General features: G+C 46.5%; 5 protein-coding genes, 2 long non-coding RNA genes and 1 pseudogene across 10 annotated transcripts; 4 read left to right on the top strand and 4 right to left on the bottom strand.

Moving 5' to 3' along the window:
• Positions 1-179: 179 nt before the first annotated feature.
• On the bottom strand, positions 180-7,344 carry LOC120379972 (maestro heat-like repeat-containing protein family member 2B). The gene is made up of 5 exons (XM_039497483.1): positions 7,287-7,344; positions 6,708-6,901; positions 2,329-2,466; positions 2,009-2,120; positions 180-302 (listed from the first exon to the last, which is right to left on the bottom strand). The coding sequence occupies exons 2-5, from the start codon at positions 6,779-6,781 to the stop codon at positions 180-182; spliced, it is 447 nt and encodes a 148-aa protein (XP_039353417.1). The 5' UTR covers positions 6,782-6,901; positions 7,287-7,344.
• Positions 7,345-8,926: 1,582 nt separating this feature from the next.
• LOC120379804 lies at positions 8,927-11,999 on the bottom strand. The gene is made up of 3 exons (XR_005587598.1): positions 11,937-11,999; positions 10,969-11,121; positions 8,927-8,987 (listed from the first exon to the last, which is right to left on the bottom strand). It is a non-coding gene; the product is annotated as an uncharacterized LOC120379804 (long non-coding RNA).
• A 6,056-nt stretch (positions 12,000-18,055) lies between these two features.
• On the bottom strand, positions 18,056-19,320 carry LOC120379801. The gene is made up of 3 exons (XR_005587596.1): positions 19,269-19,320; positions 19,007-19,102; positions 18,056-18,112 (listed from the first exon to the last, which is right to left on the bottom strand). It is a non-coding gene; the product is annotated as an uncharacterized LOC120379801 (long non-coding RNA).
• Positions 19,321-32,194: 12,874 nt separating this feature from the next.
• LOC120379793 (maestro heat-like repeat-containing protein family member 2A) lies at positions 32,195-44,842 on the bottom strand. The gene is made up of 10 exons (XM_039497315.1): positions 44,696-44,842; positions 43,156-43,298; positions 39,543-39,665; positions 38,517-38,670; positions 37,864-37,962; positions 36,430-36,581; positions 35,757-35,900; positions 33,002-33,094; positions 32,458-32,527; positions 32,195-32,345 (listed from the first exon to the last, which is right to left on the bottom strand). Exons 1-10 carry the CDS (start codon positions 44,733-44,735, stop codon positions 32,224-32,226), a joined length of 1,140 nt encoding a protein of 379 aa, XP_039353249.1. The 5' UTR covers positions 44,736-44,842; the 3' UTR covers positions 32,195-32,223.
• A 19,340-nt stretch (positions 44,843-64,182) lies between these two features.
• LOC120379971 lies at positions 64,183-67,369 on the top strand (annotated as a pseudogene).
• A 21,798-nt stretch (positions 67,370-89,167) lies between these two features.
• Positions 89,168-100,875, top strand: LOC120379798 (olfactory receptor 14A16-like). Of its 4 annotated transcripts, XM_039497320.1 has the most exons (4): positions 89,186-89,224; positions 97,059-97,318; positions 97,683-97,883; positions 99,165-100,875. In XM_039497320.1, exon 4 carries the CDS (start codon positions 99,192-99,194, stop codon positions 100,125-100,127), a length of 936 nt encoding a protein of 311 aa, XP_039353254.1. In that variant the 5' UTR covers positions 89,186-89,224; positions 97,059-97,318; positions 97,683-97,883; positions 99,165-99,191; the 3' UTR covers positions 100,128-100,875. The 4 variants fall into 4 exon arrangements, with proteins under 4 accessions (XP_039353256.1, XP_039353258.1, XP_039353254.1 ...); XM_039497322.1 differs by lacking the exon at positions 97,059-97,318 and having other exon boundaries at positions 89,168-89,224; XM_039497323.1 differs by lacking the exon at positions 97,683-97,883.
• Positions 91,886-94,199, top strand: LOC120379970 (olfactory receptor 14A16-like). Its single transcript, XM_039497482.1, has 3 exons — positions 91,886-91,921; positions 93,216-93,747; positions 93,976-94,199. Exons 1-3 carry the CDS (start codon positions 91,886-91,888, stop codon positions 94,197-94,199), a joined length of 792 nt encoding a protein of 263 aa, XP_039353416.1.
• A 7,404-nt stretch (positions 100,876-108,279) lies between the features above and the next one.
• LOC120379969 (olfactory receptor 14A16-like) lies at positions 108,280-109,215 on the top strand. The gene has a single exon (XM_039497481.1). It carries the CDS (start codon positions 108,280-108,282, stop codon positions 109,213-109,215), a length of 936 nt encoding a protein of 311 aa, XP_039353415.1.
• The last annotated feature ends 4,176 nt before the right edge of the window (positions 109,216-113,391 follow it).

Here is a 113,391-nt window from a genome sequence, read left to right as displayed (position 1 = left end):
GGATCCAGCTTGCTCTGTATTGACTGCAAAAAGAGGTTACTGGTGTATGGGAGAGAGCAGAATTTGGCCTAGTGCATTGTGTGCAGCCTCTGTAAACTCTGAACAATTATTTCCTGGTTTCTCTACTTCATGTTGCATCCTATTCAGTAATCTCTCATACCTTCACAGGCGCCCATCGACTATATTTCCCAGGCTCTTACAACCATCTGACGGACAATGCTGTTTCTATCCTGTGACCTTTCTTCCAAGATGTAAGACAATCTTAAGCAACTTCTTCTCCTGAGCATGGGATCACTCATTAGCTGAAATAAAATCAACATGTCCATTAGACCCAATATGATCATTAAGATTGGGAATAGAATTTGAGCAGACATGGAATACACGAAAAACAAGGAGTCCTCCTACAGCCACAATCTTGTAGATACAGACTAATATGGCTACCCCTCTGATACTTGGCACATAACAGGTAATTTTATCATTCCACACAAATGAGAAATGTCTTAAAAACATGGAGCCTTCCTTTGGGCACTATAATAGGGATCCGCTCACCTTTGAGAGCCTCTTAGTGGCTAGGTCTGGTACCACAGTCCTTTCTCACCCCTGGTACACCCTGCCAGCCGACCTCAGTGAGTCTTCTGTGGCTCAGGCCTCTGGCTAAGTCCCAAAGGCTAAATAAACCCCTTCTGGGCTAGTCAAGAACAGTCCCATTGCCCTCACTAGGGTCTCCAACCCCAACTCTGGGTCCTTGAAATTCTGCCCTTTGTTCAACTCTCCGTAAGCATTGTCCCCTTCCTGGGGCTTATGCCACTGTAAGTGGTAGGGGAACCAGGGCCTGCCCATAACTCTGGCTTCCAAACCATGGACCCTGTAAACAGTAGCTAGGTACCGCTTGATTTCAGTTCATTGTTGCTTCTTCCTACCGGCCACTTTTAGCTTCACCCTCACCTCAAGGTTCAAGTTCTTAAGGACTCTCTTCCTGCAAACCCAACTTAAGCAAATGCTGCCAGAATCAAACTCTGGCAATCCCCTGAATTTCTGCAGCCAGAGAGCAGCACCCTTTCTTGCCCCTCCAGTTCCTGGCAGGAACTGACCTGCTAAGGCTCTGCAGCATCTTTTAGCTGAGCTTGATGGGCTCTGATTGGCTGTTTTCATGAAGCCTCTATAGACAGCCCCAGATTTGTGGCTCTTTTCCTGGGGCAGGGGGCAGTAGGACCATGAGGCCTCTTGTAAGGAGCCTCAAAGCCCAGGAACAGCCCATCCCAGGCACAGATCGATTGTTTTCTTAGAACCAGATGAGCCCCTAAGATAGTTACTTAGCGTAAGTGGGAAATATGATGCAGATGTTAGAGGAGGGCTGTAGAAAGGGAGGATGGTCCAGCAGTTATCACACTAGCCTAGGACTTGGGAGACCCAGCTTCAATTTCCTGCTCCCTCAAAGACTTCCTGGGTGACCTTGGGCAAATCTCTTAGCCCTTCTGCGCATCAGCTCCCTGCCTGTAAAATAGGAATAAAAGTGCTTCCCTACCTCCCAGGAGTGTTGTGGGGACACACACATACATTAATGAGTTTTGAGGTACTCAGATACTACAGTCATGAGAACCTACGATAGTTGTGAATGTATTTGTATGTTGCTTGTTTTATAGTATTAGAACACTAGGTTCATTCCGAAGATCTGCTGAGCGAAACCAAAATCAGGAGCTGTTGGTTAGTATCAGCACTAGGACTTGGCAGAAGAGGTCCAGTACTTCAAACTCTGTCTGTATCTCTCTCATCCAGCGCCTGTGGTTGTGTAGCTAGTATAGGCAATGGCAGCAATACAAATATCAAAGAGAGAATGACTCCGAAAGGTAGAATGAAGCTCCTTGTCAGGTTTCCATATAAAGGGGGACCCAGTCTACTATCTAAAATGACAGTTACTCCTATGAACTGAACTGTACAACTCCCTAAAAGAAAGGCAAACAGACAATTGTCTAATGGTGAAACTGCTCTTCGGAGCCCTGTGTCTTACCTGGGCAAGGAAAGCTGTGCTGGTGACTCGGAAGTTTTCCATTGGGGAATTCACCCAGGGGAGGAGGCTCTGTATGATCTCAGGTGTTACTAGTCCAGATCTTAGCAGAACACTGGAAGGCAAAAGAAACCGCTTATGGGGTCGATTGCACACTTCAAAAATTCAGCTGCTCTGAGCAGACAGCTCTGATATCTATGGGTGAGAGATGTGTGTTTCCACCCAGGGCGCCCCACACAAAGCTATAAACGGGAGGTTCCCTCTCAGCCACTCTATTTGCTACTGATTCCCAAGGATAAAATGATGCCTCCAAGATCTCTTACCTCACCAGCAGACACACTCCCTCATGGTGAGTCTGGGGGTTTTCAAGCAGAATCCATGCTTTCTGCTTCCCAAGCACTCTCACCAGTTTCTCATTCCCAACTTTGAAAAGCACAGATTCTAATGCTTGGACAGAAAACCTGGGGAAAGAGAGGCAAAGAACTGCAGCAATTGGTAGGAAGGTGCAGCCTGAACAGAGTCAGGAAGCCCAGGTTACTTGTCAGGTCTGCTGTTCATTGACAGTTCATCCATTGGCAATATCCTGGATACCAGTGTCCCTGGAAGGACTTGATGCCAGGAGGTAAGTTTCTATCTCATACATCTCATATAACTAGTTTTGCTAGGGACAAAATTTTGCAGTCATTTTTCACTTTCTGCAAGGAGTATGGGCACTAGCAGAGTACAAGGATATAGAAAAGATACATGATCAGGACCCAAAAACTGGGGGCATAGAGTGTGGTGATCACTAGTGGATATTTTGGGGTCGTATCTCCAGATATGATGTGACAGAGTGCTGAGGGTTTGCACTTGAGTCAGCACTCTGGTCACTATTAGTACTAATTCAGTTCCTTACAGAAAACCTAATTGGACAGAGGTGTAGCTGATTACGAGGTCAGATTGGGGCTAGTGAGTCAAGGAACCAATCATTCCATTAACAGGGAAACTGTATAAAAGGACATGGGCAGGAGCCCTTTGAGGAACAGACAGAGAAAGAAACTTGGGTGACCAGATATCCCGATATTTGGGGCTTCATCTTATACAGGTGCCTATTACTCCCAACTCCTGTCCTGGTTTTTCACACTTTCTGTTTCTCTTTGGGTGACCAGACAGCAAGACAAAAAGCTGGGAGAGCCTGACAAACTGAGCTCTCTGAGTGGAAACAGCTTACCCCCCATTTTGGAGAAGAGTTTAGAAAGTTGAGATACAAGATAAAAAGGTGCTATGTATTGGTAGGGGGATTAAATAGACTACACGTTGGTGTTTACAAGCAAGAAAGTCTCAACGTGGTCTGCGTTTGTAGAAGGTGTGGGGTTGCAACACCCCTCTCTGTCACAGCAGGGGGCTCATCATGGATTTCCCTGTTATCTATTCAAATGGAGAGCCTGCTGGAGAAGCTGGGGTAGAGGTTTGGCAGTCAGGGTGATGGAGGGAACACACTGAAATGAGTGGTGAAGCAGCAAAGAGAAGTATAGAACAGGGGTTCTCAACCTTTCTGTTTCTGAGCCGCCTCTCACCTCAACAAGCTATAAATAGTCCATGGCCCAGTCCCAGCCCTCTGCACTGCCAGGCATCAGTTTGGGGCTCCTGGCTATGGATTTTAACTCCACAGGGTGCAGCGGCTCAGGGCTTTAGTGCAGGTGCTGGGCTCAGAGCTTCAGCTTTCTGCCCTAAGCCCCAGCTAGTCTACTGCCAGCCCTGCTTGGCAGACCCCCTAAAACCGGCCCGGTTGAGAACTGCTGGTGTAGAAGACCCCACCAACTTTCCAACAATCCCACCAGGCAGAAAAACAGCCTTTGCTTGCCTGGTAGGTTTAACAGCAAAAGAGCCTTCAGGAATTTATACGGGAGCAAGCCCAGGTCTGGCAACAACTCCCCCAAAGTCTGGCGAGTCCTGTGACAGGAAATGGAAACCAGGCACAGGAGATCAGACTCTGTAAAATGGGACCTGTGAACAACCCTGATCTGGTTTTGGTTACTCTTAAAGGAGCAGCGGTGAGACCTCATAGGGACAGAACAATGTGGGCCTTTCGACTGACACCCCATTTAACTGGGGAAGCACATATATGGCTCTTAGTGATTAGCGGGCAAGAGATTAGAACATGATTAAGGCAGCCATGCTGGATGAGGTGGGGCCTGTCCACAAAAGTACTGCCAGAAATGGAAAGTTGAAAGATGGATTGAGGGATTATGCCTCTGTGCATTTGGATAGAAATTGAAAGATTGCGCCACTCACTGGTAAGGCCAGGTACTCAAACTTGGGGGGGGGGGAGATCATGGACTGCATGATTCTGGAAGTTTCTTCAGAGTTTCCCTGAGCATACCTGAGTATAGGTTATCCCAGAGGTAGGATCAAAACTGAATATGTACATGGGGACAATACATTTTGCCCAATGGCAGAGGTGACTCTGGAAATCAAGGGGAAGTTTAGGCAGAAACATGTAGAGGTAGTGGATGGATTGCCCCACTGCCTTCTCCTGGGCATGGACTGGGATCCCTTTCTGACAGGGACACCAAGGCATGTGTGGAGGCCCAGGAGGGTGGAAGTAAAACCTGCAGGGCCAGGTAAAGAGGAAATATATGTAAAGGGGCTGGAGGAACCTAGACACAAAAGTACAAGCCACAGAGAAGGTGAGGATGGAGAAGTCCCCTGAGAGACAAGAGGAGGAGAAAGAAATCAAAAGTCAAGAGTAAAGGTGACTTAAGATCATCCATTAGGGTCAAACAGTCAGAGCCCTTACCACCAGGATCTCAGGAGCAGGCATCCCTAGAACACTTTGGAGAGACTCAGAGCAGTCTGTGTTCATGGAAGAGGCTGGGGCACAGCATACCACCCCGTCACATAGAGGTATCTAAAATGGGCCTGTGCATAGGCCAACAGCATGAGCAGAATATACACTTGTGTCTGCAGCACCAGAATTCACATAGCTAGGTACCCATCCATCAGAACAAATTCAAGTTTTGTGGACAAAACTTAGGCACCCATGCTTGAAAACCTGACTCACTGTGGCCACCGCATAAGATCAGCCTTACTGAGTCAGTCCAATGGTTCATCTAGTCCAGTATACTGTCTTCCAACAGTGGTCAATGCCAGCTTCTTCAGAAGAAATGAACAGAACAGGGCAATCATGAAGTGATCCAATCTCTGTTGTCCAGTCTCAGCTTCTGGTGGTCAGAGGCCTAAGGACACCCAGAGCGAGGGGTTGCATCCCTGACCATCTTGCCTAATAGCCGCTGATGGACCTGTCCTCCATGAACTTATCTAATTCTTTTTTTAAACCCAGTTATACTTTTGGCCTTCACACCATCCCTTGGCAATAAGTTCCACAGGTTGACCATGTGTTGTGTGAAGTTGTACTTTCTTATGTTTATTTTATACTCGCTGCCCATCCGTGAACAGAGTTTAGATCCTGGTTTCCTAGGAAAAGTCAGAGACATTATAAAACCAGGAAGTCTGTAATTTGAGCACCTTGTTGGCACGGAGTAAAGAAACACAACAATAATAGAAACTGTTGTGAGATTGGTGGGAAATGTACATTAATGGGCTACCAGATCTGAAGTCCACTGATGACTCAGGAATCTCTTAGTGTTAACTGGTGAGGGGCACAGAGTGGGTGCCGAGGGTGTGGTATGTACATTCTAGTTCACTAAAAGATTGCCATATGAGTCTCAAATAAAAGCTCATGTCACCAATATCATTGTGAAACACATCTACAGATGCAGTGTAAAGAGCCATGTCTATGCATTGAAAATTACATTCTTATGATCTGTGTCTAGGGACTAGTCACCAGGAAAGGTGAAAAAATGGTTTTCTTTCAGGCAAGAAATGTTTCTCCATCTGTTTGTTTACATGTAAATTAAGCATGTAGGGTTCACATTCGGTTCAGAAGGACTGTGAGAACTTCAAAGAAAGAAAAGTAACAGGAAGTAGGCAGGGGGTGGGGACCCAATTTTGGGGTACACCTCAAAGGTTTGCTCTAGTATATTTGGGCGACAAAGAAGACACCCTGGCATCTTTCACTTAGGAAGTAGATGGACAGCGAGACAGACAGCGGGGTCGCTATCAGGCTTGGTTGAGAACGTTGAGTGAGAAACATCTTTAGACAGGTTAACCTGTTGGTTAAATTTAGTCTCTAGGAGCATGTTATGATTTCATTATACATGTAACCATTTTTGGCTTGCATTCTTACTCACTATCACTGGAATCTCTGTTCTTTGATCATCTCTGCTCTTGTTTGCACTATAAATATATCCAAGTGCTGTGTGTTTTGCACTATAGAGTATAAGTAATAAAGTATAGAGTCTAAAGTAGAAGTAATAAACTGGTGTGTACTGTTCCATTGGGAACAGCAGGCCTGTAATTCTGTGAGTGTTCAGTGGATAAAGGTCTGGACACTATACGGAATGGTCAGAAGACTCGGGGGTTGGTGTGTGCCTATCATTAACCTGTACAAAGAGACTGGGGTCTGAGGAGGCCTGGATGGCAGTGCTTGTTTTGCCAGAGCCTGGTCATTTTAGGGAACTGACCCACAGCAGACACAGACAAGACTTCCTCACTCTAAGGGCAGGCGATGGTAAGGTGCCTCATAACCCTGGAAATTCCTGGGGAGTGTCACACAACTCTATTGGAATTCTCTTTGTTTCTCTGCATTCCTTCTAATTACCAGCAAGGGTTGCCCTCAGTATGTTGTTGGTCTTTTCGGAATAGGCTCCGGCTTCTTATCACTGGCAAAGGCATCTTTTGTCCTAAGGTTCGGCTGACCTGCTGCAGGAGAACAGGAAACAGCTCTGGGAGCAGCTCCTGCACAGCTTCGCTTGACTGCAGTGATGACACCACCTCAAAGATGGCACATGTTGCCTGAAAGGAGAGCATGGTAAAAAATGAGATCTCCTCCCAACACCATCACACCCTCTCTCCCCTTCTGATATCAGCTGTACTGAATTCTCACTTCTGCCAGTAACTTGAATGACTGCGAGCAACTCCCTTAACTCGTGGCTCAGTTTCCCACATCTATAAAAATGTGTATGACCTACCAAGGCATGTTGTGAGTCCTAAGGAATATTTGCAAAGCACTGTGAGAAACCTGGTTCAAAGACATTCTAATTGCCAGATATTATTAAGTAAATCAGCCACGTACTCTAAACTTGCCCTATTTGTTCCACAGACAGCAGAGCTGGACTCAGGGAAACAGTACATCAGGGAAACAGTACATCAGACAGAGTTAGTCTGTCATCTAACTTACTGAGAGAGGTTCAGCAGCTGCCAAATGCCTGTCAGTTTCAGTCTCTGAGGTGACGCTTCCTTCTTGGCTTGTTGAAGTCTTTATTTTTTCTATTAGGACCTGTAGGACTTGAGTGGCAAGCAAGGGGTCTCTCCCCAGAGATCTCCACAGCTCAGTGGTGTCACTGCAATTTAATAGAAGTTACATGTGACCCCTGGACTCTTTTGTGGCTCAGATTGAATGCGTCCTATTTAAGTAAAGACCAAATGTTCTCCTTGCCTATGATGAGAAAGTTAGGAGTACTGTCCTCCTCTAATGCTCCTCGTGTATAAATATTGAGTTTCCAGTTACAGAACTAGGTTAAGTGACCTAGTCTTACTGCAGCCTAACCATTAATACTAGACTTCCGAAGGACAAGACACAGAGCGCCAACCTCAGTTCCTGTTTTCCCACTTCCCAGTAAATATGGACTCATGAGCATGTGGCTCCCAAAGATCCAGGGTTTGGAAGGCAAGTTGATGAAAGAAAAGCCACATTCCTACTAACTGGACATACAATTATGAGAATGAATATTCATGGCCATCCTAGGTCCCCTTCACAAAGGGTGTCCCGACCCTCTGTTTGCCAGAAGCTGGGACTGGGCAAGAAAGGATGGATCATTTGACATTTATCTGCTCTGTTCATTCCCTCTGGGGCACCTGGCACTGGCCACTGTCGGAAGACAGGATACTGGGCTAGATGGACCTTTGGTCTGACCCACTATGGCCGTTCGTATGGTCTTAGATTCCAGCACTGATCATTGATAACTCAGTTAGGGATCTTTAAATGAAATGATGGATCTGCTTCCAGTCCAGTTTTAAGTCCCAAGGACGGCAACTCTATTCTAGCAGCCACACCCTCACCGATACCAAACGGCGGTCTGATGACAATATTGGCCCTATTCTTTGTAATCAGCCAGGGATTGGACTTGAAGCTGTCATGCTACCAGGAAATCAACAGCAACTGCTAATTTCCAAAGTGAGGTCAATTCAGGTGTCTAGAGAGCCAGGCCGGTTCCAGGCACCAGCCCAGCAAGCAGCTGCTTGGGGCGGCCAATGGTGAGGGGCGGCACGTCTGGGTCTTCGGTGGCAATTCGGCAGCTGGTCCCTCACTCCTTCTCGGAGCAAAGGACCAGCCGCCAAAGACTGAAGCGGTGGTGGTAGAGCTGCACATTGCGATCGCAGTTTTTTTGTGTTTTTTTGCTTTTTTGCTGCTTGGGGCAGCAAAAGCCCTGGAGCCAGCCCTGCTAGAGAAGTAGATGTTTCCAACAATACACTCCAGTTATACCAGTAAAGTTAGGTCTTTAGGATGTCAAAGCAGTTATGAATTAATGGAAACAGAATGACACTTAATTTCTCTCCACACCCCACCTTAATATGCTCTTGGACCTTCCTGGAGAAAGACCCAGGCTATTAACCATCAGGAATTATCCCAAAATGTCTGCTGCTTAAATAAAGCCCTACATCTCCCAGTAAAGCTGTGGGATCCATGTTTTACCAAGATGAATGCAATAGGTAGCGGTATATACCTGTCCATTGGCAGATGGTTGCTGAGTAGGCTGGAGATCACTGCTTCTAGGTGATGGTGAGCTAGAATAGACACTGCCTCCAGCAGGAATTGCCTCAAGCTGCCCTCCAGGATAGTAGCCATGTGGCTATATATTATATCCACAATAGCTGGCACCTGGAAGGAACAAAACCAGAAAGAAATGTCCCTTTTTCTTTCTCTCCATTCATTCTACAGAATCAAAACCTTTATTTAGACATTTGCTGCTTTTTTAGAAATTCCTCAAGAAACAAATGTTCAGATATGTCTATGTAACTTTAACCCACAACAATTGCCCACACTTGGCTGTAAAAATTAACACTGACACACACATATACAGCGAAACCCCGCTATAACATGATGATCGGGGGTCCAAAAAATTGGATCGTGCTAAATGCGGGGTCGCAGTATAGCGGGGTCTACCATTTCAAGCTGGTCAGTTTCAAGCCGGTCGATTTCTCTTGGGCAGAAAACTACTTTCATTTGCGAACTACCCACAGCAGTAACTGAAAGGGTGGAGCTCCAGCAGCGGGGGCTCTCAGCCATGCAGTGAGAGAGGGAAACACTTGGGGAGAGCAGGGGAGACGTGCAGTGGGCAGAGGAAGAGCGAGGAGCAGCCGGGGAGAGAGTGGCTCTTCTCACCAAAAGGGTAAGCTGGGGCAGGTGGGAAGAGGCAGTGGGGAAGGCACATTCCATTTTTTTCTTTTTTTTTTTTTTTTCTTCGGGGGCACTCCAGCCTCTCTCCCTTCACAAAGCCTCTCTCTCTCTTTGTTTTTTTTTCTCTTTTGCGCTTCCGCAGCACTCCAGCTGCTTTATTTATTTATTTATTTAGCGCTTCCATGGTGCTCCAGATGCTTTTTTTTTTTTTTGGCCTTACAATCGCGTTATACCCGAATTCGCGTTATTGCGGGGTGCATTATAGCGGGGTCAGGGGCGGCTCTAGCCATTTCGCCGCCCCAAGCACGGTGGCACGCAGCGGGGGGCGCTCTGCTGGTTGCCGGTCCCGTGGCTCCGGTGGACCTCCCGCAGGCGACTGGCAGAGCGCCCCCTGCGGCATGCCTCCCCAAGCATGCGCTTGGCGTGCTGGGGCCTGGAGCCGCCCCTAAGCGGGGTTTCCCTGTACATACCAGGTAATTTAATGTGGTGGTGCCCAGCTATGCATTAAATAAACCAGCTGGCATGCACAAAAGAAGGCTTTGCTTGCCCAGATTTTGCAGGTGTGATTTAAGCAGCCAAATGCAACCATTTGCCTCGAAGGATGCACAGTTCATAAACAACCACAAGCACAAAATATGCAAGTGTTTTAAACACAGTGTGCAAATGCCTGGGACTATGAACAGGTGACGACCTCTCATATTCATTCCTAGCCCTTCACATCTTCAAAACACTGTGCAAACGTGGCAGTTCTGCTGCAAGGGTTCCCTGTCCTGAGGCCTTTCACCAGCCTTGATAGACGATTTGTGGAGTGCTCCTTTCATCTAGCCCTACCGCACTGGGCTCCAGAATAAGGCATATAAATAGTGGATCCCAAAGACACTATAGTTTTCTCCCTCCCTTCTTCTATTCTTAAAGGGTACGTCTACACACCAAAAAAATCCCTCAGCAGTGAGTTTCAGAGCTCAGGTCAACCTGGGCTTAAGGGGCTTGCACTATGTGGCTAAAAGTGTAGCTGTTCCTGCTCAGGCTGCAGCCCAGGCTCTGAAACCTGGCAAGAGGGTGGGTCTCAGAGCCCAGGCTCCAGACTCACTGGGAATGACTACAGGGCTATTTTTATCCAGGTAGCCCTTAGCCATGGGCCTCCTAAGAACTGGATGCCTCCAAGTGCCAGTCATTCTGTCTTCTTGTCTTTTCCCCAGAGTCTGTTTTTTCAAGCCTTTCTTGGCTGAATACTGTGGCAACAAGCCAGACAAATAAATAACCAACCATCTTCCTTTTCCCTTGGATTCTCTCTGTCTATTGCTATTGATTCTGCCATTGCCTAGTTTAGGGTGGGAACAGAGATGGAATCGACTCTATGTCCGAGGGGGAGAAACAGCAAGCTTTTTGTTCATTACACATGAGGGCAAAGATCTAAAAGCCTAGAGTTTAGGCAGAAAACCTCTCCAGTTTCCCATTTTACCTGGTCCAGCATGGCATCTCCACACTCCTTCAGTATAACCTTCATCCACAGTCCAGCTGTCGTGGCACAGGTGGGGCTGGCAGACAGCATACCTTCCACTGTGGCCTTGATAAAGTCTGTGGCCTGTTCTGGGGAAAAGTACTCACTAACAACCTGGGAACAAATCAAAAATAGGAGAGACTGCAATGATGTTTGGCTCCAGCACTTGTAAAAATGGAGGCCTAATATCTCTATGGAAAAAGATCTATGCATCAGCAAATTGCATCCGATGAAGTGGGTATTCACCCACGAAAGCTCATGCTCCAATACGTCTGTTAGTCTATAAGGTGCCACAGGACTCTCTGCTGCTTTTACAGATCCAGACTAACACAGCTACCCCTCTGATTAATTAACAATTTGTTAATTAGCCGCATGTCCAGCTAGCCATTTGGGATTAAAATTCTCTCCATAGTCTATATACTACATTTTTGTATTCTACAATAATGAGATCAGGTTTGAGGCAAAGCCTCTGTCACACAGTTAGCACAACATTGTACTGGATATGCAGGAGGTAAGTTTCCAGTTTGTATTCTCTTAGATACACTGCATCTTTATACAACATATAAAATTAAGTCAAGAGAGGCATGCACACAAATATAGGTTAAAGCAAACCCACAAGGTGACAGAATGAAGACTGGATGGGTTCTCAGCTTGATGTTCCACTAATACAGTTTTTTCTCATGGATAGCTGTATAGGTACATGTGTGTGCATCTGCGTGTGCATTTTCATGGGTGTGCAACATTCTGTGGCATCTGGATTTACACGGCATTCATAGCACACATCTATGAAAAGCATCTTGCTGGTTACTAGCAATGAATGCCCGCTCCACAGCTCGCTCCAAGTATGGAAAGGCATCATGAAAGCGTAAATGTAAAATGAGCGGTGCCTGGTCACTAGAACATCCGCACAAGTTTTTTGAGTCAGTTACCCTGGCCATTTTGGAAGATGCCTGAAACAGAGCCTCGGGGTCCGGAGCTGCTGTTAGTTCTTCACGGAGACATCTCAGCTCCTCCTCCGCTGACCCCAGGTTCATGGGCTGGCCTGGAGTGGAGAAAAGGAAAAAAAGTACTGTAACGACTAATGAAACTGAACCTCTACTGCATGGATATTCATACAGGAGGATCCATGTGCTAGGCTGTTATCAGCATAGTGTAAAACCTTGGCCCCATCAAAGTCAATGGCAAAACTCCTGTTGACTCTAATGGAGTCAGGATTACACCCTAAATGTCTGAAAGTTAACAGTAGTGGTATGTTATTGTGACTGATACAGGATTGAACAAGCACCATATTCAGCTTGGAGCAGCTTTCTGGGGGTGTCTGGTTTCAGTAGCCTCTCTGCTCTCAGTATTTACATCTAATCTCACATTCAAGTACAACTCATGCAGGTAGATGGGAGGTTCCAATGTAGAGGTGAATCCCTCCACCAAACTCTCATTGTAAAAGAGATGGGGCTGGACAAAACCTTCGGCAGGAAACCCAGGCTCATCCGTCACTTCTAAACAATGCTGGGATTTCTATGTTGTACACTCAAAGACTGGAGTCCCTTATTCTGTTTCTGAATCACCAACACTGTTTTTTAGAACTGATTAATAATAATTAGAAATAGGGTGACCAGATGTTCCGATTTTATAGGGACAGTCCCGATTTTGGGGTCTTTTTCTTATATAGGCTCATATTACCCCCCACCCCCGTCCTGCATGAGGTTCACATTTGCTGTCTGGTCTCCCTAATTGGAAATGGCCTTAAATGATAACCAAGATCTATCCCATTAGGTGAAAAGAATATCCTACTCCAGGGGTCGGCAACCTTTCAGAAATGCTGTGCCGAGTCTTCATTTATTTACTCAAATTTAAGGTTTCGCGTGCCAGTAAGACAATTTAACATTTTGAGAAGGTCTCTTTCTAGAAGTCTAGTTATATATTATAAACTATTGTTGTATGTAAAGTAAATAAGGCTTTTAAAATGTTTCAGAAGCTTCATTTAAAATTAAATTAAAATGCAGAGCCCCCCGGACTGGTGGCCAGCACCTGGGCAGTGTGAGTGCCACTGAAAATCAGCTTGAGTGCCACCTTCGGCCCCCGTGCCATAGATTGCCTACTCCTGTCCCACTCTTTCACAAAGGGGAAAATGGCCTACACTTACTCCAATAGCTTTGAATGCTCATGACAGAGGGCTGCTGCAAGAACTTTTTGTTTAAAGAATTATTCCAGGAAACCCCTCCAATACAGCCAGTGGCAGGGTAAAGAGAAGGAAAATGTTTAGTACCAAGGGCTTGTCTACATGGAGATAGTCAAGAAAGCTAATCCAAATTCATTTTCAAACTGCATTAGTTAAACTTCATTAAACACCTCTGGGGACACACTTATTTAGAATTAAAGGGGCCTTTTTCAGGTTAGTTTAATTCATGTAATTCACTAAAATTAAGAAGGGCCATTTTAATTCAGAATCAGAGCATCCACACGTGTTTAATGCCACTTTAAAATTTACACCTTTAGTTCATTTGGATTAACTCTCCTCAGTGTCCCTGTGTAGAGAAGCCCTAAGGAACTGAGCAGTTATCTACCTGGTGCAGACCATTTATTATTTGTACAGTTCCCAGAAGTGTGCTAGACTCTTTACACATCATAATCTTCTCTTCTAATGAGCTATTTACAAGATGCCCACCACTCTGTTATCTAAGTGCCAACAGACAGGACAGAAAGAACTAGACAGGCAGAAAAATTGACAATACAACAGTGAAAGAAGGTGAAGAATTACTTATACCTGCTAATGGTCTCCTCACCTTGTATACAGAGAAGGCAGCTGATACAGTCAACCACCCACTGACGAGATGTGGCCAGTGAATCACAGCTGTATGGTGCTATTGCTCCAATCAGAGATCCAAACTGATTAAAAGTTTCCTGAGTCTAATTAAAAAAGAATGAAGAATGAACATTCTCCAGCTGTACTAGACTTCACTTGCCATTTTTATTGTTGATACCAGTCAGCTCTGTGTTTTGGGGACCAGGGCACAGTATCTAGCTTGTGTGACTCATGAAGGACACCCCAACCCCGTCTCTGTTTGAACCAAAACAGATCAGAGAAAAGGCTTGCAGAGAACAATGAAGGGTTTGGGAGACACACCTAGAGGCCTCCTGAAAAGGGTGACAAGATTAAGACATCTCCATTTGCATACAGAATGAAGATCAGAGACAACTCCCCTAGCTTCAACTGCATTAAAGAAGGTATAGGGTATAGCATAAAGAATGAAGAACAGAGAACCGCACTGAACTCTGGGACCAGAAAGCAGGGACACACTGAATCATGGGAATCCCTGCTCCAGATGCTAATGAACCTATGCGTGCACACACCCAGCTCAGCAATTATCAGACCAATTCAAGTAATAAATCTTTGACTCATATCCCAAAATACTGAAGCAGCCTAGTTGCCTTGTGAGCTCCCTGGAAGAAAACAACACCCATAGCCAAGAGTGATCAGCTCCTATTGTCTAGCCTAAAGAAAACCCTTGAGCCATCAGTTTACCCATAAACAAATCTAGTGTTCTCCCTTGAACCATTGTATTTTCTCTACAAAACCCCTATGTATGCCCAGGTAAGGGTTCTGATGTATAGACCCAAACTCTTCATCATTTCCACTGGGATTCCATCTCCTGACTGATCGTGCTGGGGGCTCTGCCTGTCTCCAGCACTCAGGACCCTGAGCTACCACCATCACCTGGGAACCCTGACCAGTTCAAGCCTCATGGAGTGGGTGAGATCCATCTCTCTCTCTGTTTTCTTTCCTACCTCAGGTATTAACCTTTAAAATGTAGCTGTTATGTTTGTTTAGCCCTCCTGGTGTGGTTATCACTATGATTCAATCAATAACTGTTATGGTTCAGCTGGTTGCTTCTCTCTCTCTCTGAATTTTACTCTTTTGTGTTTTTAGCTTCCCCCATTTACTGTGCAGCGACGCTTCTAGTACCTAAGCTAAAGATCCCTGTAGTGCCCCAAAATACTGTGGGGTTTGCTCATCAAGTGGGTTACTACCAGTACAATTGTAATGTGAAAGTGTGATAGGAATGTGTTCAACTTGCGGCACATAAGTGGGGGCAGGGAGCAGCTGAAAGTGCTGCTGAACCCAGCCTGTTGAGACCAGGGGCGCATAAGGGTACCAGCTTGACAGTGCTGCTTAACCCAGCCCACTGAACACAGGGACCTATGAGGGGATCAGCTGGGGAGTGCTGATTGACTTGCTCTGCTAGTGTGGGTGTGGGCGCGTGCCCGTGCGCATGTTCGTCTAGTTCTAGTTATTAGCCCTGGGGAACCTAGTCCTGCAGGAAAGCTCCATTGGGAGGGGACTTGTGGAAGGAAGGAGTAGAACACACAAGTGACATAAGCAACACATTAATAGAATTACAGAACCGCCCCTCCCCCGCACAGAAAAGTAACCCTAATTAATGAGCCTCCCCAAAGTAACGGGCACGTCTGGTAACATTGTGCCCCTGATTCCTGTTCTGACCTGGGTAACGCACATTGGAAAATATAATCCCAATTGTACATACAAACAGATGGGGCCTAAATTAGCTGTTATCACTCAAAGAAGAGACCTCAGAGTCATTGTGTACAGTTCTCTGAAAGCATCTGCTCCACCTGCCGTCAAAAACGCTAACAACATGTTAGGAACCATTAGGAAGGGGATCGATAATAAGGCAGTAAATATGATTATGCCACTATAGAAATCTACAGGACCCCCACACCTTGAATACTGAGTGCAGTTTTGCTCATCTTATCTCAAAAAAGATATGTTAGAACTGGAAGAAATACAGAGAAGAGTAACAAAAATTATTAGGCGTATGGGACAACTTCTCGTACAAGGAGAGATTAAAAAGACAGGGACTTTTCAGCTAGGAAAAGAGACGACTAAGAGGGACTATGGTAGAGATCTATAAAATCATGACTGGTGTAGAGAAAGTCAATAAGGAAGTGTTATTTAGCCCTTCACATATCACAGGAACAAGGGGTCACCCAATGAAATTAATAGGCAGCAGGTTTAAAACAAAAAAAGGAAGCATTTTTTCACACAATGCAGTCAACCTGTGGAACTCATTTCCAGGGAGATGTTGTGAAGGCCAAAAGTATAAGTGGGTTCAAAAAAAATTAGATGAGTTCACAGAGCATAGGTCCATCTCTGGCTATTAGCTAACATGGTCAGGGATGCAACCCCATGATCTGGATGTCTCTAAACCTCTGACTGCCAGATGCTGGGGCTGAGACTGTCCAACAGGGGATGGTTCACTTGACAATTGCCTTGTTCTGTTCATTCCCTCTGATGCATCTGGCACCCACCACTGTCAGAAGACAGGATACTGGGTAGATGAACCATTCTTCTGGGGGATCCAGGATAGCCACTGTTATGGTTTATGTTCTTAGCTGATTACATAGAAATTCAGCTTTAGCATCCTGGGAGCATAAGAACCAAGAATGCATTTTTGTGACACTGGCAGACCAGTCAACCTGTGTATGACCCATAATAACTTAACAAGAGGCACTTCTGCTGTATCAAGACAGTTCACTTGCATGTGAATTTCAAAGAGATGTATTAGACTAGCAATCATCAACTCATTCAAAAATGAACAATAGATGCTAAGTGTACTTGTCTGTGATTATCTATACCTGGTTAGAAGTTTCACAATGTAACTAAATTAGCTTGTGGATGCTAATTCCCTTTCATGGCTTAATTGTCTTAATTATGTGTGCAAGGTGTTCAGTTAACCTTAAAATCAAAGATGTAAGACACTTCAGGAAACCAATCATTTCTACATTATCTTCAGCTTAACTTTCTGTGTTATAATGGAAGAATGGCTAATTACCTTATGTGAATGAATGTAACTAGTTTACTGTGTATGCACAGGAAATAGAAGATTATCTTCAAAGCAAAGTACAAGAGGCCATCTGCATTGGGGGAAGGGCCTTCTGTGACAATTTCTGTGAGGTAGGCTTGTCAGCCTGGTAGAATAGCTATAAAAGAGAAGGCTCGGGCCTGATCCTATCATCTCTAGTCTGCTTAAATGTTAAACAGGGACAGTGTAAGCCATAGGACAGAGATCTTCCAAATAATCATTTGGAAGAACCTGGAAAATGCCTGGAAAAACTAACAGACTTTACATCTAAGCTGCCTTTGGATTCTGATCTGTTGGGATGATTCCAGAGAGACTTTTACAAACCAGCAGTTTATTCCATCACTGTTGTGATCCTGAATTATGAACATTGAAAGTCACTTGTGGGGATATTGATCTTTTAACCATTTGTAACTCTCTTCTTTCTTTTAACAATAAATCTTAGATTTAGTTATTAAGGATTGGCTGACAGTGTGATATTTGGGGAAGACCTGAGATTCACATTGACCTGGGGATAAGCATCTGGTCCTTTATGATCAGTGAACCCCACATATGGCGAATCAGGTTTCCAGTAACCCCTCACTATATTAGACATAGAATATCAAGGTTGGAAAGGACCTCAGGAGGTCATCTAGTCCAACCCCTGGCTCAAAGCAGGACCAATCCCCAGACAGATTTTTACCCCAGTTCCCTAAATGGCCCCCTCAAGGATTGAACTCACAACCTGGGGTTTAGCAGGCCAATGCTCAAACCACTGAGCTATCCCTCCCCCCTCTTCCAAGACATGGATGTTTACATGGGAGCCAAGGTCTGGAATACCAAAAGAGGACCATGTTTGGCATCTTGTTAACTAGGGTGGAAGCTCTTTTGTTGTTGACTTGGTGAATCTAATGATAGAATAAGCCATCAGTTTGGGGGTTGTCTCCCTCTACTTCTTGCAGTCTGCCCACAGTGTGGTCACAGCATTGTTGTGTAAAACTCTCTCTTATGGAAGCAGAGGGATGTTCGTCACCTTGAGATCCCAGCTGCTGTCCTGGAAGAGTTTTTCATGCATTTGCGTTGAGTGTCAGTTCTGATGTAAGCAGGGCAGTCAGCTCAAGGAAGAGTACGGCTATACTCACTGTGCTATGAACTGTCTCTTGATAGACAGTCAGCAGCTGGGTGCTGGCCTGCAAGGCCCTCTCTCTCTCCCACTCCTTCCCTGAACTGAACCATGTCCTTAGGAGCTGTTGGTAGAGCAGAGGAATGGACAGAGTTAGTACCAGAAAATCCCTCCCAAAAGTTCCTCTTAAACAGGTTTAATTGTCACTAAAATCCCTCTCCAAAGCATCTGACCTCCATGTAGCAAAGGAATTACACCTATATCTAAGGGGCTCTTCCATTAGACAAGTCCCAGGGACCAGATTCACCTCTGGTGTACTGTAGCTCGATTGAAGCCAAAGGAGTTACACGAGAGATGAATCTGGGCCCGTGTATGTGATGTCTGCTGTAGACTGTCTGATGGGAGCTGTCTAGCACATTGCATGCTGTTTGATGTCTGCTGCTGTGGTCTGTTTCCTGGGCAACTTCTCCCACATTGAGTGGCAAAATGACAGAGAGGAGCATTTCTTTTTATTAATTTGAATAAGAGCAGAGAAGTTCCCCCAGCCGAGCTCCTTTTATAACTTCACTTTTATACTGAAGATGCATCAAACTCCCCACCCCTCAGCTCTTCACGATATTCTGTTCATGTCTGAGGAACAGCAAGTCTGCTCTGAATGAGTTTCCATACACAGGGCTTAACTCAATATTCATGAATTCCTCTTAGAAGAAGTGATCAGTTTCAACTGGTTCTCTTGGATTTGGCTACTGCAGTGGTGATTTTCTTGCCGCTCCAAGTAGTGTCAACAACACTATAAGAACTTGGTGCCAATCCAGCCCTGGCATAAAATGGCACAGCTTCCGTGGATTTCAATGGGGCACATGCCCGCTTATCCCAGGAAGAATTTGGTGCTCTCTCCCTAAAATTCACTCCGTTGTGGAAAATTCCTCCACAACTGAAGCTTGACCCCCTAAATCTCTGACTCTTCCCTGCTGTAACACAAGAAACAATCTCCACCATGGTTCAATGGTCTACTCACTTCAAACATTTCCTGGAACCAGTCTGCGGTTGGTGCTTCCTCCAGCAATGTCTCCATTAGCTTGCAAAGGGTTTCAAAGGACCTCACGTAGATTAACTGAAACCGGAAGAGAAGAAGTGAGGCTCAGTACAGATCATTTGTGTGTGGGGCCGGGAAAGCTAACCATAACCTTGCCAGGGAGGCCATGTGTGACTGCCATCACCCAGTGCCTGCGGGGCAGAAATACAGTGGATGGTGCCAGAGGAGAATTGTCGTCACGTACTTGTATATGCAGAGCATCCTTTGCTGTCTCACATTCCTCTTTCATCTTCTCCGAGGAGGAAGGGGAAATAAACTTTTGAAGCATTGATCAAGGAGTTCAAGGTTTTCCTCCATGGTCAGAGATGGTTTGAGTTTGCTGGCAGAAGAAAGATAGAGAGAAAAGTCATGCATTAGACTCAGTACCACCTCCAAGTGAAAGAAATGGGTCCAATGACTAGAGATTGTCCCAATCTAGAACCCCAAATGCGAACAACCCTTCACTTTGCACCTCTCTTAAGTATTGGCTCATCTAGAAGTAAAGCTAAAACATCAAGTCTCCTTTTTAGAGAAACCCACAAGCTTTCTTCCCCCTGCCAGCTAGCCAGACACCTCCCTCCCCATCTGAACCTCTGCTCCATTCAGGGGCGGCTCTAGGCACCAGCAAACCAAGCTGTTGCCTAGGGCGGCCAAATCTAGGGGGCGGCAGGCTGGGCCGGTGGACCTGCCGCAGTCATGCCTGCGGGAGGTGCACCGGGCCATGACGACCGGACCTGCCGCAGGCATGACTGCGGAGGGGGCGCTCGTCCCGCGGCTCGGCTGGACCTCCCGCAGGCATGACTGCGGCAGCTCAAGCGGAGCCGCCGGACCCGCGAACCGCAGCCGTGCCCGCGGGAGGTTCGCTGTTCCCGCGGCTCCGGTGGAGCTCCCGCAGTCATGCCTGCGGCAGGTCCGCTCGTCCCGGGGCTCCGGTGGACCTGCCGCGGGAGCTCAACCGGAGCCGCGGGAAGAGGGGACCCGCCGCGGGACCGAGGAAGGGCGGCGCAGCACACCGCGCTGCCTGGGGCAGCCTAATTTCTAGAGCCGCCCCTGGCTCCATTGTACTGCATGCCCCACCAACCTCCAAACTTGTGTCTTTCAAGCACAAACCCCCAAATGGACACATTCAAATCCTTAAGAATTAAAGTCCTGCTGGTGAGCAGCATGGAAGCCACACGGCCACGGCCAGAGGAGTCAGGGCGAATTGCCGCTGAAGACCCGGAGCAGAAGAAGCTCCGGGGGCCTGGGCCCCGTGAGAGTTTTCCAGGGCCCCCGGAGTGAAGGACCCCGCTCTAGGGGCCCTGAAAAAAACTCTCGTGGGGGCCTGGGGAAAATTGCCCCACTTGCCCTCCCCTCCCCCCGGGGAGGTCCTGGTGAGCCAAACCCTGCAGGCATTAAACTGCTCCCAAGCTGACACTCATGAATTAACAAATAAGAAGGCATCACAGTGCCAGGAAATATGGCAGAAAATAGCCTACCTCAGATGTCCAATGGCAAGAATTGCCTTGTAGCGAACTGGAGATGCCAGGGAATCCAGTGGTTCCTGTTTAATGAAGTCCTGAAATGCATGAAGAGGGACATCAAAAATGGGAAATGGATTTGAAAGGCAGAGAGGCCTTCCTCTCACACCCTGAAACAGGGCCATATGCCAGACCTGGAATAAACAGACGCCGTGCCCAGCAGGCTCTCTGCCTCAGCAATGGACCGTAGGGCCATCTGCAGGCTATACAGAGGACAGAAAGAGAACTCACAAGACACAAGCCATTCCTTCCAGTTACAGCCCACAATATGTCAGCATCCCTGCCAAGCTCAGAGTGGACCCAGCATTCTGGGTGCCATGCAGGTTGCTCATGAGACTGCAGTAGTACAGTCACAGCCAATGGATAATATATAATCTACCTGGAAAACCAGTCTCAATACATTACAACAAACTCTCTTGTACTTCAGTCCTCAAAGCTCCTAATCACTCACCAGCATGTAGCCAAGGAGCTCCAGTTTGTATGAGAATTCGAACTCCTGGGAGTCTCTGGTCTCCAAGATGGCACAGCTAATCTCCATGACATTGTGGATGAGGGTTAATTTTAGGTTCATGTCCTACATAATCCAGAAGGAGAAACAAGAGTATGTAGATGAGAAACTGAGAGAAAAGAACCAGAGTCCAGACGATAAAGATCAGGAATTAAATCTAGCCTCAGGGAAGGAGAGAGGTGTCCCCAGACCCCAGAAGGTAGAGGACTCTGGATCTGCACCCACCTCAGAAAAAGAAAACCCAGGTTCATCAAATAAATCCAGGTCCACTTACACCAGAGCAGCCAGGACTCCTGCTTGATGTAGCAAGGAAACCAAGCTGTGTGCAATTTAAACAAGCAACTTGTGTATAGAAAACGCAAAAGCAGAGGGCAGATTATTTAGAATGTACCTTGTTCGCAACAGTGATGCCCAGCACCTGAAAAATGAAATGCAAAACAGCTATTAGCAATGTAGATAGTCCCACAAAACACACAACCTCAAAATGTCCTGGCTGGTGACTATGGAGCAGAGAGAAATCACTATTGTTAAATCTTCCAAAAGGCAGGAAAGGTATCCAGAGGGGGTGTTTTCCAGAGGTCAATATCAGGAGCCATCCTCCGTAATATCTGCATTTGTGAACTACTGGAAGAGCTCAGTTTGGTTCAACTGTTTTTGGCAATGCCTAAGTGAGAGTCTCAGTTAGACAAGGCAGAACTGAATGGTAAAGTGATGTGGAGAGGTGGCACTGAGATGAGAGTCAGGACCAGCAGTCAGGCACCTGGGGAACAGAAATAACGGAGCACACAGACAAACAAGACGACAGATAAGAGGTAAGGGAAGTAGTGAGTCCAAGAAACAGCGTGACAGCAAATCAACTAAATACAGGCTAGCACTAGTCTCTCTTGGGTAGTAAAAGATAGAGCTAGATACACATCCATATGAGGGGAGTTAGAGTGTTATTCTGAATAGCCTGAGTGTCACTGCATCTGAATTACTGTGTAGCTTAGGTCTACAGAATTTCAGAAGACTATAGAAAAACCTAGAGAAAATACAAAGAAGAGCAACAAAAATGATACAACATGTGACAGCTCACACTCCGTCCATTACAGTTTTAAATTTGAGTTATGTGACACTTATCACGCAAAAGCTCTTACCTGACCACTGGCTCTGTAATGGAGAAGGATGTTCCCTGTGATGTCTGCCTCTACTCGGGAGAGAAGCTGGTCTTTTGGAGCATGGACAGCCACGTTGCTGTAGGTCAGCATCAGGGTGCTGCGAGTCTTGCCTCTTCTCCCATGGTGGTAGTCCTAGTCAATCAGAAAGTTCTTCTGATTCCTTTTGCTTTGGAATTCTGATCTGCTGCTGACCGAGGAATTCCTCACAGCAGCAATAGCAGCTTGCACTTGCAAAGCTCTTTTCAGCCAAAGATCTCAAACCACTTGCAAAAAGTATTTAAGCAATATAATAACGGTGAGGTGTGGAGATATTAGTATCTCCATCATTCCCACTAGGTAACTCTGACACACAGAGCCTAAAATGCTGAACCTACAGCAGTGAAGTACACGGGAGCTTAGTCATTGACACTGGTGGGTACAAGATCAGGCGCTAAATGTCTTGCCTAAGGCTGCACAATGAGTAAATGGCAGAGCCAGCAGTGGAAGCCCAGAGGCCTAGTCTCCTGCTCTAGCCTCTAGATCAGTGGTTTTCAACCAGGGCTACTTGTGTACCCCTCAGAGGTCTTCCAGGGTAAAAATGAGAAAATAAGCAATTTTCAGTAATAATGTGCTATGATACTTTTTAATAATTTTATACCTGATTTTGTAAGTAGTTTTTAAGTGAGGTGAAATTTGGGGTACACAAGACAAATCAGACTCCTGAAAGGGGTACACTAATCTGGACAGGTTGAGAACCACTGCTCTAAATCACAGGTTCCATAATTGTCATCCGTAGCCCACTGGTGGTCTACCTAAAGCAGGTTGGTTGGCCACATGTTGCTTGCAACCCCTCTTCATTTCCAGCTAATAACTGGGATTTAAAAAAAAAAAACGCTAAAAATACCTTAAATGCTTTTCCATGCAAGCCACTGAGGTAGTTCCCACACATTGTGCATGGGAGGGGCGCTCAAGCCATGAGATATCAGATGATAAAAATCATTTGAGAGAACCCCAGCTCCAGATTGTGCTCCTCTCTGCTTAACTGCAGGCGTCACGTAGAATGCATACACTGGGGGACAATTTGAACTGAGCAGAGCAGACACTACCCTGGGGCTGCTGCCCCTGCTATAGAGGGAGAGGAAGTTGGAGAGAAGCCCCTGGCTCCTTTACCTTCAGGCGGCTGATGAGCCCAGAAATCTTCACCTTGCTCATTGCAGCCCCAAACTCCTGAAGTGCGTTCAGGGTGAGGTCCAAGTGGCTCTCAGCAGAGAATGCGAGGATGGAAATGACTCCCTGTCACCCAAGAAAAATACTGGTTAGGATCTAACCCACGAGTCCCTTCCTTTCAGCTGAAGCGGTGTAAAGCGCCAGTCAGGCGTCAGACCCGTGGGCAGCGGGGGCTGAGTGAAACAGCAATGAAGAGGATATGAAGCGAAATGGCATCTGTCCCAGGCCAGCTCAGAGCTGAGCCCCACAGGCAGCATTCAGAGATTACTTGGTAAAGTGGAGAGAAGGACAGAGTCCTCACCTGTCTCTCAGGGGCTTCCATATAATCTGTTGTTGTCAAAAATTTATGAAGCTGGGATTTAACGTGGCCCAGGTCCTGACAAACTGCTAAGGACGTTCCTAGCGCCTTATACAGGAAACTCTGAAAGAAAGAGACCGGCACTGAGATACCAGTAACAGAACGTGCCAGTCAGTACAGACCCAGCTCAGCAACACTCAGGAAAGAACAAGATAGCCAAGTCCAAGCACCCATACTGCAGAAACATCCCATCATCTAGCCCAGCCAGAGAACCAACAATGCAGCACAGACAAGCAGCCTGTCCAAGCAAATATTGGAAGGGCAGGGGGGCAAGAGAGCAGGGAACAAGTAAAAACAAATTTTATATGGAGAATAAAATATAAAGTAATGAAGCCTTGAGAGAAGCCTTATGCAGCCCCCCAATCAGAATTTCAAGGGAAATTAACTAGAAACTAAGCCTTAACAGAGAACAAACCTTCTCACGGGAGGGGCTGGTATAGCTGGCCATCTGCTGGTTCAACTCAAGGCTTATCTGGCTGCTCCAGGCACTGTCGTCTATCATCGCCAGAGATGTTCTTAGGAACTGAGTGTAAAAGAAGAGTTAAAGCAGATAGTTAATTGCAAGAATTTGGGGTTGTTGTGGGGTTGTTTGTTTATTTGTTTGGTGTTTTTTTCTTCCTTGTTCTCTCTTGTAAACTTTCCAATATTCAGGTGTCATGGGAAGGTAATTCCTGTTGAGAACTATAAACATCGACAACCCAGATTTCCTCTGCTGTTGTTCTTTAACCTTTGTCTGATGATTCCTCTCAGTCCCCAAACCCAGATGGACAGTGAATTGGAGAATGAGATAGAGCCAAGACATCTGACCATTGAGGAGTGATTTTATAGTGGATGGAGGATGGGCCTAGTAAACTTTGAACAAAGGGCCCTGGACTATGAAGGACCAGGCACCTTCTCTGAAGTGCTATGGACCCTTTATGCCACCTCCTGAGGTTCTCCAGGGTTGTGAGGTACCTCACTATCACCTGCCCTTAGCATGAGAAAGCCTTCTCTGTGCTCTGCCAGCCACAGGAAATACAAGCACGCCCTTCTCACCCCATTCAGGTTCCACTATCCTTCTACAGATAAGCAATCGGTATGGTCCAACCGCCGAGCCCTCTCTGCAGCCCCACAATGTCCAGCCTCTGTTCCACTGGACACTCACAGAATTCATAGGTTTGCTACACACCACCTTACCAGTTTCACCTCAGCTTCACTGTTCCATTTCACACACTTAGATACATTTATAGTGAAAACAAGCAGAGTTCAATTGACAAAGATCAGAGAGTTGAGAAGCAGCAAGTAAAATAAATGTAAACAAATGGTTACGTAAAAATAAAATCATAACACACTTCTAGAGCTTAAACTTAGATAACCAAACATTCCCCTGTCTCACAAAGGATAGCTCCCCCAAATCTTTCTCCCAGCATGAAACACCCAGACCAAAGGTCATCCTCCATTCATAAGACAAGCCAGCTGGCAGTTCGTCCAATAGGTGAAGGATACCTAGTGCCGGATACCTCTGGACCTCCAGATAGGGTTCCAAGCATCCATTGTCTTCATTTGTAAACAGGGTACCCCCTATTGTTTGTTTGTTTTTCTTGTATCAAATGTCCTCTGGAGACTTCACAATCACTTGATTAGAATTTTCCTCTATTGATTAGCATCCACTGTGAATAATTACTCAATCTACATACAGCCATTCAGGCAGATAAGCATCTCCTGCCTGAAAGAAACTTGTTTATCATTTTCTGGTGACCAGCCCCAACTCAGACCTTAAAAGCATCAATTTCAGTATGGAACCATAACACCTTATCTATTATCCATCCAGTCACTGTGCAAGGATTATGATGAGGCGTGTGGCACGGGTTTCCAGTAAAGGCTTTACATCACACCCTTTGATTATATAGAGATCAGATCCAGGGAATCCTGGGAATCCTGTGGCCTCAGCCAGTTGGCACCCAAAGGACCCAGGGTCACACCCTCAACTCCCATTGAAGTCAGCCAGAGGTTAGTAACTCTCAGCACTTTGCTGTTTCAGGCCCGAATTTTTAACAGCAGCCAGGAAATATCAGAAACCTCACAAGAAAACCTAATCTTAGTTGATTTTTTAGCCCAAAGAATTTCAAAGGAGGCTGGATCTGGAATGGGGAACTCTAGAGTGTAATCCAACCCCAAATGGAACTGCAAACCTTCTGGGGCGTATTTGTCACTAGGTCCCTTCCTTTCATTTTCAGCACTCGCCATCAAAATGTTCCTTGTCTGGATTTAAACGAGGCTGCAAAGAGCTCTTTCTGAGCAGAAAGGCTTCTCCCTGAGATACAGTCACCAAACCCTGTCTTGTCTCTTTTCCTTTTGGGGTTTCTCACAGCAAATTTTCTTTTGAGTGGCAAAGAGAAAAAAAGAATCCTTTCGATGTCCCCCAGTGGTGCATTAGCACCATGAGCATGCTGGTTTTCTGGTTATGTTGTGTGTTGTTCCCAGTGGTAACGCAGAGTTATTTATAACTGGTTGAACAATGCTAAGTCCATTTCACAAAACAAGTGGAATTTTTTTGTTTTGTTGATTTTTCAACACACACATGAAAAGTGAAAGAAAAAAATATTTTGCTTTTCAAAATCAAAAATGACCATTATTCAGTTCTTTGTTTTCCCCCTTTCCTTCCCTTTATCCCTCGTTCCCAGGTCTTTCCTCCCCTCTTCCACTTTGTGACTGAAAAAGCCGGGAGTGATGTTAGGTGCGCAGGGGGAAGGAGACAAACAGAAAAGCAAATGAAAAAAACCCAAAAAATCAACTTCAGTTTAAAAAAACTGAACATTTTCCAGTTGGGTTGTTTTGTTTTGTGAAAAAAAAAATTGAAAATGTCCCATGAAAATAAAAAAGGCCAGTTGTCACTGAACAAAATGAAATGGTTTGACCATCTCTGTTTATAATTAATAGTTTATCATTAATATTTTCCCCAGCTGATACATTTGGAGGGGGGAGGGAGGGCTGTGACAATACAGCTGAAAGCCATCTTTTACCTGAAGCAGCATGTGCTCCCACCGCGCATGGTCCAGGGAATTTTCTGTGTTTCCTATGAAGCAGGAGGCAAAACATGATGTCAGCTAGGTTAGCAAAAAGACTCGTCCCAGGAATCTCCTTTGCAATCAGTCCTTCAAAAACCCCTGCTCTGCCAAGCTGTAACATACCTGGGCTTTCAAAGCTAAATGGGACCTACGCCAACATTCTTTCCTGGACCAACAGAAAGTATCATATTATGTACCCTGCTGGCATTTTTATTCAGGGTCAGTCAACCCACCAGGAGTGAGATGCTGAGCACTCCCAATTCCTTTTGACATTAATGGGAGCTGAGGGTACTTAACGTCTCAGAAAACGGTTCAGCACATCAGAAGACTGGGTTTAATGTGAATACAAACTTTTCCTGCATAATAAGGGATTCTGGACTTGATCCTAACTTGATGTAAATCAGTGTAGCTTCACTGAAGTCAATGGAATGATACTGATTTACATCAGCTGAGAATCTGGCCCTGTTTCTGAATGTCCAGCTCTAACCTACCCTTCTTTAATGTCGGCACAAGGCAGTACTGGGGACTCTGTACAGCAACAACAACTAGGGAAGATACAGCTCATTTTTAAATCTTTTTTTGACTATCAAACCCACTTGAACATTGTGGGGTCCGACCTTCATCAGAAACCTATCGGGTTTGTGCTCCACGTAGGGTCTGTCATACTCCACAGAGACTACAATGGCACAGCCACGTCATTGGAGCTCTGCTGGCATAACCCCATAGTGTAGACGCAGCCTACACTGACTGAGGAGGTCAATAGATTCATACCACTGTAAAATTGCTGAAAGACATTATTAGGCCCACAATACCTAGAGTCTACATAGGGCACCCACTTGGCCAAACTAGCTTTTATGGCTCAGGTTTCCTTACAGAAAGAAAAACTCTGGGTTTTTTAATTGAATCACCCTTGAAAGTAAACATGGGGTTTAATTTTCAGAAACATTCAGTTTGCAAAATCAGACTATATATGGAACCCCAAAATATTTCACTAACCTCCAGCTTCACGTGTAATTCACCTTCCCAAACATTAACCTAGCAAAGGTGTGGGGGGAACTGCTGTAAAATTTCCATTCAGCTGAAACCTTCCTGGCCTGATTCTGCCCGGATTGAATTGGCATCAGTGGTTTAACTTTAGATTTACCCCAGTGGTTCACAGTTATCCAGATGAAGGAAAAGTGAGGGCCTAGAAGCCCAATTTCAATTCCCCGCTCTTCCCACATACTGCAACAGGAATGGCACAACACATGTCGATACGAAGCTGCATTTTCTGGCTTCCCTTCTATGCTCCATGGACCGCACTCCTCCTAACTAGCACTTTACCTTCAATGTACTGCAGCAGAGATGGGATCTTTACTACCCACGTCTCACCCACTGCTGCATGGATATTTTGGTGCAGGGCCTGTAGTAACTGCAAGGCAGCACATCCGTGTCCTTCTCCTGCATAAGGGGACGAGGCTACTACCTGTCAGTGAGACAGAAAGAACAGGCTAAGTTTGGTCAGCACAATACCAGTTTGTTCCTGAAGGAAGGAATAGTTCAGACTATCTCACTGTGGAGACCATACAATAGAGTTGTTGATTCTACTGCAGTGCCTTCCTGAAGAAGAAAGCATTCTAGCTAGTATGAAGATACAGAACAGTGCGTCTCAGGAGAGGGCAGAGACAGAGAGATCCAAATCATACACATTCCTCAGCCTGTCTACAAGCATCTAGCTAGAAAACCCATTTTTATAGTTAACTGTCCCACTTCACATTCCGCAGAAAACCTATTCTCATGGTCTACTCACCAGAAGTCGTGCCAGCAGCCCCTGGGGTGTAGGGAGTTTCACTAGGGAAAGAAAGAGAATATCATTAATTCTGCCAGACTTTCAGAGAGTCCTGCTGATGTTATTCACCTAGCCATTTCCAACGTGCCCACCAATGTTGAATGCAGCTGATCATAATTTGCATTTCCATAGTGCTTTCAGTCTGAGCTTCTCAAAATGCTTTACAGACATGAATGAATTCCATCTCACAGCACCTCTATGAGGCTGGCATTAATTACTCCTTCATTTCACAAGTGGGGAAGCTGAGAGAGAAAGATCAGGTGATTTCCACAAGGTCACATCAGAATTTTGGTGGCAAGCTGGGAACAGAACCCACATTTCCTAGCTCCCTCCCATGGCCATGTTGTAATCACAAGACCATCCCTTATTTTAGCCTTCTCATTGCAGATGAGAGAACTGGAGTAGACTGAACCTGTTCATTGCATAGTGTGCCTGGAGAGAATAAATGAAAGAGTTCCTGTTATAAACCTGGTCCACCGTAGTCGAGGGAAGCAGCTTCTTCTCCTTCCTGCTGCTTTTTCTCAGCCAGCTCCCTAAGGCATCTGCAGAGAGGCTTCAAAGTACCAGTGTACTGAGCTGGCACCACATATTCGAGAAGCCTTGGCCATAACACCTGCAGAGAAGAGCGAGACTGTTCAGTACGCAGCTATTTCCATTCCCCCACCTCCAGTATCCTGCTGTTGGAATCCCTCCCTCTCATGTAGCTTCTCCTTTTATTCATCACTGACCCTTCCCTTACCTATCACCTCATCTCTCTCTCCCCATCATCTCACTCCACCTGTCCAATGCCCCCTCACTCTGTCTTTTAAATACTCTGCCTTCTTTGGTGAGCAATTTGGCTCTCACCCAGAGATGAATCCTCTTTCCCTGCATTAGAGCATTATGGAGCTATTTAGATGGCACCATCAACTCACCCAGAACTTTACAGACCTATATAAGGCACAGTCCCAGCCCCAGCATTTGTTCAAATCCAGGATCACCAAATCTAAATGTCAGAAGTATTCATGGGGGACCTAAGGGGCAGTTGCACTCAGACAGTGGAAAGAATGAAGAGAAGATCTCTGCAACATGATTCCTTCCAGTTCAGTTGCTTTCTATCTTTTCTCTAATGTGAACCACTTACTCCGTGATGAAGGGGTCACATCCCTGACATGAATTTGACATGCTGTTCCTCCATTATGCTGACTGTGCAAAAAGCTTCCTTGTGGGGAGGTACAAGGAAAGTAAGGAAGAATGTCCCTATTTCAAGAAGCAGTAGCAGCAGGTCACTTACTTGGGTCATTCCAGTGACTGAGGTGTCCAGACATTGCAGGATGTCAGTGCACAGGGTTTGGATAGTGTTTTCTTCCGGAATAGCCTGGGTGAGAAATGTTGTACCCTGCTGTGAGACAGCTCTATAGAACTTATTAGCTAGTAGCAAGTCACTGGCTAGAGAATCAGTGTCCTTCTCTTACAAAGCTATCTTGAACATTGACCTATGCCTACTTTTATATTGCACTGGAAGTGCACAAACATCTGAAGGGAAGAGAATAACGGAAACTCCTAACTGGTGGGTCAGATCCCAGGCTTAGGAAAACCCTAAAGTGAAGGGAATGATTCACTGAACACAAAAGAGTTTCCCAACAGGGTTAATTTTCTTTACATTTGAAAAACTGTTTCATCTTTTTTATCTCAGAGGAAAAGCATTCAGACTATGCAGAACCAGGGGGATCCACTCTATTTGTTTTGATGCCCCAACCAGCTTGGTCATTTCGTGTGTAGTGAGTGTGATTCTATCAACAGGCCTAATTCTGCTCTTACTTACTCCGGAGTAAATATTGATTGACTCTACTGATTTCAGTGTAAAGGAGAGCAAAACTGGCCCGAGGAGAACAAGCAGCCTTCCTTAAGATGGGTGGGGGGGTGTGTGTGACAAAAAAGGCCCTTGGAGAGTATTGCCACAAGCTCCAACTTTGTAGAAAAGGGGCCAGGCAGAGCTAAGATCTTCAACAACTTACTGTAAAGTTGAACTGTTTATGTTAATACAGATCATGGATCCAATCCTTACCAGTTTGCTGGTGGATACACTGAACTCCCTGAAAACATGTGCTACCATATCCCATGCTGCACAGTTCTCCACACTTTCTGAGCTGAGCAGCCTCCGGATGAAATGAAGAACTGCCTTCCTCACCTGAAAGGGTAGAGATGTCACACATGAGTTATTGTTATCCCTTCTGCCTGAGATAGGAGATAGGATATGAGAGTCCTTATGCTTTTGATTTGATCTCCTTGGCTTATAAACATGGATCCATTTAACACAGGCAGGAGAATGACATGCCTTCTCTAGTCTGCAGTCTCTCCTCTGGATCTGAATGAAAGCTCCACCCAGATGTCCATTCATCCCATATCATTGAAAAAAATTGAAATATTTCACTGCTCCACACACAATCTTACCGTAGCATTCTGATCACTGAAAGTGGATTTCACTGCCTTCACAATCAGACACTTTTTCAGTCTTGTCTCGGCACTGAAAGATAAGGAGAGGTGTACAGTACTTCTTTGTTCCACACACTCACTTTCCACATTGGAATGAATCCTGGTTTTCAAAAGGCCCTATTTAAGAATAGTCCCAAGCTTCTCTCATACACAGAATCAATGGGGAAAAGATAGGACCAGACTCTGGTCTCAGTTACACTAGTGTAAATCTAAAGTAATTCCAGTTCTATAAATAGTGCCATCATACTGCCATGATGGAAATAGTATAAAAGAATTAGATAGACTGAGGTCAATCTGTGTTTACACAGTATAACAACACAGAATCTAGTCTATAGTGCCTAATACTGACGATTATCGAGTCAGGGTATTATTTTATTTTTGATTATTGTTAATGTGCATTAGCCCCAAGTCAACTTCTGTATCTGAAGTTGAAAATATCTTGGGCTACATTCAGCACTTAGTTGAACCTGTTGATTTCTAGGTGGCCATAGGGGGGTAACTTAGGGCAGCATTTGATCCCTTAGTGGATATCCAGGCCACTGGTGACTGTGTGTTATAGAGATTCTGTGTCCCATTCACAGAGGCGATGAGTCTGTTACAGCCCTGACATGCCTACAAAACCTTGGTTCTTTAGCTCAATCTACAGTAGCTCATGCTTTTAGCTCTGGATCAGGGCTGGCTTTAGGCCGATTCCCCTGATTCTCCCGAATCAGGCTCCGTGCCTGAGAGGGCCCCGCACATAACAGGACCCCGCGCCCAGTGGCCTTTTAAATTTTTACTCACCCGGCAGCATTCTGTCTTGGCGGCACTTCAGCGGCGGGTCCTTCACTCGCTTTGGGTGTTCGGCGCACGTGAAGGACCCGCTGCTGAAGTTCCACCGAAGACTCTGAGCGAGTGAAGGACCCGCTGCCGAAGTGCAGCCAAAGTCTCAGGGCACCGCCCGGTGAGTACAAGCCCCACAAATCAGGCCCCGCACTTCCTAAAGCCAGCCCTGCCCTGACATCCCCAACTCAACCCTTAGCATGTCGGCCAAGAGGGCAGCTGGCACAGTTGCTCCTGTGTTACTTACAGTCAGCACCAACAATAGCTCTGAGCAGATTCAGAGATGCCACACGAACAGCCTCATTCTCAATCTTCAGCTGAGAGTGCAGAAAGGCTATCAGATCATCAGGAGAAGAACGGGCTGCAAGGCAAGAAATCACGTCCTCACTGACGACAGAACTCTTATTCTTACCATACCTTACAAAGGAAGTTACAAGGAAACCACTGTATAACTCAGAGTCTCTTCCCCTTACCTAGCTGAACTATACAATAGACCAGCTCTGTGTGATTTTCCATGCTGAGCAGCTTAGCTTGAGAACAGAGCTGTGGGAAGAAGGGAAATGGTCAAAGAAAAAAACTAATCAGAACCAATTGAAAAGAAAACGTTCAATTAATTTCGAAGCTTCCACTTCCTACTTGTCCAACTAGAGGTCTGAACCCCAGGTGGATGGTACTGAATGCGCAGCAAGAATCAAACACAATGTCCAATACATTAGATAAGAGAAGCTAAAGTGTTTTGAGCAGCAGAGCTCATCGAATCAAGACACAGCCACAGTGTTTACTGTACAACTCTAACTCCCCCTGATAATCGGCTTATGGTAAAATTGCTTTACAAACTGAGCTGGATATTAGCTAAGAAAATGAGACCTCTACCTGCTTACTCTTGAGCCTGCAGAAATCAGTAAGGCATGAGGCGGTCCCCAGGCTCTGCACTATCATTCCATATATTTTGATTGTTAATATGCTTCAGATCTGCTGTTCCTAAGCTCAAGGGATCCAAGCAAAACCACCCCTCACCTGGTTGTGCAGAGCACTGCAGATGGCTTGAAACTTCCCGTCAGGAAGAGGGATCTTATATTCACCAGAGACCTCCAAGAGCTGGCTCAGACTCTGCAACAGAGGATGAAAGTCAGATGGTGGCACACACAGGAGCAATATGTAGTGACTGAAGCAGATTCAGGGGATTCGTGGATTCCAAGGCCGGAACAGATTATTGCCATCATCTTGTCTGACCTCCGGTATAACACAGGCCACAGACCTTGCCCAGAATAATTCCCAGAGCAGAGCTTTTAGAAAAATATCCCAATCTCGATTTAAAAACTATCAGTGAGGGAGAATCTGCCTCAGCCCTTGGTAAATGGTTCTAATGGTTAATTATCTCGCCATTAAAAATGGATGCTGTATTTCCAGTCTGAATGTGTCTTGCTTCAGTTTCTAGCCATTGGATCAAGTTACACCTTTCTCTGCTAGACTGAAGAGCCCGTTATAAAACATGACTCCCTCATGTAAGATATTATAGACTGTCATGAAGTCACCCTGTCACAGGATAGGTCCACCCTGTCAGGTGGTACCAGGTTGTGGAGGAACTGAAGTAGATCTTGGGCGGCCCAGCTGGCCTAGTCTCCCTAGCCACCGCAGCAGTCCTGGCTCCTAGGGCAGCATAGCCTAATGGTTGGGATCAGTGCAGCAGCCCTTCGGTGAGGGTTCACGGCCCAACAGCCTGAGTCACCAGCGCTCCCTTCTAGGTATGGCAGTGCGGCCTAGTGGCCAAAGTCATTAGAACCACCTTTGTGGCAGGGAAGTGTTGCCTAGTGACCAGCCCTTCTCCACTGGCTCCTACCTATTCCAAAGGTCCCAGCACAGGGCCCTGTCTTGCTGTAGAGGTGTCTGCCACCAAATCAGCGGGGATCCTTCCAAAACATGCCAAGTCAAAGCCCAGTGCCTCAACTGGATCAGTGCTTAGTCTACCTAGGCTACTTCCCACTCAGGGATTCTGTGGTCTCTCCTCCATCTCTGGCATTGGGTGGCTGGGGGTCGTTGGTTGCAGCCACAGTCCGGCTGGCCTCTGAATCCTGGAGCACTGGCAGTCTCTGCAGGAGCCTGCAATGCACCTCTGCTCCCTTCGGCAGCCATCCCAGACTGAGCTGAGTGGTTCTCTTTATATCCTGGTTCCAGCTGAAGCATGCCCAGCAGAGATGAGGGGCCATGGCCTCCTCGGCCCACAAAGTAGGATTAACCCCTGCTGAACCAATGTGGGGTAGGTAAACCCCATCACACACCCTTTTACTTTCTGTTTGTTAAACTAAATAGATTGAGTTCCTTGATTCTACCACTGTAAGGCATGTTTTCTAATCCTTTAATCACTGTGGCTCTTCTCTCAATCGCCTCTCCAATTTATCAACACCCTTTTGAGTTGTGGGCACTAGAACTGGACAAAGTATTCCAACAGTAGTCACACAAGTGCCAGATTTAGAAGTAAAACAACCACTGAACTCCTCCTTGAGATTCCCCTTTTTATGCTTTTCAGCTTTTTTGGACACAGCTTGAGTTCGTGTTCAGCTGATTATTCATCATGATCCCCACAATCTCTTTCAGAGTCACTGCTTCCCAGGACAGCATCCCCCATCATGTATGTATGGCCTAAATTCTTTGCGCCTAGATGCTCACATTTACATTCAGCCATATTTAAATGCACCTTTTTGCACCCAGTTTACCAAGTGATCTAGATCTCTCTGAATCTGTCCTCTCCATTTTTACCACTTCCCAATTTTTATCTCATCTGCCAACTTTAGCAGGGAAGATTTTATGTCCTCTGCCAGGTTATTGATAAAAAAGGTGAAAATCGAATTCCTTCCTGCATCTAAACACTTTTCTCCTTTGCTGCTTCAAGCTTCCAGAATGTCTCTGATGCCATCTACAGATTTTACTATATTGAAGCAGTTCTGTAGTGCCCTGATGCTATCAAACAAGTCCATGATGCATTGGTTCCTCCAAATCATGGGTATTTCAACCCCAAAAGTGACCACATACTCTGTACCAGAAAGCTTCAACCAACAGAGATGGTGAGTAAATATCACTACCAAGAAGTTGTAAATGAACTCACGAGACAGCTATAACTGTGTAGCCCCACTGAAGACAGAATATGGCCCCTTACTTCTTGCTCATGTGGTACTCAGGGTCGATGAAATAGAGAGACAAGGGGAGTGAGTCAATATCTTTAATTAGATTATCTCACCCACCTTGGCGCTCTAATATCTTGGGACCAACATGGCTACAACAGCACTGCACAGAACGGGAGATGAAATAGACAGGCAATGCTTTTAGATCCATCTAGTTCCATAATCCAAAGCAATGACTCTCAAGCCTCCTTAGTATTAATTTTCAACCAATGACAGTTGTCTTGGTACTGACCAGAGACAACATATGGCAGCCCCTGCTCTGAGGAGCTTATGAACTAAAACAGAGACGCAGAGTTGACAGGATATACTGGGAAATCTCAAGGAGGGAGGATCTTTTGGGCGCGGGGGGGGGTAGGTGTTTTGTTTTCTATCTCCTTATCATCCTCCCCAGGAAACAGAGGATGCTTTTCATAAGAGGCATTTACCTACAGATCTTGTTGCCTGGCTCACCATGTGTACAAACCCAGAGCTTGTGTGGATATTTATTTTCTAACAAATCACTGTCTCAACCAGGAAACCCCACTGGCAGCAAATTCCTCATGCAGTTCATATATGCAGACACATAGACAGTTACCTTAAGGAGCGGTACTCACCTTGGTGATGTGAAAAACATCAGTGTTCTCCTTATATTGCTCAAGGAGCCATGAGATCGGTTTAAATAGCTGATCTTGATGGCCTTCTTTGTGTAGCAGGAGGCTCATCATGGGACCAAGGGCTTTGATGATAGCCTGCTTGAGCTGCATAGATGAGACACAGAATTTATGTTCCTATGAATTCATTCAATATCATTCAATGGGCACACCTTTCCTACTTCCAATGAGTGCACCTTCCCTTGTTCCACTGTAGGAATGGGCCTATCAATATTTCCTGGTAAGAACCAGGACTCGTAGGGTTGGTTTTCAGGATTATATCCTAATGCACCTCACAACTATACCAGGTAAAATATTCCCAGATTAATATGCATTCTAGGCCAACTCATCCCTGCTGGAACTCCACTGGGGCTGAATGGAGGAATTAATTTAGCCCACTATCCCGCTGCTCATCTGCACGTTAGGTGCATAAAACCAGAATCCATGTACACTGCGTACAGACAGAATTTCCACGTTGTGGTGACATTATAAATGTTTGGATTTTAGATGTTTTACATGACACTCTGTTCCATCCAAAAGGACCTACCATTAAATGTCATCATCACAATGAGTGCCAGACACATAGAATTTAATGTTACAATTTCTGCTAAAGGTTTAGAAAGCCAGCAATTCTCACCTCCGGCTCCTCACAGGTCAGCCAGTTGCTGGTCACATGAGCATAAATAGGAAGAATTGGATCGCAGAATTGCGATGCATCCATTCTATGGAATGAGCACTTTTCCCAGTTAGTGAAATAGAAATTTACTGCTCTTGACCATTTTTCCAGAACTGCATGGAAGGAGAGAAGACAGGCAATGTGAAAAGGACATATTGGTAACAAGGAGAAGTTGCTTTATCAATGAACACACCCAGGCCTAAAGTTTACTACAATTCCATGGCAGCTACTGCTTAGTTCAGGAATAGACGCTGAAATCCAACATCAATTTTGAGCTATTTCTCTTCCCCCACATTCCGTGTCTTGTTTCTCAAAAGGCTTTTTAATTTGCAGATCTCTCAATCTTATTTCAATTACCATCATTTGAAGACAAATCTTTTCTCCCTTCCTTGTTACCTCTTAATTAGAGCTGGTTGAAAAGCAGTTTAAATTAAATTAAAAATCTTTACGGATAGTTGTTTTTTTCTTTCAAAATTGCAAAGTGTAAAATCATTTCTATTTTTCAAATATCTGAAAAATTCAGTCACCTCTTTAGATGCTCCAAAACACTGGACGCACACTTCCTAATCAAAATTGTCATGGACATTTTTCAGGTTTGTTTTTCATCAAATTTGGGGGGGAAATTATGGAAAATATAATTAAAAATCAAAATATTTCAGCAAGCGCTCCTGTAAATGACTCGTGTCCTCTGCAGTTATTGTTTATTTAACCCTAACACTGTATGATTTAATCCTGAGTTACAGTTTGTCTGAAAGATGTTGAGTGCCCCTAACTGCCATTGGCTTTACTGGGATTTGAAGGTAGTGGGGAGCACTTTGCCCTAAAGGTAGGTGTATCTAGTGTCCTTGCTAAGAAGAATTAGGCCCAATCCTGTTCTCTATGAAGTTGATGGCAAAATTCCCATTTACCTCAAAGGCACAGGATTAACCCCTTACTGAGCATCACCTGAAAAGCAAAGGAAGAGAGAAGTGGAGAGGAAGAGAAGACAGAGAAAGAGGGTGAAAGGAGATGATGATAAAGAAACTAAGAGGAGAGAATGGGTGAAGGAGTGGGAAATGGGATTTTTAAATGTACAGTATTGAAATCTGCTCCTTCACCTCCTCCCCCAGGAGACTGTTGGCAGATGGGCAGCTTCAGCCTTTGTGTCTGTTTATTTTAAATTATATCCATGAGTCATAAAGGGCCTGAACTTACAAATGCTCAGCGCCTCCTGCAAAGTACAGCGCACTCTCAACTTCACTGAGTGCCATGGGAGCCAAGGAACACAGCACCTGGTGCAACCCAGGGCAGGGAGCACAGTGCAGGGCCTGTTTGCAAACTTGGTCAGTCACTTCAATTGTACCAAAACCCCCTAAGTATCCATATTGGGCACCTATAGCAAGTTCTGGCACTTACCACCACAAAATGCTTGTCTCATCCTGCTGTCGTTGACTAATTCCAGCATGCAGTCCATATCATACAGGGTCATTCTCACAAAACGGATACACTTAAGTGCTGCAGAGAAAGGCCAGAAGAGAAGGAAGACAGATAATCAGCTGCTCTCCGCCTTCTTAGAACACACTTAGAAACACTGTGGGGCAGGATGCTATGGGCTCCTGGGCCATTTTGCACTGTGTAAGCAGAGCAGGATGGCTTTACAGCAGCCATTGATACCCAGTGGGGGATTCACCCTGAAGAGGGGAATCCTCCACCAGTGCACAGCTGTGCCTGATGCCCAACTCACTCCCAGCGTAAGGGGAGAGTGCACTGGGGCCGGGTGGGAAGTGGGGTGAAGAAGAGCTCCACTGGACCTGATCTTCCACTCATTCCCATCCTTAAGGAACTTCAGTCAGGGGCAGAAGTTACAGCTTGCACCTCTGTCTGGATAGCTCATGATCTGGAAGCCAGAACTAGCAAGAGCAGTGAATCCTGTGTCTCTCCACACACAAACGCATGCACACACTCAAGCAGAGCTCTGTTTAGCTGTAATATTTTTAGGTAGAGAGAGTAATCCCCTGTCCTTAAATGAAAGACAATAACTTTGAAACAAAAGATGAAAGTTACCATACCATAGGCTGATGACAGGTTGCCCAGTGTAACTAAAATAAACTCTTCCGGCAGGTTCAGATGACACCGCAGCTCAGACATCACATCATTGAAATAGCAGCGTGCCAGCGTCACTAAGGTGTTACTAGCTGCCACTTTAAGTTCATTTGTTACTTGCTAAAAAAAAAAAAAAAGAGAGAGCAAGAGAGACTGAGGTGACTGAAGCCGGCTGCACTAGCCAGAGTTGTTTAGATGAGTCAAGTCCTAATTTCTGTGCATAAGTTGTGAATGAACCCACCCAACTTTATGTGGATAGAGTCATTACTTATAAATATTCATTGAATCAAAACAATCTTCAGCCTTTGAGTTGCTTGCAAGCTGCTTGGTTAGACTATTCACTAGTAGCTCCTTGTGGTGGATGACTGGTCACCATAGTCACATGATATTTTGCCCCGCCCTTCCCTAAGGAGGTAGTAAGAGACAGACTGGGCAGCTTCAATGATATTCAGAGAGCTTTCCTGGAATAAACTGTCCCCCAAAAGGAGGCTGACTTCCTTTGGAACAAGAGAGGGATTTTTCCATGGGTTTTCCTGCTGCCAAACTAGATTCTAAATCCAATGCTGCTGGTTTTGGAGATAGCTCAGATTCTGTCTGTCTTAGGGCTTTATACTGCACTTATCGCTATAGGATCAGAGTACCTCCCACATAACATCAGTATAAAAAATGAAATCCCTAGTAGACTTTGGGAAAGATGTGCTCATTAAGAAACCATAGGCCTGTCTCTGTGTCTGATATCATGTGTCTCGGGTTATGATCCTGCAAAGCACTTAAGCACATGTGTAACTTTCACATGTGAGTTTTCCCATCTTATGCATGTGCACAGGTGCTGTCTAGGACCTGGGCTTTGGTCTGGAGGAAGGTGTGGGCCTCTAACAGAAGAATACATTTTCATTTCAGTATATAGTTTACTCTGCCCCACCCCCAAAAGAGAGTTTTAATTAGTTAAAGCTTTGGATCCTTTGATTAGTAGCTCAGGAGAACTAACTTACCCGAGTCTCTCTCATCTGCTGTGAGGCTAGGCTTATAATTTTGTACACTAGCCTTCTCTCTAGGCCCCCGGTGTCCTGCTCTAACACATTCTCCAGGATATAGTAAATGTCTATTTTGTTTTGCTGGGGACAAACCAGAAAAGAGAACAAACAATTGGGAAAAGTTTTTCTTGATGACCACACAGTAATTTGACAAATAAGCCCCTGCCCTAAAGAGCTTCCAATCCAAACATGAAATGATTAGCCCAAGTCTTATCAGAACAGAGCAGGTCCATGGCCAGGAAGAGAATCCATGTCTCCTGAGTCATTATCCAGAGTCCTATCCACTAGGCCACACTGACTCCTCAGCCAGCATGCTCACACAACTAATCCCTTGGCTTAACTGGTGTCAAACATGCCATGCCCTCCACAATCACCGCATTAGCAGCACTTCAGAAGCAGCCGAACAATTGACATATTTTAATCTTCCTGCAGAGAAAAAAAGCCAGAAGAAGCCTCCTTCACTGCCCCCTTCTTGAGTTTCATTTATTGAAAACAAACAATAAAAAGGAGCCCCTTGCCCTTGCTCTAGCCACTCCAGACAGAATTGGTAAATGTGTAATTACAAAATACCCAACTCCCGCAGTAAGTCCTCAACAGCTCCTAGGGGGAATTAGCTCAGCAGTTAGATCTTCATTGACAGTCGCACACTCAAAGGTGTCTTTATGAGGCCCATCAGTGTAGAAATTCACAGATGATACTAAATATGGGGGAGTTTAGTATCAGCTGGGACAGAAAAAAAATAAAGAGGGAAACAGAGAAATTAAAAACCTGAGCGAAGAACAAGATTCTTTTCAGAAAACTGCAAACTAGCACATCTGGAAAGGAGGTAACTGACATAATGGGAGGAGAAAAGTGGGAAGCAACAAGCGCCCTGGGGGTGACAGTGAAAAAGCAAGTCACCGTGTCTATGCAAGGGGTGATGGCTACCACAAAGAGCCATGTGGGTTGGGTCTTTTCCACACAGGGATCATGGCACAAAGCAGGAAGACGACAGTTCCTCTGTTCATCTAAGGTGTGACTGTATCTGGATTATTGCATTTTCTAGCACCACATTCCCAGAGAGATCAACAAATTGGAAGTAATTCGTGGGAGAGCAAAAAAGAATGCAGGGGGGGTGGCAGAATTGACTTCTGAATAGAGCCCTGCAACCTGACCCAAATCCTATGGGACCTGACTACAGGCATCAGGCTCAGGTTGGATGAGAAAACAACTGACTCTCTTGGGCTCAGGTCAGCTCGGCTCTCCTCCTTTAGCCCATGGGATCGGCACAACAGGGGCAGCGCCAGAGGATGAAGCCATTGCTGAACATTGTTGCCGCTGCACCGGCTCCACGAACAGGATGCGGTGGCAATATCCGGTTTGAGGGGAAGGGTTGGGACCAGGATGGAAAATTATTCAACCCTCTCAAGGTGAGGTGAGTGGGCTTGGGGCTAGTTCAGGTTGGGCTTCACAACTGGGCCTGAGCAGACCTCTACTTCTGAAGACAGACTGAAAGAACTGTCTACGGCAGATGCGCCAACGGATGGCTATGAGGGAGACATGATAATACCATACAACTATGTGAAGCGCGTGAACATCAAGGAGGGAGAGGAATTTTTTAGTATAATACATTTAGGTAAAAGTAGGAGTAATGGGATTAAACTAAAAAAAAGACATACAGTTTAGACTTTAACAACAGGAAAAATGCCTCACCTGTGAGACAGGTCTATAAGGTTATGACATAGTCTTCCTAGGAAAATAGTGGAAGTTCAGTCATTAGGGGCTTTTAAAATTAGTTTAGCCAAACCAGTTGAAAATGGCCATTTGGAATGGTTCTGCATTTGCAGGAAATGGACTGATGATCCAATAGGTCTTTTCCATCTCTGTCTCCTGGGAGTCTCTAAATCTAGGTAACCTGCATGCCAAGGTCATAAAGCCCTTTGGAATGTTCAGAGCCAATCAGATCTCTCGATTAGCTAAACATTCCATTGGTGCTGCTTGAAAAGGAGGCTTCTGCAAACTGCAACCAGAACACACAGCTCCACTGGGGAGAAGCTCCTTCCATTCATTTTTAAATGTCAGGAGGATTTGTTTAATTGAAAATTGTCACTGATAATTTATGAATACATAAGCACTACGTAATACAAGTAGCTCTGGATTAGGCAACAATTTTATTCTTTAAAACCAAGAGATTCATAATTAATCAAGTAATTCAAATAATTAAAGTACTAGGAGGCCAAGACAAGCAGTTCAGTTCTGCTCATAAGGGCTAGTGGGAGAGGACAGACTGGGGGAGGGGCTGAAGGGGAGTGGAGACCCAGGGTTACAGGGCAGGAGGGAGGTTCAGAGACACACAGTGATGGGGGAGGAGGTGCAGAGCTACACAGGGACAGAGGGTGGTTGGGTGGGGCACAGAGCCACATGGGGATGGGAGGAGTGGGTGTCTGAGCAGGGGTGGAGGAACACATGAACAGTGGGTGCAAGCACCCATGGGGGTGCAGGAAGGAACACATGGAGACAGGGGCAGATGTGCCTTACTGAATGGGAGAGGTTAGGAGTCAGCCAGGGTCTGCATGGGGGGAGCTCCCTAACAATTCCTCCCCACCCCTCCCAAAAAAACCATTTCATACTTTTCCCACCCATACCCAGCAACCTCCAAGTTCACACCCAGGCTTCTTCCCAGCAATTTACCTCCCTCTCCCTCAGCTCCTCCATTACCCTGACTCTACCAAGCCTTTGCACTGCAGCTGAGGGGTGACAGAAATATGGTTCTGTAGTGAGTTTAAATGAATTATTACTCAGAGTTCTGTATTAATATGCACAGTAAGGAATCTATTTGTCAAAAAACATTTCCTCAATCCTTTTTGTTGTCTGTATTGATACAGACATACTTGCTGACAGGGATTTTGAAATACATAATTTGAACTGGTGCAATTATATTGTATATTTGCAGAAATGTTAAAATACTGTGCACATCATTTTTATTTTTTTGTTGCAGAATTCTCCCAGTAGAAAATATATAGATAAGGTCCCTTCAGTGCTATAATCTCAATAATATGTCATCATAAGAAAGGAGTGTTGGTTAGGAATAAGAGCAGGGAATCAGTTCACTTGGGTTTTATTCACATTCTTTTACTAACTTGCTAAGTGGTGTTGAGCAAGTAACTTAATTCCTGTGACAAATCATCTGTAAATGGGGATCATGCTTACCATTCTCACAAGGGTGCTGTGAGTCTTAATTCACTAGTATTAGGTAAGTGCTTTGAGATTTTTGGATGAAGATGCTAAAGAAGGGCACAGTATTATTAAAAAAGATTATTGCTAGTCCTATAGTGTACTTTTACTATATACAACCCATGTACTCCACTGTGTGTAAAAGGACAATGCTCTCTTTATAGAGCATTATATCATCCTGATCTGTAATAACAGCATTTTGCATGATGAGTTCATGCCTGAGGACAGAAAGATTAATACTGATGGTGCACCAGACCAAGTTCTCTACTGAATTACCCCCATGTATTCCCCCAGGAAGTCAGGCAGAATTTGGTGTGGACACATGGAAAGCAGATTTAATTTCCTGAAACTGCCCTACCTCATCCTGTTGCAGTTTCTCCAGCAGAACTCTCACAACACTAGCCAGCTTGGTCTTAGCTATAGAGGCAATCCTGAGGGCAATTTTGTTCTTATTTTGGTCAGCCATATGTGCCAGGAGGGAAACAACCTCATTATAAACACCTGAAATTAAATAAAAGGATTCAGTTGGTTACCATTGATGGTACAAATTGGTGCTGGCCTCTTTAATTCACTATCCAGTAAAGATACTGCAGGTGCCCAAACACTGTGAGGAGAAGACAACCTGGGAATCATGTAAATCCTCTTCCTTCCTTCTGATGACCAGGTTTGTGTGCTGAAGGACCCAATGTGTTTGGGGGGAAATCATAATGAAGAAAAGTTGCTCCTTTCGAGTAGATCCCCGTGTAAAATAATCTTCCTTTCCTCTTTACTATCAATTGATGAGGTTTGATAGCATACAGAATAATACTTTATGGCCCAAATTTTCAAAACTGGTTGTCTAAACTTAAGCTCCTAAATCCATATTAAGGCACCTACACCCTGATTCAGCATCCTAATCACATGCTTAACTCTAAGCCAACAAAGAGACCTAAAGTTAAGCACATGCTTTAAGAGTTTTGCTTAGTCAGGGCCTCATTTTCAAAAATCCTGAGCACCCAGATAACAAGTTTTTGGGTTCAGTGTAAGGCTACTAGGTGAAATTTAATGATTTGTGAAATCCAGGAAGTCAGACTAGATGATCTAATGGTCCCTTCTGGCCTTAAACTCTATGAAACTATGAAATAGCTGATGTATTAAAAAAATCAGGATTTTATCTCCCATGTATCTCTTAGCTGTGGGTAGAAATTCTCCAGGAGCCTTAATATTTAACAAGAAATCTGAAATGCCATATGTATCTGTCTCCATGGTAACAGCATTCCAAAGCATGAAGGAGGAACTGACAAGATTTCCCTTCCTGGAAAGACTGCTTGAGGTTAGGTGATTGCCCATCCTTTATGCAAATTGCATCCTTCAGTTCTAACACCCAGATGCAAACTGAATCCTAACTGTAACCTACACTGCCCATCTAGCTGCAGTAGTGATAGTGTGGGATTAGGAGCACTAGTGTTGCTAAGAAGTGTGACCCCCATGCTTTCTTATCCTGCATTTAAGATATTAGCAGAGCTTCATTTAGACAGCCAGAAGAGAAGTCCCTCTGCATTTTTTGTTCTAGTTTCCCCCATCTCTGAGGATTCCACAGCTAGATCTTGGCTCCATGGATGCAGAAGACACAAAATGATAATAAACATAAAACATCTGGGACAAAAGTAGGGAGACCTTCCCCATAACATTCAATACAAACTGAGATTCTCAGGAAAGTTTCCAGCTCCAGAGGCTGTAGGCCAAGTCCTGAACTGGTGTAAATCAACACAGCTACAAGGAAGACAACTGGTTTACATCAGCTGAGGTTCTGGTCATAGAAATGGAGAACATTACAACTAATCTATCTGTATGCCTATGCTTTCTGAATGTGTGTGTGAATATAGACTGGATCTAGAAAATACAGTGCTGACCCTTACCTCTCTCGGTTACCTCCTGCTCAGTCACAAATTTATTCATGTTTTAGTCTTTTCAACACTTCCTCCAGTCCTTTCTCCAAAGAGCTCCTGTACTGATAGGCAGCTGGCCTCTCAATCTGTCATGGCCAGGATAGCCAGTTCAGATTATGCAAGCACTATTATGACATCAATGTGACTGTAGCATACCACATAATCTCCTGCTGACCAGGTATGTGCTGTAATTACATGGACAAGATCCTCAAAGGTATTTAGGCTCCTAACTCACACTGAAATCAATAGATGTTAGGAACCTAAATACATTTCAATATCTGGGCCCATACATGTAAGCAGTTCAATAGGAGGCTACATTTGCTCCAGTGTAGAATTTCTCATTCTCTCAACATCATTTTGAATTTTGGTTTGGTCCCTCTCTGTTTACCACACTTTCCAATATTGCTTTTACCTGAAAATCTGCTCCTGGTTGAATTTATATAAAATAAAAGCACCAAACAAAGAAAGAGAAGAAACTGCCTTGGAGAATGCACAGTGACCCTTGAGTGTGGTTGGTTGGTTTCCTTTGCTTTTTAATTTGGTTGATCAAAAAGCCTGATGAAACCTTATTGAACTGTATTACAAATATTGATTTTATATTATTTTACAATGAATTGAAATGTATACTTAATTTCCATGTCCTGCCAAACAAATCAACTACATTAATTTTTATTGTGTTTGATACAGTGTGGTGTCATATGTAGGGCCATATGTAGAGCCAACTCTTGATTTTGGAAGTTATGTTGCCTTTAAAGCATTCAGAGTGATGACACACTTTGCAGTAAACCATATGGAAAAAGAATTCCAATGACATTTGTCCCTTGCTATGTATAACTGATTTTGTGCCTTACCCTTTCTGATTTTATCCTTACACGTATATGCTATTCTTTTCTATTCCTCCTTAGTAAGTCGTCCGTTTCACATTTTGTAGGATTTCTTTTTGATTTTCAGCTCATTAAAAAACTTACTATTCTTCCTATCTTTCCTTTGGATTGGCAGTTGTGCCTTTAATATTGTCTCCATGAGAAACTGCCAGCTTCCCTGAACTCCTTTATGCCTTAGATATTTTCCTTATGGGTGGCTACCTACCAATTCTCTGAGTATATTGAAATGTGCTTTTGGTAGTCCTTCTTCAGTCATTCTCACTCCTTCCTTTCCTTAGAATCATGAAATCTATCATTCATGATCACTTTCACCCAAATCACCTTCACATTCACAACCAGCTCCTCCCTGTTGGTCAGAATCAAGTCTAAAATGGTTGTCCCTCAGGTTACTACCTCCATTTTCTGAAACAAAGCATTGTCCCCAGTACATTCCAGGAACTTACTGGATAATTTTGTTTTTTGCCATATTTCTTTCTTAACAGCTGTCTAGGTAGGTAAAATCCCCCATTATTATCATCAGGATTTGTGTTTTGAATATTTCTGGGTTTTGTTCTAGAAATGCTTCATCTCCTCCTCTTCCTGATTTGGTGGTCTGTAATAGACCCCTACCAGGACATCACCCTGTTTTTTCCTCTTATCTTTACTCAGAGACTTTCAACTGGTCTGCTTCTCACCTCCTTCTGGACCTCAGAACAAGTGTACAATGCAATACGTCCTCTCTTTTTTTTCCTGCCTGTCCTTCCTGACTAAGCTATAATGGGAGGAAGGGATAGCTCAGTGGTTTGAGCATTGGCCTGCTAAACCCTAGGGTTGTGAGTTCAATCCTTGAGGGAGCCACTTAAGGATCTGGGGCAACAATTGGTCCTGCTAGTGAAGGCAGGGGGCTGGACTCCATGACCTTTCAAGGTCCCTTCCAGTTCTAGGAGATTGGTATATCTCCAATTATTACCTTTACCCTCTATACCAATATTCCAGTCATGAGATTTAGCCCATCAAGTATCTGTGATGCCAGTTAAGCTCAGTTATGACTTATGTACTAAAACTCCCAGATTTTACTGTTTATTCCTCATTATTATTACTCCTTCCATTTGTGTATAGACAGCTAAGATGTTAAGCAGATACCCCCATGGATTTCCTTTGTTACTCCTATAATTCTACTACAATTTTCCACATCTGCTTTCCCCAAACATCTAGTCCTCTATTAAGGTCACCTTTTTTACCTGATGCCTTTTTTGACCTGCCCTCTGAACTTAGTTTTAAGCTCTTCTCATAAGGTTGGTGGGTCAGTGCACAAACAGGAAGCCATTCTGTAAGAAGCTAAGGGCATGGTCAGCACAGAGAATTTGCCTGTCTCTGTCCTGATGTTATGCACACCTCACTATCTACACCTGGCTCCATAAACTTCGGCCTTTCAATAATGCAGCACTGTGTAGGAGCACGGGTAATTGTAATAACGCTTGTTCATTGCAGCTGTTAACATCAGGCAAGGCATCCACATATAAATCCACTACACATGGACCAGTGATAGGAAGAGTGTTCATGCATGTAATGCCACAGAACAAATTAAGATCAATAACAGAACAACATTATGTGTGGCAAATCCATGACAAACACTGTGCAGGCATCAAGGAGCTCAGAAATTAGCACATCATCACCCGAACACTGCCTCAGCTTGACTTAGATCTTGGGCAACAGTAGACCCTCAAAAGGAGGCCACAGCTTTACACCCATGGTCACTGTGGTGTTAATTGGCTGCATTTTACAAGAGCTGGATCATAGGTTGACTCTGAGTGTGTTTACAGGGGGCCAGGTTTGAACAACACACACACACACACACACACACACACACACACACACACACACACACACACACACACACACACACACACACACACACACACACACACACACAGAGTGTTCTGCAGCAGTGCAAGTTGAGCTGCAGCAATGAGCAGTGGGATACTGCCCGTAGCAGGTCTTGGGCTTGTAATTCATATACTTCTCTCACTAATGAGGATCAACAGGTCAATCCATATTGATTGCAGTTTGACAAGACACCATCACTTCAACACATTACAGTCAGAGAGGATGATAAATATTCCATTTATACACATTATGTACAAGGCCCAAAATGTCTGAGGATGCAAGAAAACAAGGGTGGTAAATACAGAAAATGCATTACTGCAAAAATAGCCAGCAGATTAACTCCTGCTAACAAGAAGCTTCTGTACAATGTACAGTAAGATACTGGGCTTAACCCATCTCAGTGCTAGGTTGAATTAAAGTTAGTCAAAGTTTTGTCTGAGTAGGGTATGAGGCCCAGATCCTCAAAGGTAATTAGACTCCTAACTTCTGCTGAAACCAATGGGAGCTAGGAGCCTAAGTACCTCTTAGGATCTGAGCAAGGACTGTAGAATTTACCCAATAACAACAACAATAATAATTTGCATTTCTAGAGAGATTTTCTTCTTCAACACATTTTACAAAAACGTTTTCTAGCTCTCTGCTTCAAATAAAAGCCATTATTAAAAGACAATTATATTTTTCTGTCACAGCACAGACAAATAGGAGAGTGAAGGTAACACAATTTATTAAAGGGAATTTAAGCAGGTTTTTTATGGAAAAAAATTAAAGATCCAGCACTCTATAGATGACTCCGCTTAGCTGTGTGCCTTATGGCTGAAAGCAGAATTCCAAGAACATTACTGCGCTTTTTGAAATAGTTTCTCAATAAATGACAACTCAAAATATCTGCTTCCACCTAGTGGTGTGGATTTGCATAACGTCTTATTTATAGTCCGTTTTTAAAGATATCTTTGCCTAAAGGATAAAATACATCAGAATCTACTGAGACAATTCACGCTTCTGCACAAAGCCGCAACAGCACTAAGAATGTATCTACTTGTTAGCAAATAGGATCACTGGGGAAAAGGATAATCTCAGAAAGAGTCTTTTCTCCTTCACTGTATTCTATATAGGTTTTTATCCTGTTATCGTCAATGCAGTATCTGAGCAGCTTCCCCTAGTACATTAATGATATGACTAACATCTGTCATGGTAATATCTTTTATTAGACTAACTTCTGTCGGTGAAAGAACTGCAGAGTTCTTCAGGTCCTTGAAGGATTATTTCTTTCACCAACAGAAGTTGGTCCAACAGAAGATATTACCTCAGCTAGAGTGACCAGATGTCCTAATTTTATAGAGACGGTTCAGATATTTGGGGTTTAGGTGCCTATCAATCCCACCCCACTCCCATCCCGATTTTTCATACTTACTATCTGGTCACCCTATACCTCACCCACCTTGCCTCTCTAATATCCTAGGAATGACCCAGCTACAACATGATTGCAAATAACATTTATCATGTCCAGTTCATTCTCTCTCATCCTCTTCTCATGGGGAGAATTGTGTGTGCAGTTTTGTTTTGGTAGGGCTTTGATTTTTGGTTTGTTTGGGGGTCAGGTTATGTGTACACATTTCTCTGTATTTATATTAGGGAAGCCAGGTTGAAGTGGAAAAGAACTGCAAGAGATGCTGTTTTTCGACCTTGTGTTAGCTAAGACTAGAATGCAGACTGTAGCAGAAATTGCTGAGAAAAAGGAAGATCTCAGAAAGGAAGATGTATAAACAAAATGCAGTTGTTGATCATTACTGTATGGAACAAAAGGTATAAATACTTGTCTTCCTTGTTTATCTTTTGGGATCCCTGCCGTTGTGCACTCTCCCACTTGCAATAATGCTTGAGAATGAACTGCCTCTGACATGTTGCAACCAACCTAAGAGTGAAGACTGCGTTATTCTTCCACACCTAAAAACCATGGGCTGAATGAAGATACTGGATTTATGGCTTATTGCAATAATTTATAACCCCCCTCCCTGCCACCTTTCCTCCCTTTGACTAGAGGGGCATTAACAGACCGCTTCACCTTGAATGCTCCCTTGAAATATGTGTTCACTACTTGTGCAACGATCTGTTCCATCCTTTAACAAGAGTGATGTTAGAAGCTGTAATTTACCCTAAATAGCTTTTACCATGACTTTTACACTCTCTGCACAAGTTATGGGTTTACCTTCACCTGGGCTCACAGTAAAAGCATTTACATAAAAGGCGGAAATGTTGGGGTAAATTTGGATACACACAGAGAACTGCTTAGAATCAAACAAAATATCAACATTATTACAAACTGGATAGATTTTATCCCCATCTTTGCTGTTGAGGGGAGCTGGCTGTCCAGGATGATACAGTTCCTGTTGTTCCTTTATTCTCATGAGTTGGAGCTTCAGTCTGTCCACTTTTGCCTTAGCTTCTAGTTCCTGCAATCGAATATCTGCCATTCTTTGTTCATGTTCAAAACACAGGTGTTGTATTTCAGAAGCTTCTCCTTCCATATCAGCTTTTTTTTTTGCTTTTGTTCAAGTTCTAGCTGCTGGTTTCTCACTGCAAGTAGTTTTGCCAGGTGGACCCAGCAGCAATAAGGGCCAGGTTCAGTATCTAGAAGTTCCTTTTCAATAATACAACACAAAACCGGCTCGAGCCCTCACCCAGTGACCTGGGGCAATTACACACCACCCCCTGGGTGCCTCTAAGAGGCAATACTTCCCTCTCACAAGCACAGAGTCTGAGGGTAACAAAAGCTTTTAATAAAAGAAGGGAATTAACTCAGCATTAATTTGGGAAAACACCACAACTAGGGTTCATAAACACAAGCCATGAGCAAAAGACCCACCTCAAGTAAGTTGGGCAGTGGCCTTTTCCCCTCAGGGTCTTAAGTCCAGCAATCCAAAAGTCCCTTTAATGTGCCCATCCCTTCTCCATACCCCATTCATAGTTGCTGTCCTTGGCCAGCGTAGCCCCACAGTTCAGAGGTTCATCCGCAGAGTTAACCTCCCATCCTGTGTGGAAGGCAGGGGTGGGTAAGGAGGCACCTGAAATGCCACACTGCTCCAACACTTGCTCATTGCCCCAATGGTTGATTGCCATGTATCGGCAGGGCTCTGCTCTGACCCTCTCCACCACCAATTATCCTGGCCTCTTGCCACACCTCTCCACCAGCTGCCCTGGTAGCTCCTTGCCATGCTTCTCTGCCAGCTGCCCACTCACCAAGAGGTCTTCAAGCCCCTCTCCCACAGCTCTCAGTGACTTCAGCTGTTAGTGTGAGAGCCTCATTGCTGGTACACACTAGGCAGTCTCTTACAATAGAGATGCTGTTCTAAAGTATGTCTAATGCTTTGAACAAGGTATCAATGACTTCAGCTCTGTAGCATATAACAAAACCCACAATTGAGTCTAAATTAGCTTTTATTACACATGGGTCAAATGACATCTAGAACCCTTAAACACAATAAGCCCATTCACCCTACTCCCATTGGTCTTTGGAACCCATGTCCCCTGCCTAGTGAATGTTATTCAGTTGAGGGTGAGTCCCTCCACTGGGAGATACCAGGTACAGTTTTGCTGCCCTTGGTTCACACAACAAGGGTAACAGCCCTTTATTACTCCTGCCCCAATAACAAGGAGACTGGGGATCCAACACCAGCTAGAAGTGATCATTTGGGCAAGCAATCCCATCACACCGAGCACCTAGGCAGGGTGGGTATGTCCATGCAAACAAGATCAGCTTCTGAAGTCTTTTTCCATGGCTCACCACTAGATGTCAGGGGAGAGCTCATTCAGACTCTGCTTACATCTGTAAATACATCAAAACACAAACATTATCTCTCCACATGTCTTTGGAGGGTTATTTATTTTGCAGGATGTTTAACCCTTTCTTGGCGTGTATCACAATCCCCACGGCACTTTACCCAGCATGCCTTGTCAGACTCTAACTCCCATGAATCTCTAGATTAGAACTCCCAGAATCCCTCTACGCAAGCAGGAATGGGGCAGAGCTGGACCTGAAGCCTCTCTTAAAGGGCCACCCAGCATAACATGAGCTGCTCCCATTTGCAGTAGATTTGCTGGTCATTTGTAGCTGGGAGCTGTGAATCAGTCCTTATGCTGAATCCCATGGCATCTATCTTAGGGTTACCACCTGTCTGGTTTTTACCTGGACAATTTGGTTTTTGGCTTCTCTGTCGGGGGCTATTAAGGGTTGTCAGGTGACTGGTTTTTGGGACCTGGCAACCCTAAATGGCACCCAACCCAAATACCTGGTTACTGCAGGGCAGGGGGAGGCACCAGGTCATTAACTGTGACCAGCCTCTGCTCAGCCAGCACCAGCTCCTGCTCAGCTGGGCAGCCTCCTATCTGCAGACGGGCTCCTTGAGAGGATCCAGCATGCGATGGGGGGCGGGGGAAGGGAGGGAGAGGAGCAAGTGATAGGGATGGGGCCTTGGGGAAGAGGCAGGGCAGGGGGCTTTGCCATAGGGGTTCAGTTATCAGCAATTAGAAAGGTGGCAACCCTAACAGCATCCTTCAGGCTGGAGTGCAACGTCACAACAACACAAAGCTAAACAGTAGAGGGCAAGGAAGATATAAGAATCCCTAGTGCTTCTATAGTGCTGTTCATCCGTGGATCTCAAAACACTTTGCAAGGAGGGCAGTATCATCATCCCCATTTGACAGATGGGTAAACTGAGGCACTGGGAAGTGGAAATGACTTGCCCCAGGTCCCCCAGCAAGTTAGTAACAGAGCTGGGGATCAAACTCAGATGTCCTGAGCCTCAAGCCAGTACTTGGTCCACTAGCCCACCCCGCCTCCTTCACACATTGCTCAGTTCTGTAGGTTTGGTGCCCTCTCCTCTGGGGGTTCTGCTGAGCAGTGGTTGCCCTGAAGCATTTCAGATGAACACTTAGGGGTGAGCTTTGATGGTTTAATTAGCACTGAAGCAATTAAAACCCTTCAGAGTGATCCATTTTAAAGAAACACGAACAGAAAACCGTTTTGTTACCAATTCTCAGGTAGCTGGTTTGTCTGCCCAGGCTGTCAAAGCCCTATTTGGGGTCTTTAAGTAGGACATAAGCAGCCTGGTACTGTCCCCCTGCAGTCCTCTAAAGGGACCAATCCGGTGTCACACTGGGCCACACTGGTGGTGTGCAGGGGATGGAAATTGCCCCTGCCCTGGGTAGGGGGAATCACAGATTGGTGTGGAGCTGGCGTCAGAGCCCTGCACCCGCCTGACTTCCAGCCCCTGGTGTAAGGGATGGATCAGGGGCTTGGCTGGAACGTGCTGCACCATGGTTATTCCCTGCTTTCCAGAGTCGGCAGAGAGGACGTTAGAGCAGCCCGAAGGCTGCTCTGACTGTTGCCAGGAGCCCAGGTTCCAGGCATCCCAGGGGAGACTTCGAGCAGGGCCCATGGCGCCTGTAAGCAGCCCAAAATTGTGGGCTGTGCAGGAATCTCTGAGATGACAATGCTGCACTTTGGCTGCTAACCTGCTTTCCTCCACCAGTCCAGACGCTGTCCATCTTTCGGTGTCTGGGGAGCTGGCCGCTGTGAAGGAGTCTCACAGTAAAATGCAAGAGGAGATCACAGTGTTACAGAAAAAAGTAGGTGAGGAGCACAGTGCCAGCTGCCGTGCCCATGCGAGGGCTGCAATTAGAGGGAGGTGGCAGCAGACATGGGCCCACAGGGCCAGATGCTCAAGGGAGCTCAGCACACGGCAGCTCCCATTGCGGGATTCTCTGTTGTTCTCAGTGGGACCTGCAGGGCAGGGGATTCTTTAAGCCAATCTCAGGCCCACCAAGGCTGTTGGCTACAACCATCCCCTGTGGATCGCTCTCCATATGTCTACATGAGACCTTGGAGGGTTTGTAAGAACAGGCTGGACAAACACCCATCAGGGGTGGGTTCAGTTTCCTTGGTCCTGGCACTGGAGGAGGGCTAGGTGACCTCTCGGGGTCCCTTCCAGCCCCATATTTCTAGGACTCCCTGTGGAGTTTTTGCCATTTCTGTTGGGAGGGGAATTGCTGGGATGTTTTCAAGCGATCAGCCGGACAAACCTACCGTGGCTCCACCCTCAGCCCCTGTATCTTCCCCCACCACTAGGTCATGTTTCCTCCAGGCAACAATCCCCCCCTAATCCCCCACAGGAGCTCAGGCCCCACACACCCCCTTCAGATCTTTTATTGCTCAGGAGTGAGAGCTGGACTGAGACCACCCCCACTCATCAGCCAGGAACAGCCTTCAGTTCCTGCTGGATTTGAGATGGTGACACATCTATGGCATTTAAGCTCCTCCCCCAGCATTTCACACTCTTCAATGTTGTTATCCCACTAGCGCCCTCAGGGCTAGGGCTATTGTTCAGTTGGGGGAACTGAGGCATAGAGAAAGATGCAGGGACTTGACCAGGGCCACACAGGGAGTCAGTAGCAGATCTGGGACTTGAACCTGAGTCTTCTGAGTCCTAAGCCAGTGCCCTGCCCACCAGTCCATCCTTCCTGGCACTGGTAGAGTACGTGGCCTGTCCCCCACCCATTCACCCCCTTAGTCTGCTCTTGTCTATTGCAGGCGTTCTTGGTGAAGAACTGCACGGTGTCCTGGTTATCCTGGCTGGGGCTGAGTGACCAGAAAGTGGAAAATCAATGGCTCTGGGTGGATGGCTCCCCTCTGAAACTCAGGTGTGTGGGGTGAAAGGCTCCATGCCCCCCCTACCCACCCCTTGCTCCCCGCTGTGGTCTCCATGGGGTTTTGCTCTTCTTCACAGCTTCTGGAGCACCAGGGAGCCCAATGACTCCAGCAACGAGGACTGTGGCACCATGGCGATCGACGGGTGCTGGAACAACATAAACTGCTACAGGACCGACTACTGGGTCTGCGAAAAGCCCTGATTCTGCTAGAGCCTGGCTCAGCCGCCACCCCGCACTCCTTCCTGAACCACAGGCTGACCCGTGGGACCAGGCCCTGCCTCCTCCAGATCAACAGTCTCCCCAAGCTGTGTTCTCTTGGTGATGCTCCCTGTCACACAGCTCTTTCTGGGAGCTAGGAGTTGATATTTCTGCAGTGTGTCCTAGTGGGTAGGGCATCAGGCTGGAGCACAGCAGACCGGGGTTACATTAATAATAATACATGGAGATATACCAATCTCATAGAGCTGGAAGGGACCCTGAAAGGTCATCGAGTCCAGCCCCCTGCCTTCACTAGGAGGACCAACTGCGGGTTCTGCCCCAAATCCCGACGGGGCGCCCGCAAGGGCTGAACTCCCAAGCCTGGGTTTAGCAAGCCAAGGCTCAAACCACTGAGCTATCCCCAACATGTACATTCAATGTAAAATTAATTACATTAAATGTCTTTAAATTCAAATTAAATGCAGTTTTATTTTTTTAAATAAACCTACTTAAATTTACATTTCAAATTGACAACCTATTGTGACAGTCAGCAGCGACCCCCTAACAGCTAGTAGCCTTATAATAGCTGGCAACCATTAAGGGAAATTGGACATCTCATGGACACAGTAGCCTGAATTTTTGAACTGTCTTCCCTTATCGGTCTTGAGGCAGTTGAAGCTGGTCCTAAGCCGGTTTTGCAGAGCAGATTGCAGAAGTGCAGGGTTTGCTAACCACCAATCAAATGCTAACACGACCAAGCCTGTGTGTGAGTGTGTATAAAAGATTCCTAGTTTTTGTATGGAATAGAGTTTTTGTACCAAGGTACAAAACTCTCCTTTCTTCTGCAGAATAAAGCAACCTTTCCTTATCCCTGTCTGGCTGCCACTGGCTCTCAGCTAAGCGGACCCGACACTATTATGACATCGATGTGACTGTGACATCACATATGCTGCTGTAATTACATGAACTCTCTTCCTGTGCTGGAAAGGACTATGGTCAAGATCCTCAAAGGTATTTAGGCTCCTAACTCACATTCAAATCAATAGATGTTAGGAACCTAAATACATTTCAATATCTGGGCCCATACATGTAAGCAGTCCAATAGGTGGCTAAATTTGATCCAGTGTAGAATTCTCATTCTCTCTAAATCATTTTCAATTTTGGTTCGGTCCTCTCTCAGTTTGCCACACTCTTCAATATTGGTTTTATCTGAAAATCTGCTCCTGGTTGAATTTATATAAAATAAAAGCACCGAACAAAGAAAGAGAAGAAACTGACTCGGAGAATGCACAGTGACACTTGAGTGTGGTTGGTTGGTTGGTTTCCTTTGCTTTATAATTCGGTTGATCAAAAAACCTGATGAAACCTTATTGAACTGTATTACAAATATTGATTTTTATATTGTTTTACAATGAATTGAAATTTATACTTCATTTTCCTGTCCTGCCAAACACATCAACTAAATTAATGTTTATTGATGACAGTCTTTGCAGTAAACCATATGGAAAAAGAATTCCAATTACCTTTGTCCCTTGCTATGTATAACTTATTTTGTGCCTTACCCTTTCTGATTTTATCCTTGCACGTATATACTATTCTTTTGTACTCCTCGTTAGTAATTCCATCTTTTGAATGATTTTTCTTTGATTTTCAGGTCATTAAAAAACTTCTGATGGAGTCATATGGGCCTCTTACTATTCTTCCTATCTTCTCTTTGCATTTTATCTTTACTCAGAGACTTTCTGCTGGTCTGCTTCTCACCTCCTTCTGGACCTCAGAACCAATGTACAATGCAATACGTCCTCTCTTTTTTCCTGCCTGTCCTTCCTGAACAAGCTATAGCCCTCTATACCAATATTCCAGTCATGAGATTTAGCTCAGCAAGTATCTGTGATGCCAGTTAAGCTCAGTTATGACTTATGTATTAAAACTCCCAGTTCTTACTGTTTATTCCCCATTATTATTACTCCTCACAGAATATCAGGGTTGGAAGGGACCTCAGGAGGTCATCTAGTCCAACCCCCTGCTCAAAGCAGGACCAACCCCAACTAAATCATCCCAGCCAGGGCTTTGTCAAGCCTGACCTTAAAAACCTCTAAGGAAGGAGATTCCACCACCTCCCTAGGTAACCCATTCCAGAGCTTCACCACTCTCTGAGAGAAAAAGTTTTTCCTAATATCCAACCTATAGACATTGTGAGAAAGTTCCTCCTCTACTTTGGTGGGCCCTGCGCTTATTGGCAGATTTGCTCACCTCAGTGATCTTCCCCACAGTCTGGGTCAACTCCTCCTGTGTCTGATCAGGAGTTGGGAGGTTTGGGGGGAACCCGGGCCCACCCTCTACTCCTGATTCCAGCCCAGGGCCCTGTGGATTGCAGCTGTCTATAGTGCCTCCTGTAACAGCTGCATGACAGCTACAACTCCCTGGGCTACTTCCCCATGGCCTCCTCCAAACACTTTCTTTCTCCTCACCACAGGACCTTCCTCCTGGTGTCTGATAACGCTTGTACTCCTTAGTCCTCCAGCAGCAGCACCCTCTCACTCTCAGCTCCTTGTGCCTCTTGCTCCGAGCTCCTCACACGCACTTCCTCTCCTCTGGCTCCCCCCTGCCTGACTGGAGTGAGCTCCTTTTTAAACCCAGGTGCCCTGATTAGCCTGCCTTGATTGGCTGCAGGTGTTCTAATCAGCCTGTCTGCCTGAATTGGTTCTAGCAGGTTCCTGATTACTGATGGGTTTGCCCAGTTCCCCAGGTTACACGGCATCGGCTCCTCAGCATGGGACACTGTGCAGCTACATGTCCCCACTCCCCGCAGGCATAACATCTGTATGGGGCCTTAGGCATATGCCGGCCTCTTGGTTTGGGCAATCTAACATCATGATCCTCTTCTCTTTCAGTCCTCCAACTCTTTGTGGCTTCTGGTGAGCCTTCAGCCCCTCTCTTTTTCCACCTGGGCCCTCCTGGTGGCCTAGTCACCCGAGCTCTAGAGCTTGGTCCTGCTAGTTTAACCCGGGGTGCCTCTTCCTTAACTGGTCGGGTCAGCTCCCTCGCTGTCCTTTTCCTCTCTACCAGTGTAACAACCTCATGATAGGTGGAGGGTTTGTTCTGGCTTATCCAGGCACGAAGGTCTGGCAGTAGTCCCCTCATGTATCGGTCGATGACCAGAACCTCTAGTATCTCTTCCGGACTCTAGGACTCCGTTCGCAACCACTTTCATGCGAGATGGATGAGGTCATAAAATTGGGACCTCGGGGTTTTGTTTTCCTGGTACCTCCACTCATGATATCGCTGGGCCCGCACTGCGGTCATTACCCCAGATCTGGCCAGGATCTCTGGTTTCAATCTCTGCCGCCCGTAGGACTGACTCAGGGTCCCTATCACACACAGCTGCTCTAACATGGTCAGGCACAATGTCTAGGAACTGTTCCAAAGTTATCAAATCCAGCAGTTTTTCAAAACTCCCTTGTGCCTTTGCTCCCATAACCCACTTTTTAACAAAACCCATCAGCTTATGAGCACATTCTACAAAAGTACAATCCTTAGAGATTTTAAACTCTCTAAATTTAACTCTGTAAGATTCAGGAGTAACCTTGAACCGCCTTAACACAGAATCTTTAAACCGCTCATAATCTAAGGCTTCTTGTTCCCTCAATTCATTAAATACCTCCCTGGTTTTTCCAGTCAGTCTGGTCAGCAGGACAGGCATTCGCTGACCTTCTGGGATCTGGTACAGATTGCAGAGGCATTCAAAGGTAGACAAAAACTCCTCTATATCCTCAGTATCACTGTAAATGGGACACATCCCTTCCCAGTTTTTCTCATGGTGGTGGGGAAGTGGAGTACCAGGGGGCGATGATTTTCTCCACTCTTCCATTACTTGGAGCTGAAGTTTGACCGTCTCCTGTTCTATCTTGTGAGTCTCCTGTTCAGCAGCCAGCAGCTCCAGACGCCCCTTACGAGCTCTCTCTTCTCTCTCATCAGCCTCCTTCTTTCTCTCATCAGCCTCCTTCTTTCTTTTATCAGCTTCTTTCTCTCTCTCATCAGCCTCCTTCTTTCTTTTATCAGCTTCTTTCTCTAGTTTAGCTATTTTTTGCTTCTCAAGCAATCGAAGATCTGCTAGATTCCGTTCATGCTCAAGTTGCAGTTTACTTGTCGTCTTTTGCCCTCTAATTTTTTCTGCATCTTCTGTATCCTCAGGTAAGGGCTGCGCTCTTGCCCCCTGATCACTGGCCATTAACAGATTTCTGAGTTCTTGATTTGTTGCTTTCTTTCTAAAGCTTATCCCCTTTTCTGAACACAAATTTTCCAGGGCTTTTTTGTCAAGTCCCCCATATGCTCTTTGCTCAGCCATTGCAGCAGCTCTTTAACCAGTCAAACTCTCAAAACCAAAATTCAGATTTGGATAGCGTGGGGTTATGACCCAAAGCTTAATTGACGTGATTCTGTGGATCCAAGCACGACTACGCCACTGTGACAGTGCTGGTTCTGGCGGGACCCCACCGAGAGTGCCAATTCAGGACCAATTGCTTAAACAGGGTAGTTACAGCCCAAGGCTGGGGTTCTTCTACCTCTAAGGCAAACCAAACCAGCCAAACAAAGAGGACTTTGGTCTCACCCCACTGGTTAATCGCAAAGGGGGAAGGATAACTCAGTGGTTTGAGCATTGATCTGCTAAAGCCAAGCTTGTGAGTTCAATTCTTGAAGGGGGCTATTTGGGGAACTGGGGTAAAAAATCCAGGGATTGGTCCTGCTTTGAACAGCAGGTTGGACTAGATGACATCCTGAGGTCCCTTCCAACCCTATGATTCTAAGTCACAAACAATTTCCTTAGACACTCCAGTATCACCACTCATTCTGGGGATGCATGGTTAATGAAAACCAACACCCCAATAAAAGAAAACAGTTCTCTTGATCCCAAAGAATCAAGCCCCAGACCCAAGTCAATATACAAATCATGCTGTTGGCCAATCCTTTAGAATCTAAAGGTTTATTCATACAAGCAAAAAGATAGAGATGAGAGCTAGAATTGGTTAAATGGAATCAATTACATACAGGAATGGAAAAGTTCTTAGTTCAGGCTTGTAGCAGTGATGGAGTAAACTGCAGATTCAAATCAAGTCTCTGGAGTACATCCCCCACAGGGATGGGTCATCAGTCCTTTGTTCAGAGCTTCAGTTTGTAGCAATGCCCCTCCAGAGGTAAGAAGCAGGATTGAAGACAAGATGGAGATGAGGCATCAGCCTTTTATAGGCTTTTCCCAGGTGTAAGAACACTTCTTTGTTCTTACTGTGGAAAATTACAGCAAAATGGAGTCTGGAGTCACATGGGCAAGTTCCTGCATACTTTGCTGAGTTACAAGGCATATCTGCCTTCTCTCAATTGGTCAACTGTATAGCTGATGGTCCTTAATGGGCCATCAAGCAGGCTAGGCAGAGCTAACACCAACTTGTCTGGGATGTTTCCCAGAAGCACAGCACAAATATGAAATACAGACAGTATAGAGCCAATACTCATAACTTCAACTACAAAATGATACATACATATAGACACTATAATGATAACCAGCAACCCATAACCTGGTCTTAGACACCTTATATGACCCCCTTTTACATAAGATTTGGTGCCACAACAGGACCTTGGTTGCAACCATGTTCTATATGGTCCCAGATTATATCAATAATGTCACACCAGGATTTCACTCCAGTTGCCTGGGAGGAATTCTCCATTCTGTGTCCTATGGAGGTTACTCCCTATTCTCTCTTTGCAGCTCACTGTGGTTGTTCTGTGAATTAGCTGCTGGTTGTGTTGTTCTTGTATTGCAGGTGTGGAAGCAGGGAAAGAAAGAGAGTGTTTAAGTGCAGGCATTTAAGTGTCAGAGACCGAACAACTATTGAGCTAAGTCTTAGCCTAATATCGTGAGACCTGTAGAAGCAGGGCTCACGTCAGAAGCGAGTGGAAAACAGCAGAATAGTCAGTGTGACCTAGCCTTGATATAACAATGTTTTGAATAGAGCAAGTGAGAAAATACTGGAATAGATAGCAAATAATGTAAATAAAATTTAAATGTTTTTAATTAATGCACATCACAAAGAGGTATAAATGCTTGTGTGATTTTGCTTGTACTTTGGAGAAACTGAGGCAGAGATGCTCTCTGCCAGCTGTATTCTTCGCCTGCAATTGCTTGAATAAAGCTGTCTCTGATTTGTTGCCTCCAGCCTGAGAGTGGAGTTTTGTTTCTTCCACATGGGATATATGTATTCAAAACCAGTAGAGGGAATTTACAATTCTGTACTTACACACAATAAACACAAACTGAGAATATTCTTAATTTGTTAAAACTTAAGCTCTCTTTCCATGCAGCAGGAAAGTGAACATTTACTTCTCCCTAGATGATGCCGGACAGTAGTGCAACTTGTGCATTTTACAGTTGCACCTCTTACTGTAATATAAAATTCACCTGTTATCACTATAGGTCTCAGTGAGAACATGCACAACTGGTAAGTTGTGACTCTTACTGATGCATGTTGTCTCCATGTTTAGCACTTCAACATGCAAGTTTTACACTAAGAGAGCACACTTTTGCTGGAAAAAATACAAGACATGCTTTGCTGCCAACTTCCACCTAGGATATGCAACATCTATACTGGTGCATACCTGTTTAACTGGAATATGCATGCTAATGCAAGCTGATTACTGTAGCATTTAATATTTGCACTAGTACAGATCCTGCTCAGAAATATGCAAAACCTTTCTTGGTCAAATGAGTCCTGTACTAGTTATGAGGTTTTTAGGCTTCCAATTGGATTTCTTAGTTCCACAAATCTTTTAACTAATATAAGAACCTAAATTCAATATTGTCTACTCTTAATCAAAAAGGCAATATCTTCTACTTTATTTAAAAACAAACGCTTGAATGATGTTAATGTTATAAAAGGTGTCTGTCAGGATCTGCTGCATGCTTAAAGTGTTTGAGGAGATGAATATCTAATGAATGAATAACTTACTGTGACTATTAAATCACTGTAGGTGATTGACATCATGAGGGTGAATGTGGACAAGGTTTTGGAACGAGAGCTGAAGCTGTCAGAGTTGGATGATGCACTGCGGCGGAATTTGAGACCAATGCTGCCAAGCTGAAAAAAAGTATTGGTGGAAGAACTGTAAGGTAACCATGACTCGAGTATTTCCAATGCAAATTAATGTGACTAAGAACTATAAGTTGTTGAATACTCCATAAAGGGGAAGAAATTCAAATAACTTTGGCCAATTTCTGCAGCGTTTACTCATGGTGAATAGTATTTAAGATTACAACATCTGGTCCTTAATGAGCATCTGGATGAGTGAAGTAGATGAACTTTCCAAAAGTTGGGTGTCCTGGCCAAGTTCCTTTACACAAAACATTCTCCAGGACAGAAATGTGGCTAAGGAGAAATGAATGTACTAGTTGAAGGTGTTGGAGATCTAGGAGGAAGAAATTCAGTGGTATGGATTGAATGACGACAACACATACAACAGCACAAAGAACCTTTAGTCTCTGACAGTCACGTGTGCTAATTACAGGAAGGCCTGGAAGCCTACTCTTATTTGCTGAGAAGCCAAGACAGAGTGGAAAACATTAATTTGTAAGGCAGGGAGCAGTAGCTGAGTCTAGAGAAGAAGCTTTTGCCCTCTTTTAAAAATATCTAAGTGAGCTGTTTGTACTAAATTATGTGCTTTTTTTAACAGAAATGAGCAGTATTGATAGCATTTGTTCTCATTATCATCATCAGTGGTAAGTGTTTAGCTAAAGCACTATTTTGTCAGTAGGACTAGCGAACACGGGGCATAAGCTGTAAAAAGAAGTTATTAACGTAACACACTCTGGTTGTGACTGCTAGTACGTAGGTCATAATATTCAAAAGTTGAGGTTCACACACCCTAGGGTTGTGAGTTTAATCCTCGAGGAGGCCACTCAGGGATCTGGGGCAAAAATTGGTCCTGCTAGTGAAGGCAGGGGGCTGGACTCAATGAGCAGCACAGACAAGATGGGGAGATGGGGAGGAATGGGAAGCTGGAGGCTCCTTTCCCATGGGGGGGGATAGACAAGCCAAGGGATCCCCCTCCCCAAGGCACTCAGCAGTCAGGCTGCCCCAATGGATCTTGCCTTCAGAATCAGGGGTACAGGGATCCCATGTCAGGCCTAACCCTTCCCCCAGGAGCCAGTGGCCAGCCTCCTCATGAGGGTGCCACTGACCAGCGCTCTCCACGATCCTCCCCCTGCCTCGAGGGGCTTGTAGTGAGGGCTCTGCAAATCTCCCTGAAATTAATGTGGAAATGTTGGTCAGTCAGAGTCTGACTGTGATCTCGTTCACACTGGGCTTACCCCCTTTGATACCTGCCAACTCCAGTAGAGATGTGAATGGTCTACACCAGGGGTTCTCAGCCTTTCTCTTTTGAGGCCTTGCCCCAACATGCTATAAAAACACCATGTCCCACCTGTGCCACAACTGTTTTTCTACATATAAAAGCCAGGGCTGGCTTTAGGGGGTAGCAAGGAGGGCAACTGACCAGGGCCCCACGCCACATGGGGCACCGCAAAGCTAAGTTGCTCAGGCTTCGGCTTCAGCCCTGGGTGGTGGGATTCGGGGCCCCGGGCTGCAGTCCGGCACAAAAGGGCTTTGGTTTTCTGCTCTAGGCCTTAGTGAGACTAACGCCGACCATGCCTGGCACACCCCCTGAAACCTGCCTGCAGCCCCCCAGGGAGCCCAAACCCTAGCTGAGAACCACTGCTGTAGACCAGGAGTTCTCAACCTTTTCCTTTCTGAGGACCCCCCAAACATGCAATGAAAACTCCACGGCCCACCTGTGCCACAACAATTGGTTTTATGCTTATAGAAGCCAGGACTGGCATTAGGGGGTCACAAGCAGGGCCATTGCCTGGGTCCCCATGCCACAGGGGCCCCCAAGAAGCTAAGTTGTTCAAGGCTTTGGCTTCAGCCTCCGGTGGTGGGGCTCAAGGCCCCAGGCTTCAGCCCCATACAGCGGGGCTTCAGCTTTCTGCCCTGGGCCCCAGTGAGTCTGACACTGGCCATGCTTGGCGGACCCCCTGAAACCTCTTTGAGGCTCCCCAGAGGGTCCCAGACCCCTGATAGACAACCACTGGTCTACACCATTGAGGGATCAGTCTTAGGCCTATTCATTGAAGCTTCCCTACAGTTTATTCACCTGATCCTCCTGGGCATGAATGACTTGACTTTAATGGAGTTACTCCTGATTTACACCATATTGGGTGAGAGCAAAATCAAGCTGACTCACTCCCGCTTTCCAGTGTGTTACATATAGCACCCTGCTCAACACACCTTGGGCTTAATTGTTTATTGCCTGGCATCTTGGGCAATTGCTTATATTTGTGCAAAATTGAGTGCAAAGTGGGTGTCAGATGCTACCCTTCTAGTGCAATAGAGTTTCACACCCACTTGGCACAGATGTAAATGGCTTGGATTGAATTGAGCCATTCATAGGAAGTCAAGTATCAGAGGGGTAGCCGTGTTAGTCTGGATCTGTAAAAAGCAACAGAGAGTCCTGTGGCACCTTTAAGACTAACAGATGTATTGGATCATAAGCTTTCGTGGGCATCTGACAAAGTGGGTATTCACCCACGAAAGCTTATGCTCCAATACATCTGTTAGTCTTAAAGGTGCCACAGGACTCTCTGTTGCTTATTCATAGGAAGGGCATTCACATTGTGATCTCTCTCGGTAATTTTATGTAGAGGACAGGAATGATTGTCTTTGCTCTCTCTCTCCCCCATACGGCCTCCAAGGAAAGGCCAGACAATCCAGCCTCTTATGCTGAGTGTTAACAACAAAGAAAAGAACTGAACTCAAATATTCTCTCCAGATAATATTATGAGATGCTTCATGGGACCTACATCCCAAAGGACTGTAATGAAGCATTAATATAGGACCTTGCATAGGAGCAAAGACAATTTATCACTCTTCTCACCTCTGCATCACTCATTGACGTGACTCCATTGTCAGAAGCAAATGAAGGTGCATGTGAATCTGTTCAGGAACTTCATATTTTTTACCTACTTTATAATAATTCATGGGTTGCAAAGCAGGACAGACAACCCGTGATATTCGCAGCAACAGCAAGTCATTTATTTTTCCTGGTATGGTTTCATATTCATTAGGGGCGCTGGGGAATTTTCAAAGAGGTATTGGAGCCCAACTGTCATTGTATATTAACATAGATTGAAGTGATTCTTGTTGATATTCCTGGATTCAGGGTTACTTAATTAAAGGGATAATTAATCACAGAGATTAGGGAGGTCTGATAGATAGATAGATAGATAGATAGATAGATAGATAGATGTGTTGTTTAGAGAGAGAAAACTGAATAAAATCTAGTTTAAAAATGCCATCATTACAATGAATTACATTTGCTAAGATTTTTTTCTTCCTGTACCAGATTCCAGGGTTTTCTTGTTCGTGTGAATAGTTCATTGTGACCTGGCTTTTGCCTCAGCACTTTGCTTCAGTAATCAGTAGAACTCGTAAATATAATGGAAACTTGGGCTGATGCTGAAGTTTTCAAAAGTAGAAGGGAGATACGGAGTCCATTCATCCCAGGGGTTATTGGCAAATTTTGACTTTTTAATGAAAAAAACAAAACTTCAAAATTGTTTGTTCAAAAAAATCAATTGGTCAATAAATCCCTCCCCCCCCACCCCTCGCGCTGGAAAGCAGTCATATGGCACAATAAATATATAATAAATAAACAAATAAAAATAAAATCAATATTTATTCAAAAATCCAGTTTTCCATCAGAACAAAAGTTGTGGTGAGAAATTTTCAACCTTCCCTACCGATCTTCCTGAAATGAAGCTGGATTTTCAGAAGATCTCAGCTCCCATTATAGGTGCCTAAATGAAGTGACCGATCTTTCCAAAGATCAGAGCAGCCAGAACCTCCTCCTGAGAATGGTAAATTCCTTTGATGATCTGGTTTCATTCTTTGTGTGTCTAAACAGGAGTTTTCAGGTGCTGATCTTTTTTGAAAATCAGACTGAGAGTATTTTTTTGTGATCCAGCAGCTCAGCACATAGAACACTAAGCTTCTAAACCTGAGCTGTGAGCTTGAATCTCAGTTGACCATCATGAGTTATTCTTCTTTTGAGATCTCCCAGAAATGTACAAGAATTACACTTGACCAGAAATTCTGTCAATTTTCTTCTTTTAGCAGAAAATTTTCTATCTAGCAAAACTTTTTGTGGAAACTGTTATCTGTCCCCAAAAATGTTCAGCTTTTGCAAGGGAAAATTGCACAATTTCAGCCAAGAACAGAAAATATTTCAATTGGGAGGGAAGGGTGTCAGAAAAAGCATTTCACTTACAAAAATCAAAATGTTTTGGGACTTTATTGGATGAAATGTCACAAGTTTCCACTGAAAATTTCAAAAAAAACCCAAAAAACAGAAAAGTAAGTTTTTCCCATTAACATTTTTCATGGCAGTAAGAGGAAACATTTTCTGACCAGGTCTAGGAAGAACATGTATGGAACCTGAAAGTTACAATAAAGGATGGCAGAACACATATTAATATAGTTGGGTAATTCTGATGTGTCCTGGGTACTCAGAGGATGAGTAACAACTGGCCAGTGTGGTGTATTAACAGGACAAGCTATCATTCTAAGTTTGTGAGGGGTTTCCTGCTCCTGATAGCAGGCTAGGGGAATCTGTAGGGAATTGTGTGGCTTCGGCATTCAGTTTACATAGAGCCAGACTAGGGTACAATGTGGTGAGTTGTGTTTCTCTCCTTAGGAAGCAGCCTGCTTTGTCTCTCTCTGGTTTTAGGTTCTTGTGTGTTAGTCTCAGAAATGAATGTAGTGTTATATTGCTGCCTTCCAGCAAGAGTATTTTATGTTTTTTATTTAACTTCCCTGTGTATAACAGACAGCAGTGGCACAACCTTCCTCTGCATACAAAAGGTTGTAGGGCATATGCATTGGGAAAAGATGTTTGTTTCAGCTCTCTTCATTCTAACTGAATTTTTCTGATGTTTTTCCGATTCTTGCCAGGTAGGACATGACCAACCAAACCTCTGTGACTGAATTCCGTCTCCTGGGATTTTCTGACATCCGCGAGCTGCAGATCTTGCACTTTCTTCTGTTCCTGTTTGCTTATGTGGCCGCCTTATTGGGGAATTTCCTCATCATTGTCCTTGTGACCCTCGACCATCACCTCCACAGCCCCATGTACTTCTTCCTCAAGAACATGTCATTCTTAGACCTCTGCTACATCTCTGCCACCGTCCCCAAATCCATGGTGAATGCCATCATGCACCGCCACTCAATTTCTTTCCACGGCTGCTTCCTGCAGTTGTTTTTCTTCATCACGTTTGGGACAGCAGAGTTGGCCTTGCTGACGGTCATGGCATATGACCGCTACCTGGCCATCTGCAGCCCTCTGAGGTACAGGACAGTCATGAACAGCAAAGCATGTGTCCAGATGGCTGCAGGGTCCTGGCTTAGTGGAGCACTGTATTCACTGTTGCACGTGGGTAACTCATTCAGTTTACCTTTCTGTGGGCCCAACTTTGTCCACCAGTTCTTCTGCGACATCCCACCCCTCCTGCAGCTCTCTTGCTCTGACACGCAGCCCAACAAGGTCCACAACATCGTCTTAGCCCTCTGCTATGGCTTTATCTGCTTCACCTTTATCTTTGTGTCCTACATTCACATTTTCAATACTGTAGTGAGAATCCCCTCTGCAGAGGGCAGGTATAAAGCCTTCTCCACATGCCTGCCCCACCTGATTGTAGTCTCCTTGTTCTTCGCCACTGGATTATTCATGTACATGAAGCCAAGCTCAAGACATGTTGGTGCCTGTGCTCTATGCTGTTGTACCACCGGTACTGAACCCTATTATCTACAGCCTCAGGAATAAGGAGATAAAAGCAGTACTGATAAAAGTGAAAAGGCACTGGTGGCATATGGTCACATATTTCCGATGATCTGCTAAATAAATTCAGAAAAGCATCACAGAAGGTACCCAGATACTATAGCAATGGGTGAAAAAATAAATAGCTGAAGTTGGGATTATTAGATAGATAGATAGATAGATAGATAGATAGATAGATAGATAGATAGATAGATAGATAGATAGATAGATAGATAGAGGGGCTGTATGGGGATAGATAGATAGATAGATAGATAGATAGATAGATAGATAGATAGATAGATAGATAGATTCAGGATGTATCAAAGTTTCTATTTCTCTCCATATGTCAGCAAATATAAGTTTCTTCTATTTTATCTTACTCCTAGCGCTGCTCAGAAAGCCACCTGGAAATATTTTTTCTTATGTAAAAGTTAGACTTTTCTTAGACAATCTCAAAACCAGTGTGTGACCTTCAGTAAGTCATTTGAATCTCCCTATGCCCCAGTTCCCCTTATGTAACATGCAGGTGATTGGGACCAAAGGTCAATATTTCAGAAAAAAAAATGATGGAAGGGAAATGGAGGGGATAATGGAAATGGGGTATTTTGTCTTGATCTGTAGGCAGCCGACTCCCTGACTCTCTAGGCGGCTTCCTTTCAGATCAGTCTGATTTCCCCAGTGTGCAGCCTGGCTCCCAGAAGCCTTCTCCACCTATGCCTCAGATATCAGGCTATATTTTAGTCATGGGTATTTTTAGTAAAAGTGATGGACAAGTCATGGGCAGTAAACAAAAATTCACGGCCCTTGGTCTGTCCATGACTTTTACTATATATCCCTGACTAAAACTTGCAGGGGGCTGCACGGGTGCACCGTGGGTGCTGGGAGAGGGCAGCCTGAGTGCTGGTGGGGGGGAGGTTGGCAGCAGAATGCAGGCCGTGCTGCCACTGGTGCTGAGGGGGTTGGCAGGGCTCCCTACCTGGCTCCATGCCTCTCCTCCCCGGCAGCAGCAGAGTTTGGGCATGGGACGGGGTGAGGCAGGCTCTGGGCGGTGCTTGCCTGGGGGGGTTCCCTCACTCAGCTGCTTGGCAGAGGTGTGGCAGGACTCATTGGACAAGCAGGCCAATCCCAGTCGTGAGCCTAACTGCAGGAAAGTGGATAAAACTTCATAAACAGTTATTATAACCTATAGCAGCAAATGTTGATGGGAAAAGGTATGAAAGGAAGACAGAGAGACTGGATTAGTCTGAAGAAAAAGGCCTCCTGATATAATCAAGGACTGTGTTAAGATCTCATGCCTGGTACACAAGGTAAGTGTGGGACTGGAAATCAATGGACCCAAATTGGTGTGTCGGAAATTAGTTCTAAATGATGGACACAATAATTAGAGGATCTTTTATCTTTTATCTCTTTATATCTTCTGGTCCTTAAAAAGAGACTTCAGAGGGAAAATTGAGGGATGGGGACACAGATGTGGACTCTGGCTGACTGAAAGACAAGGAAAGGGGAAGGAGTGAGCTTCACAATCTTGGCTGCCACCTCCACCATCTGCCGGGACCCCAGTGTCCACCGTCACACCATTGGGCCTTTGTCATCCTAATCCTGAGAGATGTTCTCATCAGACCAGGCCAGAGAGAGGGATTTAGATGCTATCGCCCATTCAACTGACTCCAGCTCAAGCTCAGCCACTACCCGAGATGGGAGACTTTGCTGTTCCCCCCCACTCATATGCCCTTTTCCTTCCCCACCTTTTTCCTTCTCTTTTTTCTCCCTCTCCTTTTTCCTTCTGTCTATTAAAAGTCTGGCTTAACTGGCCAAGATGGCATCTTCTGCAACATTTCTGTAAGCCTTTGACCAAAGAGTCAGCTAAAAGCAATGTCCAAAACACCCTAAGAACATAAGAACGGCCATACTGGGTCAGACCAAAGATCCATCTAGCTCACTATCCTGTCTTCTGACACCGGCCAATGCCAGGTGCTTCAAAGGGAATGAACAGAACAGGTAATCGCCAAGCGATCCATCCCCTGCTGCCCACTCCCAGCCTCTGGCAAACAGAGGCTAGGGATATCATCCCTGTCCATCCTGGCTAACAGCCATTGATGGACCTATCCTCCATGAACTTATCTGGTTCTTTTTTGAACCCTGTTATAGTCATGGCCTTCACAACATCCTCTGGCAAAGAGTCGCACAGGTTGACTGATGCTGGTACAATTTGTCAAGTCTCATTGTGACTGGTAAGACCATGTGCTGGACCTGTGTTTTTCCAGCGGTGAGATTGTGAGTAAGAGTCAATGTCAGAGACAAAAGCTGCATTTTCTACCTTGGCTGTTCTTTTCTCTCCCCTCTTGCATGTGCTTGATTTGAAACGGGATCAGACTTTAACGAGAGACGCAACAACCCCAGCACCAGCCCATTTGAACTAATTTCATTTATTTTCCTGAAAAAGAACAGTTATCACCATTTTTGACATCATCTAAAAGACAGTCAGAGAAGTTTGTTTTTGTTTTTCTTTTCCATTCCAAAGACTCTCTCCAGCTAAAGGGAAAATGAACAAGTGATGGTGCTAAATAAAAGCCTTACTTAAGATTTTGCATTTCAAATGCTTTACCTGTTTCCCCTTCTTCTTTGTATCTTTAATAAAAAGTTTAAAGGATTTTTAATAATGAGTTTGCCATGACACTGAGCAGGCTGAGGTCTCTGTATACCAAACCCTGAACCTTGTTTAAAATGGTTTCATACTGGACAGTGACTGGGTCATGTTAACACATTTGACTCTTTGGGCTCATTTCTTCCATCAAAATTAATACAACAGAGTTCCATCTTCATCTACAGCCGACCCAGGAAAAGCCATTCCTTGGCCCTCAACAAAGTGGCCAGGGTCCTAAACACATTGGGAATGCCATTGCAGAACCTGATCATCTGCAGCCTGAGGAACATGAAGGTGAAAGGGGCCTTGGCAGACGCCCTCAGGAGGAAGCTGTATTTCTTCAAGGAACCCCAGGGCACTTGACTGGGTCTCTAAGAGGGGAATTGTGTAAAAGCCAAGAGATAACATTTTCAAAAGCACCTAAGCGACTTAGGAGCCAATGTCCCATTTTCAAAAGTGCCTTAGTCACTCCAGAGCGTAAGTCCCATTCAAAGTCAATAAGACGTAGGACTAGATGGGTAATGGCACTGAGGCCATTTCAAAAGCACACAGGCATGTAAAACTCATTGATTTCAGTGGCATGTAAGTGCTTTTGAAAATCCTACTATGCACCTAAATGGCCCTCTTATGGCCCTATTAAACTCATAAGCACCTAAGTTGTATTTGAAAATGAGACTTAGGTTCTTAAATTAGATGGCTTTGAGAATTTTCCCCAATGAACAGAAGACACTGTCGCTGTGGGTACGTCTACACGACTATTTTTAGCTGACTAGCTCAGTCAAAGCTAGCACAGATATTTCTGCTTGAGCTGGAAATTACACCTGCAGCTGCACAATAGACAAATCCTGACTGTGTGTGTGTAAGAAAGAGAGAGAGAAAGAGAGAGAGAGAGAAAGAGGGAGAGCGAAATGACAACTAGACAACTTATAGCCAGGTCAACACTAGAAAAGATTTGCCAATATAGCTATCCTGGCAAACTTTCCTAATGTAAATACAGCTTTTGCCAGCTTTTGTTGCTATAGTTTAGACCAGTTGTCCAAGAGAAATTAGCTATATAGGAAAATGACCTTTTCGCCAGTGTAGCCATCTTCACATTATGGCTTTTGCCGGTATCGAAATATCACAGAAGTAACCACAACCCATAAATTACACTCCTATGATGGCAAATGTTTCTAGTGTAGGCCTAGCCAGCCTATGTGTTCCTTTGCAAGGTTACATTATATGTGTATATTTCTGAGACTTTGCTTTGAGTGTGTGTTTCCTAGTGAATAATGTTGCATGAATGTGTCTGTTTTAGTCTGTGTACGTTATTTGGTGTGTAGATAAATGTGCATGTGAGTTTTGACATTCCTCTGTGTGTCCTTCAGAATGTACATACTTACAGGGCCGGCTCTAGAGTTTTTGCCGCCCCAAGCAGCGCACTGAATTGCCGCCCTGGGCTGGGGGGGGAGGCAGTCCCTGCGCCCTTAGGGCGGCAGGCGTGTCTAAAGGGCTGCGCGGAGCCCAGAGCCTTTTAAATCCCAGCCGCGGCCGGAATCAGAAGGCTCCGGGCTGCCCGCTGCGGCGGGGAGCCCAAAGCCGCCGGGCTGCCCGCCGCGGCGGGGAGCCCAGAGCCTATTAACTCCCAGCCGCGGCTAGGATTTGCTGGGGCGGGGGCGGCGCTCTGGCGGTTGCGGGTTGGCAGCTCCGGTGGACCTCCCGCAGGCAGGGCCGCCCGAGATTCGAGGGGCCGGGGTCTTTGGCGGCGGGCCCCTTCCGTTCGGGACCCGCCGCCAAAGTGCCCGAAGATCCGCAGGGGGTCCCGCCGCGGGCCTTCGGGGCACTTCGGCGGCGGGTCCCGGAACAGAAGGGGCCCCTGCTGCCGAAGACCGGCCTGCGCGGCGGCGGCGGGTCCCACTTTCCCCGCCCCGGCCCCAGCCGGTCCCCTTCCACCCCGGCCCGGCGGGTCTCGCTTCCCTTCCCCTGGCCTGGACCGACCCCGGCGGGTCTCGCTTCCTTCCCCACGCCCGGCCCCGGCGGGTCTCGCTTCCCTCCCCCCCCGGCCGGGACCGACCCCGGCGGGTCTCGCTTCCCTTCCCCCCCCGCCCGGCCCCGGCGGGTCTCGCTTCCCTTCCCCCCCGGGCCTGGACCGACCCCGGCGGGCCTCGCGTCCCCTCCCCCCCCCCCGGACCGACCCCGGCGGGTCTCGCTTCCCTCCCCCCCCCGCCCGGCCCCGGCGGGTCTCGCTTCCCTTCCCCCCCGGCCCGGACCGACCCCGGCGGGTCTCGCTTCCCTTCCCCCCCGGCCCGGACCGACCCCGGCGGGTCTCGCGTCCCGTCCCCGACCGACCCCGGCGGGTCTCGCTTCCCTCCCCTGCCCGGCCCCGGCGGGTCTCGCTTCCCGTCCCCCCCGGCCCCGCCCCGCCCCGGCGGGTCTCGCTTCCCTTCCCCCCCGGCCCGGCCCCGGCGGCTCCCGCTCCCCCCCCCTTACCGGAGCGCGTCTCTGGAGGGGCCTGAGCTTCGTCCCGCTCAGAGCCGCGTGGGGAGGGGGCGGGGCGGTGAGCTCCACGCCGAGCGGAGGCAGCTGCCCCGCCCCCTCCCCACGCCGCTCTGAGCGGGGCGGGGCTCAGGGGCTCGGCAGGAGACTCGGCGCTCGATGCACCGAGGCTCCAAGAGAGGGGCGGAGGCGGGAGCCTCCGCTTTTCTCTTGGGGGCCCCTGCGGGGCCCGGGGCAAATTGCCCCCTTTGCCCCCCCCCCTTTGGGCGGCCCTGCCCGCAGGCATGCCTGGGGGAGGTCCACCGGGGCCATCTGCCGCCCTCCCCAGGATGCCGCCCCAAGCGGGTGCTTGGCCCGCTGGTGCCTAGAGCCGGCCCTGCCCCCATGTACTTTTTCCTGGTGAATTTGTCCATTCTAGACCTCGGATCCATTACTGTCACTGTCCCCAAGTCCATGGTCAATTCTCTACTGAACACCAGGCTGATTTCTTATTCTGGATGTGTTGCCCTAGTCTTTCTCTTTGGCTTCTTCACTGTGACCAATATGTCCTTATTCACCATCATGACATATGACTGATATGTCGCCATCTGCCAACCACTGCACTAGCAGTGAGTGATGTATAGGAGAGTTTGTGTTTAAATGGCAGCCAGTGCCTGGATTACTGGTATTGTCTATGCTTCACTGCACACCGGGAACATCCTCAGGTTATCCTTCTGCCACTCCAATGCCATGAACCAGTTCTTCTGTGAAATCCCCCAGCTACTTAAGCTCGCCTGCTCTGACTCAGACCTTAGTAAAACTGGGGCTATTTTCTTTAGTGTATCCCTATTTCTAATCTGCTTCGCTTTAATAATTGTCTTGTATGTTCAGCTCTTCACTATGATGCTGAGAATCCCCTCTGAGAAGGGCTAGCATAACGCCTTCCTCACTTGCCTTTCTCACCTCATTGTCATCTCCTTCTTTTTCCCTGCTGCCTTTGCCTACCTGAAACCCTCCTCCAGCTCAGCATCAGAACTGGATCTTGTGGTGGGTGTTCTCTGTTCTGTGGTGCCTCCAATGGTAAATCTGATAATCTATAGCATGAGGAACAAAGACACCAAAGCTGCCCTGAGTAAAGCAACTAGGTGGAGGTTATTCACCAGGAATAAAACAGCTGTCTTTCTCCCTTGAACAAGATTTCATGCTGTGTTTCAACAAAGAGGTGGGGGAGGGATAGCTCTGTGGTTTGAGCATTGGCTTACTAAACCCAGGGCTGTAAATTCAGCCCTTAAGTGGGCCATCCGGGGCAAAAATTGGGTATTGGCCATGCTTTAAGCAGGGGCTTGGACTAGATGATCTTCTGAGATCCTTTCCACCCCTGATATTCTAAGATATAATCAACTGATGACAATGTATTCTTCCATGAAAACACAGCATGCAATCAGTTTATGCAGTGGTAAAATCTGCAGCAACAGCACTCAAGTTATTGGAGTTACTGTAGAATTATAGCAGTGCAAAGACAATCAGAATGAATCTATCTATCTAATCAGTTTTATGCTTCCATCAGGCTATCAGAGTGCCTGGCAGATAAAACCAGTAGCCAAAGCTAAATCACGTTGGACTTCCTGGAATCTCGTTTGGAGTGTTCGTGGGGTGGGTGGAATTCCACCTACGACATGAGGAGCTTTGTTTGTTTCCTTGATTATCTCTGATTTCTTTGTTTTGTTTCATTGATTGGTTGGTTGATTTGTTTCTTTGTTCCAGGTGGGGGTGTTTTTGGGGAGAGGGGTTTGAAAGGGTTTGAAAGGGTGGGGTATTTTGAGTAGATTATTTTAATGTTTCAGAGGTTTTAGTATATTATTAATTAGTTGTTAGGTCAACTGGAGTTTTATATAGGCATCTAGTGCCCCAGACATGCCCTGGCAGCTATATTACACCTATGTCTGATCTACACTTAAAATTTAGATCAACATCACTCAGGAGTGTGAAAAGGTCTGAGTGATGTAGCTATGACAAGCTAAGCCGAGGTGTACACATAGTAAGGTCGATGGAAGAATACTTCAATCTAGCTGCCATTGCTCAGCTAGGTGATTTTCCTATTAACCCCCCATCCCTCACTATTGGTTGTGTCTATGCTACAGGGTTACTCTGGCACATCTATGGAACCTTGGCTATGCTGCTATAAGTTCCCAAAGTGCCAACAAGGACTCCGAGACTGAACTGTCAGAACTAGTGCCAAAGTTGTTTCTTTCTGTAGACGAGCTATGTGTAGCTGGCTTTGAGCTTTGCTGGAATTAAAGGACCTATGATGTGGGATTTTTCTGTGTCTATTTCAGAAGGGCTTGTGAGAGTCACTCTCTGGAGCCCTACACAGCTCAGAAGCAGAGGTCCAGAGGCAAAAATTAATTGATTCTGCTGGGGGATTTCCTTTCACCCCTTCCCCTGCTTCTTGTCATGCAGACAGAAAGCAGAAGACCAATGTTTACTGAGGTCAGTTTCAAGCAAGCATGTCCATGGCTCTGACGCCGCAGAGCCTTTGTCTCCATGTTCCTGGTCCCCTCCTTTTTAGCAGGCCCAAATATGCTTGCAGTGCACACCCTCAGTCCCACCTCTTACCATCTATGGTCATGTTTCATTTTGGAGGGTCTTGAGTATGGGGGCATTGGTACCACCTCTTTTGTATCTCACGGGAGGGGTAAGGAGTGAGGTTCTGCTTTGGTCAGGAACAGGCATTTCTTTGGCTTTTAGTGTCTCTTATGTCTCCCCCCACATCCCTTCTTGCCCCTCCTAATTGGTTTCTTGACCTTGGCTTGAGAGAGGAGCCAGGCAGCCTTCCAGAGTATGCTCATATATTACACTCCCACCATGCCCAGGAACACTTTAACCATATCCCTTATCTTTTCTCCTTGTACTGTAAGCCCCATCTGGTTGTTGGAAATGCAACACACAGTGTCTTTGTTCACACATATTAGTAAGAATATAAAAGTATCAGAAGTCAAACAAAACCCAAAATTCTATCTCAGGCTAACAGGCCTACATACTAACAGATTCATCAATTTCCATGCCAAAAGGGACCATTATGATCTTATAGTCTGACCCCTGCATAGCACAAGTCTTAGGATCTCCTGCAGTGTTTCCTGATTCCAGCCCAGCTTCTGTGTTTACAAAGTCATTTAGGCACCTAAAGATGGAGACAGGCACCTAGTGTGATTTATCAAAGCTCCTATGTGAGCTAGGTGGCTAAGTCCTGTTCATTTTCTATAGCAGTTAGGCACCTAGTCTTCTTAAGTGAATTGTAAATCCCACTGGGCACCTATTAGAACAGTTAGGTGCCTAAGTCCTTTTGCAATCCTGGCTCTGTCTCTATCTTTTTAACTTCCAAGGCCTGGGATTCTCCTGAATTTCAGAAATATTAAGCCTGTGATTTGCAAAAAGAACCTAATAGAACAAACCTTGGGTTTATATGGCCACTATGTCACCATCTGCAAACCCATGCAGCGTGAGACTGTAATTGTCTTTATCCAGGGAACCGTGGGCACTTACAGGGTTAGGCAGCAGTTGAGCAGAGGTTTTGAGGATGTAAATTTTGGACTTTTGTGGATCTGACCACTGCTCAGTGGGATTCGGTTGGGACAGTTGGATTAGAGATGAAAGCAATTGCTTCATCTCTTATCTCCCAAGCCAGCCTGTCCTTTCCTGCTCTGAGATGTCTGTAGCAGTTACATGGAAATAGGATATGAACTGAGACATCATGTCCTTTCACACGTCCAGTGGGGGCTAAGGCCAGGGATTGTCCAACTTTCTAATGATTCCTTATTGGGGCACAATCTAGTTTCAGGCCTTGACACAGCATTAAGCTTGTGAATGGTGTTCAAGGGACATAGCCTGAGGATTCAGGTACTGATAGCAACCAAAGCAATCAGACTGAGAGGAGAATCCCCTAGGAAATCCCCATGAGGAGTGCAGAGCTGTGATTATCCCCACTGGGAATTAGCAGAGGAATTATTGGAAAACATCTTATCAGGATGGGCCAAAATTATCCTAGGTTCATATCCATTGATTTTCATGGAAAGGCACCAGGAACGGGGTTGGCCCAGTGGAGGGACCTGCAGCTTGTGCAATTAGAGTGGGAAGAAAGGGAATGTGGGTGCTTCAAAGTCTGGAACAATACAGTGGATTCTTAGTCTAGGCTGTGATCTGTGACAGGGGTTGTCAGAGTGGCTTAAAAGAATCAGGTGCCCATTGACTGAACAATGCATGTGACCCACCTAGATTCTGGAGACCCTTTCAAATATCCCAGCCTTCATTCAGAAAGATTTCTAAAAGCCCCTTGGTATTTTATTTTTCATTGCTCACCCTAAGCTTGCGTGGCCAAATGATTAGCCCAAGGGTCTAAAGTCTTAATTTTTTCAATAGAACATATGGAACCCCTGGAAGCAGCTGTGCAGTCTTGCCTCACTCACCAGAAACATGCCTATAGCCTCCCCAGCAGGGACATTTCTCTAGATGTCAGAAGCAGGGGCTTGAACCTGGCTCTCACTCCTTCCAGACAAGTGTCCTAAAACATCAAGTTGGAAAAATCTTGGGCTTTTCCCCCGTTTTTCTTGTTGGAACCATTCCACTTTGTCTAAATAATTAACTCCTCATTGGCACAATGATAGTGACTCTGTAGCCAACAGCTGGGGGCCCTGTGAGAGTCCCTGTTTTCCCTAATTCAGAGCAGCCCAAGCCCTGACCACTTGGGCTGTTGGCTCTGTTGGCTCTTTCTCCAGAAATTCCATCCTGCCAGAGGCAATGCGTAGGGGAGGCATGGGGGTCAAGTGCCACCCAAGATTGGCCTGCCAGGGGCAGGGAAGGAGAAGGGCTCTGTCCTTCTCTCCCTGTGCCTCCCTCTGGAACATTTGGCTGCTCTCCCTGGTGAGGTGAGTGTGTGTGTGTGTATGTGAAAGCGAGTGTCCCAACCAGGCTCTCATAGGCAGAAGTCTTCCCTCCTTCATCCTCCCACAATTGAAATGGGCTGGGTGCAGGGGGCAGGAGGGGTCACGGGGCTGGGGAGACACATGGGGCAGTCACGTGTTCTCCCCTTTAGCCTGGGGAGGCAGCTGCCTGGCAAGCCCCACCTACCAAGTGCCCTGTGAGGTTGACTGCTGAGGATTCGTGAGCCTGGCAGCCAGGCAGTTGTGGAGCAGGTTGGCTGGCAGCTGGAATGACAGGACCCCAGGAGGAGACGCACTGGCCAGCCAGATAGCCTGACTTCCTGTCTGGTGTTGTCAGTTGTTGGCTGTGTCTGTGTTCTTGTGACAGATTTTCATTACTAATCTGCCTGGGGCCCACAGTTGATCTGGCTGGGGCCACAGGATCTTTTGGGGAGGAGATGACAAAGCACACAACAAGTGTCTAAATTTTTAAAGCTTCATTGATAAAATAATAAAATAAGAGTGGAGAGTGCTGGAAATGCTTCCACATCACTCAGAGGAAGGAAGAAAACATTAATGGCCCAAGTCCTAACCCACTTTCATATTCACATATGCCCAACCCAAAGCTGGCCAAGCCTGGGTGTAACGTAAGAAGAAGAGAAGAAGAAGCGGGGAAAGGGAGTGCTGTCCTGGGCCCAAGTCATCCAAGAATCTGCTGTGTTCTCCAATTTGCTTCTGCTCTCAGAAGGGTTTTTAAGTCCTGGGTTCTTTTGGGGGGCGTCTCCTTCAGGAACCTTTGTTCTCCATGCTCTGTGTACCAGTTCAAACCAGCCTTCCGCGGCTTCCTCAGCTTTCTCCAAAATACATCAGCTTCAGGGCCATGAGACAGTTCTGTTTGTTCCTGGTTGGCCTTCATCATCGTGCTCCTTTCCCAGGCCCCTGCATTTCTTTCAACAACTCTCCTTCCCACGGCTAGTCTGGGGGTGGGGGGTGGACTTCCCCCTTCTGTCTTGGCAGGTAGCAGCTGGCCTTGGGATGGAGTCAGCTTCTTATATTCAGACTGAGCTTGCTAGCTGCAGTGTCGAGTTAACCCGTTCTCTGCTCTTCTCCCCCCCCCCCCCCGACCTCTCGGACTCTGCAAAGGAAACATCCACTCTCCACTCACACACCTTTGACCCTCCCCAAAATGCTTTGCGATGCTTGCAACAGTGTTAGCAATATACAGTGCTGATCTACCCTCCCAGGGGACTCCCTGAGGGAGGGGGACATTGGGGTGTTTCCTTCTCTCTGCGTGCTGCATTGGCTCTGGGCAGGTAGCCAGTATGGCAGGCTCTGATCGAACTGCCCAAGAAGACCACAGACTCAGTTCAGAGGCCAAGGCAGTCGGCTAGATTTATTGTCAACGAAGAACAATAATAGCACCCCATAGATTGTACAGGGATACTAAGACACGTATGCCCATTACAATGGGCCTTCTTCTCCCCCCTCAGCCGGACAAAGACACCACCTCTGTGACCCCTCTTCTATACACTGATACAAACAAGTTACATGTTGCCCTTCTGACGTATTTAGTTACCACCCTTTACCTTGTACCTGTTGGTTCGATCAAAACATCTCTATCCATCATCCTGTCATCCTGACCTTATCCTTAGGAGGGATTGGTGTGTCCCTGTGTCGCCTTCAGGGAGTGTGTTTATACCATGCCTGGTATCGGGGTGTATTGATACCATCCTTCTGGGGTGCGTGTACTGTGCCTAGCACTTCTTTGGAGTGTTTCTGTTTTTGCAGCACTAGCCCTATTCTTTCCAAGTTCCCGTACCAGACAGTGACTCTGCAAGCAGGCCTCTGCTTTGTAACAAGGCCTGATTTTTGCTCCGAGCCTGACTCTTGCTAACTTGGCTTTACATCAGCAGGGCATGACTTTTATTTAGGCCTTAGCCTGAATCATGGAGCCTGGTGTAAGGGCTTTCTCCTTCTCCTACACCTGGTTTCCAATGAATGTTTTGAGGAAATTGACACATTCCCATAAACAGCTTCACCTCTGTTGAAACTGCATGATCTGACCAACTAGACAGAGAGAATCATGAACAGAAAAATTGGCATCTATCTATCTATCTATCTATCTATCTATCTATCTATCTATCTATCTATCTATCTATTTTAGGGCTTTATATTGCCACCCATCATCATGCTACCTAAGCATCTTGCACACAAAATCAATAGCTATAGTAAGGTCTCTAATGAATTTCATGGAACCTTTGGTTCTTCCCCTTTTGCGGGGAAAAAGGCCCTGCCTGGGAAAGAAGAGTTTGGGGTTTTATATTTGTTGACATTTGTTTTAGAGAATCCCAGGAGACAGAAATTGGTCACGGTGGTGTGGTTGGACATTTTCCTTCTCAGTTCATTGTGTGCTGCCTCTGTGGAGGGACGGACAAGGGTTAGGATTAGAGTGCTCCTGACCTCTGACAACCAGCTCACTTGTCAGGTGCATTATCACATGAGCGTTAATTGCCCTAGTTTTCTTACAGTCAATGGAGCGTTGGCCATTCCCACCATCTGAGGATCTGGTCCAAGATGGGGCTCAATACAATGCAGCATAAAAATGGAATAAAATTACATCCCAAATTAATGACTCCTACAAATGACAGTTGTCCTATTGCGGCAATGGGGAGCCTGTTTTACAAGAGGTGGCTAAAAGAGTTCAGCTTGTTTAGCCTGGAAAAGTTGAGGCCTTCTGTGAATACAGCAAGGAGTAAACACCAGGGAAGGAGAAGAGCTATTGATGCTACAAGACATTCTTTGGATTCTTTTCTTGAATCTTAAACTGACCGGCTGTGTGACCTTGGGCCAGTCACTTCCCCTCCCTGTGACTCTGTTTCCCCTCCCTCCCTTTTTCTGCCTGGTCCACAAGGACTGGTAGCTCTGTGGGGAATTGTCTATGTCTTACCATGTGTATGTTCTGTGCACTCACTTACAGCATTTTGTACTCCGCTGGTGGCAGTGCTGTACAGTGGCTATGAAGCTACACCAGGAGATCAGGTTTCTAGACTCATTACCCCTTGTATGTCCCCAGGCAGGGTCAAACTTTGGCTGCCTGGCTCAACTCTGACCTTGACTGTAAAAGTGCTAGTGTGTATAGAACATATTCTGTGGGCTCTTAGCTTTGCTGCTACTCAGCTTTGCCATTCTGCCATTCTTCCCTGTGAAATCAAAATGAAAATGGCTGCAATAAAATGAATGGTTTTGAATTTATGGTGTCATTGGACAATATTAGTGTTCCCCAACCGAACTTAATGCTATGTTTCCAATGTGGGGTGAGGTGGCCAGAAATTTTCTCTTTAAATTCATTTGAAAGCAAAATCGAGTTTTCAAGCCAACAACTTTTCCAAATAAGGCCCCTCTGTGTATATGTATATACAATTATATCTATATCTATTTTTGCATATATATCCTATTTTCGCATATCTATAGATCTAGATATGCAAAGCAAAAATAGGATTTCTGTTTTTTCTAGATACACAGAAAAAAGAAAACTCCTTTTTTTGGGAGGCGTGACCGTTGAAAATGTTCAGTTTTCAGCCATTTGTGGCTGAATAGGTTTGGTTGTGGGTTGCCAAAACCCCACAATTTGGGGATTTTGGGGACTTCTTGAAAAATCAATTGTTTTTCTGCTTAAAAAAAATCTATCAGGCTCAGTATGCTTGAGAGGATTGATAGCAAAAGTCTTAAGAAGCCTCAGTTGTTATTCATATATATATATAAATATATATATATATATATTCTTAAATTTGTGATATATGTTAAAACTGTATCATATGTAACTCAAATAGCAAACTTACTGTGACAGTTTCTGTGGAATTTTTCCCAGCTTGTGATGGCTTTGATCCTCCAGAACTGAGGAATCATGGGTCATTCTCTGTCAATCAATCACTGTATTATCCAGCGGCCATTTCCATGTCCATTTGTTGGATTTCCTGAGTTGCTGGGTCTCTCTAGCAGCCAGGGATCCAACCCACAAATGGGCACTCCCTGCTCCCCTCCTTGGGCAGGCTTGGCTGGGATGTAAAGGACTATGGGCTTGTCTACATGAACATTTATTTTGTGGCAAGCTGGGATGTGAATCTACACTGCACTAGCCACTGGGTTAACTGTCCATATGACCCTGATGATCTTGTCCTGTTTCAAAGAGCACTGGATCAAAGTGCTGTAACCAACTATTACTGCATGTCAGCAGGGTGCGTAGGGACAGTCTGCAGTGAGTTAGAGCAGGGTCCTTTCACTCACCAGCTGGCTGTGAACTCATTGTTCCTACAAAGAAGCCCGAAATGGGATCAGGGACTTAAACCTCCTCCCAGCCCCAGGGTTGGCTTTAGCCAGTGCAGGGCCTAATTCGTGGGGCATGTACTCTACAGGCGACACTTCGGATTTCCGCGCTCAGGTGGTCATAGCGGGCCCACGGGGTTGCGGGGCTCCAGCTGCGGGAGTGGGCCAGCCCCACTTGCCACCCTCGGGCCAGGGGACCGGGACCGCGGGATTGCGGAGCTCTGGCCGAAGGAGCGGGGATGCGGGGTTGTGTGGCTCTGGCCAGGGAAGTGGGACCGCTGGGTTGCAGGGCTCTGGCCGGGTAGCGGGGCACCGGGGTTGCGGGGCTCTAGCCTGGGTAGCGGGGCCTCCGGGCTCCAGCCGGGAGCGCGGGGTTGCGGGGCTCCGGATGGGAGAGCGAGGCTGCGGGGTTGCGGGGATGTAGCCGGGGGAGTGGGACTGCGGGTTTGCGGGGGTCCGGCCGGGAGAGCGAGGCTCCGGTGTTGCAGGGGTAGCGGGGCCTCCGGGCTCTGGCCGGGAGAGCGGGGCTGTGGGTTTGCGGGGCTCCAGACGGGGGAGCGGGGATGCGGGGATGCGGGGTTGCATTGCTCCGGCCGGGAGAGCGGGGCTGCGGGGCTCTAGCCTGGGTAGCGGGGCCTCCGGGCTCCGGTCGGGAGAGTGGGACCGCGGGGTTGCGGGGCTCCGGCCGAAGGAGCAGGGCTGCGGCGTTGCGGGACTCAGGCCGGGGTATCGTAGCCGCGGGGTTGCAAGGCTTGGGCAGAGGTACCGGGGCCACGCGGCTCCGGCAGAGAGAGCTAGGTTGCGTGGCTCTGGCCGGGGTAGCGGGGCCGCGGGACTTGTGCGCTCAGCCGGGGGAGTGGGACCGCTGGGTTGCGGGGCTTCAGCCAGAAGAGCGGGGCTACGGGTTTGCGGGGCTCTGGCACGGACAGTGGGACTACGGAGTTCCGGCTGGGAGAGCGGGGCTGCGGGGTTGAGGGGCTCTGGCGGGGGTAGCGGGACCTCAGGGCTCCGGCCGGAAGAGCGGGGTCGCGGAGTTGCGGGGCTCTGGTCACTGTAGCTGGGTCGCGGGACCTGCCGCGCTGCCACCGGGGTAGCAGTAAGGCGGGGTTGCAGGGCTCCGGCCGGGAGAGCGAGGCTCCGGTGTTGCGGGGCTCCAGCCGCGGGAGCGGTGATGCGGCGTTGTGTTGCTCCGGCCGGGAGAGCGGGGCTGCGGAGTTGCGGGGCTCGGGCCGGGGTATCGTGGCCGCGGGGTTGCGGGGCTCGGGCCGGGGTATCGCGGCCGCGGGGTTGCGTGGCTCGGGCACGGATAACGGGGACGTGTGGCTCCGGCCGCGAGAGCGGGGTTGCGTGGCTCTGGCCGGGGTAGGGGGGCATCGGGTTTGCGGGGCTCCGGCCGGGAGAGCGGGGCTATGGGTTTGCGGGGCTCTGGCAGGGACAGCGGGGCTACGGAGTTCCGGCTGGGACAGCGGGGCTGCGGGGTTGAGGGGCTCTGGCCGGGGTAGTGGGACCTCAGGGCTCCAGCCGGGAGAGCGGGGTCGCAGGATTGCGGGGCTCTGGTCGGTGTAGCGGAGCCGCGGGACCTGCCGCGCTTTCACCGGGGTAGCGGGACCACGGGATTGTGGGGCTCCCGCCGGGACAGCATAGCTGCGGGGTTGAGGGCCTTTGGCCGGGGTAGCTGGGCCTCCGGGCTCCAGCCGGGAGAGAAGAGCTGCGGGGTTGCGGAGCTCCGGCCGAGGTAGCGGGGCCGCGGGGTTGCGGGGCTCTGGCTGGGCGAGCAGGGCCTCGGGTTTGCGGGGCTCCGGCCGGGGTAGCGGGACCGCAGGAGTTGCCACGCTCGGCCGGGGTAGCGAGGCCGCGTTGTTGCAGGGCTCTGGCCGGGAAAGCGGGGCTGCGCGGTTGAGGGGCCCTGGCCGGGGTAGCGGGACCGCGGAGCTCTATCCTAGGTAGCGGGGCTTCCGGTCTCCGGCCGGGAGAGCAGGACCGCGGCGTTGCGGAGCTCCGGCGGAAGGAGCGGGGATTCGGGGTTGCAGGGCTCCGGCCGAGGTAGCGGGGCCGTGGGGCTCCGGCCGAGAGACCGTGACCGCAGGGTTACGGGGCTCAGGCCGAGGTAGCGGGGCTGCGGGGTTGCGGGGCTCTGGCTGGGGTTGCGGGGCCTCCGGGTTCCGGCCGGAAGAGCAGGCCTGCGGGTTTTTGGGGCTCCAGCCGGGAAAGCGGGGTTGCGGGGCTCTGGCTGGGGTATCGGTGCCGCGGGGTTTTGGGACTCCTGTCCAGGGGAGCAGAACCACGGGGTTGTAGTGCTCCAGCCGGGGGAGCGGGACCGCGGGGCTCTGGCCGGGACAGCGGGGCTGTGGGGTTGAGTGGCTCTGGCCGTGTGTACCGCTGGGTTTCGGGTTCCGGCCGGGAGACTGGGGCTTCGGGGTTGCGGGGCTCTAGCCGGGGTAGCGGGGATGCGGGGTTGCGTTGCTGGGGCTAAGGGGTTGCGGGGCTCTGGCTGGGGGAGCGGGGAAAGGCAAAAGCTGACATTAACATTGTTTCAGTCTGTGTGTTACTTGACATCGTGTATTCAGTGTCACCATAGAATCATAGAATCTCAGGGTTGGAAGGGACCTCAGGAGGTCATCTAGTCCAACCCCCTGCTCAAAGCAAGACCAAACCCAACTAAATCATCCCAGCCAGGGCTTTGTCAAGCCTGACCTTAAAAATCTCTAAGGAAGGAGATTCCACTACCTCCCTAGGTAACCCATTCCAGTTCTTCACCACCCTACTAGTGAAAAAGTTTTTCCTAATATCCAACCAAAACCTCCCCCTCTGCAACTTGAGACCATTACTCCTTGTTCTGTCATCTTCTACCACTGAGAACAGTCTAGATCCATCCTCTTTGGAACCCCCTTTCAGGTAGTTGAAAGCAGCTATCAAATCCCCCCTCATTCTTCTCTTCTGCAGGCTAAACAATCTCAGTTCCCTCAGCCCCTCCTCATAAGTCATGTGCTCCAGCCCCCTAATCATTTTTGTTGCCCTCCGCTGGACTCTCTCCAATTTATCCACATCCTTCTTGTAGTGTGGGGCCCAAAACTGGACACAGTACTCCAGATGAGGCCTCACCAGTGCTGAGTAGAGGGGAATGATCACGTCCCTCGATCTGCTGGAAACGCCCCTACTTATATAACCCAAAATGCCATTAGCCTTCTTGGCAACAAGGGCACACTGTTGACTCATATTCAGCTTTTTGTCCACCGTAACCCCTAGGTCCTTTTCTGCAGAACTGCTGCCCATCCATTCGGTCCCTAGTCTGTAGCAGTGCATGGGATTCTTCCGTCCTAAGTGCAGGACTCTGCACTTGTCCTTGTTGAACCTCATCATATTTCTTTTGGCCCAATCCTCTAATATGTCTAGGTCCCTCTGTATCCTATCCCTACCCTCCAGCATATCAATCACTCCTCCCAGTTTAGTGTCATCTGCAAACTTGCTAAGGGTGCAGTCCACACCATCCTCCAGATCGTTAATGAAGATATTGAACAAAACCGGCCCCAGCACCGACCCTTGGGGCACTCCACTTGATACCGGCTGCCAACTAGACATGGAACCATTGATCACTACCCATTGAGCCCGACCATCTAGCCAGTTTTCTATCCACCTTACCGTCCATTCATCCAGCCCATACTGCTGGCAAGAATACTGTGGGAGACTGTATCAAAAGCTTTGCTAAAGTCCAGAAATAGCACATCCACTGCTTTCCCCTCATCCACAGAGCCGGTTATCTCATCATAGAAGGCAATTAGGTTAGTCAGGCATGACTTGCCCTTGGTGAATCCATGCTGACTGTTCCTGATCACTTTCCCCTCCTTTAAGTGGTTCAGAATTGATTCCTTGAGGACCTGTCCCATGATTTTTCCAGGGAATGAGGTGAGGCTGATTGGCCTCTAGTTCCCCGGATCCTCCTCTTTCCCTTTTTTAAAGATGGGCACTACATTACTTTTTTCCAGTCATCCGGGACCTCCCCCGATCACCATGATTTTTCAAAGATAATGGCCAATGGCTCTGCAATCACATCTGCCAACTCCTTTAGCACCTTCGGATGCAGCGCATCCGGCCCCATGGATTTGTGCTCGTCCAGCTTTTCTAAATAGTCCCGAACCACTTCTTTCTCCACAGGGATCTGGTCACCTCCTCCCCATGCTGTGCTGCCCAGTGCAGCAGTCTGGGAGCTGACCTTGTTCGTGAAGACAGAGGCAAAAAAAGCATTGAGTACACTAGCTTTTTCCACATCCTCTCTCACTATGTTCCCTCCCTCATTCAGCAAGGGGCCACACTTTCCTTGACTTTCTTCTTGTTGCTAACATACCTGAAGAAACCCTTCTTGTTACTCCTAACATCTCTAGCTAGCTGCAACTCCAAGTGTGATTTGGCCTTCCTAATTTCACTCCTGCATGCCTGAGCAATACTTTTATACTCCTCCCTGGTTATTTGTCCAATCTTCCACTTCTTGTAAGCTGTTTTTTTGTGTTTAAGATGAGCAAGGATTTCACTGTTAAGCCAAGCTGGTCGCCTGCCATATTTACTTTTCTTCCTACACATCGGGATGGTTTGTTCCTGCAACCTCAATAAGGATTCTTTAAAATACAGCCAGCTTTCCTCGACTCCTTTCCCCGTCATGTTATTCTCCCAGGGGACCTTGCCCATCAGTTCCCTGAGGGAGTAGAAGTCTGCTTCTCTGACGTCCAGGGTCTCTGTTCTACTGCTCTCCTTTCTTCCTTGTGTCAGGATCCTGAACTCGACCATCTCATGGTCACTGCCATGAGAAGGGAAGGGCTCTGCATAGACAGAAATTTGCCTGGGCATCAGTAGAAAATGTTAAGTAAAAGTTGCTTTAAAAATTAAACCTGGCGGTTTGTCATCTTGTGTCATCATTTTTATTTCTTAGCTTTCAGCTATTTAAGTGAACTCTAAAACTTTCATACTGACTGTTTCCTATCTGACATTGTATCTCTATAATCTCCTTCAGAACCATCATTGACTTTTTTCCATTTTAATGCTATCCCATAGTATCAGAGACAGTGAGAAAAATAGCAAAGAAAGGTACATGACTATCTTTCTATCTCTATAGAGAATGATAGATATACACGCCGCTGTCTCACATAGAGAGATGTGATGTATTCCCTGCAGGCAGCTCTAGAGCTGACACTGGCTTGTGCAGGCCTCTGACAGGGTCACTACAAGATGTCCCTGCTCTGTTGCTAAATAGCTGAATCCAGTCTCTTGGGCTGTGAGCCCAGCTCTGATCTCACCTCTAGAGCAAATCACCTGCCCCAGCTGAGCTTAACCTCACAGAGGGGGAACAGCACCTGCCCTGGATCTCACATGGTGGCAGCTTCCCTGGAAGGACCCTTGGCTAGAAATTAGGCTGAGCTTAGGCCCCAGGATGTCCCCTGGTGTTTACAGAATAAAATGTGTATTTGTAGCAGAGACGTGATCTAGAATAGCTCAGAGCCCAGTGGCACCAGAGCCCCAGCTGGTCTGGAATAGCCTGTTCCTTCATTAGTTCCACATATTTAACTCTGGATGAGCAGAGATTTTGTTTTTCACCTGCATTGCATCAGCAGCTCTTGGGATGCAGCCACCAGAGGAACCCACAGCTCAGGCTGCCCTGGCTGCTTGAAGTTGGTCACTAAGGGTACGTCCACATTATCATTAGAAACCTGCAACTGGCCCATGCCAGCTGACTCCAGCTCACAGAGCTCAGGCTGTTAATTGTGGTGTAGACATTCAGCCTTGGACTGCAGCCTGAGCCCTGGGACCCTCCCACCGCGCAGGATCCTAGAATCCAGGGTCCAGCCAGAGCCCAAACATCTGCACCACAGTAAAACAGCCCCCTAGCCTCAGCTCCATGAGCCCTAGTCAGATCACACAGACCAGCTGCAGGTTTTGCCCTAAGAGGTACCCAAAGGCAAAGACTGAAAACTAAGGGCCAGGCCCTGAGCTGATGTAAATTGACTTCAGAGTAGCTAAGCCTATTTATGCCAACAGAGGATCAGGCCCTACAAAGGAGCTGTGGAGGATTTTCATCAACTGGGGATCTAGCCTTTGATTTCAATAGTGCTACAGCTGATTTACACCAGTTGGCCTGTCACAGTTTCAAATCCATATTCTTTGCGTGTGAATCTGAGCGGAAGTTGAGAAAAAAGTTCAAAATTGGTCTGCAATTCCTTAGCTCTTTACCCCATTTGATTCAGTACAAGAGTGTAACTTCTAATGGTTACAGAGTGATTCATTCCCACTAGCTATTGAATTTGGGAGGATAGTCATTATTTATTTGCAATTAAAATTGGAAAATGTAAAAGGACAATAGACACATTCTCTGATATATTTTTTTTATTTTGTCAACCCTGCAATTTTCTGTTGGGAAAAGTTTTGAGGCAATGTTTTTAGCCCTCCTGGCTCAGATACTGCAGTCGTAGTGTTTCATATAAACACTTTAAATAGGTTAAACAATGACTAATGGGACTTGTTTTTGTGATCAGCTCTAGGGTTGAGTTATGATTGTTCCCTCAGTTAGAGGTGATCATGAGGCTGATTTCACTATCAGAAAAAATTCGTCCCTGAGCAGTCTTCAAAGAGTGAAGTTGAGTGGTATTCTCAGTGGAGCTTAAAGCAGTAAGAAACTCAACTGTCAAGGAAATTTAATGGTATGTCAGCACCTAGCTCCCTTTAATTTGTTAGTCTCATCCTAAATCAGGACATCTAGGTTCTGTTCCGACGGCTGACACAGGCTGTGAGTGTGAGTTTAAACCAGCTACACAACCTTGGTGTGTCCCAGTTCCCCTGTCACTGCCCAGTCACCAAGCCTTGGATTTTCAAGAGTTGAAAGGATGTAGACACCCAAATGCCATTGATAGTTACTTCTCATAGAAAATGTTCAGGAATTATTATTCTTTGGTTTTTTATATTTATATATGAAAACTCAAAATAATTCCAAGAAAAAATTAGAGGAGAAAAAAATCACTTCCTGGACAGCTCTCCTCAGCCCCTAGTCTACTGGAATCTTTTAAGAATCTGGCCACTTAATTTGGTGCCTGAGTGGGAAGTGAATTCTTCTGAAAATTGTGGTCTAAGGGGAAAACTATATCTCATCCCCAGCACCGGGCGAGGTGTTTTCTGACCTGTGGTGAAGTGCCAAGTATTGGCTATTGCCAAAGCTGCTAAGTATGCAGGGCCGGCTCTAGGCACCAGCGGGCCAAGCACCCGCTTGGGGCGGCATCCTGGGGAGGGCGGCAGATGGCCCCGGTGGACCTCCCCCAGGCATGCCTGCGGGCAGGGCCGCCCAAAGGGGAGGGGGGCAAAGGGGGCAATTTGCCCCGGGCCCCGCAGGGGCCCCCAAGAGAAAAGCGGAGGCTCCCGCCTCCGCCCCTCTCTTGGAGCCTCGGTGCATCGAGCGCCGAGTCTCCTGCCGAGCCCCGGCGCCCCGCCCCGCCCCGCGCGGGGGGGGGTGGGGGGGGGGCCGCGGCCCCCGCGGGGCGGGGCGCCCACCGCCCCGCCCCCCCCCCCCGCGGCTCTGAGCGGGACGAAGCTCAGGCCCCTCCAGAGACGCGCTCCGGTAGGGGGGGGGAGCGGGAGCCGCCGGGGCCTGGGTGGGAAGCGGGCCGGGGCCGGGCCGGGCCGTGGGGGGAAGGGAAGCGAGACCGGCCGGGGCGGGCGGGGAAGGGAGCGAGACGGGCCGGGCGGGGAAGGAAGCGAGACCCGCCGGGGTCGGTCCGGGGGGAAGGAAGCGAGACCCGCCGGGGTCGGTCCAGGCCGGGGAAGGAAGCGAGACCCGCCGGGGTCGTCCAGGCCGGGGAGAGGCGAGACCCGCCGGGGTCGGTCCAGGCCAGGGGGGGGAAGGGAAGCGAGACCCGCCGGGCCGGGGTGGGAAGGGGGACCGGCCGGGGCCGGGGTGGGGAAAAGAGGGACCCGCCGCCGCGAGCGCAGCCGGTCTTCGGCAGCGGGGGGCCCCTTCTGTTCCGGGACCCGCCGCCTAAGTGCCCCGAAGACCCGCGGCGGGGACCCCCCCCTGCGGATCTTCGGGGCACTTTGGCGGCGGGTCCCGGAACGGAAGGGGCCCCCCGCCGCCAAAGACCCCGGGCCCCCGGAATCCTCTGGGCGGCCCTGCCTGCGGGAGGTCCACCGGAGCTGCCAACCCGCAACCGCCAGAGCGCCGCCCCCGCCCCAGCAAATCCTAGCCGCGGCTGGGAGTTAAAAGGCTCTGGGCTCCGCGCAGCGGGGAGCCCACAGCCCTTTAGACACGCCTGCCGCCCTAAGGGCGCAGGGACTGCCCCCCCCCCCAGCCCAGGGCGGCAATTCAGTGCGCTGCTTGGGGCGGCAAAAACTCTAGAGCCGGCCCTGCATATGACCCACATTTGGGGTCCTTTAAGCTAGGTGTTGCTGAGATATAAGCTATGAAAAAGGTTTCTAAGTGGTGGTGTGTTTTTTTGTTTTTATTGGAGGGGGTGGTATTTTTGGTTTTGGTTTTTCGTTTTGGGGTTTTTTTTGTGCAAAGCTAGAGGTTAAATAATTGATGTGATGCAGTTCAAAATGCTCTCGATCTGTTGACTTTTACAGAAGGTAGTTCATAATCTCCATACAAATCTTTGAGGAGACCAAATTGAGAATGATATTTGAGACAATGTACATTTTTAGTGTGCATGCACCAGTGCAGAAAAATGGCTAGAAAGTTTCCATTCCCAGCAGTTTATATTCTTTAAAGCTCGACTCTTGTAGGTGTTCTAAAATCTGCTTTGCTCTGAAGTTTGGTGAGCCACTTGCAGGCATGGGGTAACTTTAGTGATCTAAATTTGGGGTCATTTCTCTGCAGGTATCCTGTGTTTCTCCTCCCCTCCCCCCAAAAAAACCTTTCCTTCTGCTGTCTTGCATTGTTAAACTGAGAGGTATTAAGGACTGGATGAATCACAGAACATGTTGAGATAGATACGTGTGAACTCACACTTCAGTTAACATAACTAAAGGTAAATTAATCACAAGTCCCCACCCACAGCAAAAGGAGTTTTGGACTTAGTGACAGGTAGTTACTAAATTTGTGAATCCTGGGTGACAAATTTATTTTAGGGGGAAGGCCATAGGAAGAGAGGGTGCTGGTCTTCAGGGGAAACTGCTGGAGCTTCCGTTTCCACCACCATCACACACAGAAAGGGCTTTCAAAAGGTCCCCCCAATCCCAAACAAATGAAGTAAACTCTGACAGGCCAGAACCACAGCTGGTGTAAACATGGAGATATACCTATCTCATAGAACTGGAAGGTGATCAAGTCGAGCCCCCTGCCTTCACTAGCAGAACCAAGTACTGATTTTGCCTCAGATCCCGAAGTGGTCCCCCTAAGGATTCAATTCACAACCCTGGGTTTAGTAGGTTAATGCTCAAACCACTGAGCTATCCCTTCCGCAGTCCTTGATTGAAATCAAAGGGCCAGGTCATCAATTGCATAAAAAGCCCAAGCCCTAGCCCCTGAAATCAATTGCACTGTATCAATTTACACTATCTCAGGACCTGGTCCTAAGTTTTTAGTCTTTGCCTCTGGATACCTCTTAGTAACCAAATTCAAACACCCAGAGCAGTCTGAGCTGTGGGTTCTTTGGTGGCTGCATGCCAAAGGCTGCTGATGCAGTGAAGGACAAAAAATTCTCTTCTCCCCTGGTGGTAATCATGTGGAGTTAATGAAGGAACAGGCTGCTTGTTCAGAGGTCACATCAGAGCACAGCCCTGGAGACCAGATTCAGCTATTTAGCCCCAGAGCAGGGACATACTGGGATGTAGCTGCCTCTGGATGCTGCACAAGCTGGTATCAGCTCTAGAGTTGGGAGGCGCTTTCAGCTCTGATCCCATTTAGTCCATCATCTCTCAGGCAAGCCTGCCCAAGGAGGGGAGCAGGGAGTGCGCATTTGTGGAGTGGGTCCCTGGCTGCTAGGAACTACAGAGAGACCCAGCAACTCAGGAGAACCAGTGACAGAACATGGAAACTGCTGCTGGATAATGAAGTGATGGCTCTGTGAGAGAGATAAGGTTATAGACTGTTGTGCATGGAAATATATAGATACATAGTGGCCAATAGTTTCTAGTACTGGAGGATCAAATGAATCGCAATTTGGGAAAAAATTGTCCAAAGACCAGCACAGTAAGTTTGCTATTTCAACTAAATATGTTAGACTATTCATGTACAGGGAAAATTTAAGAACATAAGTATGAACGGCAATTGAAACTCTTTACGATGTTTGCCATCAGTTCAATCAAGCAAATGGAGCTGGTCCGATTTATTTATTTTATTAGAAAATGTTGACTTTTCATAGAAATCCATAAAATCCCTGAATGTTGGGGTTTCGGCAAACGAGAACCAAACATTTTGTGCTGAAAACTGAAAAATTCCAACCAAAATCCCCCACAAAGAAAAAAAATCAGTTTTTGGATAGATAGATAGATAGATAGATGAGACCTTGCATAAAAATTTGTTTAACTGAAAACCCAATTTTTCTTTAAAAAGAGTTAAAGCAGAACATTACTGACCAGGGTAGGAAGTACTAATATTGTCCAATGATACCATAATTTCAAACGCTGTCATTCTGTTACATCCATTTTTATTTCTGTTTCAAAAACATAACTGCAGGATGGCAGAACTAAATAAACAGCAGAGCTGACACCCAGGGAATATGGGCTGTACCTAATAGACATACTAGCAGCTTGAAACTCAAAGTCCGGGTTCAATCAGGCTGTTGTAGCCTGTCTACCTGGACCCTGCCCAAGGACATGGAGGGCACATCTACAGTGCAGCTGGGAGCGAGTTTCCCAACACAGCTAGGCAGACTTCACCAGCTCTGTGTTAAACATAGCAGAGTAGATGAGGGCAGCAAAGGCAGCAGCTCAATCTCGCCACTTCAGCGGAAACCCGGCTGGACTCTGAGGGTTCGTAGTCAGCTGAAGCCCATGCTACCTCTGGCATTTAGGACGCTCAGCGAGTCTGTTCTATTTCCCTAGAATGTGAGAACTGGGCTGTCTTGGAGTTCTAGTACTTTTGTTTTGTGCCCAAGTTTTTCCTGTGTTGTTTTACAGAGTTGAGAGGCCATATTTACTCGATTTGTGGGTTCGGCTTGTAATTTATTCCAGTCTTTAATGCCTTTGATCAAGTGACGCCTTGGGCCACATCCTCAGATGGTGATGCAGCCCCACGTCTTGTAAGGGCATTATACCAATTGACGCTAGTGGGATAACACACCTGGGTTATGGTCTGATTGCAGGCAGTAGTTGTAGCCGTGTTGGTCCCATTTTATTAGAGAGCCAAGGTGGGTGAGGTAGTCTGTGTGGCTTGAAAGTTTGTCTCTCTCACCCACAGAAGTTGGTACACTAACAGATATTACGTCACCCTCCTTGTCTCACCAGTGCTCTGATTGTCAGAGGTGAGGAGCACTCACTGCTCCTAGTCAATTGAAGTGACAAGCGCTGTGCACCTTTGACATTCAGATCATGGGGTATTACTCGGAAGGAAATAAGGGTAATTCCCTCTGTCACTCTAATCTTGACTGTTGCCCTTCTCCTTCCCTCCACAGACATCACACAATGTGCTGAGGAAGAAAATGTTCAACCGAACTACTGTGACCGAGTTCCTTCTCCTGGCGTTTTCTGATGTTAGGGAGCTGCAAAGTTTGCACTTTGTGGTGTTTCTAATGATTTACCTGGCAGGCCTGCTGGGGAATCTTCTCATCATCATAGCCAAAGCCTTTGACCACGACCTTCACACTCCCTTGTACTTCTTCCTGGTCAATCAGGCCATCCTAGACCTCGGCTCCATCTCTGTCACCATCCCCAAACCCATGGTCAATTCCCTCATGAACACTAGGGTGATTTCTTATTCTGGATGTGTCACCCAAGTCTTTCTCTTCATGTTCCTTGGTTCAGCTGATCTCGGCGTCCTGACTATCATGGCATATGATCGATATGTCGCCATCTGCCAACCACTACAATACGAGAGAGTGATGAACAGGAGAGTTTGTATACAAATGGCAGCCAGTGCCTGGATCAGTGGTATTCTTTACTCTGCTCTGCACACTGGGAACACATTTGTAATATCCTTCTGTGGAGGTAACAGAGTGGATCAGTTCTTCTGCCACATCCCCCAGCTACTCAAGCTCGCCTGCTCTGATACAGACCTCAATGAAAGTGGTGTTATTGCCTTTAGTGCATGTTTAGTCTTAAGCTGCTTTGTTTTAATAATTGTGTCATATGTTCAGATCTTCAAAACTGTGCTGAGAATCCCCTCTGAGCAGGGCCGGCATAAAGCCTTCTCCACCTGCCTGCCTCACATTACAGTTGTCTCTTTGTTTATTTTTTCTGGCATCTTTGCCTACCTGAAATCCAACTCCAGTTCAACATCACGTCTGGATCTTGTGGTGGATGTTTTCTATTCTGTGGTGCCTCCAGTGATGAATCCGATCATCTACAGCATGAGGAACAAGGAGATCAAAGCTGCCCTGAGGAAATTGATTAGACAGAGGTTATTCATGATCAATAAAATGTTCATCTTTCTCCTTTGATTTTAATTTCCTTCTGTGCTTCCAGGGGTGCTGGAACAATTTTTATAGTGGGGGTGCTAAGAGTCATTGAACCAAACTTTATAAACCCTGCATATAATAGAAACTATTTCAAGCCAAGGGGTGCTGCAGCACCCCTCACACCCTTAGTTCCACCACCCCTGTTTGTTTCTTTACAAATAAATCAACTGATGACATTTTTGTCTCCATGAGCACATGATTTGCCATCTCTTTATACACAAAGGGGAATTTGCATGGGGAAAAATGAAAACACCACTCGAGTCAGTGGAGCTACCATAAATTTATACCAGTGTGAATAATATCAGCATCTATTTGTCTGTCTGTCTGTTTATCTATCACAGGATTGTATACTGCCACCCATCATCATGCTATCTGAGCACCTTCTATATAAAATCGGCAGCCATATCAAAGTCCTTAGTGGACTTCATGGAGTCCCTGACTCTTCTTTTTGGGGGTACAAAATTGGATTGCAGTATCAGTGCAATAGCTGTTGGTTTTTTGCTTCTGACTCTGATTTTTAGTTTATATTTTTTTTACCTAATCGGTAGGTGGGTTTATTTCTTTCATTGTTCCATTGTTTTTAAGGTGGGACTGACTGGGAAGATGGTAAGTGTTCATTGAGACAGCCTTGTCAATGGTTTGTTACCTATTGGGGGTGCCCCTACTTCACCTCTTGATGGGGTTTTCTGCGCGAGCTGCAAATTTTCTTTCTACAACGATAAAGGTGTGACAAGTGTCTGCATGGTTGAGTTCCTATTGAAATAATTACATGAATACAGCTGGGGTATTACTGTGTTATTAATGATGTGTTAGGGAACCAAGAGCCTTAGGTAGACATCTTTTTAATTATTGTAACTTAAATAAATAAATCCATGCTGTGTCATCCGTGCTATGGTGGGAGAGGTTTGTTTGTTTGTTTGTTTAAGAGGAAGCTGTGGGGTATTTCTACGCATATCCTCCAGGAGGCTCCCTACTCCCTGAAATTGTTCTACTCTTTATCTCGGGATCAGAGATCACAGCTGGGGGTCCCTGGCTTGAATGGGAGCTTCAGCTCTTCACTCTTCAGCCTGGAATCCCCAAGAACCCTGGCTCAAGACAGGGCTCTGAGGGCTTCCAGATTCCATGCCATGGAGCTGGGAGCCTGGAATCTCAGTGTCCACAGCTCTGGGCTAACCTTGCCATGCAGACTGTCCTGGACCAGGAAACTAAAAGCTTCCATATTCCCAGGCCAACTGGCTGTTTGGAATTAATGCTGAGAGGTGAAGCCTGGGGAGCCAGGGGTCCCAAGAGACCGGAAGCTCTGGGGTATCCAGTCTGGGACAGTTGCATGGCTGGCCAGACCCTGAGCACAGTCCCTAAGCTCATTCCCTAGGCCCATTCCTGCAGCCATTGCTCAGACATCACTTCCAATGACTGTTGCCAGAACCATGATCAACGGCTGCAGGATCTGGCCCTGATATCCCAAATTCAGCCCCGAACAAGCACAGCTTCTCCATGGTGGAGCAACAGTAGGGGTTGAAAAACTATTTCAGATCCCTGCAATGTGCAGAGATAGGGCTCTGGGTCCTCAGTGCAGGACACTGTGTCCCAGATCACATAATCTTTGTCAGCAAGACTCTAGGGGCACAACACAAGCCATGTTAGGCAGAGCTCTGTGCCCTGCAGGAGGGTTTGCTGAACAATGCCCCCTCCCCCTACGTGTAGCAGCCATTTCAAAGAAGCTGCTTTCCAAATGCTTGAGTTGGATTCTCCAACAGGTCACCAGCCTTGGTGGACATGACCTGTGGAACCTCCAGTGAGATCCTCAGTTTCCTGCCCCGGGCCAGGAGGTGGCAGTGGTGGCTGGTTGTTGTTCAGCTTGGGCCTTAATTTATGGAAGGTTTATCTGGAGCGTGGTCCAAGCACAGGACTTAGAACCAGAACCGAGTTGCAATCAGACTCCTCTCTACCCAGGGCTATAGGCTGTTTCCTGGCCATGTGTGGTGCATCTGCTGTTGGCCATCTCTGAGACATAGGTTCATCACCTACACAACGACATGGCACAGTGAGGACCATCAGTCTCCAACCTGGCCATATCCCCCTCCACACACAAAATGGTCTTTCAAAAGACACCCCCTAATCCCAACTAAACAAACTAAACTCTGACAGGCCAAATCCTCAGCTGATATAAATCGGCCATAGCACAATTGAAATCAAAGCGCCAGGCCATCATTCGGCATAAGTAGCCCTAGATACTCTGAAATCAATGGAACTGTCTTAATTTACACCAGCTCAGGACATGAGGGTTCTTTTTTAGTGTTTGCCTCTGGCTACCTCTTAGTGATCAATTTCAAGCAGCCAGAGCAGCCTGGGCTGTGAGTTCCTCTGGTGGCTGCATTCCAAGAGCTGCTGATCCAATGCAGGGGAAAAAAAACTCTGTTCCCCCAAAAGTAATTATGCGGCATGAATGAAAGAACAGGCTATTCCAGGCCAGGGGAGCTTCTGGTGCTCTTAGCTATTGTAGGTCACCTGTCTGTGCTATAAATATATATTTAATTTTGCAAATACCTTGGGACACTCTTTGGGCCTCAGCCCTGCCTTCTTTTTAGCCAAGGGTTCTTCCAGAGATGTTGCCATTGTGTAAGATCCAGGCTGGGTTGTGTTCTCCCTCTGTGGGGTCAGTTAGAGTATATTGTCAGGGTGGTTTGTTCAGAGGTGAGATCATTGCTGGGCTCACAACCCTGGAGACATCACTCAACTATTTAGCCCCAGAACAGGGACTTCCTGGGCTGTAGCCATGTCAATCTGTACAGCTGGGAGGGACTTTCAGTCCCTGAGCCTATTTAATCCTTCACTTCTCAGCCAAGCCTGCCCCAGGAGTGGAGCAGGAAGTGCCCATCAGTGGAGTGGATCCCTGTCTGTTTGGAACTGCTGAGAGACCCAGCAACTCAGAAATCCAGTGACAGAACATGAAAATCAGTGCTGGATAATGCGGTGATGGGTTTATGAGAGAGACAAAGAGATTGTTGTGCATGGAGATATATCGATAGTGGCCAATAATTTCTAGCACTTCAGGATCAAATGCTTTGCAAGTTGGGGAAAACCATCCAAAAACCAACACAGTAAGTTTGCTATTGTCTTTTTTTCTTCATTAGATAATGTTGTCTTTTCATAGAAGTCCCCCAAATTTCCAAACTTTGAGATTTTTGCAACAGAGAACCAATCGTTCTCTGCTGAAAACTGAAAAATTCCAACCAAAATCTTCCCCCTCCTCAGAAAAAAAATCAGATTTTGAAGAGATAGATAGGTAGATAGATAGATAGCTGGTTTCCATGAAAATGTGTTTTACTGAAAACACAAATTTTCTTTAAAAAGAGTTAAATCAGAATATTATTGACCAGGGTGGGAAGTACTAATGTTGTCCAGTGATACCATCATTTCAAACGCTGTCATTCGGTCCTATCTGTTTTTATTTCTGTTTCAAAGACAGAACTGCAGGATGGCAGAACTGAATAAACAGCAGAACTGACAGTCCAGGGAATATGGGCTGTACTGAACAGACATACTTGAACCTTGAAACACAGAGTCTGGGTTGAATCGAGCTGTGGCAGCCTGTCTGTCTGGACTTTGCCCAAGGACACTAAGGGCATATCTACACCACAGCTGGGGGGATGCTTCCAAACTCAGGTAGGCAGACTTCACTAGCTCATAGCGGAGTAGATGGGGCCAGCACAGGGAGCGGCTCAGTCTAGCCACCTCAATACAAACCTGCCTGAACAGGGTTCGTAGTTGGATGGAGCCTGAGCTGGTGTCCAGGCTACCTCTGGCTACGTGGGTATGTTTTGAGCAGAGATAGCCCATGTCCATCTACTGGAGCTGGGAAGCTAGTCCCCTCTCCTGTGTAGATGGACCACCAGGCGGTCAATGGGACAGGAATCCAGACCTCCTGGTCTATCACCATATCCCGTGTGCAACACTGCTGCCAGCTGAGCACAGAGTCTGTAAATGGGTTCACAGTGCAGATACATGATAAAACACAACCTACTCTCACAGAGCTCATAAAAGAAAAGTCAGAGAAAGGGAGGAACGGGAAACAGAGACATAGGGAGAGGAAGTGACTGTCCCAAGGTCACACAGCAAGTCACTGGCAGAGACAAGAACAAAACTCTCCTGACTGCCTCTGACCCGCACAGACCAGATATAAAGTCACAGAGGGAAACGACACAACCTACCAGTAACTGTGCAATGCTACCAGCCCATCTTTACTCAGAGATGGGAGTGCTGCTGGGATTGGTGCCATTAATCAATTTGGAACCAAGTGGCAGGTCATCTATAAACAGAGTTTGTGGAGGAATTGTTGCAGACAAGCTAGTCTGTCATATTTCCCTAGAAAGTGGGAATTGGGCTGTCTTGGAGTTCTAGTACTTTAGTTTCATGCCAAAGTTTTTCCCCTGTTGTTTGAAAGAGTTGAGGGGCCATATTTGCTGAATCTGTGTATTTTTTTTTGCAATTTTTTCCAGTCTTTAATTCATTTTTTAAGTGATATCTTGGGCCAGATCCCCAGATGGTGCAAACTGATGTAGCCCCATGGATTTTATGGGAGTTATCCTAATTTACACCAGTGTGATAACACACATGAGTAGTGGTCTGATTGTATGCAGTACTTGGAGCCATGTTGGTCCCAGAATATTAAATAGATAAGGTTGTGAGGTAGTATGTGAGGCTCGAAAGCTTGTCTTTCTCATACACGGAAGCTGATCCAATAGCAGCTATTACCTCACTGACCTTCTCTCTCTAGTGATCTGATTGTCAGCAGTGAGGAGCACTCACTGCTCCTAGTCAATGGAAGGATGGGAGGAGTGCTGTGTACATTTCACAGTAGATCATGGGACATTACTAAGAAGGGAATCAAGGCCATTCTCTCAGACAATCGAATCCTGAGTATGGACCTTCTTCTTCCCTCCACAGCCATCACACAACGTGCTGAGGAAGAAAATGTCCAACCAAACCACCGTGACCGAGTTCCTTCTCCTGGGATTCTCTGACATTCGGGAGCTGCAGATTTTGCACTTTGTGGTGTTTCTAATGACTTATCTGGCAAGCCTGTTGGGGAATCTTCTCATCATCACAGCCATAGCCCTCAATTACTATCTTCACACCCCCATGTACTTCTTCCTGGTGAATCTGGCCATACTAGACCTTGGCTCCATTTCTGTCACCATCCCCAAATCTATGGCAAATTCCCTCATGAACACCAGGGTGATCTCTTATTCTGGATGTGTCGCCCAAATCTTTCTCTTCATGTTCCTTGGTTTTGCTGATTTCAGCATCCTGACTGTCATGGCATATGATCGGTATGTCGCCATCTGCCAACCACTGCACTATGAGAGAGTGATGAACAGGAGAGCTTGTGTCCAAATGGCAGCCACTGTCTGGATCAGTGGTATTCTTTACTCTGCCCTGCACACTGGAAACACATTTGCATTATCCTTATGTGGAGGAAATGTGGTGGATCAGTTTTTCTGCGACATTCCCCAGCTACTCAAGCTTGCCTGCTCTGACTCAGACCTCAGTGAAACGGGGGTTATTGTCTTCAGTGCATGCTTAGCTTTAAGCTGTTTTGTTTTAATAATTGTGTCATATGTTCAGATCTTCAGATCAGTGCTAAGAATCCCCACTGAGCAGGGCCGGCAAAAAGCCTTTTCCACCTGTCTGCCTCACATCACTGTTGTCTCTTTGTATGTTTCCACTGGCATCATTGCCTACCTGAAACCAAACTCAAGGTCCATATCACGTCTGGATCTCGTGGTGGATGTTTTCTATTCCATAGTACCTCCAGTGCTGAATCCAATCATCTACAGTATGAGGAACAAGGAGATCAAAGCTGCCCTGAGGAAACTGATTGTACGGAGGTTATTTACAACCAAATAAATGTCCATCTTTCTCTTTTGATTTTAACTTCCTTCTATCTTTACTTATAAATATAATCAAATGATGATATAATTGACTCCATGAGAACATGGTTTGTCATCTCTTTATGCAAAAAGTGGAATTTGCATTGGCAAAAATGAATACACGACTCAAGTCAATGGATGTAATGTAAATGCATGCCAATGTAAATAATATTATTGTCTAGCTCTTTGCCTGTGTATCTTTCTATCACAGTATTGTGTACTGCCACCCATCACTATGCTATGTTAGCACCTTCTTCATAAAATCATTAGCCATATCAAAGTCCTTAGTGAACCTCTGGGAGTGTCTGGCTCTTGTTTTTGGAGTAAAAATTGGATTGCAGTGTCAGTGCAGTAGCCGTTTGTTTTTTGTCTCCATCTCTGTTTTTTAGTTTTTGGAGGGTTGATTTCTTTCTTTGTGCAAAGTGTTTTTAAGGTGGGAATGACTGGGCAGATGGCAAGTGTTCACTTAGACAGCATAGCTGATGTTTTGTTACCTATCGGGGGTGCCCAAATGTCATCTGTTTGATGGGGTTTTCTGAGCGAGCTGAAAGTTTTCTTTCCACAATGATAAAGGTGTGCACAAGAAGTGTCTGCATGGTTGAGTTTCTGTTGAAATAATTATATGAATAGGACTGGGATATCATTGTACTTGTAATGATGTGTTAGGGAACCAAGAGCCTTAGGTAAACATCTTTTAATTATTGTAACCCTAAATCAATAAATCAATGCTGTGTCATTCGTGCCACGGTGGGAAAGCGTTGTTTGTTTGTTTGATGAAGAGGAAGCTGTGGAGTATTTCTTAAAGACAAACAGACAGAATAATAGGCCAATTTTGATCCTTTTTAAATCACTGGGATTTAGCCACTCACTTCAAATGGATCAGGATTTGGCCAATGGCCAATACACACAAAGATCCAAGAATGGGTAATGGTGGCTGGGAGAATGTGAGTGCAACAGAGATGCATGGATGAATTCCCCATCTCAGGTTGCAGAGGGGTATCTGTGTTAGTCGGTATCATCAAAACCAACAAGGAGTCCTTGTGGCACCTTAGAGACAAACACATTTATTTGGGCATTAGCTTTTGTGGGCTAAAAAACACTTAATCAGATGCATGGAATGAAAAATACAGTAGGCAGGTATCAATATACAGCCTACTGTATTTTTCACTCCATGCATCTGATGAAGTGGGTTATAGCCCACAAAAGCTTATGTCCAAATAAATGTGTTAGTCTCAAAGGCACCACAAGGACTCCTCTGTGTTTTCCACATCTCAGCTAATCCTTTCCTAATGCAGAGTAGCTCCATCAACATTGCTGGTTTGATACTGTCCCGAAGACACAAGGCTAAATTCAATAGTGTCATATGCACTGTTGTTGCAGCCATGTTGGTCACCCCGTATTTGAGAGACACAGTGGGTGAGGTAATATCATTTATGTGACCAAGCTCTGCAGGAGAGAGAGACAAGCTTTAAAACACATACAGAGCTCTTCTTCAGGTCGAGAAATGAGCGCTGCATAAGGTCCACCTTCTCTTTCTAATAAATACTGGTATGAGTAATTTGCCCGGTGTCATATGCACTGACCTGGCATTTCATGCATCATCCATTGTAAAACTAGTCACATTAAAGCTAAGAAAGGATCTCACAAAGCAGGCCTATTATTAGTATTAGAATCCCATCTCTGTGCATGGAGATATACAATTCATATATAGGGACAAAAGCATATTATGTGATTCGAGAGATAGATCAATAGATCAATCAATAGATAGATAACACCAATTATTGTGACTCATTTCATTATTAAACATTATTTACCAAATATTTCTATAAATATCTTACTCCACAGATCATTTACAAACAGCTGATAATAAGTACCTGGTGTTTGAGCCATTTTCACTGGCAACCTTTTTAACATGGCCTGTTTCTCTTCCCTGAGTGGATAAATTAAACTATCACACCAGGGATCATTAAATACGACGGTGCCAGTCCTCAACTGGTTTAAATTGATATTGCTCCACTGACATCAACTGAGCATGAGAATTTACACCAGCTGACAATCTGCTCTGAATGCTCATGATTATTAATCCTTATCTCACTTCCTTTGCATATTTTGCACTAAGGCCCCGATCCAGCAAACCCCTTTAGAAAGTGCTTAACTTTAAACACGTGAGTAGTTCCACTGATGTTTTATATTTGAAAACTCATCCTTTATTGGATTAGGATTAGGGCTAGGTCTAAACTGGAGTCAGAACTGTCACTGCCTGAATATTTCTCCTTCCCCTGTTAATCCATCTCCTACTATTGATGCATTTGAATTACTCACCCCTTCTGGAGACTGGTTTAGTAACACAGAATAAGAATTGCCTCAAATCTAGAATCTCCGGGTTGCATTTGCCCAGACTCACCAGGCCGTTATGCCCCTCCTGGGCTCCTAACTCCCTCTGACGGGTTTTGTTCCTGCTCTGCAGCGCAGGTCACTCAAGCCAGGCCTCCCCTCTGGCTGCTCTGGAGAGCTTCTTCAACAGTCCTCTCTGGCCCTGGCTCTCCTCTCTGCATCTCCTGCAGGAGGCTCCTACTCCTGACTTTCTTCTACTCTTTATCCCTGGAACAGAGATCACAGTTCGAGGTCCCTGGCTAGAATAGGAGCTTGACTCTCAGCTCTTCATCCTGGAAGCCCCAGTAACCCTGGCTCAAAATATTTCCAGAAGTTGTGATCGTTAGAAACATGAAAGTGCAGCGTCTCTCCTCTCCTATCTTCATTTAGACACCAGGAGAACCATAATCTGCTGAGACAACTGATAAAACCAATGCTGGTTCATTGACAGTGGAATGCCCTCTGAACACACAGCCCAAGTCTGTGAAACTTCAGGATGTGGCCTATGGCCTACCCATTCTCCAAAGCTTTCCTTGAAGCCATGAACACAGGACATGAAACAACTGGGAAAAATTATATGGAGGTTTTGTTGATTTAGGAGGGAGAATGTTATGGTTGGTGAATGAGGCATGTTCTCATTATCATTGAAAAGGGAAGAAGGCTAGTGTTGGTTGAGGGAATGGTGTAGATTGTAAATGGTGGGGGGGAAAGATAGATGGAGGAGGGAATGTCTGTGATTTTTGGAAGGTGGAGAAGTGTAGGGGTAGTGAAGGGCAGAGAAAACTGTGGCTGGTAGAAGAAGGAAAATGTGCTAGCTCATTGGTGGAGAAAATTTTGCCATTTGCTTAATGGGGGAAAATTACAGTGAGTTAATAGGAAAATTGCTTGCTGAAGGAAGGAGAATGTTATGCTGGATAAATTGCTTAGAACTTGTTGGACAAATTCAATGAATTTTACATGTGACCTTACCGTACTGGGCACAGACCAACAGTTTGGGCTCTCTTATCAGGCAAGATAGATAAGAAATACAAATATTGTGATGACTTGATCCTATGGCTCAGGCCACAAGGCTATATCTATGTCAGAGATTATCCAGTTGGATGGTCCCATTCCTGCAGCCATTGCTCAGACTGCACTGCCACTGACTGCTGCCAGAATGCTGAGTAAGGGCTGAAGGACCTGGCCCTGGCATCCCAAATTCAGCCCCAAACAAGAACACCTTCTCCAATGTAGAGCAACAGCAGGGGTTGAAAAATGCTTCCAAATACCTGAAGTCTGCAGAGAAATCGCTCTGGTTCTTCAGTGCAATACAGTGTGTCCCAGATCACATGGTCTTTGTCAGCAGATGGAACAAAAGCCTCGTTAGGCAGAGCTCTGTGCACTGAACACAAGAACGTAAGAACATAAGAACGGCCATACTTTGTCAGACCAAAGGTCCATCTAGCCCAGTGTCCTGTGTTCCAACAGTGGCCAATACCTAGTGCCCAAGAGGGAATGAACAGAACAGGTAATCATCAAGTGAGCCATCCCGTTGCCCATTCTCAGCTTCTGGCAAACAGAGGCTAGGCACACCATCCCTGCCCATTCTGGCTAACAGCCATTGATGGGCCCATCCTTCTTGAACTTATTTAGCTCTTTTTTGAATCCTGTTATAATTTTGGCCTTCACAACATCCTCTGGCAAGGAGTTCCACAGGTTCACTGTGCATTGTGAGAAAAAATAGTTCCTTTAGTTTGTTTTAAATCTGCTGCCTATTAATTTCATTTTGTGACCCCTAGTTCTTGTTTTATGGGAAGGAGTAAATAACACTTCCTTATTTACTTTCCCCACACCAGTCCTTATTTTATAAATCTCTATCATATTCCCTCCTGAGTCACTGGAGGGTCATTTGCTGAGCAACCCCCGCCCCGGTCCTTAGTGGAGAAGCCATTCTGGAGAAGCTGCTTCCCAAATGTTTGAGCTGGATTCTCCAACAGGACACCTTGGAAGACAGAGTGATGAGCCCTAGACTGACCTTAGAGGAGAGGGCGATGGTATTCAGGGGAAACTGTTGGAGCTTCAGTCTATGAAAACACTCTATCCCCATCCACACACATAAAGGGCTTTCAAGAGATACCCGCAATCCCAAATAAACAAAGTGAACTCTGACAGGCTAGGCCCTCAGTTGGTGTCAATTGGCCATAGCTCGATTGAAATCAAAGGGCCAGGTCATCTGTTGGTGTAAATAGCCCTAGCTACTTTGAAATCCATGGAACTGCATCAATTTACACCAGCTCAGGACATGACCTTTCATTTTTCATGCTTGCCTCTGGGTACCTCTTAGTGTCCAACTTTGAACACCCTGGGCAGCCTGAGTTGTGGGTTCTTCTGGTGGCTGCCTCCCAAGAGCGGCTGATGCAATGCAGGGGAAAAAATTCTCTGCTGCCCCAGTAGTATCATGCGGAGTTAATGAAGGAATAGGTTATTCCAGGCCAGCTAAGCTTCTGGTGCTGCTAGTCTCTTAGCTATTGTATGTCACATGCCTGTGCTATAAATATACATTTGACTTGTCAAATACCTTAGCCAAATCTGCCTTGTTTTTTTAGCCAAGGGTCCTTTCAGGGATGTTGCCATTGTGTGAGATCCAGGGCAGGTGCTGTTCCCCATCTGTGGGGTTAGGGTTGGCTTGGACAGGTTAACCAGGTGGTTTGTTCCTGAGGTCACATCAGAGCTAGGCTCACAGCTCTGGAGACTGGATTCAGCTATTTAGTCCCAGAGCAGGAACATACTGAGCTGTGATGGTGTTTGATGCCTGCACAACCTAGGAGCACTTCTAGATCTTCAGGGGTTTTCAGTCCCTCATCGCATTTAGTCCATCCCCTCTTGGCCAAGCCTGCCTGAGGAGGGGAGCAGGGAGCACTCATCTGTGGAGTGGCTCCCTGTCTGCTAGGGACTGCAGAGAGACCAGTGAGTCAGGAAATCCATCTACGGGACATGAAAACCACTGCTGGATAATGCAGTGATGTTTACATGAGAGAGATAAGGTGATAGACTGTTGTGAATGGACATATATAGATAGATAGTGGCCAAATTTTCTACCACCGGAGAATCAAATGCATCACAAATTGGGAAAAATTATCCAAAGACCAACGCAGTAAGTTTGCTATTTCAATTAAATATATTAGAGTATTAATGTACAGGGCAAATTTAAGAACCTAAATCCAACTTCCAATTTTAACTCTTTATGACTCTTGCTATCTATTTAATCAAACAAGTAGGGATAGTCAGATTTTTTTTCTTTCCTTTTTGTTAGTAAATATTGGCTTTTCATACAAGTTCCCCAAATCCTCAAATCGGATTTGGCAACAGAGAACCAAACATTTTCTGCTGAAAACTGCCAAAAACTGGAAAAGTCAAAACAAACCCCCCCCCCTTCACAAAAGGAAAAAAATGGCCTTTGGAGCGATGATAGATAGATAGATAGATTTAACTGAAAACCAATTTTTTTCTTTTAAAACAGTTTAACAAGTATATTTTTCACCAGCTGTATTTGGAAATTATCTTTCAGGCAGGGTAGGAAGCAGTAATATTGTCCAATGATACTATAATTTCAAATACCATCATCCTGTCCTATCCATTTTTATTTCTGTGTCAAAGAAATAGCAGCAGGATGGCAGAACTGAGTAAACAGCAGAGTTGACAGCCCAGGGAATATGGGCTGTACCTAACTGGCAAACTAGCACCTTGAAACTCAGAGTCGGGATTCAGTCAAGAAGTTGCAGCCTATCTGTCTGGACCCTGCCCAAGGACATTAAGGGCACATCTACACTACAGCTAGGAATGTGCTTCCCAACTCAGGTAGGCAGATTTCACTAGCTATGCTGTAAAAATAACAGAGTAAATGCCGGCGGCAGAGGGAATGGCTCAGTCTAGCCACCTCATAAGAACATAAGAATGGTCATACTGGGTCAGACCAAAGGTCCATCTAGCCCAGTATCCTGTCTTCCAACAGTGGCCAGTGCCAGGTGCCCCAGAGGGAATGAACAGAACAGGTTACTATCAAGTGATCCATGCCCTGTCACCCATTCCCACTTCTGGCAAACAGAGGCTAAGGACACCATCCCTGTCCATCTTGGCTAATAGCCATTGATGGACCTATCCTCCATGAATTTATCTAATTCTTTTTGAACCTCAGTACAAACCCGGCTGAACTCCATGGGTACTTAGACAGATGGAGCCTGAGCTGCTGACCAGGCTACCTCAGGGCTACATGGGTAAGTTTTCTACAGTAACTTCAGCAGAGCTACCCCATGTCTGTTTACTGGAGCTGGGAAGATGCTCCCCGCTGCAGCATTGACAGACCCCAGGAGGTCAATGGAACAGGAATCCAGACCTCCTGGTCTATCACCATATCCCGTGTGCAACACTGCTGCCAGCTGACCTAGAAGACTGTAAATGGGTGCACTGAGCATGCATATGATAAGACACAGCCCATCCCCTGTAGAGTTCATAAAAAACGAGGCAGACAAAGGGAGCGAGGGGAAACAGAGGCTCAGGGAGGAGAAGTGATCGGCCCAAGGTCACACAGCAAGCCACTGGCAGAGATAAGAACACAACTCAGGTCTTTTGACGGTTGCTGCCCCACTCAGGCCAGACATAAAGTCACTGAGCGATTCTACTAGCCCATCAACACCCAGATATGGGAGTGGAGCTGGGACTGGTGCCATCAGTCAATTTGTAATCAGGTATCAGGTCACCTATATACAGAGCTTGGGAAGGAATCATTACACACAAGCTTACACTTTGGATGCTCAGCGAGTCTGTCATATTTCCCTAGTGGGAATCAGGTGGTCTTGGAGTTCTAGTACTTTAGTTTCATGCCCAAGTTTTATCTCTGTTGTTTGACAGAGCAGAGGGACCATCTTTGCTACATCTGTGGGCTTGCGTTGTAATTTGTTCCAGTCTTTAATGCATTTGTTCACCTGGCATCTTAGTCCCGATACTCACATGGTGTACACTAGGGTGACCAGATAGCAATTGTGAAAAATTGAGACAGATGGTATGTGTGTGGGGGTGGGGAAAGGGGGGGGGGTAATAGGAGCCTATATAATACAAAACCTCGAGTATTGGGACTGTCCCTATAAAATCAGGACATCTGGTCATCCTAGTGTAAACTGATGCTGCCCCGTGGACTGTAAGAGAGTTATGTCAATTGACATTAATGGGCTGAGTAGTGGGCTGATTGCATGCAGTAGTTGTAGCCGCATTGGTCCCAAGTTTATAGATTCATAGGTTCTAGGACTGGAAGGGACCTCGAGGGGTCATGGAGTCCAGTCCCCTGCCCTCATGGCAGGATCAAATACTGTCTACACCATCCCGGATAGACATTTATCTAACCAACTCTTAAATATCTCCAGAGATGGAGATTCCACAACCTCCCTAGGCAATTTATTCCAGTGTTGGTTGGTTATTAGAGAGCCAAAGTGGGTGAGGTAGTCTGTGTGGTTTGAAGGTTTGTCTCTCTCATCAAGAGAAGTTGGTTCAATAACGGATATTGCTTCACTTAACTTGTCTCTCTAGTGCTCTGATTGTCAGAGTTGAGGAGCACTCACTGCTCCTAGTCAATGGAAGGATGGGAGGAGTGCTGTGCACATTTAACAGTAGATCATGGGACATTACTCAGAAGGGAATCAAGGCCATTCCCTCTGACACTCGAATCCTGAGTATGGGCCTTCTTCTTCCCTCCACAGCCATCACACAATGTGCTGAGGAAGAAAATGTCCAACCGAACTACCATTACAGAATTCATTCTCCTGGGATTCTCTGATATTCGGGAGCTGCAGATTTTGCACTCTGTGATGTTTCTGGTGCTTTACTTGGCAGGCCTTATCGGGAACCTTCTCATAATCACAGCTATATCCCTCAACCACCATCTTCACACACCCTTGTACTTCTTCCTGATGAATCTGTCCATTCTGGACCTTGGATTCATCTCTGTCACCATCCCCAAATCCATGGTAAATTCCCTCATGAACACCAGGGTGATTTCTTATTCAGGATGTGTCGCCCAAGTCTTTCTTCTCATGTTCCTTGGTTTGGCTGATATTGGCATCCTGACTGTCATGGCATATGATCGATATGTCGCCATCTGCCAACCACTGCACTACGAGAGAGTGATGAACAGGAGAGCTTGTATACAAATGGCAGCCAGTGCCTGGATTAGTGGTATTCTTTACTCTGCCCTGCACACTGGGAACACATTTGCAATATCCTTCTGTGGAGGAAATGTGGTGGATCAGTTCTTCTGTGACATCCCCCAGCTACTCAAGTTGGCCTGTTCTGACTCAGACCTCAGTGAAAGTGGGGTTATTGCCTTTAGTGCATGCTTAGTCTTAAGCTGCTTTGTTTTAATAATTGTGTCATATGTTCAGATCTTCAAAACTGTGCTGAGAATCCCCTCAGAGCAGGGCCGGCATAAAGCCTTCTCCACCTGCCTTCCTCACATTACTGTTGTCTCTTTGTTTATTTTCACTGGCATCGTTGCCTACCTGAAACCCAACTCCAAGTCCATATCACGTCTGGATATCATGGTGGATGTTTTCTATTCCGTGGTACCTCCAATGCTGAATCCGATCGTCTACAGCATGAGGAACAAGGAGATCAACGCTGCCGTGAGGAAACTGATTGGGCAGAGGTTATTTATGACCAAATAAATGGCCATCTTTCTCTTTTGATTTTAATTTTCTTCTATGTTTCCTTATAAATATAATCAAATGATGACATAATTGTCTCCACGAGAACATGGTTTGCCATCTCTTTATTCAAAAAGGGAAATTTTCACTGGCAAAAATTAAAACTCCACTTAAGTCAATGGACCTAATGTAAATGAATACCAATGTAAATAATATCATTATCTATCTGTTTGCCTGTGTTTTCTTTCTATCACAGGATTATGTACTGCCACCCATCACCATGCTATGTTAGCACTTTCTACATAAAATCCTTAGCCATATGAAAGTCCTTAGTGACCCTCAGGTTGTGTCTGGCTCTTCTTTTTTGGAGTAAAAATTGGATTGCAGTGTCAGTGCAGTAGCTGTTTCTTTTTTGCCTCTGTCTCTGTTTTTTTGTTAGTTTGTTTGTTTTTTGGAGAGTTGATTTCTTTCTTTGTTCGAAGTGTTTTTAAGGTGGGAATGACTGGGCAGATGGCAAGTGTTCACTTAGACAGCATTGTTGATGTTTTGTTACCTATCGGGAGTGCCCAAATGTCACCTCTTTGATGGGGTTTTCTGAGCGAGCTGAAAGTTTTCTTTCCACAATGATAAAGGTGTGCACAAGAGGTGTTTTCATGGTTGAGTTTCTGTTGAAATAATTATATGAATAGGGCTGGGATATCATCGTACTTGTAATGATGTGTTAGGGAACCAAAAGCCTCAGGTAGACATCTTTTAATTATTGTAGCCCTAAATAAATAAATCAATGCTGTGTCATTCGTGCCATGGTGGGAAATGGTTGTTTGTTTGTTTATTTGTTTAAGAGGAAGCTGTTGAGTATTTCTTAAAGACAATCAGACAGGCTAATGAGGCCAATGTTGATCCCTGTTAAATCACTGGGATTTAGCCACTCACTTCAAATGGATCAGGATTTGGCCAATGGCCAATACACACAAAGATCGAAGAATGGATAACGGTGGCTGGGAGAAAGTGAGTGCAACAGAGATGCATGAGTAAATTCCCCATCTCAGGTTGCAGAGGGGTATCTGTGTTAGTCTGTATCATCAAAACCAACCAGGAGTCCTTGTGGCACCTTGTGGCATCAAATTTATTTGGGAATAAGCTTTTGTGGGCTAAAACCCACTTCATCAGATGCATGGAGTAAAAAACACAGTAGACAGGTATAAATATACAGCCTACCATATTTTTCACTCCATGCATCTGATGAAGTGGGTTATAGACCACGAAAGCTTATGCCCAAATAAATGTGTTAGACTCAAAGGTGCCACAAGGACTCCTCGGTGTTTTCCACATCTTAGCTAATTCTTTGCGAAAGCAGAGTAGCTCCATCAACATTGCTGGTTTGATACTGGCTCAAAAACACAAGGCTAAATTCAATAGTGACATAAACACTGGTATATGCACTGTTGTTGCAGCCATGTTGGTCCCCGAATATTAGAGAGATGCGGTAGCTACGGTAATATTGTTTATTTGACCAAGTTCTGCAGGGGAGAGAGACAAGATTTCAAATGTATACAGAGCTCTTCTTCAAGTCTGGAGATAAGCTGTGCATAAGGTTCACCTTCTCTCTCTAGTAAATACTGGTATGAGTAATTTGCCTGGTGTCATATTTTTATAATATTGGTTTAAATGGAAAAGTACCATAGCATGCACTGACTTGTGTCACGGAGAGTGGGGAAGTCAGGGCCCTGCACCCCCAATTCCCTCGATTTACCGTGATTCTCAGCCAGCCAGTAAAGAAGAAGGTTTATTGGATGACAGGAACACAGTCCCAAACAGAGCTTGTAGGTACTCCTCAGTCAAGTCGTTCTGGGGGGCAGGGAGCTTAGACCCCAGTCCTGGAGCTCCCTCTATTTCCCCAGCCAGCTCTAAACTGAAACCCCCTCCAGCTGTCTCACACCCCCTCCCCCTGGTTCCTCCTGCAGCCTTTGTCCAGTTTCCTGGGCAGAAGGTGTCACCTGGCCCCAACCCCCCACCTGGGCTCTCATGTTACATGCTCAGGTATCTTCCCTCAAGAGAAGACTCCCATCCCCAATGCAGACAGTCCCCAGGTCAATACTGCCCTCTCCCTGCTCCACCACATCTCTCCCCACTTCTAGACTGAACTGAGCAGGGTCACTTTGACCAGTGACCTGGGGAAGTTCAGGGCTCCCTCTCTGGGACAACGCATCTGCTATCTTTTTGGCACTTCCCTTCACATGGACCACGTCCATGTCATAATCTTGCAGGAGCAGGCTTCACCTCAGGAGCTTGACATTGGCTCCTTTCATCTGGTGTAGCCAGGTCAGCGAAGAGTGGCCAGTGTACACAGTGAAGTGTCAACCAAATAGATATGGCTCTAGTTTTTTAAGGGCCCTCATCATGGCCAGGCATTTCTTCTTGATGGCTGTATAGTTTTGCTCCTGGGGTAGCAGCTTGTTGCTCAAGTACACAATGGGGTGTCTCTCCCCCTTTTCATCCTCCTGCATTAACACCACCCCCAGTCCCGTGTCTGAGGTGTCAGTGAACACCATAAAGGGCCTGTCAAAGTCTGGGTTTGCCAGAACGGGGCCACTAACCAGAGTCTCCTTCAGCACACAGAGAGCCCTCTGGCACTGCTCGGTCCAGACCACCTTGTCTGGCTTCCCCTTCTTGCATAGTCCAGTGATGGGGGCGGCTATGGCGCTAAAGTGGGGCACAAATCTTTGATAATTCCCTACCATCCCAATAAAGGTTTGGACCTGCTTGTTGGTTCGGGGAGCGGGACAGTCTCTGATCATCTCCACCTTGGCTAGTTCTGGCTTTAGGCAGCCACTCCCCACCCAGTGGCCCAGGTAGGACACTTCAACCATCCCCACCTTGCACTTCTCTGCTTTTATGGTCAGCCCAGCCTCCTGGAGTCAATCCAGCACTTGTCTAACCTGGGACACGTGGTCCTCCCAGGTCTGGCTAAAGACACAGATGTTGTCAATATACGGCAAAACTCTCCATCCCCCTCAGTAGCTGATCCACCAGGTGCTGGAAGTTGGCCGGCACTCCCTTGAGGTCGAAAGGCAGGGTCAGGAACTCACAGAGCCCCAAGGAGGTGATAAAGGCAGATTTCAGCCTGGCATGTGCATCCAGTGCCACTTGCCAGTAGCCCTTTGTAAGATCCATGGTGGTAAGGTAGCGAGCTCCTCCCAGCTTGTCCAGGAGCCCATCAGGCCTGGGCATGGGCTAGGCATCAGATACAGTGATGGCATTGAGCTTCCGATAGTCCACACAGAACCGGATCAACCCATCCTTTTTGGGGACCAGCACCACCGGCGTGGCTCAAGGGCTGGAAGATGGCTGCATCACCCACAAAGCCAGCATGTCATTGTCCTCTCTATCCCGATCCTGAGCCGTTTTCCCTGTGACTCGGAAGGGAGATCATCTTATCGGCGAGTGCGATCCTGTCTCCACCCAGTGGACAGTCAGATTAGTGAGTCCAGGCTGGGTGGAAAACAGCTGTTGGTACAGATGCAGCACCCCTCTGATCTCAGCTTGCTGGGCAGGGGTTAGCCGATCAGAGAGAGGAATTTTTTCCAGGGGGGAGCCATGTCCTGTGTCAGGGAATAGATCTACTAAAGGCTCATCTCCCTGCTCCTCCCAATGTCCACACACGGCCAACACCACATTCCCCCTGTCGTAATATGGCTTCATCATATTCAAATGGTACACCCTGCAGTGATGCGCCCGGTTAGACAGATCCATCACATAGTTTATCTCATTTAATTGCTTGACCACCTTCAAAGGGCCTTCCCAAGAGGCCTGTGGGAATTTTTTTCTCACAGGGATGAGAACCATCACCTGATCCCCAGTAGCGTAGGTGCGGACCTGCACTGTGTGGTCATACCAGACTTTCTGCTTCCTCTGTGTTCCGGCCAGGTTCTTCTGGGCCAGGCCTATGAGCTCAGCAAGTCTTTCCTGATGGGCACTCTCAGGCCTGTGTGCTCACAGTTCCTCTTGGTTTCCAGGGGTAACCCCTAGCATGCCAGCCCTTCTCCAGGACACCACCTCTCTCCCAGGGTCGATCCGCAGACTCCTCCGCCCATGCGCCTACTCACCACAGTCTCAAGGGGGACCCCGTTATTGCAACAGTCTGTCTCGCTGGTCACACACTCCCAGGGAGTAAGCACAGCTCCTCCGCCCCCTGAA

This window comes from Mauremys reevesii, linkage group 13, assembly GCF_016161935.1.
Source record: "Mauremys reevesii isolate NIE-2019 linkage group 13, ASM1616193v1, whole genome shotgun sequence".
Classification (NCBI taxonomy): Eukaryota; Metazoa; Chordata; order Testudines; family Geoemydidae; genus Mauremys; species Mauremys reevesii.
Note: the sequence above shows the minus strand (reverse complement) of the source record. Positions and strands in the feature narration are given on the sequence as shown.

Excerpts from the sequence above, each read along its gene's own strand:
- LOC120379969 (XM_039497481.1), top strand. The coding sequence starts at position 108,280 with ATGTCCAACCGAACTACCATTACAGAATTCATTCTCCTGGGATTCTCT.
- LOC120379970 (XM_039497482.1), top strand. The coding sequence starts at position 91,886 with ATGTTTGCCATCAGTTCAATCAAGCAAATGGAGCTG. Across the intron at positions 91,922-93,215 it reads CAATCAAGCAAATGGAGCTG|ACATCACACAATGTGCTGAG; the intron begins GTCCGATTTATT and ends TTCCCTCCACAG. Across the intron at positions 93,748-93,975 it reads TGTAATATCCTTCTGTGGAG|TTGTCTCTTTGTTTATTTTT; the intron begins GTAACAGAGTGG and ends CTCACATTACAG.
- LOC120379972 (XM_039497483.1), bottom strand. The coding sequence starts at position 6,781 with ATGCCTTTGCCAGTGATAAGAAGCCGGAGCCTATTCCGAAAAGACCAA. Across the intron at positions 2,121-2,328 it reads GGAGTGTGTCTGCTGGTGAG|TGTTCTGCTAAGATCTGGAC; the intron begins GTAAGAGATCTT and ends TTTGCCTTCCAG. Across the intron at positions 303-2,008 it reads GCACAGCTTTCCTTGCCCAG|CTAATGAGTGATCCCATGCT; the intron begins GTAAGACACAGG and ends ATTTTATTTCAG.
- LOC120379798 (XM_039497322.1), top strand. The coding sequence starts at position 99,192 with ATGTCCAACCAAACCACCGTGACCGAGTTCCTTCTCCTGGGATTCTCT.
- LOC120379793 (XM_039497315.1), bottom strand. The coding sequence starts at position 44,735 with ATGAATAAATTTGTGACTGAGCAGGAGGTAACCGAGAGAG. Across the intron at positions 39,666-43,155 it reads AGAAACTGCAACAGGATGAG|CAAAACAAAATAGACATTTA; the intron begins GTAGGGCAGTTT and ends GTTTGTCCCCAG. Across the intron at positions 35,901-36,429 it reads TGACCTGTGAGGAGCCGGAG|CTCAAGCAGGCTATCATCAA; the intron begins GTGAGAATTGCT and ends TCATCTATGCAG.